The 143,439-nt window shown below is 32.5% G+C and overlaps 5 protein-coding genes across 8 annotated transcripts; 4 read left to right on the forward strand and 1 right to left on the reverse strand.

The window, feature by feature from the left end:
• Positions 1–1,609: 1,609 nt before the first annotated feature.
• LOC126750479 (mucolipin-3-like) lies at positions 1,610–15,622 on the reverse strand. Its single transcript, XM_050460112.1, has 7 exons — positions 15,408–15,622; positions 15,165–15,344; positions 9,726–9,922; positions 9,023–9,670; positions 8,510–8,685; positions 8,151–8,455; positions 1,610–2,666 (listed from the first exon to the last, which is right to left on the reverse strand). The coding sequence occupies exons 1-7, from the start codon at positions 15,479–15,481 to the stop codon at positions 2,447–2,449; spliced, it is 1,800 nt and encodes a 599-aa protein (XP_050316069.1). The 5' UTR covers positions 15,482–15,622; the 3' UTR covers positions 1,610–2,446.
• Positions 4,635–6,844, forward strand: LOC126750480 (uncharacterized). Of its 2 annotated transcripts, XM_050460114.1 has the most exons (3): positions 4,635–5,230; positions 5,357–5,563; positions 5,616–6,844. In XM_050460114.1, the coding sequence occupies exon 3, from the start codon at positions 5,847–5,849 to the stop codon at positions 6,657–6,659; it is 813 nt and encodes a 270-aa protein (XP_050316071.1). In that variant the 5' UTR covers positions 4,635–5,230; positions 5,357–5,563; positions 5,616–5,846; the 3' UTR covers positions 6,660–6,844. The 2 variants fall into 2 exon arrangements, with proteins under 2 accessions (XP_050316071.1, XP_050316070.1); XM_050460113.1 differs by lacking the exon at positions 4,635–5,230 and having other exon boundaries at positions 5,316–5,563.
• A 290-nt stretch (positions 15,623–15,912) lies between the features above and the next one.
• On the forward strand, positions 15,913–75,851 carry LOC126750414 (zinc finger protein 675-like). Of its 3 annotated transcripts, none has more exons than XM_050460037.1 (15): positions 15,913–16,136; positions 18,421–19,056; positions 19,121–19,426; positions 39,298–39,445; positions 39,504–39,777; positions 39,834–40,033; positions 49,941–50,112; positions 51,040–51,248; positions 51,311–51,485; positions 56,480–56,614; positions 56,675–56,823; positions 56,888–56,955; positions 57,009–57,121; positions 64,660–64,870; positions 75,485–75,851. In XM_050460037.1, the coding sequence occupies exons 1-15, from the start codon at positions 16,041–16,043 to the stop codon at positions 75,782–75,784; spliced, it is 3,192 nt and encodes a 1,063-aa protein (XP_050315994.1). In that variant the 5' UTR covers positions 15,913–16,040; the 3' UTR covers positions 75,785–75,851. The 3 variants fall into 3 exon arrangements, with proteins under 3 accessions (XP_050315994.1, XP_050315995.1, XP_050315996.1); XM_050460038.1 differs by lacking the exon at positions 15,913–16,136 and adding an exon at positions 16,173–16,281; XM_050460039.1 differs by lacking the exons at positions 15,913–16,136; positions 18,421–19,056; positions 19,121–19,426 and adding exons at positions 33,802–34,192; positions 34,249–34,452.
• Positions 75,852–86,632: 10,781 nt separating this feature from the next.
• On the forward strand, positions 86,633–129,372 carry LOC126750415 (zinc finger protein 846-like). Its single transcript, XM_050460040.1, has 14 exons — positions 86,633–86,992; positions 87,050–87,253; positions 97,799–97,955; positions 98,008–98,266; positions 98,325–98,524; positions 108,266–108,443; positions 108,510–108,727; positions 108,785–108,959; positions 119,449–119,583; positions 119,642–119,814; positions 119,873–119,940; positions 128,171–128,283; positions 128,364–128,574; positions 129,032–129,372. Exons 1-14 carry the CDS (start codon positions 86,756–86,758, stop codon positions 129,266–129,268), a joined length of 2,565 nt encoding a protein of 854 aa, XP_050315997.1. The 5' UTR covers positions 86,633–86,755; the 3' UTR covers positions 129,269–129,372.
• Positions 113,616–118,237, forward strand: LOC126750417 (uncharacterized). Its single transcript, XM_050460041.1, has 2 exons — positions 113,616–114,905; positions 115,715–118,237. The coding sequence occupies exons 1-2, from the start codon at positions 114,845–114,847 to the stop codon at positions 118,096–118,098; spliced, it is 2,445 nt and encodes an 814-aa protein (XP_050315998.1). The 5' UTR covers positions 113,616–114,844; the 3' UTR covers positions 118,099–118,237.
• Positions 129,373–143,439: the final 14,067 nt, after the last annotated feature.

Genomic DNA, 143,439 nt, shown 5'->3' on the forward strand with positions numbered 1-143,439 from the left:
GTTACGATGCAGTCGTTCTCTGTCTACTCTCTATCTATTAGGTCTAATACATTAAAACTCAATCCGTAAGATTCAACTCGCCAAACGTGTATACTTTGCTATAAGTAACGAACGAAAACACGATCTGTATACACAGGAGCTGAAGTTTAACTAAATATTAAAAAAAAGTTTTGACTTCCCCCCACCACTTTATTTTAAGAAATATAGAAAAAATTTTATAACAAAAGACAAAGGTAATTAGGAAAGCGTTAAAATGCATATATTATAAATACCACTTATTTTGAAAAAAATCGTAGAAATAACTAGTTTTCTATTTAGCGGCTGTGCCACAATCTCGAAAATAATTTCCAGCACTTTTTTTTAAGCACTTTTGTAAAAAAATTTTTTTACCGGAACGCTCTATTTCAATTAGCCGCTGAGATATAGCCGGTGAACATTCTTATTTGCCCACCCGGTACATTGTATAATAAATAGGTATGCTTCCTATTTCTAAAAATGTGTGGACATATACGAGAGATTGTTATCCTCGAGATGGAACCATATTTCAAAGTTTGTTTGTCTAGTAGTAGTATTAGATATAGGAATTTCAAGTGTAATATATTCAAAATGTGGACAATAGTTATTTTATTATATTTGACGGAGAATCAATATTAATTTTTATTCTTATTGTAAAGAAAGCGGATGTCATGATATGCGCATCTCAGTTCAGGTACCGCGACTATAGTAGAAATTAGATATTCTACTGGCTGTAAATATTTTATAAGCCTAGAGAATAAAGACAGTTGAATTTAGACATGCATCGGTGTATCATTCGTTAAATAAAAACCATAACAGTTTTCCTCCAATAGAGATAACTTTAACCGCTTGCTGAGAACAGTTGTAGTTCCCGTTTCATCAACATTTCATATGCACTCAGAAAGAAACATGTGTTAACAGAGTAAAAAACTTTTCTACTATAGCTCGTCCCATTGAAGTAGTTTCTGAAGTCCTTAATTGAAGATTTGGATGCCGCACATAAACGAATAAACCCAACATTTACTAGCCAGCTTTTTTTTCCTGCATTAAAATTATGGTTTATGCGATTCTTTACTGCTAATTCCTAAGCAAAAATTAATCCGAATAGTCTAGTTTCCATTTATAAGATATGCGAAACTAGCTCATCCTCTTGGACTGCGCTAAATACAGACAGACATAACATTATTTTTATTTAAAATAAGAAAACTCAAATAAATGAACGGTATTTCCTATCTCTCTTAATAGCTTCTTCAAAAGAGTTACCATTTCTTAAGAGGATTGAGGAACGTTAAAACTTTGAGAGGCTTTTATGTATGCTATCCTATGTTTTGCGAGGTCTTACTCCTCCGGCACACATTACAGTGCTATAGATACTAATTTTAACATTAGATAGATAGCAGCAGATAAAAGTATTAATAAGGTTCCTGGATTTGTCCACCACTACCCTATTCTTGATTTTAAGGCATCCATTAAAATCAAGAAGCAATCCAACCATCGTTTTACCGCAGATCCGTTAAGACGGAAATACAAAATTATTTTCACTTAATTCTTGTAAAATTAATTTTGCATTTCTTTGAAACTAAGCACCTTATACTTGAATGTTCATAAATATATTAAGTATTTATTCATTTCACATGTTCTTGATAATTGTTACTGTGAAACCTTTAACTGGTTCTATCGGTTTTCTATAATGTATAAACTCCTTTATTATAGAATTACATGGCTTCATCAAATTCAATTAATCATTAAAATATTTCACTGTCATTCTAAAGTACACCAAAAATTCCGCTATGCTTAAGTTTTAAAATATTTTATGAGATTTAACATTCTTTCTTGAAACCTTTAATTTTTCCTAAAATAAAAAATTGTTTCTGATTCTGTTACTGCGACAGACCACATCCTACTGGAATCACTTTAACTTTTATCAAGGTTTACTTGTTGATGAACAATTTTAATAAATCCCAAATTAACAATAAGGTAAGAAAATTGGTTTAATATAATTTATTCTTACAGTTTAGTAGTATGTATATACAAAACAAATTTAACAATAAATTCATGGCGCAGTATTGTAGTCCTTAGAAAAAAGAATAAAATGTTCAACATAATATTTCTAATCAAACAAAAATATATACATTATTGTAACAAGATATGAAAATTAAGTTTAATAAAATAGGTATTTACTTATTACATCGTTTGGCAAGTCGAGACATCATCACGGATTCCAAACTGATTAATTTATTTTTTTTTAATAATAAATTGATGAGTATTTTACAATCGACTCTAAGATACTATTTAATTCATTACATGTTTAATTAATTATAAAATTGGTAACTGAAGTTTTCAACTCTAAGTATAAAGCAATTTTTTGTACTATATAAAATCATGAACGATTTAAAGCTTCCTACGATTTTTTTCGTTTTTTTTCCTTTTTCTAAATAGAGTTATTACTACTCAGTACATTAGAGTTCTGCATCGAGTTAGACCTGCTCAAGGACGAATAATTCTTTTGCAACTTTGGGTAGCAGCAGCAGAGATCTTTAATTAATCCACCGAGGCTCTCGCTCGATCCGGTCCTGAAAATGCCGCTACACATTTCGTCACACGTAATGCTTCCTATAAAGTTTTCTAAGTCTGTTTTTGGAAACCCTTCACTAAAAAAAAATAAAAAAAAGTTTATTGCGATGCAGACTTCTCCTGTAGCAAAATATGTTCACATAAGCATTTTATTATTAAAGAGGTTTCATTAATGTATCTATTAAGTCATAAAAGACTGACACCTTTTGTTGACCTTGTATATCTTTTCTTATTTTACGAAAAATAGTGAGACATTCAATTTATATGTATAGGAAACGACGACATCAGGAATATAATATTAACTAATAAACTTTAGCGTCCTTATATTGTTAAATGGAAAAAACGTATCACAGATTTAGAACCTTAAATAAAACTGATTTCATCCCAGATGAAATGCCGACGTTTCGACCTTAGTTAGAGAATAGTCCTATTTGTCAATGTAATTTTTTTTCTTTGTAATTTTTATTGACCTATAAAACTGTACATTTTGACAAATAAACCATTTTTGATTTGATTTTGATTTGATTTGATTTGATTTAGGGCTAGAAATTACACGTTACCCTTTCACAATTTATAGCTTACAATTCTAATACCACTAGGTAGTGAAAAAGAGAAATTGTGAAAATGTAAGGTGAAAAGCAAATGTAATAGAACATGTAGATATAATAATGTCGAAGAAATTGTGAAGATGGCCTAAATATAGGCCAAAAAGTCGACTTTTCTTCTAGAATAAAATCAAATTTTATTTGTGGTTCTAAACCTATTAGAATTATTCTCCACATAATATATTACAGTTTACAATTTCATATTACAATTTCATTCTACAGCTTTCAATTTCACACCGCTTGGTTGTGAAAAAGACAAAATTGTGAGAATGTGATGAGTTCTCCAGCTCTGAAGATGGCCTAATGAAAAGGCCAAAAAGTCGGCATTTCTTTTAGAATAAAATCAGTTTTATTAAAGGTCCCAAACCTACTAGAATTTTTCTTCATAGAATATTAATATAATTTAAAAAAATGCTACTAAATTAAAAACTACTTACAAAACAAATTAAATAAAGTTTTTAATACATCCTAAAACGTTTTGAATAATATATGTGGAGTAAACATCCCCTATAGAATTAGATAAATTTAGCTTCATTTAAGTATACCTCAGGTTCCCTTATTCCTCAATAGCAATGAAAACAAACTCCAAGTCACAGGTCTCAAATTTATTAAATTAGTCAGAGGATTACACGTGTTTCGCCCATACTAGGCATCATCAGATCCACTTGTGTATTCACTAATAAAAAAGAACAAAAAGGAAGCAGAGAACAATACTACATGATACAAATCATGGGTAGAAATGAAGTTCAAATTGGTAAAATTGGACGGAGACCAGTTACATATTAAAATTATATAAGGACTATTTCTTGGAATTTCCTAATTCTTATTTGCACTTTGTTTACCGTAGTAAACTATATGCTTTACGGTTTTGTGATAACATAAAAATCTAACAGGGTAAGATCTGTACTTCGAGCTGGCCAAAAGATCTCTTTTCTCCTACCCACACCATTGTAATGATTTTTCTTATATTAGCCCTGTATGGTTCCAGAGCTCTAACTTGTTGACACATTATTCAAATATATTACCAAATCCGTACTTTATTTTCTATTAACTGTTGTATTTCATTAACTTATGCATCAACATAAATATAAATTTGACATATATATAGCAAAGTAAATGGCTTATCCCTAAATACCTTAAAATTATTAAACCCTTTATCAAAATATATATATGTCATTCGCAATAGACGAAATCGCCCACTGCCCGATTTTTTTGCACACAACACGTTGTAGGTATAGTAATTTACCCACGATGCAACCAGATATATTTTTTCGAGCACTGAGTAAAGATAATTGACCAGAACGTGTTGCGGATACATTTCATCACCCACAACGCGAATGAAGCTTTAGCGCTCTTTTATTTCGCGTTGTAAAGCATTCATTTTGCCTACGTCGGCGCGTTCTGGGTATTAAGATTTATTCAGAATGTGTTGAAGGTGAATTGCCGGTTGTCGGAGACAGTCTGTGACACGTACAGTTAGATGACGGGTGCAAGTATTGTATTTTTATGTCTTGTGATTCATTGTGTGTGTCTTTAAGAATATTCCAAGATGAAAACTGAGTTTGAACAAAGATTATGGGAATTAATGTCAAAGAAAAAAGACGTTGTTATTATCAGACGAACTTTACTTTGACGACGAAATTGTAAATGAGACAAAAGTAGCACTTCAAAGGAGACGGGATGGGCTAGAATTATCATCCAAACAATATCGTAGACTAAAACGATATGATCTATTAACAGTTGGCGAAAAAGATAAACTAGTTAACAAGGAACATTTAGGAAACCAATCAGGTTTAATTTTTTATTGTGCAGCAAGTGAAATATATGATATATTACACACCGCTCATTTACAAATAGGACAAAAAAGAGAAAAGGCAATGGAAAATGAAATAAAAAAGAAATACTGCAATGTTACTAGAGAGGTAATTCATATATATTTAGACTTTTGTCAATCGTGTGCTCTAAAGAAAAAGGCAAAAAGTAAAGGATTAGTTGTGAAACCTATGATTATGAGTGAAATGAATTCACGTTGCCAGGTAATGTTAATTAACATTTGTCATTGTTATTTCCATGGTTATGTGTTCTGTTACGTTATATTGTATTTACCTTGATGACATTGTGATTTGCTATAATCATGCATATAACTTAATGTTTTTCTTTAGGTTGACCTTATCAATGTGCAAAGTGAGCCTGATGGAGAATATAAACGTATTCTCAATTATCAAGATCACCTAACTAAATTTGTGATACTACGACCACTTAAAACAAAGACAGCAAATGAAGTGGCAGATGTTATTCTCGATATATTCTGTTTGTTTGGAGCCCCAAATATTTTGCATAGTGACAATGGAAGAGAATTCAGCAACAAGGTAAATTTGATTGCATTGTACAAAAGCTTTTCATTATTTGAGTAAATTTTAGGTCATTGAACAATTAGCAGCAAGTTGGTCAGCTATAAAAATCGTTCACGGTAAACCACGACACTCCCAGAGTCAGGGCTCCATTGAAAGAGCAAATCAAGATGTTTGCGATAGCCTTGTAGCCTGGATGTCAGATAATAACTGTCAAAATTGGGCAAAAGGTCTTCAGATTATTCAGAGTACAAAAAACCGCAGTTTCCACACAGGTATAAAGTGAACACCTTATGAAGCCATGTTTGGAACTCCACAGAGAAATGGACTTTTGGATTCATGCTTGGACTCCTGTGTAGCAAATGAAATTAAGACTGAAGAACAACTTGAAGAGCATCTGAAATTAATAAAAGAATCTTTAGAAAAAGAACAAGAAAACGACACCGAATTTAATATCGAAAAGGAACGAGAAAACGAAACGCAATTTCATATGGAAACCGAATTAGATATAGAAGTCGAAAATAATACGAACGAGGGAAGGTTGGTGAATGGAAATGTCGATATGATGAATTGTTTTGTTTGTGATAATATGTACGTCCCACGCAATAAGTGCATTGAATGTAATGAGTCATTGCTTATGGCCTGTGCCACTGATTGGGATTTACCATTATGCAAACTTTATGGTAATAAAAAGGCAACTGATACGGAGAGAAGAGGTTGCAAACGGGGGCTTGAACAACAAGCTGATAAAATGCTTAACCAATCGCAAAGCAAATTTCCACCTGTTAATGTAGGTGACAACGTTTTGATAAACGTACCAGAGGTAGATCGCGGGCGTTTAGCTCCTCGAAACGTATTATCAGTCATTATGGAAAAAACCGATCAAGGACTGTACGTTCTGGGTACCAAAAATGGAAAATTGACACGATTATACAGCAGAAATGAGTTTCAATTATCTCCTTCATTATTTTTATCTTTATCTGAGGTCGCTGTAGATTCTTCTGTCAATGTGCGCCAGGAAGCCATGTTGTCTTCGGGGTCTAAACAAGGTCCAAACATTTTATTAAATGTAACTGTTTCAAAGGTTGTCAAACTAAAGCATGTGCATGTGTAAACTTAACTATAAAATGTAATTCCAAATGCCACAAGAGTAATTCTTGTAAGAACATATAGTGTTTTTCAAATAATTGTTATTTTCCTATTTCTACATTTTGTTTAGTATTTTGTTTTCAATATAATATCTATCATATACTATAACTCTGTGATAGGTGTGTACCTTTTAATAAACGTTTTATATTGTTCATTGTTTTACTTGAAACGTATTCTGGTTGTAGCGCAATAGACAGAACGCGTCGTGGGCAAAAGAAATGCTCCACAAAGCAAAACCACGGCGGACGAAACCATCATTCGCATTGTGGGTGACGTAATTTACCCAAAACGCGTTCTAGATAATTAGGTCTACTCAGTGCTCGAAAAAAAGTCCCTGATCGCATCTTGGATAAATTTTTATACCCGTAACGCATTGTGTGCAAAAAAATCGGGCAGTGGGCGATTTCGGCCATTGCGAATAATATATACATCAAAAAGTAGACATATTTTGAAGTGAAGTTTCATTATAAATTGAAAATAGCTTAATTATTACTAAAGTTGAGGTTGACCGCCTTTCTGAACGACACAACCGATGGTTTAGATTTTCGTTATAGAATATTAATATCGAACAAATCACATATCGTAATTTTTTTCCTAACCACATAAAAAAAATATCAGCCGCAATTGATGTTAGTGTATAATATTAGCAGCTAACCCAACTCAACCTAAATCTGCCGTATTTTAATTTTGTAAATACTAATCAGGTCCGTATTAAAGAAAAAAGCTTGAAAACTGCTATTTTTATACCGAAACGTCGAGACAGACTTTAAGTTATACATTGTTCAAAAGGAAAATAAAAATTCTTTTTAAATATAAAATAAAAAATCCAGGTCCGTATTTAAAAAAAGTTGATGATGATATCTAAAAAACGAAACGTCGCATAAAAAATCTAAATACACTTTTTTAATCAGAATAAAATGCCGCAACTTTTTTCTAATTTGACCGCCCTCGTATTTTTTATAGTATAGGAGATAGCAATACTGTCCCTATGAAAAAGGACACCCTGTACATTTTTAAATTCAAGAGAAGTATAAAAAAATGGAAATGCAATATTAATAAATTTTATTAAAAAAGTAATAACAAATTACTAAAAACAGTCAAAAAAATATTTCGTCATCATTTTTGCGTTCGTTAGAGCCTAGGGTAAATATAGTATGATTTCGACTAATATATTTGCATTAAAAATTACAAAAAAGTACAATGTTCTGTCACATCCTATATACGTTTAAAACATCTGGTTCTTGTAGGTCCTTAGATAGTAGTCTTCTTAAAAGTTATCGTTAAAAATTTAATTTAGTTTATCAGCGTATTAATATGACTACAATTAGTAATAAATATGTTAACAACCAAAAAACCATTGTAGTTTTATTGTTGTTAAGTGCTCTGTAGATTTTGAGAAAAGGTATAGCCTCTAATAAAATTCCCACCGTGTATAATAAAATCAAAGGTGACTTACCTGTAGTATAATTTAATCGTCTCATAAGTGTCGGTAATCACAGAAATGAACAGATTCAAGATGACATATATGTACAAGCTAATAAAAGAGTACAAGTATGCCCTAGCAAACCACCAAAGCAAGCTGGATTTGTTTGACATAATTGAAAATGTGGCAAACATGTCGTCTCCGTTAATAAGCGAAAATAGACACTCGGAAGTGGTCGATAATGTGCGGAATTTTAGATGATACGGGCCTAAAATAAGCCATCCGCAAAATGTGAATCCTGCGTAGATCAATATGGCGCAAAGCAAAAACCTTAACACCTAAAAAAATATTTGTAAATCACCAAAAAAAATTGGATGTTCACAAATACATACTTGTGGTGCGGCCTTTTCCAATGTCAAAATAACAATATTATAAGTCTTAAAGAATCCTAAGTATCTCAAAATGCCAAACCATACCAGCATGTTACCGATACCCAGGAACAAACTGCAAACGCTCCAGTGGTCTGTTGTAAAGCCCTGCCTTTCGATCTCTTCTTTGAAACAAGAACCTATAAATGCATTAGTAAGTAAAATCAATATTATGACGAATTCATAGTTATTTGCAAAAAAGTTATTTGGGTATTGCGTCACTATTTAAATCGCAAATGTTTACATACTAGAAAAAAGATTCTACTATTTACGAGAGTTTTGAACTGAAACTGATAAAAGTAAATAAATCAGCAGTATCAATCATTCAATCTTATGTTTTTTTTTTAAATTTTACCAACCCTATTATCTTCTTCTTTTCAATAATGAACATATAAGTATTTTGTAAATTTCATAATTATTTAGATAGTGTACACAATATACAATAAAACGAAGATGATACACGAATTTAAAACTTACCTAAAATAATTAAGACATCATTAACAATAATCATGCAATACCATAAATTTAAAAATTTATTTCTATCAGCACTGCTTAGGGTCTTATTGAACTGCTGCTCAAAAAACATTATGGTGACCCTCTTAAGTTGCTGTGCTCGCCACACGGTGCGGCAACACAGCACAAGGGATACCAGACATACCCCTATCACCGTGTAGTTAAGTATACTGCGCAGTGTTGTCGAAATTTCATCGTCTGTAATAAATTCCGTATCGCCTTTGCATTTTAGCCTCGACGAATCGGCATCTAAACTGAGCAACATTTGACCATCATGATCCTCATTGTTAAATGTGATCGTTATATCAAATCTGTAACAGTTTGGGGCGCTTATTCTGCTTGCAGCTTTAAAATTGACTGTCTTAATTGAGAACATCAACTCCGCTTTTACTAGAGCATCAAAACTGATGTTAAAAGAGTTGTTTGAGAAGAGTAGTTGCGAGTCAAGTTCAGGTCCCACTTCTGATTGGGATATATTTTCGCATCTCCTCACCACTTCACTGTTAAACACGTACGACTCGTTAAACCCGTATATTTTACCCTCTTTGTACTCTTCAATACATAGCTGCATGTCTGCTGGAGAATTATCCTCATTGGCATATGAATAAGCACCTTAAAAATTACAAATATGAAGAAAATTTTTCCCTAAATAAACTTGGAAACTTACCGACAGCATCTTTTAGGTTTGTATAACCCTTGAAAGCGTAGTTAATGGTAGTGTAAAAGTCTTCTTGTTTGTAGATGGCAAGTGGGCCACTTGCGGGAGGGTAAGCATTTACTTCTTGAGTGGCATCCCATCCTTTAAGGAAAAGGTGGCAAAAGCTTATTTTGTTGTCCCAGTTATAATTTACATGGTCATAACTACTGCAATTTGGGAAAAATATATTTATTATCTTCAAAAAAAAAAAAAACTCAATAGCTATTAGTAGTTACATTAGCTGAGAACTTGACTAGGTGTATTAAAAACTAACGAAGTATCACACCTAGTCAGGTGTATTAATGAATAACAAAGACATTAATAATGATTTTTACAATAGAAAAGAGCATATATCCGGATATGTTTGGGTTTAATTAAAATTTTTCCGCTTATTTTCAATGATATTTACAAAAGAGTGAATAACAGGCGAATTGTGCAGCCAATCAACTAGTCCAGTCTGTCTTAGAGTTAGAGCAGTCTTAAAAACATCCGCACCAAACCCCGGACTTTAAAAATGTGATAAATTCCGAAAACTCTTAAAAAAAATAATTCATCTAGAAGAATATAAAGAAATATAATATATAGTTTGTCTAGCGGCATTCATCCTCTTAATTATTAATTAACAAGAAAACACACATGATAAGAAAACGGAAAAAAACATTAAACTAAAGGGAAAAAATATTATCTAAGAATATGCAAGAGTAGAGACATGAGTATAAGTAAATATAGTAATATTTATGTTTCATGTAACATATTACTCTTTGCAGATTATAATATATCTCTTGCCAGATAGAAAAACACAGGTTATGGTTTGTGTGTAGATTTCTCACCAGGAAATAATCCTGAAATTCCTTCTAATAGTTTAATGTTTTTAGATATGTATCACTTAGTTTCTTTATTTATTGTACTTAACAGATTTACTAAAAAATGAAGAAAGTACAGAGTATAGCAACAAGAAAAATATATTACTACTAAGGTTTTTACAAAGTTTTTATAAAAAATTCTATGAATATCTACACTATCTTGATCATTTATATGAACTTGATAAGTAGATGTTATGAATATCTACTTATATTAAATAGGTGATCCCAACTGATGGTTGTTTTGGACTTCATAAATGCCTGTTTCTATAAATATGTATTGCGCCATTTTATTTTGAATTCTTTCCATTGTAATCTTGTGGCATTCATAAAAATTATTCCAATATGCTTCTAATAAAACACAAGCATAACTGTTTTAAGCAGTGTGTATTTTTAAATTATTTGGTTTTTTACACAATAAATCCATATGTATGTCTTATCATAAACATACATTATACATCTTCTAGGTGAACATTAAATGTTAATTTTAAATCAAATATTAATCCTAGATCTTTCAATTGTGTAAGTATATGTGATAGGGTTTAGTTTTCTAGTAAAAGTGAGGACAGGACGTTTGCGTATAACAAAATATGGCTTATTTATATATTTTTTAAAGACCATCTGACAACATTGTCTATATCCGCCTGTAAGAGTAAGCAATTATTTGTGTTTAATATTATAATATAATTTTATATCCTCCCCATATAACAAAAAAGATGCTAATTTGATAAACTGAGTAATTATATTTATAAATAGCAAAAACAATAGTGGTGCAAAGTTGGATCCTTAAGGTATTCTTGTTTATATCTGTAGAAAGTGGTAACCCTTCATTTTCGCTATGCTGTCATTTATAATGATATGTTTTAAAAATCAAATTACTTTTTACAGTAGACTTTTGTTTTAAGAAACCATGCTGATATAAATCACTACATCTAGATATAAAAACCTAAACTTCTATATTTATGTACTTTGTATGGATTTGTCAATATGTGGTACAAATAATAATTTGCTATTCACAATAATGCCAAGATCTTTTTCCTTCATTATTCTTTTTAACACAGTAGATCCAATGACATAATTAAATAAAATTGGAATGTGTTACCTAAAAAAAGAAATTGAATTACACTTAATAGTAATCTAGATTACTAAGATTACTAATTAGATTACTAACTATTAAGTGTAATTCTTACTTAGATATAACTAAACCATTTAGAATATATCTAAATATTATACCTGTTCCGCTGTGATAGATCTCGTGTCACTAGCAGTAAGAACCAAGGGGGGGAGTATTAATATATATAAGTGATAGAATTAGTTCTAAAAGGATTAAGTTGGCATATGATTCAGTGGAACAATTGTTTATATCATGTAAAGTGGATAACAATAATCTCATTATTGGAGGGGTTTATATTCCTCCTAATTCTGAAATCAGTTTGTATGAAAGCCATTGCCACTCGATAGATATTCTCCGGCAGGAGTATTCTGATTACGATTTTTATGTCTTCGGTGATTTTAATGTACCAGATGCTCGCTGGGGGAGTGACAATCTTGGCGCTGTGGTTGAATGCAGTCCTAACTCTCCAGGTTTAACTCTAGGTCAGTTTTATGCTTATTTGAATTTTTTTCAAAAAATAATAATACCTAATGATAGATTGGTTTATTTGGATCTGATCTTCACTAATAAAAGTAATCTTGTGGTAACAGAAGCAATCGACTACCTTTTTGATAAATACTTGACAAAACCACAAAGCGTACAACTTTCAATTAGATTTGTGTGGTGAATTCAAGCCAAATGTAGAGTATGTAGAATTTTACTATGATTTTAAGCTTGCAGATTATGATGGCATTAATAATTACTTGTCTGGAATTGACTGGACTACAATACTGAACACGACTGATATTAACATAGCTGTCTCTCAATTCTATCACATTTTAAACATGGCAATAGCCCTTTTTGTTCCTCTCAAAAGATATAATCTGATTTTCCCAAGTGGTTCTCGGGTGAACTTAAATATCTAGTTGTCTACTCACAAGAATTACATCAGTACTCGTGATCAATCTGATTATGTCACTTTTTCTAATCTCAGGGCGAGGTGCAAAACTTTAACGAATATTTGCTACCGTCATTATATTTCAAATTTAGCCCAATTACTGTGTACTGACCCTGAAAGCTTTTGGTATCACCTCGACAGTAGGAAGGCAGTAAATAATATTCCAAATTCAATGTATTATGGTGATAATGAATTTTCTGGTTGCGAACAGATAGCGGAGGGTTTTGCCCAGTTTTTTTCAACTGTCTACAATACTAATATAAATAAAAATAACAATTATTGTATGGGTCAACAGGTGGGAGAAAATATGACAATTCCTAATCCCCAACTGTCTTTTGGTTTGATTTTTAATAAAATTTTAAAATTATAGGCCAAAGTTAGTTCAGGTCCTGATGGGATACCAAACTATTTTTTACAAAAATATGTCTGTACTGTTTCTCGCCCTCTATTCTTCCTTTTTCAGAAATCCCTTGGCTCAGCACTCTTTCTGTCATTATGGAAGCATAGTTTTGTGGTACCAATATTTAAATCAGATGATAATGACCAAATAGGCAACTATAGGGGCGTTTGCATCCAGTCGGTCATTCTAAAACTGTTTTGTGACGGAAAACTGGACAGTCTTATCTACGACCAAATTTATTTCTATTGCAAGGAGCTGTTGCTCAATCAGCAGCATGGGTTTAGTTCGGGGAGATCTTCGATCACTAACTTGTTGATCTGTCAGCAGGATCTGTTGGATGCCTTGGAGAGGGGATATCAGATGGATGTGATTTATGCAGACTTCTCTAAGGCTTTTGATAGAGCCAATCACAGAATCATGCAGGAGAAACTTAAGAGTGTTTGGTTTCACCAATCATATAGTTGCCTGGTTCACAAGCTTCTTGTCAGGCCGGAATCAGCAGGTTAGATTGGGTAGTGCTAAATCCAGCAATATCAATGTATGTTCTGGTGTACCTCAGGGTGGACACTGCTCACCATTGCTCTTTAACATTTTCATTAATGATATAGCTACATGTTTTGAAAATAGTGCCTTTTTATTGTTTGCAGATGACCAGAAATTTTATAGAGTAATCCAGACTCCCAAAGACCAAATTTTGTTACAGAATGACCTGAATAGGCTAAATGATTGGTGTGTCAACAATATCTTATTCTTAAACATAAAGAATTGTAATTATATTAGTTTTCACAAAAGAAGTAAAAAAGTTGTAACATCATACAATATAGAGGGAAGCCCTGTTCAGTATTCTGATACAATCAAGGATCTTGGCATTTATTTTGACGATCATTTAAATTTTAATATACACATAAATAATATAGTAGTTAGGTCCTCCAGGGTTCTGGGTTTTGTTCTGCATAACTATAGAGAGCTATCAGTTGAGAGCTGTAAGAGAGTGTACATGTCTTTGGAGGTTTCTTTATTGGAGTATGGCTCAATGATACGGTCCCCCTATTACATGAACAGCTGTCTGGCCCTTGAAAGGATTGAGAATAAGTTTTTGAGATTTTGTCTATTTAAATTAAATTTGGAAATACCGAACGATCATGTTTATGATGATGCAGGGGAAGTGCTGGCTATGACAACATTGAGAGAAAAACGTATTCATGGTGATTTAACCTTTGTATTTAAGCTTCTTAATGGTCTGATTGTATGCCCCAACCTTCTTGGTAGAATTAGCTTCAATGTCCCCTCAAGACTCTTGAGACGAAACCGACTATTTGCTTTGCCTTTTCACAGTACCAACTATGCCACTCACTCCCTTATCGAAAGAACCTTAAATATTATCAACCATGAGGATATTGAAGTTGTGGGCATTGGCTTGTCTAGTTTTAGGAATCAAATTAGAGAGATTGTGTAAACTCTTCTGTTGATTTTTGTTGGTTTGCCTTTAAAAACATATTTGTATTTTAGCTATTTTAAGTTATGGTTAGGTGTAACTATTGAACTTTGTAATATTTTTTTTTGTAATGGGGTTGATCCCGTCTATTAAATAAATAAATAAATAAATAATTATTAGATATTCTAAACGATTTTGACTATTTGCCAAATGGATTTAATAGCTAAAAACCATTTAAAATTATCAACAAATATAAAAAAGAGGCTACAATAAAAGGCTACAATTCTTTATGAATACTGGAATATCATAAGTAAACAAGTTAAAAAGCAAGGGACCCAAATGATATCCCTGAGGAACATCAGATGGCACAGAATGATTTAGACAAAAAAAAATTCAGTTTCATACACTGAAATCTTTCAAGCAAATAACTCTCAAGCAAAAACTGAAATATGCAAACTTCACTCTATCAAACACTTCTAAGAAGTCTGTATATATGGCGTCAACCTGTACACCCTTATCAAATGCACCCAAAAGACAGTACTTAGAAGAAATGAGTTTGGTAACAGTAGCATGACTTGCTTGAAAACCTTGTTCAATAATGTGGCCTTTGCATTGCCAAGCTAGTTCCTTTGTATAATTATTTATTTGCTATAAACTACTTACCTAAATGCAAATAAACACAATTGTAGAGTAACCAAAAAAATCTTCACACATTGAACTGCAAATTTAAAGGGAAACCTTTTCTTTGCATGCCATTTCTCTATTGGGTTCATAAAGAAAAATTGCAGTTTTCTTCGCATCCGCTCCTCGGTAAGCAGGGCTTTCCTTAAGTTGTGACAACATCTGTACCAATAAAAAATGTGCCCACAGTTAAAAACAAAAAAATAGAAACTCAAGTGGTTTCACCTTGCATCACTTCGGCATCCATCACCTTCTCCATCGCAGATATGTTCCACGCTAAGCGGGGGCGTATCGTCCATGGTAAAAATAACACGTAATTTGTAATTAAATTCCACTCAAAACTAAAGAATTACAGAACATAATGAAACTATTATTGTATTTATTGAATTTTTTTCTTTGTTATTATTTAGATTTGGAACAGCTGATTCCCTTGGCAATGACACAATTGACGGGAACTTGAGAGATGTCAAACTCTGCACTGTTGCCAGATTTATGTATTATGTGCTTAAAATTACAATTTAGAAGGATATTAACTTATAAACGATTTTTTTAGGTCATGAATTAGTAATATAAAAATAAAATCTTTCAATAAATAAAATGTTTGATCAGGTGTATTAGATTTAATTTAAAAAAGCGCACATCATGGCAACTTGGCGGAAAAGTTTAGTTTTTTTGAACCTTTGACGTTTCCCACTACTTTTTCCCCCTCCCCAACCTAGTATTTGTTTTGAATGTTTTTTGTCCTAATTTATTTTTGTATGTAATAATTTGTTTATTGCTTAGAATTTTTGAGTTTATTTAATAAATTATTACATTATTCTTTATAACAGGAGTAGTGCTTGAAAATATATCACTGCAATGAGTGGTCAGCGCAGAGTGTGCTGTGTGATGAACTGTGACAAATATAATTCTAAATATTTAAAAATTAAAAGGACATTTTTTCAATTTCCATCAGTACGTATTTATTATTCAGTATTTTGTTGATACAATTATTAGTAATATTCTGCAAGAAAAACAACACAAGGGTTACAACAAACAAATTATGAAACCATTTATATACAGGGATAACCCTCTTAAAACTTTGTCTACTATTAAATAGGTATTTATTTATCCTTTCAAAATATTAGTTTAAATAGAGACTTCAGCAATATATACATACCTACATCACTTGAAATCATCTTCACAAAACATATCTTTCCATCTTTATAGATATATTCTGTCATAATATAGATATGTTCTTTGATCATCCTAAAATCACCCTCAGACTTTGAAGTATGGTTGTTCCAAAGATCGGTGAAGTCCCAAATATATACTTACCCAGTAATTTTTTGCAATTATACACAATACATGAGAATTTCAGATTCAAATCAGAATTTTCTTATAATAAGTTAAGCACAACAATGTGGTCCATCGACAAAGTCTGTGTAAACTGTACATAGTGAATGCAATTATACCAGAAAGGGAAGGTGCAAAACTAAGCACAAAATGTAGCACAATAGAAAAATCCCAAGCAAGTTAAATCAATGAAATGTATATATTCTGACCTATTTTATTTTCAAAATTAATTATCAGCTATAAATTAGCTTTAAAGTTCTTAATTTGTTCATAACTAGAGGAAGTTCCAAATATATCAGTGTGTTATCACACAGATCATATGCTTCCTTAGTGTTAATACTTTATTTTTTCTTCAAAACCAGAGGTGCTAGAACTGGTTTTATAAATTGTTTATTCCCTCCTTTCCATATTTTGTTAGGAAATTTGTTCCTAGTTTTTCTTTTCCTGTGGGTTTTTAGATTACCTTGGCCTGAAAAACATTTTTTTATTAGTCCACCCTTTTCCTATTTCACTTTTTGTGTAATCAAATGTGCTAGTCCAGTTCAATGATATATTAGAATGGTCACCCGTTAAAACACCAGCATTTTACTTCTCAAACAATGTACATAGAAGGTGGATGACATTGTTTGGCAGGTGGAATGCTGGTGTTTTGACGGGTGACCATTCTAATATGTTGTCGCACTGGACTTTATAAATAATTTTATTGGTTATACTCATGAGTACTATTGGTCTATAATTATATTTATCCTGAATTATTGTTACCTGATTTGTTGGTGTATAGAGATTACTGTAGTTTTAAAAATGAAAGGATAAATACCAGTACAAAAATTATTCAATGCTTCATTTATATACTTCAATAAATACAGAATATAATAATATGGTTGTATTTTTATAATTTTAACATCGGAAATCCATCTTCTCCCATAACGAAATTTTTTAAGTTTATTTGATTAATTCATTAATTTATTTTATTAATTGCCATAAGAGCCATATGGAATATCCATTTTGTTCATAATTTAATTTCACCAGCCTATTTTCATTCCAATTTTATTATTACTTTTAAGTGAGTGATTAGTGATTTGTAGGTTTGCTTCTAAGATATTGAAAATTTTGAGAATCTCTGCATCAAATGTGATATTTCTATAATCTCTGAACTTATTTAATTATCACTATAATATTCGACCTACCTTAGAAAAAAAAAAAGATTTACATAGTTAGATTAGACCAAAATATGTAAATCCAGGAAGAAATTACATACATAGATAAAACAAAAATATAAAATATTTTTTGAGTACAAGTTTATTTCAAAAGCTAACGTAATTTGCTTCATACCTGCAGAAACAAAGTATTCTTAATATACTACAAGCCAAAGTTGCTAGATGTAAATATATTTTATATCAAATATGATATGCATAGATATTTAGAATTTTAAAATGCAGAATCTAAATTTTTGTAATCTTTTTTTAAGTCTCTCCTATATTCAGCTTCTGATTTCCATGACACCAACATATTCTACATGGAGTCATACTAAAATATATACAAAAGTAATTTATACAGTCAAATTAGTTAGTATAGTGCATTATACAGTCAAATTAGTTTAAAAAAAAATTTCAAGTCCATATAATAGAGCCACAATTTATTAATTTAAATTTTTCCTATAAATTTCTCAATTGGTGGGCTGTCTTTAAATCACATTGCAGGTCCTATGATGCTCAATGTAGATATACTTTCAAAATTTTAAAACCATTAGCAAAAAAAGACATTTTGAATACTCAGCATACTTCTACAAGTTTGAATTTGCTCTTACCAGTTTATCAGAATGGATTGTATCACTCAATAATGGCATTATTAATTATTTTTATTATATGATCTATGTTGTCTTCCTAAGATATTTTTTCTATAGGATCCTGAAAAGTACCAAAATTGGCTGAATGCTGTGGGAACTACCAATATGAGAAAGGAAAACATCCACAGAAAACAGATGTTTATATGTAGCTTGCACTTTGATAATGAGTCCATTTTACAACAATCTATGAAAATCTATATAGATGGAGAGGAAGTTCTTTTGCAAAGGCAACGCCAGAGATTAAAAAAGGATGCAATGCCTACAATCTTTCCTAAAAAGCAGGAAGTAGGCTCTTTAAAAGCTGAGCCGGAACAACACCATAGCATAGAAAAATTTCAACAAAAACAAAAAGTTTCCATTACACCTTTACCAACATCTGATGTATCTTCAGAAGCCATTGTATCCATTCCTGAAACCGAGAAGGAAATAACTAACCCAGAACCTAATGTGCAAACTGAAATTTATTTCCCGAAACCTGAAGTGGCTTTGTCCCAAAATTATGAATCTAAAGACTTGATAACAGACTGGCAGAACAACTCTTTAATAAATAGTGTCCTTCAGCACTCTGAACCTCAGCATTGGGGAATGACTGTGGGAAATTCAGGTCTTTATTTCAATTATGTTGGTGACAAATTGAAGAAATTTGAAGGAATCAATCTAGCTATACTGGTAAAATATGATATGTCTGTAGAGGTAATATTCAGCTTTAGGAACTTGTTGAGACTGTTGGATCTTTATGCAGTTCTTAATATTTCAGATTATTGCTCAAGGACCTACAGCAACATACCCAGTACTGAACCCCATTACTTGTTTTTCAGATCTAATTTTAGCTATGGAAAAAGTTATGCAGGCGGATTTATGCACCGGAAGCGATTGTGCTGATGTTTTTTATGTTAGAAAACCAAAATCTGGAAGTACATTATGCAAACCATGTCAAAAAGAGAGAAGATTGAGACTAGATAGGGTTAAGAGGAAACATCAGCGCATGCAACACAGGATTTTAAATCCCAGGCAAATGACTGAGAAAAATTTGAGGCGTAAATATTTGAGGACCCTTAAAAAGGTAGGTTGATTCATGCATATAGGAAAATCTAGGATTAAAGTCAAATAATCTTTATTTTATTTAAGAGTATAATATTTATTCAAGAATAGGCCTTTAAAAAAATTAATTTAAAGTAATGAATGCATTTTTTATGTATGTGGGCTTAATCAAATTTGGATATATCACAAATATAACAAAACAACTTTTAATTATAATTGGTTTACTAGTACAGATGTAATTTATATAGCGCTAAATTAAAAAAGGTTACAGGAAATATTAGAAATTGAACAATGTAAAATGATATATAAAATTCTTGATAGTCAACAAAAAAGTGATGTATAAGAATTAGATTTAAATATAATGTGCATATTCAAATGGATGCAATTAAAAGTTTACCGAATTACCAAATCCTATAAAAGACGTAAATTATTTTGTTTTTTTTAGAAAGCGAAAATCAATTAATATTAATTAAAGAATTTTATATTTTGTAACGCTCGAGTTGCGTATTTTCTTGTTACGTTTAAGTTTATTGAAATAAATAATATTTCAAAAAAAAATTAATGCCTGTATAGGTGGGAATGCATAAAGTGTATTTTATTATCCACCTAAAAATGAAACAAAATAACATATAACCAAAGAATATTAATTAAATTCATAATATAAAAATAGCTTGAAACATATAAAATACAATATTAATTTATCACACACTAAGAGTATTTCACAGATATATTGTTTTAAACTTCCTAAAGTAAAATAATTGCAGGTTCTAAAACTATTGGGAAGTGGGTTAATAATAGTCAAATATAAGTGTAGGCTTTTTCTTGTTGTCTAGGGGTTTCAATTAAAAGAAGCACTGTATCCTTTACTTAAAACTAAGTTTATTGTCAATGGAATAGTTTCAATTCAAAATACTTTTTAAAAATGAGAGAATCCAATATGGCGCCCATAAGAAAAAATAAAGGTGATGATGATCGAAAAAAAAACGAAACGTCAGATTTTTTTTGCGTCATGTTGTAGAGCATAAAAAGTGGCAATGAAAAACTGTTTTTAGTTTTCGGATATCTCTTTAAATAAAGTCGGTAGAAGGTAAAAACGATTTTGACAAATCGTTGGGTGAATATTATATTGTTCTATCAGCATTTTTGGCGCGAAACATTCCGTGAATGTATTTGAATATATATTTTTTTAATTGTTCTATCAGAATTCAAAACGTTAATCTGAATTGCTTACAACCGAAGTTAAAACCTAACAGATGAGCCAGTCAGATTTCAAAGTCAACTGCTGATATATAGAACAATATAATATTATTTCGCACTAGTCTACATCGAGCTTTGTTTTGTAAAACCGTGTGCTGGTTCTTTACGGTTTAGTGCTGTTTTTTAGCCACTTTGAAAAAAATGGACTTCGACATGGAGCCGTAAGTATAATAAATTGTTTCAATGAAATGGATTTTAGAAAAAATTGTATTTTAATTGGTTTAACTGTAAACATTGGTTTTGTAATCTCAATTTTCCATGCTTTTTTTTCTGTTGTATGAACATCATAATAATATCTTTTTTAAATTGTGTGGTGTAATTGAGAACTTTAAAGATTGCTTTTAGAATATTGTATTATTTTATTTAAGATCAACATCAGGAATGAATCCACGTGAAAGAAAGGAGTATATAGAGAACAGTGATGATTCGTATCTTGATCCAGATTTTGTCCTATCTGACGAAAGCGTGGAAGGAATGAGAGGTTTTATGTCTAACGTTACAGAGGAAAATGGTAGGCAACCAAGGAGATATACATTATTTTTAAAACAAAATGTTTGCTTTTTAGTAAAAAACAATAATTTTTTTATTTTCTTTATTGCAGACACACCTTTGCAAAGCAACTCTGAAGCACCCTAAGAAACCAATCAGCAAAATTCCGCTATTTCTGATGAAAATAAATCTACCAGAAAACGAAAACCTAAGATGTGGAAAATGAATATTAATAAAGAAAGGAACATAGAGATGTAAAATATAACATCCGCAAGGGAAAAAATTTAAGAACTTAAAAAAATTGTGAGAGCAATTGAAAATTTCTGTGTGGCAAGAAGATAAGTTTACCTGAACGAGAAACCATATTTCAAAAATTCTGAAAATTATCCAATGACGCTAAATGGCACTTTTACGCAAAAAATACCGAAAGAATAAACAAAATACGAAAGCAAACTTTACGAGAAGTATCACGTAGAAGTTATTCATTTAAATGTTATTTTCACGTAACAGATGAAAAAATTCGCATATGCAAGAAATTTTTACACACTGGACATAAGTCAACAAAGAATCAACTATTTTCATGAGAAAAAAAAGAATACCTTACAGGAATTCCTTTACCATCTCGTCAAGATTGTCATCCCAAGAAAACTTTCAGTAATACAAGCAAAGACTACGTTCGACTTCACATTAGTCAACTTCCGAGAGTAGAATCTCATTATTGTCGAGCTGACACAAAAAAGGAATATTCAGAAGGAAACCTAAGTATTAATAAGTTATATTCGTTGTACACTGAATTTTGCAATGAAAAGCAAATTGAACCTGTTACAAAGGTTGTTTGTGAACCTATTATTTGAACTGTTAATTGAACCTGTTAAAAAGGTGTGCGAGGAGTACCGAATAAAACAAAAATATGGTATGACTGATGAAGAAAAACAAAGATTTGAAAATCATGTACAAGGAAAAACCTCAGCGAAAATTGAACGCGATTTGGATAGATCCAACGAAGGTCAAACCACTGCTATCATATGTTTTGACCTAGAGAACGTTTTTTCTCTACCGCGTTCTAATATATCCAGTTTTTTATATAGTAGAAAACTCAACACCTACAACCTTACTGCACACTGTAATTTACGCAAACAAGCGTACTGTTGTATTTGGAGCGAAGGAACGCATGGGAGGAGGGAAGTGATATTGCTTCGGGATTAATTAAAATTCTAGAACGCGTTGTAGCAGCTTACCCGCATATTTCAAAAATCGTTTTGTGGTCTGACTCCTGCGTACCTCAAAACAAAAACTCTTATGAGTTTGGCTTCGATGCAGTTCCTAGAAAAACATCCCTCTGTTAACGAAATAGCACAGAAATTTGGAGAACCGGGACATAGCAGTGTCCAGGAAGTCGATAATTTGCAAGAAGACTGTCTGGTGCAGAAATATTTAGCCCTTTGGGATTACTTCGACTTCTTCCTTCAGTGAATCAGAAACGACCTTTTGTAGTATTTCATATGAAAGCACAAGATTTTGGTCTATATAAAGAAGCTTCACAGGCGCTAAACTTTAAAAAAGTTCCTTATGCTTCAGTACGGCAATTAAAATACGTAGGACTCTATCCAAACAAAATTAGTTACAAGCACAGTGACGACTCTTTTACCGAAGTTCCAATTATATCTCAGACTAGTACTAGGACCAAAATAAATACTTCATATAATCTGCCTGAAGTACGATGTGCACCAGAGCCAAAAAAGTGTACAATACAATAACCTGTCAGTTTTTAAAAATGAAAAAAAGAAGTTAAACAAAAATGAATAAAATGTTATGTATCTTGGTAGTTTTCAAACATATACGGTACCTGTTTTTTCCTTTTTAAAAATCCTGTTTACGTTTTTCTAAACAAAATATTATTACCACTAATGAATCTTCGTTTTTTTTCTGTTTTCTATGTTTTTTTCTATGTCTAGAACATTTATTTTACTTTTGTAAATTTTCAGATATAAATAAATTATTTTTGTTCTATCAGATAAATGTTTATTTTAATTTTTAACAATCCTAATAAATATTTATCCAAACTTTAAATGAAATCTTAAATTTAATGAGCTCTTTAAAACAACCAATAACATTCCTAGCCAAAAATTACAACAGTAACAAAAATGATTTATTCGATATTTTTAAATGCATGATTTTTCATTTTGCTTTTGGTACTATTAGAACAATATAATATTCACCAAACGAAATTTCGCTTTTTTTTAGATATCTCCGGAATTTTAACATTTTTTAAACGTCTTTTTATTAAGTTTAAATTTGAATTTCGCGCTTTTAGCTATAACGTCATATGTGTTGACAGTTATTACGTTTTGTTAGGTTGGCATGAGTGAGGAAGATGGACAAGTACTAAGTAGAAATTATGACGCGACTCGATTATGGCAAGACCTATTAATTTATGGATTTATAAGTTATGAGTTGTAATTTGTGTTTTTGTTTAACCGAAAAAAAAGGCCATTCTATAAGTTTGAAAGTTTATTAAACTTTCATTCATTCACAAAACAGTTCATTAACTCGATATGTCAGAAGGGAAGATATACAAACAATAGTAAACAATTAATTGATGTCAAATTTTTTACATTTTTTTGAGTTGAGAATCATTACGTTTTTTAGTTTTGGTTTATTTGGTTTTTTTGTGATATAAATTTTATTTGCCTTAAGAGGCTTTGAGAATGGGAAATCTGAAATAATTATTAATTACTGCGATTTTTGTTTTTCCTTTAGTAAAAGTAGTACTAAAAGCTAATTAGTTAAAAAAAGAAGGTAAATGATATATTTTGTGTAATTTAGGTTTAAAAATCAGTGACTAATTTTCCTAGGTATTTATTGCAATTATTTATGCATTTTGAAAAATAGTCGGAATGAGGCAAACTAATTTGGATCTCGTTAGGGTCTGGATCCGTCCGTAAACTTAAAATGTATGTTGAAGAAGTAGTCCATACTTGCAGTGGAGTTAATAAGTCAAAGGGTAACTAAAATTGTTTCTGTCATCCTTCACTAAATTTATTTAAAAATCATCTATCCTACATGTTTCGGACATATAAGATGTCCATCTTCAGGGATCTATAAAGAACCGAGGAAACTTATAAGCTAATGATAAAAAGTGTTGAAATAAAAGGTATTAAAATTAACTAACATACAATGAGGGTTTTCGTCACAACATATCACAGCTATCGTGCTACTGGCAAGGTCAAAAGTTAAAATGTCAACAATAAATTCCCAAGCATCACCCCCAGTGATTGTGTGTTGTTGGTGAGAGATCTGCTTAAGGACTGTCCCAGTTTTTCCCAAATTCATATTGATAATTTATCCCTTTTAGTTGAGCTAGCTCTACAACAAAATTTTTTCCAGTTTAATGGATGTTTTTACCAGCAAAACACAGGAGTCGCTATGGGCTCAAGCTTATCTGCTCTGCTAGCAGAGATTTTCATGTCTAATTTAGAACACAAAATTAAGAACAGTTCTTTTTCACCACATCTTCTTTTTTAAAAGATACGTGGATGATGTTTTTATAATTTTTCAAGGGAATAAAGAAGAGTTAAACACTTTTGTAACTTTTCTAAATGCCTTACACCCTTCAATAATGTTCACTTTTGAAATAGAAGAAAATGAATCATTGCCTTTTCTGGATCTTAATCTAAAACGCTTCAACAATAAAATTAAATTTTCGATTTATCCTAAACTCACAAGTACTGACAGCACCATCCCCTATAGTTTCAACCATCCCCAAATGTATAATAAATAAGATGCCCTTTATTTATTACTGTCAAAAGTTGACAAAAATGTCAATAATAAATAAAGGGCATCTACAATAATGATAAAAAGCCTTAATTAATTAACAAATAAACAATTGAACGTTAAAGACAAAAAACTTACATTAAGATGCATGAGAAGGGACTAAGCAGGGTCTATACAAACATTAAAATCACATAATTACAAAACTAGGATAATTGTTATGTCAACAAGAACTAAGAACAAAAGAAATATATAACTTTTCAAAAGATAGGGCGCGCCCTATTTAAAATATGGTAGCTGTAATTTGTAAAATTAGACTTTGTTAAGTTGGCTACAGATGGCGGTACTAGAAATGATACCTATAAATAAAAAGTTTTGACTCTAATATGAGAGAAAGAAAAGGCGTTATAAATTATCATTAAAATTTAATGAATTAAAAAAATGTGTAGATGAATGATTAATTTGATCATTGACACGTCATGTACTATTATTATTTTGTATAGCTCTATTTATTTCTAAAATTTCAAGTAAATCCAGTTTATTACCTTTATGGCAGAAATGTAAATATTTAGTGTCTAAAAGAGGATCGAAGTTATGGTTATTGAGATGTATGTGTCTAGCAAAATTGGATTTGATATTTGAAGGGCAAAGATTGCGTTTTCTAGCCTTTTCGATCTCTTTACAATGTTCAGTAACGCGAGTGGAGAATTTTCTACCGGTTTGACCGATATAAAAAACGCCACAGTTATCACTGGAGCAGTTTAATTGATAAACACCTGATTTTTGGTCGAGGGGTACTATCTCCTTTGGGTTAACTAGGAAGGATTTAAGAGTGTGTACGGTTTTAAATCTTGTATTAATAAGGTGAGAGCTAAAGATGTTTTTTAATTTATGTGATATCGGACCCCAAAACGGCAATGAAAAATATTTAGTTTCTTTAGGTTCTTTATACACTAAATTTCTGTTAAGTGATTTATTTAAATGTTTGTAATAAATTTTATTTATAAGTTTCGGTGGAAAATTATTGTTATTTGCAATTTGTTTAATGATCTTCAACTCAGAAAGGAAGTCTGTCCTTTCTAGGGGGATAGAGAAAAGTCTAGAGAAATATGAATGAAACGAAGCAAGTTTATGGTTATGGGGATGGTTGAAACTATAGGGATGGTGCTGTCAGTACTTGTGAGTTTAGGATATATCGAAAATTTAATTTTATTGTTGAAGCGTTTTAGATTAAGATCCAGAAAAAGCAATGATTCATTTTCTTCTATTTCAAAAGTGAACGTTATTGAAGGGTGTAAGGCATTTAGAAAAGTTACAGAACTGTTTAACTCTTCTTTATTCTCTTGAAAAATGACAAAAACATCATCCACGTATCTTTTGATAAAGAAGATGTGGTGAAAAAGAGAACTGTTCTTAATTGTGTGTTCTAAATTAGACATGAAAATCTCTGCTAGGAGAGCAGATAAGCTTGAGCCCATAGCTACTCCTGTGTTTTGCTGGTAAAAACATCCATTAAACTGGAAAAAATTGTTGTAAAACTAGCTCAACTAAAAGGGATAAATTATCAATATGAATTTGGGAAAAACTGGGACAGTCCTTAAGCAGATCTCTCACCAACAACACATAATCACTGGGGGTGATGCTTGGGAATTTATTGTTGACATTTTAACTTTTGACCTTGCCAGTAGCACGATAGCTGTTATATGTTGTGACGAAAACCCTCATTGTATGTAAGTTAATTTTAATACCTTTTATTTCAACACTTTTTATCCTTAGCTTATAAGTTTCCTCGGTTCTTTATAGATCCCTGAAGATGGACATCTTATATGTCCGAAACATGTAGGATAGATGATAAATACTTTTAATTCCTCTATGGCAACACTAAAATGGCGGCCACCAGGCAGTGGTCATTTTTGGGTATCGTGGCCATATGCATTAGCAGTCCACGTATATTTATTAAGTTCCTGCAGCAGAGGTTGCCGATAGGGAAATACTATGAATGACACTTCAAATGGCATAAATGCCAATTAGTGGTTACCGGTGGTGATACTTTTTAATGGTTTCGAAAACTGTCTTATTAATTCGATTTTGTACCTAAAATTGATTCACATGGCATCGTCGGAATTTTCTGTCTAAATATGCGCTCAATTAAAGCCGTATCACATAACACCTTCTTAGCCATATTACATAACACCTTCTTAGGTGAGAAGGTAGAAGCATTATATTTCTTAGTATTATAGTTTTAATTTATTTAATATTAATGTCTCATATACATTAACACAGGGCCGTTCCTAGGGGTGAGGGCGCCTTCGTGCAAGATAATTATTGGCGCCCCTCGCCACCACTAAAATAATGACAAAATTTTATAAAATAGCGTTTATTTTAATAAGGGCACATTAACATAGCATAAACAAAAAAACAACATTCAGTCACAATACATTAACATAAAATATTACAAAACTAAATTTAAAAAAAATTCCAGGAACACATATTAATAATAAGTCCCTATAACATAAAAGAAAATAAGGAAACATATGCAGACCTATATAGGTTTTAAAAAATATTAAAAAATACTGAATTAAAATGTTGCCTTTCTTGCCTTTTTCCATGCAAAATCCGATATTAATTCACAATAGCTGATTTTTTCGCCTATGTCTTGTTCAATCGCGATTGCTGCAAGAACACTCAATCTTTCCTGTGACATAGTTGAGCGCAAATAGTTTTTTATTAATTTTAACCTTGAAAAGCTACGGTCTCCTGATGAATATCTTTATTGAATATCTTAGCCATTCTCTTAAAATTTCCTCCCCGTTCTTTAATTTTCTTTTAAAATAGGCCAACGAAAAACTTCTGCCGTTTGAATTTTTAGGAAACACACAAACTATTATTTAAAGAATTGTCTACATGGTTCTTGTTTGAACTACACGAAGGAAAGCTGACTTCATCACTAGCACTGGTACTATCGAGATTAAAAAAATTAACTTTAGACGTACTGGATTCATTTTTGCCTATTTCTTTGGGTTTTAAAAATGTTTGTATGGCACCTTCCATTTTTTTTTCTTCCGACTGCCGCATCTGCTTTCTCTTTTTAAATTCACTTCCGGATGGTTTTTTTCTAAGTAATTAACACTGTAATTAAATAATATTTAATTTAATTTAAAAATAATTAAAGACGTCTATATCAAAAAAAATTTATGAGTCTTGCCTAGCTATGCAATGCAAAATGCAATATCCGGTATAATACATTTTACCTATAACTAAAATAAATAAAAATTAACATACCTTATATGAGATCAGACTAGGAGGAGAGGCGTTTTTATTAACTTATTTAACAGTTTTGTAACAAACAAATAAACCAAATTAACAAACAGTAAGTAACAAACTACCGAGCATTAATAAATGATAATGAAGTCATTGCCTGGATCGATCCAATTGCCAACCAAGTCGGGATAAAACACTAGACAGCAAAAATCAAAACAAACAGAAAACAGGCGAGCCGGAATGCCAACTAATGCCGTAAGCCGTACCGTACCGGATGCATACCGTACCGGACAGTAATCAGGAGGGAGAAGATGCGCAGCGCGCTATTTTGGCTAATCCATTATCAATTTATACCAAAGACAATAGACAGCAAGGATCGCTCACTGTCGTCTTGTCGGAACGCTAGCGCCCGAATAGGAAAAGTCATTGTCAGCAAAACATATGGCATACGTTATAATCCCAATAGCAATTACAAATTAATCATACTTATTAATTTTTTCTAAAACTGAATAGTGTATAAAAAGCAAAATAATTTTTAAAATAAATTTAAACTTAATTTATAGTTACCAATATTGGAATAATTGTTTTGCGAACGATTTGCTTGGATTTTGGATAATATATGTACTCGCAAATGTTATGTTGCTTGTGTCTTTTTTTTTATCATTTTTTATTTTTGATTCTTCATTTTGGCGCCCCTATCGCCTTCGTGCGGGGCACGAACCAGCCACCCCCTAGGCACGGCCCTGCATTAACAGTTAAGAGCAATCATCAGCACGTGACTTTGCCTGAAATGGATTTAACGCGCTTTATCGGGAAGGTGAGCATTTGGCAACAACGCATCGCTAAAGCAAAGCAGAACACTGTTCGTCTCGCAGCAGACGGGTCAATGTTACCCTATCTATATATTTGTGTTCTGTGATGTTACCAGAGAGGTTCATCGGGTGGAACCGATTCGTGCATTTTTTTTTAGTTTGCACGCGGTTGGACTTTTTTGCGTTTACTAACAAATAAGTCGCACGCGTATTTTGGTATTTCACGAAGTTTGTCTCAGTAAAGAAAATAACATTGTTGTATAAGTTCAATTAAAATATCCTCATGTTCCTCTAGTAATACAGTTTATTCACTATTCAAATGAACGGATTTAATTTATTCATAAAAAATGCTTTTATATAGGAGGGTATTAGTATCACAAATTTAGGGAGAGAAGGAATGAGATATAAAAATGTTTATAATTTTGTCTCACTTTCAAATATATGTACCTAAAACCGGTTTTAGTAATTAAGATATAAATAATAAATTAGAGACTTCCGTCAAAAAAGGGTAGAAGCAACCCTATAGATCGAAAAAAGAAATGATCTCATTTCCAAATATGCCTAACACTATTATATATATACAGTGCATCCCAAAAGTTATGTCCAAATTCATTTAAAATTCAGGGGTGTGACCCGTCGATTTTTATTTTAAGCTGCGCATTTTTGTACGTGAAGTTTGTATATATAGGGTTGCTCAAAAATAAATTACGACCATCAACTTCATTTTTTTAAACAAAAGCACCTTTTTTTTATTTCATCTGTGAATTTCGCGTGGAATTCTACGTATGTTTCATGCATGATGTCCTATACCTAAAGTCAACAGTTATCAAAAAAAAAAGACGATTCCTGTAACAAATAAAAAAAGAACAAAAATTAAGTTAAATGTTCAAAATGGTTGCCATTCACGGCTTGACAATATACAAGGCGATCAATAAAGTCTCGTTGCACATTTTCAATCATTTCCGGAGTTATGGCACCCACTTCTCTGCGAATTCTCTCTTTCAAGTCGTCTAGATTATTTAGCCTATTAAAAAATACCTTCGACTTGAGGTATCCCCACAAAAAAAGTTCATTGATGTTAGGTCAGGCGACCTAGCAGGCCATTCGATGGGTCCTCTCCTTCCTATCCACCGATTGAGAAAGGTTTCATCCAAAAATGTACGCACAGTGGCATCATAGTGCGGAGGAGCGCCACCTTGCTGGAAAATTAGTTCTTTGTCAGGATAGTCTAGGTTCAATGGATTTGGAAATAAAGCTAGTAATGCTGGAACTAATTCAAATTGGAGAAAATCGAGATACACTTGTCCCGTTAAAGTTTGTTCAAAGAAAAAGGGACCCAGCCAACAATAAAAAAACACGAATGAATAGAATTTTGCTCTGTATCCAATGGTTATCCATGGCTGGCCAAAGTATCCGGTACCGTGGACCAATAATATTGCCGTTAAAAGCATTTTCCAAACACTCTCTAACCATACGGGAATTATGGGCCGGGCAACCATCCATTTGGTACCAGATCATTTGATCTTCCTGAACAACTTCTTCCAAGGCGGGTCCAATTTGATTTTGAAATAAGTTCAAATAGGTTTCAGCTGTTAGGTTATAGTCCATAAAAAAGGGTCCAATGATATGGTGTCCGATAATTCCCACGAATACATTTGTTTTTCGGGGATATTGTGTCCGAGTATGAACAAAGCGATGTTCATTTTTTTGGCTCCAATACCGGCAATTCTGAACATTTGGTTCATTGTTGAGGGTAAATGTACATTCATCGGTAAAACAAATATTTAAAAAAAAATTCCTATGATTATTTGCTCTTTCCATCATTTCAAAACAAAATGCCATTCTTCGCTCTTCATCTCCTTCCTGCAACTTGATGTTTTTCGAATTTATACGAATAATATTTGTGTTTTTTTTAAGTGCGCAATACCGTTGTATGTTGTTTATTTACCTCTTGCCCAATAACCCTCGTACTAACCATATTGCTTTTCTCCACACTCAGTAGAATATTAAGATCTCTGTTCTCTCTTTCTTCGGCTCTATTTTCGATATCCTAAGTTGAACATTTACAATTATTTATTACGGTACCTTTGGACTCATTGACAACACGTTTAATAGTTGAAATGGACGGAATGGGCTTGGTGGGGAAATAAACTGAAAACTTTTCAGATACTGCTCTAAAACTGTTTCCCGCATAATGCCACTTAATTATGAATATTTTTTCGTCTATTGAATAATTCATACTTGTTTTCAAATATCGACTATCACTGATTTATCGACACTTTTCCTCACGTCAGTGACAATATTCACTTTACTCGTGCTCGTATGGTTTTACCTGAACTGAAAATTTGCTAATTTTGCAATTACATTACATTGAATAATTCAAGATTAGCTTATTAAAATTTTTTGAAACTTTGCACAAGGCTTTGCCAGATTGGTCTCTTCAAAAAGTTATTTTAAATTTTTCTATATAATGTACAGGGAAGCCAATAATTGACCCCCTTAAAATTTACATGGGTTTTCCTATGTTCCGCTCGGCGACGCACCACCCGGTATATATCAATCTGTATTATTGCATGGCTTATAACGATGGCCATTTTCAGTATTTGTTGGACTAGTGTTTATGTATGATTGTTATAAATTAATAGGTCGATAAAGAATTGCGATTTAATACAGTTTTTCCAAACACCCAACATTTAATACAGGTTTTCCAAAAAACTATATTAAATCTTAAAATAGTCAATAGTTTGAGAACTGCTGAAGTAAAATTCTTTAAATTAGGTGTAGCCGTAAAGAAAATCAAAAGACCTCTCAAACAAGGTATAACTCGAGCCACTATTCCATTTAAAATTTTTGAGGTTAGTTCCACCCTGGCTAAGGGATGACAGATAGGGGTGGTATTATACTCTGAAAATGTTTCCTCGTGGTAATCTAAATTGACGGGTCCGAGCGTTTTCTTTTTAAAATCTTTACGAGCCCGACATAGCCGTTTCGTTTACGTTTACCCACCCTGTATATACAGCTCTCGTCAAAGAGAAATAAAAAAATAAATAAATATTAATTTCTTTTAATGTTAATCACCTTTAAATATGCCGTCTTAAACAGTTCTTAGCAATCAGAATACAAAAAATAAATTATGACATACGCGTGAGCTTCATCAAAGGGGCATAAAATAAACCCCAAGTTCAATTAATTTAAAAAAAATGTGTGTCTCAGTTTTGAACTCGTTACATTAGATTACACTTATTTTTTTTGTGTTTATGGATGTTGTGTGTACTTATAATGACGTAGGTACATGTTTTAGAACAAGCTGTATAAAATATAAGACAATATTAAAGAGTTATATAAGTAAGTATACAAAAATGAAAATTATAATACAACAAAGTGGTATATTCTAATGAAAATAGAAAAACCAAACAAATGTAATACAAAAATTGTCATTTACAGCTCAAGTTCTAGATGGGTTTCGAATTTCCATGCCTCTATTATGCCTAGGATCTATGATTCTACAGGCAGTAGACATTTAAAATAAAAAATCTTTATTTTTCTATAATTTTTTCTTTCCAAAATTAATCATTTATTTTCATTTATATATAAATAGTAAAAGCAATGTGGCATTCTTATTCCATATTTGCAGCCATTCTAGGCCTAAACTGATCCTTTTTTGGCTTCCTACTTTTTCGTTTAGAATAATAAACTTTTGACTTTCCTTCTTTTCTTTTTCCCATTTCTTAAAAATAAACATAAAACACCTAATAGTATAAAGAACAACGTGTAGAAAATTGGAACACCTTCCCAATAAAATACTTCTAAGTGAAATGCCAATCAACATTTCAATTTTGCATAATATTGAATTATTGCTGTTGAACAGTAGCCGATACCGTCGCTTACACAGATCGGACCGAACAAGCGTCGCGCGTTTCTTGATTTGATTCACGGTAGCCCGGCCGTGCGTTGTTGTCATATGATACTAAACTTATCGGCGGTTCAAGAAATTATAAGAAAAATGCCTGAATTTTGTATTTCCATTCTCAAAGGTTTATTATTATTTTTTTTGAAATGATTTTTTAATATAATGTTTCTAAAATCGATGTATCTAGAGACGTATGGAAAGGTTTTTTTATTTATCTTTTTGGTTTTTAAATAAAAAATCAAAATTTTAAAAATTTGAAAAACTGGCACCTATCAACTCTTGACAAAAATATGTACATTTCATTAGTGAAAACCGCATTAAAAAATATTGTAAAATAAAAAAGTTATCCAGGAAACAGAAATTTATGGGTGAATAATCCTCTTAAGACATCCAAACCAAATAAAAATGCAGAAAATAATAAATTATCAAAAGCAAAAGAGCGAAATTTGCAAAAAAGAGTGAAGAACGTAAAGGTGAGGTTGCGCGGATATTTTTTTTTAATTGATGTTTGATTAGTTTGTGTTTATTTCTGTGTGAAAAAAATATGAGTGAGGTTATGTTTATGCCAGTAACTTTTTTGTTTATTGTATTTCCTCTTGATCTGATCCTTAAAATGTATGAGATCGGATTTAGACTCAAAACGTTTTGAAAACTTAGACAAATGGGTGTTTTCATAGTTTAGGTCAGTTTCCAAAGCGAATGCAATACGATGAAAAGTAAAGCTATAAGCTAATATTAAACTATGACAGCTGTTAGACATGACGTCATTCGAGCGTAATCATATGATGACGTAACGCTTAAGATATCGTAAGGCAACCGAGTAAGGCGCTTACTCGCTAAAATATGGCTCAAGAGAAAAAACTTGTCATTCTTGTCACTTTGATTAAAAAGTGACACGTGACATTCCACGAGGCTTCATTTTCGAGTTGTGCATTCCTCGCCATTTATATCTACATTTATTTCTCTAAGACTCTCTAGTCTCTGCTTTGATTTATTCAAATTCAAACCGCCTTTAAAAATTTAATTTTTAATGATCTGAGCGATGAAGGACGTCGCTTCGCAAGGAGACATTTCAGAAGTCTCCTTTGAAGACCTCTTCCAACTAAACTCTAGGGAAGGCCCAATAAATGTTCAAGTAGTGCTACCAACAACTCCACAAAACTGTAGAACTTGTTGGCAAAATGAAGCATATACTAAGGAGCCTTTCATCTCCTTGAAAACACTATGGGGTATTGAGCAACCTCCAATGACTATAAAGAATGTGTTACTTTTCTGTGTTCCGAAAGTTGTATGTACAATTTCAATAGCTACCATTCTTTGGGTTTGATCTGGTATTTCTTTTAGACAGCTACTGATGAGGACTTCTTATGTAATGGGTGCTTTAAGCTCCTTCAAATTGTTTATCCATTTATTAAACAGTGTTTGGAAATGGAAAATAAGATAGCCAATGTAAATGGTATATCTAATGAGACAATTAAGAATTTCGCTCATGATGATGATCAATATGTGAAGGCAGAAATTGATCACAACTATTCTAAAACTGAACAGGTATGTTAGCCTGAAGCAATCTGACCAATAAACAAATTAGGTACTGCTTGACTACAATCAGAGTAAATAAATCATGTACTACCACTATTGGGTTCCAGTTAAATAAGTACATGTTTTATTAAAAATGATGACATATTTTTAAGACATAACAAAAGAATTATAAATTTAATTCTTAGTTTTAGAATACTCTTAAAACCTCTGTGGTATTTTCTCTTGTCTTGCTCTTAGCAAACCATAAATTGCCTTGATATAATCATAATACTTTTTATTTAATTATAGATAGAATTTTCTAATAATATTCTCCTTCATGTCTGTTTATATTACTACCTAAAATTACTAACACAAAAATACTAAGAAAGGGAAACCAAATTTCTGTTGTTTTAATTTTTTTTAAACCGATAATCTATCATAGTTATCAACCATTAACTAATTTAAACACACTTTGTTTTTTCAATTATCTTAATCAACTTTTTTTTAATATACCTATAATTTTTTTTAAATATCTAACAAGAATAAACTCTGAAGATAAATTGTGTTGATCTAAGAGTGGATTTTTGCAGATAAATCTATAGTAAAATGCTATATTAATGCCTGCCTACATGGATATCAGATTGACATAAGATCACAAAAAAAATTTTTTTGTGTCAAAAAATACCATGGAGATTATAGTTGAAACCTGTAAAAAGTTTATTCAAAACAAATGTCATGAACTTTAAATGCAGTTTGAGCAGAGTTTGCCTTGGAAAGATTGATTTAAATAATTTAAATGAGAATAAGTTCTTGGGAATAAGTCTTGACAACAAATTGAAGTTTGAAAGTCATATCAGACTATTGTGCAACAAGTTGGCGTCTAATTGTTATACCCTTAAAATCATAACAAGAGAAGTAGAGTTTGGTATGGCCAGGAATGCCTATTTTGCACTGATTGAGTCACATCTGAGGTACGGTTTGTGTTTTTGGGGTGCATGTACCAATCCATTATTTATGAGTGTTTTTATCTTGCAAAAGAGGGCTATCAGATATATTTGCAAAGTAGGAATAAGAGATTCATGTAGAGAACTTTTTATTACTCACAAAATCCTTATGTTGCCTTCTTTATTTACACTGGAAATGGTGTGCTTACTTCACAAAAAGTACAGAGATCTCAATGTTGGAGATAGGAACCATTATATCAGCAAAGGGCTAATGATGTGATTTTGCCTATACCGTCAAACTCATTAATAAAAAGGACATTTATATTTGATGGTAAAAAAATGTTTAAAAGATCTTCCAGTGGACATTAAGGAAATGCAAAGTAATAGAGTCTTTAGGAAAAGGGTTAGAAAATTGTTGGTTGCAAGAGGCTACTATGAAGTAAATGACTTCTTTTTAGATAGATTTTAACATATGACATTATATATTTTATATTGTCTGACGAATATTTGTCTGTGCCTTGTCAGAAGTGTGTATGTAGTACTTAAGTTTTGCTGTAAAAGATTTTCTTTTTTGAGCTTTATTTTGGTTGCTATTTTATACTTATGTATGATTTGTGTATTGTATGTGTGTTTTTTTTTTGTTTTTACCTAAATATGGTAATGCCATTCTTCCCATACAGCTTTGTCGACAAGATTATCTCTTATGACAATAAAGCATATTTTGATTTGATTTGATATTCTGATTTTAAAAATATATACTATTATGTAGGTTAGTACAAGCTATTTTTAACAACATGCAATTAAAATAAAACTATTTAATAAATAATAAACTAACTATATAATAAATAGTCATCTATTTCCAACAGGAAAGTCACCCAGTTACAGGAAATACAAAAATAAATCTTGATAAAAAATAACAAAAAATAGTTTAACAAAATTACTTAATACATCATAACCCTAACCTAAACTATAAAATAAGTAAACAATAGAAAGTAATAAATCAATTAACCATGCTAATTATTGCTTTCAAAGAATCATAGAAAATGTCACAACATGTACAATAAGTATTAAATAAATAACAGGTCGTTGACTATAAAAAGTTAAGGAACATCTTGCGTTTAACCTGCGAATAATATACCTAATTTGATTTAGTAACTCGGCACAATCAATTTTATTATTTAAGAGCTTGAATGAAAAGGTAATTCCTACTCTATGCCTTATGGTTTGCAAGTATACCATTTCAAACCTATCTAATAATAAATCATTCTCTACTCCTCTAGCAGGATAAACACCATCCTTTTCAGATATTCTTAGATTTCATTACTGATCTTGTATGAGTTGTATGATAGTATGTTGGCCTGATTTAATATTCAGAAACTGTGCAGTTGGAGACTAATTTAGTGTATAATATTTATTTGTGATGTGAACAATGGCACTAAATATCATAACTTTATAGATCCAATCTCGTTTCATATTGAGACATAGGAAGTATAAATTATTTTACTGTGAATAAGTCTAGGTGTTAACCTTTTAACTGTATCTTACATAATAATAATAAGACACATATTGGATAGTATAGATCTGAAATTATTCGTTAGTTTTGCAAAAAAACTAAGTGTTGTTCAAGCTGGTATAATACACTAACTTTATCAATTATATTTAGTATTGTCAAATGTAATCAGTTTTACCTGTGATTTTTTTTGCTACAGGATATAGTATCAGATTTAATATTTTAACCTATAATAATTCGAAATTTTGTTATGGTTGTGATTTTTTTCTTTACTTCTGATAATTGTTTTTTCTTTACATGTAATTACTATGTATATTAAGTCAAAATATTTTTTTTGTTTATGAAACCACATTTCAAGAATTTTTATGAAAAAATTTTAGTTTACATCTTACATCTTATTAAATCACTTAGATTACTTAACGGCTAAATAATACATAGTCCTATGAATAAATGGTATAAATACATGGCCAGGTAAAAGCCTTGACTTAAATCCATAAGATTTTCTATTATACCTTAGTGGCTTAAGATTCTAAAAAATTGCATTCTTACTATTATTAATAAGAAAAGTGGACTGTATTAATAAACCACCAATTTAATAAACAAATGCCAATGTAAGTGTCATACACATCTTTAAACACAAAATGTATGTTATTTTAGGGCATTAAACTATTACTTAAGAAATGAGCTACATGCAAATCTCTTCTTACCAATGATTTTTTTTTTAATAATTTTAAAAATTCAAATGAAATATTTCTTAAAGTTACAACTTCAGGCCTAACGTACTAACTGTTACAGTGGTTTCCCTTAAATAAATTGATAACTTTTTGGATCATTATTCTAACCCTATTGGTTTGTGTAAAGCATTTTATGATAGAATATATTACCTATTAAACATATATAGGACAAGTTATTGTAACTCAAAATGTACTTATCCATTGTGGTATACACCAAAACTATTACTTACATTCTTATCTGGAGTCTGGAAAATACCTGATAGGGGTTATAGGAAAAGGAGCTTTCTCTAAATTGCTACCCAAGACTACACATATCAGTAGTCTAGATGAATTACGACCAATTAGCCATAATTGACAATCCTTGGGAAAATGCTTTTTGAACGACTAGTTTCTGACATGATGAACAATTTTGTTCACTCTCAACACATACTGCCAGATGTTCAGTTTGGATTTAGAGCACAGCAACAGCACTTAGCAGGGTTACTAGTTGCATATCTAAAAGCATGGATGGATCAAAGGTCTTCTGTGTGGTACTCTTAGATTATAGAAGGCATTTAATCTTATTAATCATGATATGCTGATTGCCAAGCTGCACTTTTTTGGGTTTTCTGATCTAGTTTGTGGCTGGTTCTCATCATAACTTAGAAGGCAGGTTGTGGACCTTGATGTGACTAGGTCTGCCATTCAATATCTTCAACATGGAGTGTCTCAGGGGTCTATTCTTGGCCCCATATTTTTGCCCTTTTTACTGCTGACTTACGTCAGATTCATCAATGCTCATCACATCTATATGCTGATGACACTCAGCTTCCATCATCATTTTATCCTAATTCTTATAAAAATAAGAATTGCGGGGTACAGTATCTCTGACTGGTCTTTTGAGCAAGTTCCTTAAAATAGTTTAAATTTAATTCTTCCTATGCAGATAATCCCTGATATTTGGGAAATTGCTTAAATTTGTCCTGTTTTAAGGAGCTGATGTTTTCGGTGTGACAAATTATATTTCATTTTAAATACCAAAGCAAAGGTTCCATTTTTTCAGGTAAACATTTGGTGTTTCCCATTGTTAAAACATGGGTACCCTGTTATTTCTAGTTTTATTACTGAAAATTTGCAAATTCAGTTATCAATGCTGCCAAAACTATTACTTACAGCTTAATGCCTCTAAATGTTGATTTACGCCCAAAAAATAACTATTTATTTAATTATACAATTAATAATATTGTTTGGCAAAGATGCATAGAGAGGAAAGACTTAGGAATTATATTTGATGTAAAGTTAGACTATCGCGGACATACATACATATAGAAGAAATTTAGGCTTCATTATTTGAAATTGTTATTTTTTCTTTAAAGGAAAAGTGCTAAATTCCATCTTTTATTCCCTGGTTAGATGAAGATTTGAATATGCTGCATAGGTGTGAAACTCGTGTTGTGAGATGCACACTAGGAAAAGTTTTTGTTTTCCAAAAAGTTTAAATTATTCTCAGAAAGAAAAAGGGAAAATAATTTGAAACAAGTTAGTAGAATTTCTTTAAATTAATCTTTTTATAGACACACACAAGTGTTAAAGATCAGATGCTTTTATTGTACAACAACAAATAAACCAAAAAGTCAAAGTAAAAATATACACAGTGTGTACAAATAAAACTCTTGTCTACCCATATAAAACTTTACTTGACTTATAGGCTGCCAGTAATGAATCCACCAAACATGACTTCGATCCTTTCTGGGATAGTCCTGACATTGACATTAGCCATGAGCTTATTTTGGACAAAACCGAACTCTCAGACAATGGAAATTTGACAGATACAAACGATAGCACCTCAAAGGAGGGTGAGAGACTTTTAAGATATCCACCTTACAACTAAGAAAATCATATTCCTTCTTTTAGATTCCACTCCAGCAGACGGTGATTCATCAAAATCTTGCTCGAAAATTCCAGAAGGACTATTACAACTATTTGATATTAGTTCTCAGAATTCAAGATGCTTGGTAGTAAACAAAGATATGTCCACAGAAGAAACCAATGACTTGGTTTCTGGTGGAATTAATGTTATCCACATGTCTTCTGATCCTAATAAAAAGAAGAGAATCATATATGTCGGGAGGGATGTGTCTACCTGTTTTAAACAGTGTCCTTACTGTAATATTTCTTTTATGTGTGTGTAAGTATATAAAAAATTGAGTGAAAAAAAATTGTTTCAAATCCTTTTTTTGTTAGTGCTGAAGCAGACGACCATAAGCTTGCCCATAAGAAAGGCAAAATAAAACTTGATGAGAAACTTGTGGGAAGAACGATTTTCAGATGTACCAAATGCCCTGCTGAGTTTGTTGTGCAAAAAGACTTTAAAGTCCACTCTTTTGATTTTCACAAGGATAGAAAACCCTTTGTTTGTTCTTGCTGCAAAAGAAAGTTTAAAGGTGAGTGAGTGTTGGATATTTACTGTGCTATTATTATCTGATTATTTATAAAAATATTCTTTTAAGCATTGTCTCAACAATAGAAAACATCAAAATTCTGTTAAATAATGTATGCACAATGTTGTAAGATGTAGACAGCGGATATGTCTTATACTTCTTTTTTCTGCTCTCTAGACTTTTAATGCATCCTTTTAAATTTAAGAATGATGCTTACATGCACAACTATAATACAAAAAGAACAATAATTCTTCTAATTTTAAAGTGCATAATTATTGTTATTTCGCGACTTATTTATAATGGCACTTGTATTCTAACGAATTGAATATTTCAAGAAATTATTATTCGTTTTTGATACAGATTGTAGTATATATTTGAAATATTATTAATATATGTTTTATAAAGGTTCTGCGAAACTTTAAGTGGTCAGATTTGAATTTCGTAAATATATAATGTTTGTTCTTAATTTCTTTTGTTTAATGGATATATATTACATTTATCTATATAAAAAGAGATTATAGATTAAAACTTAAAAAAAGAAAAAAAGCTTCTGCCATTGATAATTGTAGATTGGAAATAATTCAAATGATTCAAATATTAGAACCGTTATGTAAGAGTAATCATTTCCTTGAATATTGGTGATATTGATTATTAGAGATTTTTAAAAATAGTTTAAATAATTTGTTGAATAATCTTAGGCGTTTTTTCAAAACGGCAACATGTAAATAAAACATCTAACTATATCTAACAAAGGTTAACTAAACCATTATTGATCTTTTTTAAAGATTTCTAATAAAACCAAGTATTTTATATTCAAAATGTGGAACTTTAAACCCTAAATTCGTTTGATAACAGATGTCAAGAACATAGTTTCAAGTTTTCGATCCAAAAATAAATTATCAGTGGTGTAGTTAAAATTTTAAAAAAATTGAGTAAAAGTGAAAGTGTGACTCTTACTTTTATTTACATTAAATTACTGAGACACGAGTTTAAATCTTTTTTGAGAATCATTCCAATCTGTTGATGAAGATATATTAAGTTTATATAATTTAAATGGTCAGCAAACAGACACTTATATAGTTTGATAAGGCATTTATAAAAAGTATAAACACTTAAAGTTTTGCAGCATGTTTCCGAAACACGATATAAAATATCTCATATAGACATTATCGAAAAGAGGAAAAATTTATTTTATTTTACGTACTCATAAAATACACTTATTTATTTTCAACTAATTTTAGTATTGACCTTAGAACATTGAATACACTAGAATAAACATTGATGTTTTGAATTAAGCGCACCATCTACACAGGGCACAGACGGAAAATTTTGTTGATAAACATGCTTGGTATTCCATGTTGCCAGTGATTACTCAATTTTAACAGAAGAAAATTAAAGTGATAATAAGTTATTGTAATTAGCAGAAACTGAATTGCATTGTTTATTATAAAGCAAAAGAAAGGGTGAAATTCGTTAAATAATCCAAACTATGTCGTACTATATTTATACTAATCACAATGGCCAAATTTCCCCACAGAACGCAGTGGCGGCTCGTGACAGTTCAGGGAGGTAGGGCCAAACCTTAATCTAATTTGGAAATGGATTTGCTTTTAAAAAACTAATTTTATTCATTGTTTTTAATATTTAATAAAAATAAAAAACACCAACAAAGCCGAAAACGCTAGCCAAATAAAATAAAAGATCTCTACGGAACCGCGAACGCCCGATGAATAATCAAAACAAACAATATCACGCACGTTTTGCTAGAAAAGATTCTATTGGTTTGGAGCCTGGCCCAAAATGATTTAATTTGCCGTAGCTTTACCACATTGTTTCAAGGACATTTGCTGTGATTATTCGATGTAACATGCATCGATACAACTACGTCTTCGATTCCGCATTAGCGAAATTTGCGGAATCTTGCACTGGCTGCGTTCCAGTATTTAATTTTATAATTGGTATTAAACTTAGAACATTGAAAGGCTAGAAGTAGCATGCCGTGGAACTATGGGCAGGTTTGTTTGCTTGCAACATCTCTGATGCAATGATGCCAAATGCTTATAGAGAAATGGCAATAATCACTTTATAATATTATAAAAATTTTTAGTTGTTTTTAGTATTTGTAGTATTACTACTAATACTACTGCTCCCTATATTTTTTATTTAATAAAATATCAAGCATTTTTTTAAAATAATTTTGATAAGATGCACTATATCGAAGTCAATATATGTACTTTAAATAAATGAAAATAAAGTACGAAGAAACGAGAAAACGGTAATGGCATCGCAACGCCGCTCGATTGCATTGTTGATGCCACGGATACGAGCACTCTCTACCAGTGACGTCGTCAACAAATATTTACCTGCTAAATTTTAATTAATTATTATAGAGTTTGAGTATAAGTAATATTACTATTTATGAGCTATTTATGTGTTTTTTTAACGGACTTTGTTAGAGGAATTAATTAATTTAAATTTTTTTAATATAATATTATAGATTTCTTTATAAATCATGTTTAAGACACAAATTTTTAACATTTCGGAAAATTTTATTGTTATTGTTATATTGGACAAAACTCAGTTTTACATCACTTATTTTATATGACATAATATATACTTCTATGGTGCTGACTTTTTCAAAGGGACAGTATTGCTTCAGCGGTAAGAGTTAAAACTACAAGGATGTTTAAATTGTGAAGAAGTTGCAGGTTTCTTATAGGTTATAAGATTTTTATTATGAGTATTGAGCCTGTACAATGGTTTTGAGACATTTAACAGTGACCTATATAATACCTAATACCAATTATTATATCATATTAATTTATACTAAAAAACAAGGATTACCTAAGAATAAAGACTATGTACAATAGATTAGATTAGATAGTTTATTAGTAGTAATATACAAACAAGTACTTTTACATGTCAAATAAAATATGTAGTATGTTGGGCTTTCTGGAAAATCATATTATTATTTCTTAAGTATTTTCATAATGACTTGAGACATCTAATTCAATTTCTTTGGCGCGAATTTGTTTGTTGCAATCTTCGAATTTTAATTTTTTGTTCTTTATTTTTTTTTCCATAATTTGGTGACAAGTGATTTAGCTTTTGAAACGGTGGAATCATCAGTGCTTAGGTCCTCAGGATATCATTTTGATTTTACCCTAGAATAATATACATGAAAATATAGTATTACCAAAATTAAAAAGAAAAAATTTAAAAAATGTATTATGATAATCCAATTTATTCCAATAATTGCATTTTAATTAAACAAATATAACACAATAAAATACTATATCACTTTTAAATAAGATATATAGAATAAGATGATACATAGCATAAAACTAGTAGTCTATTTTGAGGGTATTTTTACCTTTTCCTTGGCAGAGTCAGGAAATGTGTCGCAGTTAAACAAAAACGGCTTGGATGAGAAATAGTAATTGTTGACCTAGACCCCACGGTAACTATTAATCTCAGATGCAGTTATTGTTGATGATGAATGATCAGATCTGTAATTATACAAAATTTGGTGTATCAAGAATATTAATCTATTTTAATTATCCATACTTGTCTATATTAGATTCACTGTTTGATACCATTTTGGAAGCTAAAGAATTTTTTGCACTCTTCAGAAAACTACCCCTGCAGCTTTGAAGGGTAAATCACTTGGTAAATTAACTAAATTATGGGCTGCTGTGTTTTTAACCAGTGCATCAGAAATCCTACTAAAAAAATAGTTTTACACACATACCTAATTTAATAAGTATTAGATATAAATAAAGCTTATATGAGTAACACTAATACTTTTTGTAACGATTTATTTATGCTAGAAAAATATATTTAAAAAAAATTACCTTTGAGGTAGAGCTCATTTTTTTAATAAAGTCTGGCTACTGATAATATTATCTTCCTTATATAAGAAATCACTTCTAAGGATGTGATCTGAACAAATATGTTCTTTTTAATTGTGTTGATTTCCATTAATGAAATCCATTGTTCCCTTTGGGCATATATTAGGATTAGGCAATCTATAATAAGTATTTGATATTTAATCAAAAAGCAAAAAAAATTACAGTAATAAATTAATATGTGGTGCCAATTACTATATATATTATTGTAAGTTGCAATATGGTAAAACAGAAAAAAAATAATCGACCAAATTTTAAGGAAAGACAAAATTAACTTTATACATAGATATCAATATCTAAATAAATTTCAAAATTCTTTAGGCAATAAAAAATTTGTAATTTCATCTATCTACCTAATGTCTATATTAAAAAAACATAACTATATATAGATAGGTACATGGGTATTATGCCTTCTTTCTCTCAAAACAACAAAAAAAAACATAAAATCCTGTAATAAAACCAGGGACAAAATTCTAGTTTTATATTTTTTATAGCCTATTGATAGATGAATATGTTCAAAAAAATATTTAGATTTAAAAATATAAATATTTTGGTATTTTACGCACACTTTCGCATTCAAGTTTTTATTAGGTTTATGTTTATAAGATCCCCTATTCTACGTTTATGATGATGGTAACCCTATGATGTGATGTTATGAAAGTATCGGTACTTACTTGTGAAAAGATCGGCTGATGATGACACTACGCGTATGGCTCAGGCGCTTAAGCTCCGGTGTTGTTGCTTTAAATTTTTTAGAAGCAGTTTTAGGGATAAGAATGTTAATAATTTTGTTTTTTTTTGCTTAAGAATATTATATTTATTATATATTATATTATATTTATTATATATTATATATTATATTTATTATATATATAATATTATAATATTATATTTAGAATGTTAATAATTTTGTTTTTTTTTGCTTAAGAATATTATATTTATTCTTAAAATAGGTTAATTGTGGTATTTATACTTTTTATTTTAAATCTTGCTATAAAATACAACACAAATAATTTAAATTAACGTTATAATGGTTGTTAAAATATAGCTAAAAATTTCCTCCGTTGGAAATTTGCGTCGACTTGACAACAGAGAATCGGCAAATATGTTTGTAAACAGAACACCCCTCTTGCCCCTGTGCACATGTTGGACTCAAACAAAGGTGTTGTTTACTAATTCTAGCCTTTCAATGTTCTAAGGTATTAAATATTAATATACAGATATTTTTTTGGACTGAAGTAAAATTTAAAAAATAAATTATTTTTTTTATTTTCAACGTTTATTAGGTAGAGCCATGGCACTGTGGCTCTACCCCAAAAGCCGCCACTGACAGAACGGCAACGCTGTAAATATCGCCCGGAAATATTCACACGATAAAGGTATAGGACAACTGCGCTCGTTGTTTACGTTTAGATGGTGTACCTTTTGAGTAATTTCAGGGAGGCTTTTTAATTAATAATAAAATTAAAAACTTCATTTTTCCTGAAAAATGTTAAAGAAGTCTGAAGTGGGTCATATATATTGGCAGATATAAAATTCAAATCGTGCCTTTCACGGGCGACTTAGGTGTCATCTATAGGTTATAATATTATAAAAGAAGACATATGGAGATTTTGATACAAAAATTAAGCTTTTTCCCTTCATTTTTTTTTAGGAAAATGTTAATAGAAATGTATAATTAAGTATGTTGTTATAATCTGGCAAGTTTTTCGCTTATTGAAACCAGTAATCGCCATAAATGTAATAATGTGTGTGTGAAACTAGTCTACAGCCGATATCTAGCAACTAAATTGAGAACGCTGTATATGTCGTTTGCTTATTGACTTATTTATAGTCCGCGTCCGCTGTTATTATTTTAATCGACATAATACCCCTATCTCTTGGAATTTCCAAGGAATTTTAATAATCTTTCTGTCCAGATATTAACAATAAATAACTAAATCGATTTATGGTGGTTATAAACTTCTACAAATTAAGATTTTTTTGTGAAAATTAATTAAAAAGTCGAATATTAAAAAAATAAAAGATTCCCTAAACTACCTAAAGATTTGAATTAAATTTTTTTCTACAAAATATAATAAATATCTAAATGGATTTGAGATGGTTGCAAGCCTCTACAAACGAAACTTTTTTAGTAAAAAATTACTGAGTTGTTGGATGTTAAAAAACATAAACGGTGATAACTCTCAAAGGACACGGATAAAACTTTTCGTTTAACCTATCCTAAACAAAATCCAAACATATGTTTGTTTCAACTTCTAATAAAAAAAGTTTGGCAACAAGCACAGCTCCTAATGCTTTGATTAGTGTATTTATTTTGTCACATTTTTTTTCATTAATGTGTGTCTTTTATGTGTCTATTAACTAAGTATTATAAGTTTCAAATTACTAATGAATAGCTTTTGCTTAATTTTAGTGTAATAGTGAAAATATTATTGTGGTGGTTATGTAAGGTTTAAACAAGATATAAAATTAATTGTACCTACCTTGGAAAAGGCTAGATACAGTTTTGTTTAGGCTTTACATAAATTTGGCCTAATTTAAATAATGATTAGGTCTTGAGATTTGGTCCAAAATGGTAACTCTAGTTGTATTGTTAATATATTTATTAATTAATGATATATTATTTGATATGGGCCTAGAAAATCCTCTTGCACAAATGCTGGAGATATTTCCCCTTTATACTACGAATGCAGTCAAAAGTAATGGGATGATGCACCAAAGACTGTATAGCCAAAATAACGTTAATGCTACTTGATGCAGAAAATTTGGGACGGTGTTTATTTGCAAACTCTCCAGATAGCAAATGTCATGCTTTCTTGGATGCTTAAAACTTTTCTTGGATAATAAAACCCGTGGATAACAAATGCACTAAGGAAATCAACCTTTTTATTATGATTTTTCACAAAAAAACCTTCGTTTGTAACCATCATAAGTCGATTTGGTTAAAATCTGAACAAAAAATTATTAAAGTCCCTTGGGAATTCCAGGATCGATTAAGTAACAGCGGGTGCGGACTATAAACTGCATGCTGGCAACAATTATTTAATACTTAGGCACACAATTTATTGTATGATTGGACTGTATTTATTTTAGCAAAGTGATATTTCAACAACACAAATTCAGAATCGTTCAAAAGTACGCCGCTGTTGGGCCAAAAAAATAGTGGAGAATGCGAACCGTGTACTATCTCTCCCATCATCGCGTTATTTTCTCCCGCTTTGTCACCAAACTAGCCAATCAAAACGTCCGAATGCTTACTTTCGCTGCATTTGGTGCCGGGGGCAAATTCTCTGGACTGAAGAAAAATACTTCTATTCTCAGGAAAGTGTTTGATGAGCCGCCTGTTTAAAAATAATCTTTTAAATTAAAAATTAAATTCTTTGTTGTGGAATTTTCCACAACACTACCTTCACACACTTGCAAAAATATCTAAATTAAAAAAACGCAAAGTGGCAACATTGGATACTTGAATTGTAAACATTCAACAAGGTATCTTACGTTGCCAAGTTGCTTTTTTTTCATTAACTTTTTTGTTGAGAAAATTTTTTTATTCTGGAAAGTTGGTTGATTAATCCCAAAGTATATATTATTAGTTAGCAAATAAAAAAAAATTTTAAAGAGTACAATTTAGCTGCTAAAAAATACAACATATTAAAAAAAGTCAGTGAATTAATAAAAATATATATTGTATGACAAATTTGAAAATCGATTTGACATCGTGGTCTAAGAAATGGTGAACTCAAACACCTCGTCCTCGTCTATGGTTTGCAGCTAGGCGTATTCTAGGTGTTCAATGTTCTAAAGTATTGACTTAAGAATTGTCGAAATAGTTAGAAGTACGAGTGACTTTTAGAGAAAACTTGTTTGTCCTTGATAGTTTGGACAAATCTAGTTTTAAAATCGAAGCAATCTCTACTTTTGCTTTTATTACTTTTGCTTACGAAATCGCCAGAAATATTGTATACGTAATCACTACCCAACCAGTTATCTTGGGATGTTAAACATAATTCATGCTATAATACAGGGTGTCCATTTATAAACTGACACATTTTAACTGCTTATAAGTCGAGAAAGAAAAATGACAGCAACGTGCGGTTTTCACAGAACTTCATCAATATTTTTAAAGTTTTTTTTGACAGTGTTGCCCAGTTTCAAAATTTACCTGAAATAGGAGGAAAAAAATTGATGATTTTCAAAGGTCGATTTCTCAACAATTTTAGATGTAACACCCTGTACTTTTTAATTTCACATGAAAGCCTGTTAAATCCCCTTTCCGAAAATGTATAAATTGTCTTAAATTCATAATTTTTTTTTACAGAGCCAATTTTAATAAATGACACCTTTTTGAAAATTTTCCTAGAATACATATTCGGTGATTGATGAACGTTTTCTGGTAATTGCCTATGTATCGCTTTAGCATGATCATAATTAAATAATTTGCGCTATTGCCATGTCTATAAAAAGTATTTATTCTATGTATTAAATTACAACTATTTACAACAATTTTAACAACAAACAATTGAAGAAATTCATTTTAATTTATAACTAATAAATTAGCTGCTGAATATGACCCCCATTTTGCTCGGAACACAAATGTAGACGGAGAAATAAGTTGCCGAAGGCGTTTTGTAGCATTCGCGGTGTAATTTGGTTGAAAACGTTTACTATGTTGTTGCGCAGTTCATCCAAATTTCTTGGGGTTGGATTGTAGCAACGGTCTTTTACATATCCCCATATACAAAAATCTGGAATGGTTAGATCGGGAGAATAAGGTGCCCACTCGATTGGACCTGCTCGCCCTATCCATCTGTTTCCAAAAGTAATATCTAAGGAATCCCTTGCGACCCTGGAGAAGTGTGGTGGCGCACCGTCTTGCTGGAAGTAGACTGTGTCTAAAATTCCATCCTGCTGAAGTTGAGGATAAAAAAATGTTTCCAACATATCGGTGTAATTGTTTCCATTCACTGTTGCTTCTTAAAAAAAAAATGGTCCATAAATTTTAGATTTCGATGCTGCACACCAAACGTTCAGCTTAGGAGAATATCTTTCAAATTCGTTATACTCTCGAGGATTTTCATCTCCCCAAATTCGGCAGTTATGCTTATTTACTCGACCACTGATGTGAAATGTTGCCTCATCAGACTATATTAAATTGGTATCCGGCTCATTTCTAAAAAGATCTAGTAGTGTTTCGCACATTAAATATCTTTTTTTAAGGGCGCGATTTTCTATTTTTTGGAAAGTTTGAATTTTGTAGGGTTTAAACTTATTTATTTTTAGAATTTTATGTACTTTACTTTTTGACATATTTATCGTTTGAGCTATCTTCCTAATAGATATTTGGTTATTGTTTAAGGACAACACTTCTTTTACCAGCAAAATATCACCCAACAGATTATCTTGTGCATTTAGGTTTGTTCTAACTTTTCTTTTAACTGTTCCCTCCTGGAAAAATTGGCGTACCCAATGAAGTATCGAATTGCGTGAAGGTGGAGCCCTTTCAAAATCTTTAAAAAATGCAAAAATACATATAGAATTCAAATTATTGGGACTGCCCAACGAATGACGTTTAAAAGATTTGACAGTAGTTGAAGCCCACAGTAGTTGAACTCACAGCCTCGTTGACAAGCTACAATTGTTATTGTTGTCACTTGATACCGAGAATGTTATTTAATAGGTATTTATTGTAGGAAAATTTTCAAAAAGGTGTCATTTACTAAAATTGGCTCTGTAAAAAAAAATTATGAATTTAAGACAATTTATACATTTTCGGAAAGGGGATTTAACAGGCTTTCATGTGAAATTAAAAAGTACAGGGTGTTACATTTAAAATTTTTGAGAAATCGGCCTTTGAAAATCATCAATTTTTTTCCTCCTATTTCAGGTAAATTTTGAAACTTGATTGTTTTCCTACACGTTTTAATTCTTAACTGCATGTATTAGATTTTTAATACCTTTTTAAATATTGACAACTTAACCATAATTGTACACTCCTTTAGGCTTCAAGGAACTACAAAAACACTCGAAATATACATTTAATGGCTCATGCCGGCGCGTATGCCCGAAATGTAACAAAGATTTCAAGACAAGCTCATTGTTTATGGAGCACATGACTGCTTCCAAGTCCTTATCCACTTGTGACATTGTGAAGTGCAAACAGTGCAAAGAGTGGTGAGTTTCACTAACCCAAAATAAGCTAAAACCCTTTCAATCATTTTTCTAGTACCGTGCGTAAAGTAAGCCCAAAAAATATTATTACTAAAACGGCCAAGAAAAAAACCTGGAAAATATTTTTTAAGTTTCTAAAATGACCGTTAGGGGGCGTAACTGCGATCTTGATTCTAAAAAAGTAAAGTTTTTTGAATTTCGATATATTAACCTAACAAAAACAAAACACGTTATCTTTAAAGTAGAGGACAATCTGCAACTTTATGTTCGACAGTTTTTGCTATATCTCTGAAAATAAAGTAGGCCTGCATTTAGAATGTTTTATTACTTTGTTATAAAACATTAATAGAATTAAAACTTATTATGAAACATTTTTTTGGAATAGGATCCGCGATGAAAATCTATTTTTGTTTGAAAATGGTGCCGGTGTTTCGACTTCTATTTTGGTGTTTTTTAATGCAATAATAAACTAACGCGTTAAAATTTGTTTCGCAATAAATAAATATGTAAATCTAGATCCATATCACTCACGAACTAAAGTTGTTAACTAAAGTACAATAATTTACGTACTTCTGTGGTAGAAATAAATAAAATCAATTATTTTTTTGCACGTAGCTGTTTTTGTTTTAAAAAATCAGTTTAGGTTATAAATTATTACATTCTAATAATCCGCTAAAAGAACAACTTAATTAAAAATACTTTTTAATAATAACAATGTAACTATATCATTAATCTTTTCAAGGAGATTAAATTTTCACAAATGCATATGATAAAGTAATATATTTTTCAAAAGATCCTACTCGTGTTACTGGCCATTTTTTATTCATGGGAATAAACCGTAGGCGGAAAAATTCTAACTCATAAAAAAAGCGTAACTTTACACCCTTGTTACAAAAAATGTTTGTTTTTTGTTATTTCGTGAATTTCTAGGATGATAAAATCAATATTAACTGATCACATGAAAACTCATCCTAAGACGACCAGATGTTTACTTTGTCCGAAATGTGGAAAATCTGTCACCCATTTATCGGCGCATATGCGGAGAACACACTTGAAACTCGGCCGTATTGCATGTTCAAAATGCGGACGGGTATGTAACGGAAGGTCTAGTCTTTCCGTACATATGAAAACGGTACACGGTAAGTTATTTTTATAGCTACAAATTTTTATTTATTTTTACTATTTCTTATTTTATTTTTAGGAGAGGCGCAGTTTATTTGCGACCAATGTCCTCGCATGTTTAAACACATTCAGTATTTGAAGAAACATGTCCAAGTACATCATACGGGCACCAAAACAGAAAAACCGTCTTCATATCCATGCGAGAAATGTGGCGTAACGTTTAAGCACGGTTTTGGTTTACGGTTCCATATTAGGTAAGCGAGTTTGAAGATTTCTTAAGTAAATGAATGTTCCCTTCTACGTTTTTATTTATTGCAATTCTAGATCGGAAAATATTAATTACATATCATCATCACAGTGGCGTGCAGTGGCATTAAGAGTAGGGTAGGCACTAGGCAATAAGGTAGCATAATTTTTTTAAATGTACTTACCATTAGAAAATCGTCGAGAAGAATCGTTTTCTTGATGAAGTGGAACATTGTCTTTATTTACACAAATTTATTTAAAAATGTCTGACTAACTGAGAAACAGAAACAATCATTTTATATAAATTAGTTCAATACGACGATTTTTCACCAAAAATGCATTGATAACATCATCATAAAAAGTCGACTTACGTTTTAAATCTTCTTTCTCCAAGGAAATTATTGATAAACTGCTAAGCCGTTCTTGTCCTTGAGTATTACGTAAATACGTGTGGATGCGTTTTAATCCAGAGAATGAACGTTCTGCAGATGCCGAGCTAGCGGGTATTGTTACGATTAATTTTGCTAATTTGATTATTTGAGGGAACACTTCGCACATTTTTTTTCCTGGCAAAAACATATGACTTCATAAGCATTCATGCCTTTGAATCCTGATGATGAATACAAACAATTAAGCTCATTTTTCAATCTCTCAAAATCAAACTTTTGTCCGTATTTCAATTTTAATCCATTGAATATTTCATCTGGAAATTTATTTCTATAAGTTTCGAAACAATCAGAATCCAAAAGACGGAAAAAATCTAATAGTCTAATTTCCCTGTAGCGTTCATCAATTTCGCTTTTGATGTTGTCAACTATTTCTCTGAAAATTCGCCTGTAATGCGTTTTAACATCATCCATATTTCGTTTTCTTCGAGGTTCGCCATAAGCATTCGGACATTTACTATATATTTTTTCGAATTCTATGAAGAAATTTTCCAAAAATGCTTCGAAACTCTCAATTTTTTTAATACAATAGCCAATATCAGATAGTTTCGACTGTTTTATATTATACAGCACATCCGTCTGAACAAATATTTGATTGAAAATTTCCAAAAAATAATTGAATTCAAAATCTTCTAGTGTAAATAAATACATTCTAGCTGCCGAAAGATTCTCTCCATCCCAGTTTGATTGATTTTCAAGCATATCATTAAATAGGTTTTTCAAATTAAAAAGTTCACTGAAAATTACGTTTACAGTTCTGGAATTATAGGCCCATCGAGTCTGTACTACAGGTGGTAATTTTTTAGAACAAAATCGATTATAGAAATCAGAACGTTTGGTACTCGTGTGGAAAAATGTACTCAAATTTTTAATTGTTCCAAAAAAGTGTTTGGTTTCCACTACCCTCTCGCAGGATTTCCACAAAACTAAATTTAAAATATGAGCACTGCACCATACGTATATCGCGTCAGGACAAATTTCCCGCACTTTTTGCTGAACCCCATTTTTACTAGACGATAAAACAGCGGCTCCATCGTAAGTTTGAGCTACTAGTTTATCAGTACATTTATAGTCATTCAAGATATCCGTAATTATTTTGGTTAGCGCTTCTGCAGTTCGATTTTCACTTACGTCGATAAATCCCATAAATCGATCAACTATGTCATTTGAGTCTGTAAAATATCTAATAATTACACAAAGTTGTTCTTTGCCGCTTATATCTGGTGTCTCATCAATCATAATAGCCACGACCTCTGTTTGGTTCAACTCATGTCGTATTTTTTCCTTGAGTACAAAAGCTATTGAAGAGATTAAATCGTTTTGTATTCGATTAGAAAATCCTGAAAAAACATTTCTCTTTTCACTTTCATTGCATGCATGTAAATGATCTTCAAGAATCCCATCATATTTAGCTAGAAGTTGTATGCATTCTATAAAGTTGCCCCTGTTAGACGATTCAGTATTTTCTGTATGTCCGCGGAATGGCAGTTCCTGCTTTCCCAAAAAGCAAGTTATGTCAATAAGTCTTCGCATTAGGTTACGATTTCTATCCACTTTAGAATTATGCCGCTCTATTTCTTCTTTAAATTGACGAGAAAGGCTCACTTCTATCCTATTTTGTCCAAAGTTACATAAAGAAAGGGCAGATTTTAGATGATTTTCGGATTGATCATGTTTTTTTGCAACATTTGAGAAATTATTCAGGTTTGCGTAACCGGCATTAGTCCACACATTCTTTTCTTTTGAAAATAATAGACATGCCCAACAAAACAACTTATTAATATGTTTGCAACCTGTAAGCCATTTAAAATTTTCATAAAACTTATTGTTAAAATACCTATTACAGTTTTTCTTTTGCTGAACAATTTTAAGTGAAGGCCGCCCTGCCGCTATAATGTCGTGCTTGTTATCAAATCAGATCTGGAGCCAAACGGAATTGTTTTTAGCCGTTGTAAACAATTTTCACTGTCATCACATTCGCACTGCATGTTTATTTTCAAAGTAAGCTCCACTTCAATCACTAATTACTTTTAACACTATTATAACACTAATCAGTTATGAATATTAACGTTTTTATAGGAAAACTGTGGTCATTTTATTATCAAAACAGAAAACACACTGTAAAATAGTAAAATTATATAAATAATATAAACGCGAACCGCCTTCGTCGCGAAAACACGAAACACTACCGGCATAATCGCCAATCGGGTATCGCTCTATCTCTTTTCAACACACACCTTAATTTCGTTCGCTTGTCGAGTATAAGCGCCATATACATAATAGGTGCTGCCTTCGCATCTCCATTTATATTTTTCATATCAAGGCAATGTCCACCTTACGAAGCCCGCATATGGACCACCTACATGGGGAATAGCAAGTGCGCTTAAAAGCAAGATTGCACTATTTTGGATTCCTGGAAATGTTTGCGTTTGCTTTATAATGCAGATGAAAATGATATTTGATAAAAGGAAGAAGTGAATAATGTGAATATTATATTGTAATTTATTTCTCTAATTTTACAAATATTGCTAGGGTAGGCAATGCTTTTTGCCTACATTGTTTGCACGCGACTGCATCATCATCATCATACCATATCATATCACTATTATTAGATTCTTTTTAAAGTGATATAAGAAGGAAATAAAACTACTTCCTCTTACAAAAATTGTTTAATTCTTTTCTGCGGGAAAATACAGATGCCGGTCTTAAAACTAAGTTTAAACTAAAAACAAACGTATCGATTGTCGCGTCGCGATTGCCACCGTTGACTCGTCGGCACTCGCTCTCTGTACTATTGTTTTTCTATAGCCTTTGTCGCGGCGGCGCCTTATATGCGTACTCGGGCCGGAGTGTGGGGCCTACTATGGGTGTTACATACTCCCCCTCTGGTTTCGAAGACGTGAAGATGTCGAGGAACCAGCAGCATTTGTCATTTTCTTTCTGGGTCTGCCTCTTTTACGTATAGGGACTACGGGCGTAACATCTTCGGTTCCCTGGGGCTTAACAAGGGCACTACAATGGTATGTACCTAACGGTTGCTCTGGTGTGTCCACGGTTGCAATCTGGTAAGAAGTGGCAGATATTTTCTTAATAATGACATATGGTCCATCTCTTTTGGGGTCAAATTTTGAGGAGGTGTGGTTCTCCACATTGCTTTTGGTATGCATAGTAATAAGCACCTTATCTCCCACTTCGAAATTGGGTGTCGGATTTCTTCTTAGGCCTGCATACCTCTTTTGTCTGTCTTGGCACTTTTCATTAACACTCTGGGCTTCAGTCAGCGTACAGCGTACACGTTGCAGATATGAAATAATTTCTGATACAAAGTCATTTTCAGGAATAGAACGCATGTCACAAGCAACCTCATCCAAGGTTCTCATTTCCCGAGCAACGAAAGTTCAAGTACGACGCACTATAACCCGTTGATTGACACTTAGCACTATTCATGGCAAATCGTATACTTGGAAGTTTATCAGCCCACGCAGTATGATTCTCTCCTACTAGTATTGCTAACCTTGGTTTAAGATCGCGGTTTTTCCTTTCAACCATATTGGCTTCAGGATGATAGAGTGGTGTGAGGTTTTGCTTGATTCCCAAAAAATCACAAACCTGTTGCATAACATGTGATACAAATTGGACACCATTGTCAGAGACCAGTCTTCGGGGAAGTCCAAATCTTAGAAAAAATTTTTTTGCTTGTTTAAAGCAAAAATATAACCTGCCTAGTTTTGTATATGCAGGTTACATGTTCGGCTTTTTAATATTTCTTGAAATCAAGACTTTTTATTTTCATTTAACGGGGATGCATAAGAAAAGTACAAGAAATAATAATGTTACTCATTACTATAAATATTAAAAAATACAGAAAATAATAGTTAAATACGGTCAAGAGCTCTATATACAGGCTGTTACAGTACACTGGCAAAATTTCGAGATTTCAACTGGATGCACGACCAATTCCTACTAGACCTTAATTTTGATCAAATATTTTTTTAAAAATAAGCTGTAATATCCAGTTCAAGGGATATTTTAGTAACCAGTTCTACGCATGGGAGGAATGAACAAAAACCACTTTGAGGAACATTTTACTACATTCTATTACAGCGTTTTTAAGTAACTGTCCAACATCGACCTTTAATAGTAGCACTCTCTTAGTTCTACCCAAAACTAGTTCACACTAATACACTGGAACCTAATTACCTTAACACATACGATGTATACATTCAAAGATCAAACATGCACACTCAGACATAAACTATCCTAAATAATATTTCATAATAACTATTCCTAAAGTAAATCTATAACAAAAGCTGTCCTACATATTAGAAAATAATTAAATACAATTTGTTTAGACTAATGTTAATATATGTCCTAGATCTATATGTTACATTTATTACTACACCTATTACAAAGCAATTGAAGCATCTGATATTAAATATCAAATTATGTTTCAGTTGTACAATATTTTCAGATAGTGCAACCAGCTCTTTTTGCAAATCGAATAATACAAGCAAAATCATTTCAAATTATTTAATTAAAGAGGTGTTTTCTTACAGAATTTTCCACGAAGGAGTCAAAAACTTCGTGTGCGATCTATGCGGGGAACGTTTTGCTAGAAACGACTATCTGCGACGCCACAAGAAATACCACGACCTCTACGTGAAAAATGTTTGTGACATATGTAAAACCAGGTAAATTTAACCTAAACAATCTTTAATAATTCCATGCAATCAATAATGTTTCGCCCACAGTTTTAGAACGTCCTCGTATTTGAAGATTCATATGGAAGGGGGCCACGATGAAAATGGTCAGCCTTTATTTAGGAGGGGTTGCCGTAATGCTTCGGGTACCGGGTTCTTAAACAGAAACATTAAACGGAGTAAAATACCACCATCCATGAGTGAGTTGAGTTTTTTCTAAAATTTTTACTATATTACAGTATGTTTTTATTAAACTGTTTACAGAGCCAAAAGCCTGCCCTATATGCCATAAGGTTCTATCCAATTCTGCATCATTAAGGATGCATTATAGGGTAAGTTCTTTTGAATGTTGACATTATAGAGTTTCAATATATCTATTTTTAAGGGACATTTGAGATTGTTGCATAGAAAATGCCCAAAGTGTGATAGTCTTTTTGCAAGCCAAAGCACATTAGATACCCATTTAAAGCGTCATGATGATCCGCGATATGATTCACGGTAAGTTAGGTATTTATAGAGGTAATTTAATAATATGTAAATAAATTGTTCACATATCACAAATTTTACATAAAAAAGCAACATTCTATTGTCTGTTAGGTAATAAGGGTTATTGGATCTAGTGAGAACCCAATTTAGTATTAAACTCTTCAGACTGACCTTTATTATAGGCAAATCATAACTCATGGGACGAAACTATTAATTAATTTACAAATGCTTACAAATGTGACATTACTATTATTGGCTTTAATATACAGGGTATTTCAGAACTATGGGATCAAACTTCTAGGGGCTGTTCAGTGCAACAAAGTATAGGAACCCATGTCCGGAAATGTGTCACTACGCCACTACGGCCCTAAGACGCGTTTAAATTTAGAAAAAATATTAATTACCTAAATAGGATCTAATGCATTTATTTTTACCTTTTGTATATGATACCATCACAACAATTGTAACTTAACAATAACAATTTAAACGCCGCACATGTTTTTCGGCGGACTACACTAAAAATTTGATCCTCGTTTTGAATGATTTCAAATGCTGCTGTTATTCGTCCAATTAAGTCTAGCTCTGATTCTACTGGAGTTTCGTAGACTAAAGACTTTACATGTCCCCACAAGAAAAAATCGAGCGAAGTTAAATCGGGTGACCTAGGAGGCCAAGAAACTGCTCCATCTCTGGCAATCCAACGGTGCCCAAACCGCTGAGCCAAATACTCGCGTATTTGTACAGCAAAGTGAGCCGGCACTCCATCATGCTGAAACCACATTTGCTGTCTACCGTTTAGTGGAATATTTTCAAGGAGTTCTGGGAGAACTTCCTCCAAGAAACGCAGATAAATAGGTCCTATTAACCGTTCCGGTAGAAGGTATGGCCCAATTAAATAATCATCAACAATGCCTGCCCATACGTTGACAGACCAACAATTCTGATGTTTTCTTGGAAAAATTGCATAAGGATTTTCTTCGTCCCAAACATGGCTATTCCTACTATTAAAAATACCGTCTCTTGTGAAAGAGGCTTTATCGGTCCACAAAACATATCGTAAAAAATTTGGTTGTGCAATGATGTGATCCAGAAGCCATCGACAAAATTAAACTCTAGGATGATAATCGGCTGCAGTCATACCTTGAACTTTCTGGAAGTGGTAAGGATGGAGTTGTTACTCGTATAGTACCCGCCAGAGAGTTACTCGTATTCATATTCTTAGCGACGTCACGTGTGCTATTTGATGGTTCATTGGCAACTCGCTGAAGCACCTCTTCTTCAAATTCGACCGTTCTTACGGTTCGAGCAACACCAGTATCATGAATCTTGGTCTTAAACATGCCTGTCTCAGCGAGCCGCCGATGAACCGCAATAAACTTTTTGTATCCAGGATGCTGTCGTTCGGGATAACGTTCATGATACAACCGCGATGCTGCTCGTGCATTGCAGTTTCTTGCTCCGTATGGCAAATGCATATCCGCCAATTCTTGATTGGTAAAGTTTTCAAAGACGTTGAGAATTGACATTGATAAGCGTTGATTTTAAACAATTGTTGTTATGGTATCATGTACAAAACGTAAAAATAAATTCAGCAGATCCTATTTAGGTAATTCAAGTTTTTTATAAATTTTAACGCGTGTTAGGGCCATAGTGGCGTAGTGACGCATTTCCGGACATGGGTTCCTATACTCAAATGGATTCTTCTGTTGCACTGAATAACCCCCAGTTTAATCCCATACTTCTGAAACATAGACGACTTGAAATCCAATTGAAAGTAACAACTTGCTTTTCGTCTGAAATCTATAAGAAGAAATCAGATTAAATACCTGAATAATGCGCAAAATTACTCGAAAATACTCAAAAAAATTTTTTTTAATGATACACCCTATATCAGTACGCCAGTGCCAAACTACGTTAAGTCAAAAATTGCCATTTGTCAGGAAAGCCATGTTAAGTTGTTGAAACAAAACTGAAACCAAACTATGTCAAATTAACAAAAATTTTACTTTTTTTTCAAGTTATATTATAAAATAAAAAATTATTAGAGTAGGACTTAAATGTCTGTAGGAAACAACACAAATTATAAAGTTTATTCCGAGTCACCATCTTCTTCCTGTACTGTATTATTGGGTCTAAGGGTCCTGTAGTACTTGTGAAATTCATTTGGTATCCATGGAAGTAATTTTTGTAGATGATCATATTTTTTTTTAGAAATCGGATTTGGACCATTTTTCAGGCGGTTTCAAGGTAATTTGCTTGGGAAGATATTTTTTATCCTAGTTTTTCGGTTTAAATCGACTTCTAAAAATTCTGATTTGAATGAAAAATTTGCACTACTTTTGAAATAAGAAAATCCTCCCTAGATGAATTTTTTTTATTCAAACGAAATGGAGCAGAGGAACCTTCATACAAGGACTTAAAGTTTAGAAAATCGAAGGATTGCATTCCAACATTGAATTTTTTTTTGTAGCACAAAGACGGACCATTTGTTGCCAATCCCAAGGAGTAATAATTTTGAATTGCGGAACTTTTTTTCTTTCCCTTTCAATGATCGAGTGATCACTGTCCGCTTCCAAATGGGTATGTCCTCTAGCCAAAAATTTGTGGTTTAAAATTTTTAAGGTGGGTTTTTGTTTTAGAATCCAAAAACAACTCATTATTATCAGCAGATTTCTATTTTGGGATGGACAGTTATCTGACCAAATTGTTAGTTCTTGAATACTGTCTGATAAGTCGCATATTTTTACAAATTGTGTTATACAGGATGCAATTTCATTTCCCCCTCTACCAGATACAGATTCGTCCCACATCATACAGTAGGATTGTCGTGAAGTTGAAACATGTACCGTAAAGTTAAATGTTCAAAGCTTGAGTGAATAAAAACTTTGTGAGTTTGTCAAGTCAGGAGTGGGCAAACATTTTTCCAAATCAACCATAACAACTTTTTCAGTATTTCCACTTCTCGAGCGTATTTTGTCTTCGGATTTTAACCTGTTATTGGCATCTCTCTCATGTTCATCGTATTGGGCTTGCAAACTCTGTCTTGTTTCTAGTGACTCTGAATTTTGCAGTTGAATTTTTAGCTTATCACAAAGGTCACAAGTATCATTTGCGGGCAATTTAAACGAGTAGTTAAACTCAAAATTAAAAATTTCACTGTAAAGCCACTCTTTACCTATTTGATTTGATGACAAGTTCATATCATTACAATCTTCAACATACAATGCATACATTCTAGATAAATTAAGGTGATTTCCTAGATATTTTTTTTCGGTTCTTTTTCTGGAGTAGTGGGAAGTGTAAGTGGGAAATTTTACAATATAATTGCGTGCGTGCTTGGCGAACGTCTTCTGGGATTTTATTACTTGGAACATGATGTCCTCTTTTATCTGGAGAAATCATGCCCCCACATCTCTTTTTATTTAATGCAGTATCAACAGTTTGTTGAGAAACAGCAAGTGTATCTAAAAAGAATTTTTTGCGTACTGCGATGCGTTCATTGTTTTTCTCAAAAAAATAATTGTTTGTATGCTGCCTTTTACCCTCGCGAACATTATTTCTTGCCCATCTGGTTTTAACAGGTACTTTTTGAATGTGAGATGCAATAAACTGTCTTCGCATATCAATTGTTTGTTTTTCGTTCCAAAAGGTTCTTAAAATAGTCTTACGCATTTCTTCATTTATTCGGTTTTTGCATTTCAATTTACATGTTTCACCACATGCAGGTCCTAAAGTTTTTTCTTGAATAGTTCTTTTGGAAACGGTTACATATTCTACTCCTGAATGTTTATTTGGTCTCTTCTTTTTTGTTATTTTTTCATTTAGATTTTCCGTATTTTCTTCATTTTCGTTTTCGGTATCGCTGCTTATTTCATTGTTAACATCACCTTAGAAATTTGGGTCAATAACACTGTCGTCACTGCCAAAATCAGAAAAGGAATCATCGCTGTTTTGTTTTGTAAAAATTTCACTCTCTGCTACAACATGTTTTTTTGAGCTAGAAGATACAAAAACTTTTTTTTTATTCTTTGAGCTCTAACTTTCCTAGTCTTCGAGTTACTTGGTGATAGTGATGCATCATTTCCATTAGAATAACTGCATTCAGGTGTATTAAAATCCTGTTTAGGATGATGGACGATGGTTTGATTAGTAAATGTGTCGTCATTTTGTATCTGCCCACCAGAAAAAAAATCTCTTAATTTTTCCTATCGGAGGTCCTGGTTTTTTCTTGAAGTACAGGTTTTGGACAGGTTGCCTTGAACTGATCCTTTTCTTTGAACGGCTCCAAAACTTGTATCGGTTTCGTTGAGACCTCTGCAAAACATAAAAATTGTTTCAGATAGTTTTAAAAAATAAAAAAAAAATATCGAACCTACTATTGTTTTAGTTTAAAAACTAACCTCTATAAGTTTTTGTTTTAATAAATTAGGTTTTAATAAACGAATACAAAGTATAAGTAACGGGTGAATTTCTACCCTTAAAATTTACTGTATTAGACAGACTTTATGAAAAAAACATTAGCGAAAAGATATTAAGTCATGACTAAAATTTGTATAAAAAAAGCCAAAACTATGTTAAGTCAGTAAAAAAGCAATACACAAAAATACAAACAAGTGATTTAAAGCATTCATTGAAATTCTTGCAATGGGCTTGTTTTGTGCTTGTTGGCTCGTTCTGTTGAATAAGTGGGGTTTCATTCATTCGTGAAATTTCAATTTATTCATGAAAACGGTCAAATTGTGCTATGAGGGAGGAAGTTCTGGATAATTGAAACGTATAGTTCAGAAGTAACAAAAACTATGGACCGATGATTTCATTTGCCGAAACCATACACCATACTGTCATTTTTTTAGCATGAAATGGTGTTTCGTGTAGCAAACGAGGGTTTTTTTCCCAGTCCAGTATATTTTCACACATTGTTTTATCTTTAAGATTTTAAAATCTTCTGTTAATAACACAAATACCTATTTAAGATTTATTTGATATTATTTTATAAAAATCTTGAATGACAGTCAATTTGTGCCTCATACCTAAAGTGGCTCAGAGAAATTAGATTATTATTATACTCTATTTCAGAAGTGTATAGAGCAATAAACTGGGGAATTCCGTTCTGTTTGGCTACATTTCGTGGTAGTTCATAGGCGCAGGTACTTATAATATTTATGAATTTAATTTTCACGGATTAAATGCCTTTATTTTGAAAGAGATTAAATACTAAATAAATACGAAGAAATGAATACGAATTAATACTAAATAAATAAAAACGAAGGTTATATAGTCCAAAAAATGTGGCAAGACAAAAATATAACCAGTGCTCGCCAAGCTTTCATAGAAGGCCTGTCTACGGTTATTAAAGTACCTTCGGGAAAAGGAAAAAGACTTATAATCACACATATTGGAAGCGAAGAGGGATTTTTAAAAGAAGGTCTGCTAACCTTTGAGTCGACTCGCACAGATTACCATGAAGACATGAACTCAGACGTTTTCGAGGACTATTTTGGTGAAATGATAAAATTTCTTCCGGCTAATTCGGTGGTGGTTATGGATAACGCAAGCTATCATTCACGGCGAATAGAGAAGACGCCAACTTCAAGTTGGAGAAAGCAAGAAATTATCGATTGGCTGACTGCAAAAGGTATTGCGTTTGAAGCAAATTTGATAAAAAAAGAACTGCTGGCAATAGCAAACTTACACAAAACTCGTTTCATGAAATACGCCGTGGAAGATATAGCCGAAAAATATAATATAACTGTACTGCGCTTACCGCCATATCATTGCGAACTAAATCCTATAGAACTGATATGGGCGCAGGTAAAAGGATTTGTAGCAAGACAAAACACGACTTTTAAAATGAAAGATGTTAAGCTACTGTTTGATCAAGCCATTACGGAAGCGACACCAGAGAATTGGCGAAAAGCAGTCCAGCATGTAATTAAGCAAGAGGTCAAAATGTGGGATCTTGATAACCTCATCGATCAGACAGTCGATCCTTTAATTATAATGTCAAGAGGTGATGACAGTTCGTCAGATGACGAAGAAGACTACAATCTATTATAATTTAAAATTGTTATACACTGTTCAAAAAATGCCAGATCCAAAAGTGACATTTTCAACTGTTTTACTCTACATATTATGTTCAATAAATTTGTGAAAAAAATATATTATTTCATTTAAACAAAAGTAACTTTCTAAAATAAAATAGCATTTAAGTACATTAATTATAAGGTAAAAAACAAGTCCCAGTTGCACGCCTTTGGCGAACCGTTTTCAATGTTTATCAGTGGGTAACAATGGGCAAAACTCATAAATTGACCCAAAACCGGGTGGCACTACCTGCAATCAACGAAAAGAAAGAATTTTACATTGAAAATAATACCCAACTAAGGTAGTGGCATAAAATATTGGTGGATCACCAGGTACCACTTTTGCATACCTAATGAGGTTTTATTGCTCTACACACTTCTGAAATAGAGTATAATATTGTTAATTTTTAAGAGTTTAGTTGGATAAATGGTCAAGTAAAATCTAAGCGTTTAATTTTTTTTCCTTAAATTACCAATGTTTCGTCCTATATTAGGCCTTCTTCAGGGCAAACAGAAAAATCAAAGCTCTTCGTTAAACTTCGACAACCGGAGTATTAGCTGTTTCAAATGATTGCATTTGATTTATTTGTTCTTGTGGGTATTACTTGTTGGTGTGTAACAATGTATTGGGTATTACGTCACTTATAGCAAAAATCAATTTAGAAATTACTATTTCACACGCTCAAAAATTGAAAAGAAAAAGAAAATAGACTTATTCACGTATTTAAAAGAAATATGAACTCAAATCTATAATCATACCGTTCGATATACTTTAAGTTCAATAAGTTTTAAATACAATAATTTATTTGAGGTATAATAGATTTTTTTGTATACCTAGGTGCTGAGGTTTAATCTATTAATCTCTGAGCTTGTTTCTTCTTTTCAATATCCTACCTAACTTTGTTATGAATATTAAAATTAAAAAACTATAAATCAACGAGAAGACCTACTTTTTAAAAAATACCCAATTTAAACCAACGTTTCAGTGGTTATATCTACTACCGTTATCAAGGTAATTAAAGTAAAATTAAATTAAAAATATAAACAAAATATACTTATCTTTCCTGCTATATAATACCTCATTCAGAACTCTAAACAATCGTATAATACGTAATACCCAATAAAATAAGTAACTCATTATGAATTCGTCACAACAATACAGATTTTACTTGTAACAATGTAGTTAACAATAATGTTAGGTACCTTGTTACTTACACAAGGGGAAAGGGAAAAAAAATGAAAAGCTTGGATTTTGCTTGACCATTTATCCAACTAAACCCTTAAAAGTAACAAATTTAAACTGGGTCACTAAAACAACACACAAAATATTATTATTATTATTATTATCCGCATATCGAATCTCACACTCTCTTAGTTCAGACAAAAACTCTTTATAATATTTTCTTGCACATTGAGGTTTAATAAATAAATCTCGTCTTAACTGAGTAGGTATGTGTTTTTTTCCAGATGCCGAGTTTGCCACATATACCAATATTCCAAAGAAGATATGAAAAAACACATGGAAACCACCCACAAGAATATGAAGCATAAGTGCCATATTTGCGAGGAGGTGTTCGGTCGGAAACATCTTCTTACCAATCACATCCACAGAAAACATCCAGAGGAGTGCGAGAAGCGTCGCGAGGTTTGGTCCGCTTTGATTAAACAAAAGGCTGAGGTAAATTATAGTAATATCCATTTGTAAAAAAATCCAATAAAAAGAAAGACAGCATAAGAAATAAACAAAATAGAAAATAATAATTTAGCACAGTTATAATATTATAATAAGCATTCTTCCAACGCTATAAAAAATATTAGAAAAAGTATCGGAAATCCAGCTTATATCCAGAAATATGTTAAAGACAACTCAATTTTACCAGTCACACAATCAGGGTTTAGATCGAACCACAACTGTTTACGGCATTGGCCTCTGTAACTGATGATATTTTATCAGCATTTGATTCCAATAAACTAACATTACTGGTAATGCTTCACTAAAGCAAGACTTTTGATACTCTGAGCCATGATCTTTTAATAAATATTTTGTCATTTGTTGGATTAGGGAGGAGGCATGCGCGTTGATTGCTAATTATCTTAGAGATAGGTATCAAGCTGTTTCTTATAATGGGGTAGATTTTGGTTTTTTAGAGATTTTTTCTGGCGTGCCCCAGGGCTCCATCCTTGGGCCAATCCTTTTTTCAATTTATGTATCAAACGTGGCAAAAATATTCATATCATCTAAGCAGCACTATTATGCTGATGATACTCAAATATATCTCTCATTTGAACCAGGTGAAAGTTCCCAAGCAGTGGCTGCCATTAATTATGACCCTGCTAATGTTTACGAGTTTTCTAAAAATCATTGCTTATAATTAAATTCTATGAAATCAGCATTTATGCTGTTTGGGGGCAAGGGTAGCTATAAGAATTTTTTACAGTATTATAGGGACTTAATTCATATCAATAACGAGCCTATAAAACACGTCGAGCACTGCAAGAGCTTGGGTTTGATTTTGGATAGTGACCTGCGATTCACGCAGCATGTAAATTCATGTATTCAAAAAGGATTTTTAAACCTTAAAAATATTTATCCACATCGCCACGTTTTAAATAGAAAAACAAAAATTACACTGTGTGATTCGCTGGTCCTGTCACAGCTTAACCATTGCGATGCGGTGTATGGTCCATGCTTGAGAACTTCTGAAGGGAGTAGAATTCAGAAACTCCAAAATGCGTGCCTTAGAATAATATATGGTATAAGAAAGCGCAACTAATACCAAAAAAATTTTTAGTTTATATTCTTTAAAAAAATACATTTTTAAGAAATTACTGCAGGAACAATAAAGCATAATTTAGTGGATGTTTCGATTTTTTTTTACTTCTTTTTTCTATTGCGATGATGATAACAAAAAAAATTAATGCAATATACTTTATTATAATATACATACATATAACAGACGTCTGTATCTTTTGCTGTGATGTGTTTTGTTTGTGGGGTTGAATTTGTTTGGTTGAACTTTTTTCTTGTGTAGGCGTATATGCTGTCAGATTTTCTTTTTTTTTTTGCTGGTTGATGTAGTCTTCACAATTTATAGCTTTTATATTATTTCTATTTTGAAACTCAGTATAGTATAGATAATTAAGATAGATGGAAGAACAGGCATCTAGATATCTGAATCTTTGTGCGCTGAATCTTGCCTATAAACTATTAACTTTGTAATTGTATTTTTTTTCCTAAATAAAAAGAGCTTTATTATTATTATTATAGAAGTATAGGGGTCACGAGATAATTTAAATTTTATAAATAAGATTCATATTTTTGTTGTCGTTTCGGTCTGTACTCGGATATCCTCAGGGCACTTTAAGGATGATTTTTGTTATAGAGAATACACATATTTTATAAGATGTATAATATGTAGAAATATAATTATTCCTTTATAAGTATTTCCAAAAAACTTAACAGATTATGTAATTGTATTTTTTTATTACATACAAAATTAAAATTTGTTTATGTATTACATTAAATGCAGACTCATAAAATAATACAGTATTGATAAAACGGGTAAGCCACGGTGATCCAAATGTTCATTTATCCAAAACTCGGAAGGGATACGGAACACCCACAGACCGCACCACAAATTATGGACATGCCAGGTACGAACTGTAAATGCAGCATTGCCGTATTTTTTTTTTTTTTACCCCGCGGCCCAAATATTTTTACACAATTAGGATTATTATACATATGAGTGTGTTTCACTTGCGAGCAGTTTGCAGACCTGGGTAATCAATGACTTGTGGAACGATACCCTGCGCTCGAGAAGCACTTGAATAAAATAAAGGAGATATGTAGAGAATTCATTGTATAAAACAGTAATAAAATAAGGAGACGTTTTTAACATATTTTATAATAATAACAATAAAAATAATAAACGTCTTTATATTACATAAAAGTATGGTTTAATATAGTATAGTAAAATAATATAGTAAATTTATATGGTTTATCTGTTAAGAACAACACAACACCAAAGTTTCAATATTATAATTTGTCACAAGATTTTTATGTTTTTTTGAGTCTTGATGTCCATGGGTTAGTAATGTAATAATAACAGCCTTAATTGGTATGCCTGACATCTGTCTGTCTGTCCGTCAATCTCTGTTTGCTCCAGAAACCAATATACAAGGTGTCCCATTTTTAATGGGATTAAATGGAAAAGTCCGTTTTTATAAGAGATACGAGAATGCCGTTTGCACATTACTACCCCACTTTTTGGAGACACGAAAAATGGTGTAATCAGATTTTTCATAGCCCCCGTAGTTTTTGACCTACAGGGGAAAAATGAAAAATTTGTGATTTGAAGAATATGCTATATATCTTTGTTCATATATACAAGAAGAAGGACCTGATTTTTTGCGTATCACATTTTCTCCCTATATATTTGCTTACATATAAAATATGATGCAGCTTGAAATATAATAAACTATTTATAGCAAATAAGTTACTTTCTTAGTAGTTACGACCCTATTTTTTTTCTATTGTGTGTGTCTTAGAAAATAATTATAACAATAACAAATTAACAACACCAATAAACGGCAGTATGTAGTAAACGCCCTTAATTATTATTATTGTTTTTATTTAATAGGAAGGTATTTATTCTTGTCCAATATGGCAAAAATGTGTTTTTTCCCAACAAATATTGCTTTTTATATTCTATGTAATTTTTTTTGCTAATTACTAAATATTTTGCAATCGTCCTAATACTTGAAGTAAAATTTGAGAAATCTAGATTGCCAGGGACAAAGCGAAACAATTAAAAAATGTGCCATTTCCATTTTCCATCTTACCAAGACCGTGTAAACTTAGTTACCTACTCCACTTCTTAGGTACCTACTTCATTACATTATACTTTTCAACATTTTCATCAACACATTTTTTTTTTTTTACAACCAAAAATTAAACCTCAAACACAATAATTACCTACCTATTATATGGTAGGTATTATAAATACCTACAGTAGGTATTTTTACTTACTATGGGTTTTAACTCAATTTTCAGTTATTAGATATTATAAACAAATATCAAAAAACAAACTTTAAATTTAACTTTCTACACTTTCAAGTGTTGTACCTATTTTTTTCTTAATACTGCACGATAGGTACAATAAATAAACCAAGAAATAAACATCGATAGCGTTTCCAATCGGTAACTCAGCCTGATGTTGCTTGGACAAAATTTCCGCTTTAAATGAAATTGAGACGTTGCCAATATTTACTGCGGCTACATGAATATTCCCTAGAAAATTGATATTGAAAATGCCCGACTGCCGCCGAACCGGATGAATGAACATTTGGTTATATGAGCTTTTGGATCGGTAAAGCCATCTCGATAAAACAACACTCTTGAGCCCAAAAGCAAATGTCTTCTAAGAAAAATTAAAAGTTGGGTTACATTTGTCAGTTAGTTACAATAATTTTGTAATAAAAATCATAATGTTTTCGATAATAGCCATTGCTTCTTGACCTCTTCGAGGCATACACTCGAATAGATTTTGCTGCGTTTCAATTAAATAGATTTTATTTCTTTTCAAGTCGGAGGATTGTATTGACCATTTGATAAAACTTGGTTGATGAATCGCCTGATAATTTTTGAACTGGAATTTTTTTGTTCTTCCCAATCAGCCTTAATGTTTGCCGAGGATTTTGTACGAAATGATTTTTTTTTGTCGGCGGGGTTTTTCTGAGTAACAAAACAATAAGAGTAGATTTAATCACTTTGAACTGACGTACAATATCAGCGTAACCAATATATTCCAATATTGAATTTCGCATAATGATGTGTTTTAGATATTGATACAACTTAATTCCACGCGGCATTTTGTCAACTAAGTAAAGCACGTATCAGTTAATACTAATAATATAATAATATTGTTAATATTAACTAATTTTAAAGTATAACCTCATCGAACAGATAAATAACAATAACAAAAATGTTGGGAGTCCAAATATTTTGATCACCTATGAAAACAAGCCTTTTTTGTATAACTGATAATCAAAGACGACTCTTCAAATATTTAACACAAAGTGAAAAATATAAGGCCGTACATACGACCCAATTTTGCCTACATATCTGTTGTCTCATTCAAATATATTGGAATATCACAAAATTATATGCCTATTGACATACCAGCCTATATTCAAATTTGTCCTTTGTATGCCAAAGTCTTGGGTTGTATTGTGTGTAGTGCCTTATCATAATGCATTATCCTATATATCAGTCCTTCAAAACAATCCACCCTTAATAACTTTCTTAAAAAAAAAAAAAAAAAAAACACGTCAAATGAGATATACAGGGGGACGTTTAATTATGCATTTACTGAAGTTCGGTCAATCACCTCCTCACCTCCAGCTAACCTCACTTTAATATGTCAAATGGGAACCCCCATCGTGTGATACATCATAGTAAGCAGCGTAAAATTCTATATTCAACGGTACCAAAAAAAATTAAATCGGTAAATGTGTAAGCAGATAGTTAGCGTAAATGTCTAGAAATAATGAATATTTTATTTACGCCAAACTTTGGTATTTTAAATGAATACTTTTAGTGTGGTACCTACATGATTTTAAAATTCTTACATTTTTTATAATAAATCATCAAAAAAAAATTTGCTATGGATCCAACTTTGTCTATACCAAAGGCCGCAAAACTAACAAATATTTCCACTGGTTCCGTACATAAAGTTTAAAAAAAAAAAGTTCTCTCCTTATAAAATTCATATTCTTCATAAACTCGGAGAAGATGATTTTGATAGGAGAATTCAATTTTGTGAAGTGATGTGCCAGCGAATTGACGACGATCCCCATTTATTGAAGAACATTTGCTTCAGTGACTAATCGACCTTTTTTTTTAAATGGCCTGATGAACAGACATAACTGTAGATACTGGGATAATGATAATCCGCATGTTTTTCGGGAAGGCCATACCCAATATCCCCAAAAAATTAATGTTTGGGCAGGAATTTATGGGAATGAAATAATAGGGCCATTTTTTTTTGGAAGAAAATTTGACTGGCGAAATTTATTTAAACCTTTTAGAAAATGCAATATACCCTTCCATCATCCAATCTATGGAAAATCAAGTAGATCAACATGGTGCTATATTATTGAATGAAAATAATATACATTTTCAGCAGGATGGAGCTCCCGCGCACTACACTTTGGTAGTTCGAGAGTGGCTTGATGAAAATTTTCGAGAAAAGTGGATTGGCAGACGTAGTGCAATCGAATGGCCTGCGCGGTCTCCGGACCTAACCCCACTAGACTTTTTTCTTTGGGGCTATTTAAAAAGCAAAGTTTATAAAACCCCACCTGAGAATTTAAAAAATAGAATATTTCAAGAATGCAGAGAAATAAGCGGGCAGACCCTTGCCAATGTTCGTAAGGAGTTTGAAAATAGGCTTTTTTATTGTCTTGCTAATAACGGCGCGCATTTTGAACATTTAATAAAATAAATTTGTTAAACTAATTAAATTTGTTTTTCTACCCTACCGATTTACACTTTAATTGCTTCTTGGTCAATCAATTTTATTTTTTTTTACAACCATTGATAGCATAATGAATGCCCTTTAAAATAAGGTATCACACCATGGGGTAGCCATTTGACATACCAAAGTTTGGCGTAAATAAAATATTCATTATTTCTAGACATTTTCGCTAACTATTTGCTTACACATTTACCGATTTCATTTTTTTTGTACCGTTTGTACCGTTGAATAGAGAATTTTACGCTGCTTACTATGATGTATCACACGATGAGGGTTCCCATTTTACATATTAAAGTGAGGTTAGCTGGAGGTGAGGAGGTGATTGACAGAGCTTTAGTAAATGCATAATTAAACGTCCCCCTCTATATCTAATTTGACGTGTTTTTTTTTTTTTTTTAAGAAAATTATTAAGGGTGGATCGTTTTGAAATGAAAGCACTGTATATAAATTAATGAATTTCTTAAATGACACACGGGTCATATCATCGATCAGTTTACAGCACAGAAGTTGTATAATTCAATATTGTTCTTTTTTTCACAATTATATAGAAATGAGAACTGTATACATTTTTAAATTTTTAGGAAATATTGTTGTTTAAATTATATATCTTTCAATCGAAGTTTTATTGTTTAATACAAATTTTTTAAAATTCACTATGGTTGATGATAATTTGGTATTTTGTAACAACAGTAGACAGTTTCGAAAATGGCGGAAAGATTCCATTTTTTAAAGTGTTTTGAACAACATCGAAGACATGATCATCAAATCACACATTTTAACACAAAACAGGACTTTTAAAACGCACTTTAACTGGCAACACAGCATAAAGATCTACGGGTTGTTTAACGTGTTTAATCCTGAATAGACGAGCAGACGATGTAATAACTGTAATGAAATGTTCTGTTTATTTGGGGATATTAAAATTATTTGGGGAACCTTTGAGGTAATAATGTTAATATTAGACGAAAATGTTGTAGGTCTATTAACTATGTCGTGAATTCGTAACAATGTAACTAATGTGTGCCTTAAGCTATTAATAGATCATGTTCCTCTTTTAAAAGGAATCACGTAAAAATATTTTGACTATAGAGACTCAACACTTAACGAAATAATACAGCTGAAATAGTTATCTCAAAACTTTGTTATAGAGAAAATTATATTATCTCAAAGGTTGATATTTATGTTGCTATTAGCTCTCAAGAAAAATAAATATCGTGTTCACATGTATTGTAATTCCATGGTAATTACAAAGCAAATTTCACAATATTTGGTATTTTCATTAATTTCAATAAATAGTATTTTATAAATTTAAATAAGATTTTAGACTATGTAAATTAAAATCGCTTCCAAGTTTCCTCTAGTGATTATATAAAAATTGACATTTAAAAATACACAAGTTAAAAATCTTACTCAACAAACACGTTACATTTTACAAAAACATAAATCATGCCTAAATGTTTACATTATTTATATAAAGCTTACATAGACACCTTATATATTAAAAGCACATGCACAATTTCCTACTGAAATATTTTACCAGTACTATAGCAATTAAACAAACATCATATAATATTGGATATGATTTAGATATGACGACTATTACAAGGAGAAAGTGTCATATTCCAAAAATATATAGAAATAAATAGAAAACGTGCAAGGAAAACTGTAAAGCTTGATGGAAACTTTACTTCACCCTACTACACAAGCAGAACAGGAACAGAGGACAACCAACCATAAAATATTTAAAAGATCGCTGCCGATCAACAAGAAAATTTCACTCGAAGGTAAACTGAGGTTGCAAGGGGGCAAGCCGTAATGTCCTTGTAATATAGTTCATCGATAGTAAAATGTTATATAAAGGCTACATGTATATAGTTGAATCAATGGATCTTTGCGTTTACGTCATCACATGTTCAAGGTCGATGTTTATATAAATCAATCAGTTGTCAAACCGGCATCAGTGGCGGCGGCATTTAATTTTTAAACTTAAAAAAAATAGGTTTTTATGCCCAATTTCCGTGGCGGCGATTTTTGGCCAGAGATGAAATCTGCGATTCTTTGAAATTTGTTTTTAGTATATTGTCACTTTTAGGGCAGCAAATTTATTTATATCTATTTGCTGTCTATTTCAACCTGCTGTTCTTTATTACTGGTAGAATATTTCTTTAAATTACTCACGTCTTTTCTACTTATAAATGCAATAGGTACTTCATAGAATTTTTTGAGATACATATTTATTTTTAATTCCAAGTTTTTGACATAAGGTACTTCATTTTTTTTTTACTTCACAATAAAATATTTATAAGAATTTTTAATAAAGAAAGATTTTCATCGAAAATAGACAGTATACATATTAAATAACGATAAATTTCCATGAACTTTATTCCTTTAAAGCTCATAATATTTCATAATAATCAAATTTTTTAAGTCTATTTAGCATATTGAAATTCTAGGATTTTTTGCAATTCAGTTTTAGGTTTAAAATTTACATGTTTATCAAATTTAATTCCACAATGAATAGTGTGGTAGACATTTCCTAATTATTAATCAAAAATTAAAATAATATTTACCTCTTGGATAGCATTTAAGGAATTTATTATCTCTTTTAGACGTAAAGTACGAGATTAAATTTCCAACAAGCATACTGCGAGTTGAGAATTCAAGCGTTTTCCAGGCATTCGAATGTTAGGTTAAATACCGAATGGCACAAAATAAGTTCTCAAAAGAACTGTTTGTAAAACAGAAAAAGGTTAGGCAAAAAACTATTTCAATAGAGCTTCAACCAAACATAAAACACAACGATGAACAGTAAATAAGAAAACAAAACAAATCAAATTTCTCTAAAACTCTTTGGCAAGGTAAAGCAAAGTCGAGAACATAAACAAACATGGTTGCTTATGGTTGCATACGAAGATCTAAGATGTACAAAGAACTTTCCACAAAATGTACTAAACATGAGATGTTATTACAGAAAATTCTAAATTAAAACTTGTTTTATTTACAAGCCGTGGTTTGCTTTGTTCATTAGAAGAAAACAAGTTATTTTTTTAATATCTAAACATAAAACATATATTATACCAGTATACTTCTATATAAAAAATGTATTATATTTAGTACATTTTTGCGAAAACGGGCACCCTCCCGGAAGGAAATAATCGATTTTAAAACCCGACGGGGAGCCAATGATGTTGAAAGTTTATCATAGACATGCGATCGGATGTTTGTCCTTGTCTAACTCATAACTGTCGCTCCGACCGTAGGTCGAGTATTTTGAAGACTTACGTTCTGTGCTCTTTCTCATTTGATTTGTCTAAATTAGAAAGAGAGCGGATGAGAAACAATTGTGTTAAGTTGAATGATAGTTTAGTGACGTGAACGCAAAGATCCATTGATCCAACTATAGCTCCATACTGACATATCTGTAACATTTAAACGTTATATTGCCACAGAATTAATAGTTCCTGCATACTGACGATTTGCAAAGAAATACTGGGTTGTAACTTATGTTTTACGTATTATGCTGTGACACCGCATTTTGCGTTTTTGCTTATATTGCAATATAGTAGTATGTGACGTTATTGTATAAAAAACTCCACAGATTCATAGGCAGTGTACTTTTTAAAATTCTTTATTCAGTTAAATGGTTACCGTTTTTACAAAAATTATTCAAAATTATTCCCATTTGTTCGATTAACAGATAATCGTGCTCGGTAAATCAACTCTTTACAAGCTTCGAAAATAAAATCACCAGAATTTTCAATGCGCTCTTTCAAGTTCTTCCGAAGTATATACTGCTCCATCATGATACAATAACTCTTTCAAATAATCCCACAGAAAAAAATTGCAAGGAATTAAATCTGGGAAGAGAGATGCCCAAGAACTGGTGCCCTTGCGCCTTATCCAATCCATCTATTCGGAAATTCCTCAAGAATCATAGATGAACATCTATCATCAACTTCTTGTCTGAAATGTGATGAAGCCCCGTCATGTAGGAATCACATAATCTGTCTTCCATTTAGAGGAACATCTAATAATTGTAATGAGTGTATCAGTTGTACGCTGTGTTTGCTTAATAAATTTTACCTTTGCTATTTATCTAATAATATGGCAGATTGTGTCAAAGAAAATCTAAATAAATTCCACCGGTCAGTCAAGGTAGAAAAAAATAGGGTCCAATATGACGATAAGACGATGGTTGTGGAAATTTTGCACTTCATCAGGTGTAAATGTGGCCTAGCCTAAAATTAATTTCGTAAAATCTTCATATTTGCCATTATAACTTCTTTGCCAAATAACTTTCATATGAAGGTTTGCTAGGGTAAAATAATGTTTATTGAAAATCACAAATTTGTATGTTTTAGCCTATTTGTTAGTCCTAAATTCTTATAAGACTTACAATCAAAATCATCATTATAATGGTTTGAAGATATTCGAATATAGGCCGAATCGTCGTCATTTTGAAGACTATTGCGTCTCATTGACACCCAGTTTTATTACAAATCGTAAATCAAAATACAAAGTAAATGAATTTATATATTGAACTAAAATTTGTTTTTTGGTTGATTTGATTTGGACTTGTACAATCTGAATAAATAGTGGCCTAACATGGCCAATGACTCTGGTCAACTAACTAACTGCTGGCTCTTTTCATGAAAGTCATTAATATTTTTTAATCATATTAAAACATTTATAATAAATCTACATTTATATGGTCAAACTTATTTCCCCTCATTTAACATTTCAAAACATTACAGGACGTACCGCTCGAGGATTACAAATCTACACGCACCCATCGCAAAAGTAATTTCCAAGAGAACGATGTCAACCTTCTACTAAATCAATTAACATCGGAATCTAAGGCCGACGATATCTTTATTGAGGTGGAAGAGGAGCCGCATTGGGATGGCGGAGAGCAAGAGATTGTGGAGGAGGAAATAGATGACTGTAAAATAACCATTTCAGACGAAGGAATTGACTATGATTTATTTGGTCAAGATTACGATTCGGCTGAGGCGACTCTGCAGCTAAAACAAGATTTAGAAAACGGCTTTTGATTATTCTTTTTTTGTTTGGTATTTTTTAAGATGCTGTATTAAGTCATTAAATAAATAATTTTATGTAGGACAGTTGTTTATTGTGTGGTAAATGTAAGGATTTTGAAAGTTTCGCGTATTTTATATTTAGTTAAATATTTCTCGTCTTGTCCAACAAGTATTTAGATCAACATTATGCAAGTCAACGCAAAAGCCGGAGCAAAAAAAACATTGACTCTACTTCAAAAAAAAACTTTACCTGGGACTTAATAATGGTGAGGGTGCAGCAGTGGTTTTTTGCGATTTGGCAAAGGCCTTTTCACATGAAATTCTACTACAAAAATTGGAATTTTATGGATTTAGAGGTTTTATACTAAATTAGATAAAGTCCTTTTTATCTAATAGGTGTCAGAGGGTGCGTTTTGGTGGAATTGAGTCGGAGGAGTTGGGTGTTTACTGTGGGTGTGCCTCAGGGTGCCTAAAACATTTTTCTTTAGGGCAACAGATTCTAGTGAAATAATAGAAGCTCTATCCTCAATGAAAAATAAGAACTCCTCTGGATGGGATGGGCTGTCACTAAAGGCCCTAACAGCGCTACCGCTACCAACCCTTGATTCTTTGGCTGAGGTGTTAAATGTTTCACTTTCAAGTGGGGCCTTTCCACATTTACTCAAGGATGCCTTGATTATACCATTATTTAAGGGTGGAAACTATGATGACCCATCAAATTTCAGACCCATAGCCCTGCTTCCCACGCTTGGCAAGCTTGTAGATAGAAAGATTGGTAAAAACTAGGATGATGGAATTTCTGAAATGGCATAATGTTCTTAACCATCAGCAATTTGGATTCCGGACGAAACTGGGTACATCTGATGCTATTTTCAATTTTTTTGGAGTCTGTACATGGGGTTGAACGCTGGAGAGAGTGCGGCGGCGGTGTTCTGTGACTTATCTTTAAGGTTAGAAGCAGGTAATAATTCAATAAAGCAATGGAAAATTATAAACTCATTTATAAAAAATACTCCAAATAAAGAAGCTATATCTGAACTGGAAATTGATGGAAATTTAATTACAGACCGTGTAGAAATTGCAAATTCGTTGAATGTGTATTTTTCTCAAATAGGCTTAGAAATAGTTAAGGAAGTTGAAACGGAAAAAATAATGTCAATGGAAATATTATGTTTAACGAAATAGTAAATAATCAAAGTCTATTTTTAAGTCCAACAAATGAAAATGAAATTAATGATACGTTGTTGCACCTTAAAAGAAATGCTTCTCCTGGGCATGACAATGTCTCAGTGCATGATCTGGTGAGTGTTAAAGAGCACATAATTCCCATATTGGCTAAACTAATAAATCAAGTTTTTATTACTGGTGAATTTCCTGAAGAGTTGAAAATTTCCAAAATTTATCCAATTTATAAGTCGGGGCAAAAATCTTCAAAAAATAACTATAGACCTATTTCATTACTTAGCATATTTTCAAAAATAATAGAAAAACTAATAAAAAAAAGAATGCTCTCTTTTATTGAAAGATTTGTAAAGTATGATTTGTTTCAGTATGGATTTCTAGCTAACAGTAGTACACTTAGTGCTACTTTTGACCTAACCAATTTCATTTCACAAAAACTAGATCAAGGAAATATGGTAATTGCGATTTTTATCGATCTTCGGAAGGCATTTGATGTTGTTATAAATTAATATAGTAACTAATTATAGTCATAACATATTAATTAGTAAGCTTGAACAAATGGGATTTAGGGGTACTCGGCTTAATTTAATTAGAACATATCTAGAAAATAGAAAGCAATATGTATGTGTAGATACTTGCAAAAGTGACATAGCAATAAACAATTGTGGAGTGCCCCAGGGCTCGGTTTTGGGGCCGCTGCTCTATACATTGTTTGTTCTAAGCTTGCGCCTAGTGGGTTTAAATGGACAGTATTATACTTTCGCAGATGACACAGTGCTTCTTTATACTGGAAAAACATCAGAAGAAACCGCAAATTTGGCCAATAATGATTTAAAAATTTATCATGAGTGGTTGCTACAAAATAACCTAAAAATTAATACAAACAAAACAAAATATATATTGTTTAAACAAAAAAATAAAGTAATAACAGATATAGATATAAAAATTAATAATGAAAGTTTAGAAAAAGTTGATAGCATAAAATATTTAGGACGCTTTTTGGATGAGCAACTAAGTTGGAATGAACATATTAAACACCTTAATAGCAAAATAATATCATTGATCGGAGCACTTAATAAATGTAAATATTTCTTAACTGACAATGCTAGGTATAAAATTTATTATGCGTTCTTTCTTTCAGTGGTCAGATATCAAATACCAGTATGGGGAACATGTTATAACACAAATTTGATTAAAATAGAAACTCTGCAAAGAAAAACCTTAAAAATTTTATTTAATATTGATTATTTGACGCCAACAAAGATCCTTTATCAATCCTTATCTGTTCAACCAATAGTATATTTATCAAATTTGGAACAATGTAAATTAATATATAAGATAATAAATCTTAAATATAAATCCAATACAGAAATAAAGTATGTTAATGAAATTCATAACCATAATTTGAGGAATTGTTCAAATATACGTTTGGACAATGCTAGAACAGATAAGGCACTGAAAAGCCCACTGGCTGCAGCTACACAGGTTTATAACAGATTACCATCAGAACTAAAGAATTTAAAACCGTACAATTTGTTTGTAAAAAGATTAAAATTATTCCTTGTTAATTGGGACTATGTATAACTATTTTTAAACATTGAAATTGTGTTGGATAGGGTTTTTTTTTGTTTTTTTTTAAGCTTAAGAGAGTATATGTTTTGTTATTTTTATTTTTGATTGAAATTATGGGCGTCATCTCCGGTACCAATACTATAAGTATTGCTTAGGAGATTACCTTAATTCGGATTTTATATTATAGTTTACTGTATATTGTTACCTATTATAACTTGTTAATTGTTTTGATATCTGAATAAAGGATTAAAAAAAAAAAATCTAAGGCGTTTGACTGTGTAAGTCACAGAATACTGCTGCAGAAGCTAGAAACCTATGGATTCAGAGGAGTTGCTCTTAACTGGTTTCGTTCTTACCTATCTGGAAGAACACAAAGGGTATTCTTTGACAATGATATGTCATCCCGTCTGGATATGGATGCTGGTGTACCCCAGGGTTCTGTTCTTGGACCAATATTGTTCCTGCTATATGTCAATGATATCTCTCAAATTTCAATTAGGGGCAAATTTACATTATGATACAACATTACTTTGGCACGACACTGACACCAAGAGATTAAGGAATATCATTGATGAAGATTTAATTCTTGTAAAGTCATGGTGTGAATCTAATAGATTAACTTTTAATATTTCTAAAACTAATATTTTAACTTTTAAATGTAACCTTGGAAATGTCACTTCGCAAAATGAAACAATAAGTCCTTCTAAAACATGCAAATTTTTGGGCCTGACGATTGATAAGCAATTAAAATTTGAAAATCATATCTCCTCTTTAATAGGGAAGTTATCATCCAACTGTTATGCTATTAGAGTAATAACACATTCTCTGGGACTTGATGTGGCCAAAATTGCCTACCGCTCTTATTGAGTCTCATCTAAGATGCGGTATTGTGTTTTGGGGTGTGTGCTCTCAGTATTTGTTCAGCTCTCTATTTATTTGCTCTCAGTATTTGTTCAGCTCTCTATTTATTGTGCAAAAAAGAGCCATACGCTACATGTGTGCAGCTCCCTTTCGTAGCCCCTGTAGGCCATTATTTTTAAAACACTCTGTGCCTTTTTATTTTAGAGACTGTTTGTCTTATCCACAAAAAATATCACCATCAGCTTGGCCCCCCCTCGTCGGGTTACAATCTTTGAACAACCTTCTCTTTACCTCTGCCTATCCCAAAAAGTGAGCAGATTAAGTCCTCTTATGTGTACGGGGGCAGAAGGCTTTTTAACCACCTACCCCTTTATATAAGGCTAATAAATTGTGAAAAACGTTTTAGGAAAAATATAAAAAAACTTTTGCTTGCTAAAGCATTTTATTCTCTAGATGAGTTTTTAAATATAATTTTTTGACAGTGAAGAGTTTTGCGCAGCGTAATGTGAATTCTTACTACCCTTTCTTTGGGTGTGTTCTATAATCATGGGTTTCAGCGTTTTTTTTATTCAGTTTTTCCTTTCTAATATATGGTCAATTCAAGTTTTTAAATTATCACCCTGAAATTTCACCATCTTTATACACCTTCAGAGCGATCAAAAAGGACAAATACAATCACACATGTAAATATGTTACACATTCCTTAGGATTATTCTTTATTATTCAAATTTCCTGTAAACCCATCTAAATACAAACAGTAACCGTTTTTGTACTGAAGACCAGATACTCACACTGGCAACATCGGATTATCTTATAAATATACGATGCAACAACAATGAATAGCTGTCATAGATGTCATTTCATCTGACACATATGTCACGCCACGACGTAAACCAGTCCCTAAAAGTCGTAAACCAGGATAGGAAGTTCAACGAATATTTTAGTTTTTCTCGCTGCGGTTGGTTGCGATACAGTGTCGTGATGCACATCGTATATCTCCATCTTTTGCAAGCATACGATAGTGATAGATATACACTATATATTGCGCAGTACGATACTACGCAATGACCAGCTAGAATCTGACGTTTCTGCTGTGTTGCCATCTTTACCTGGATTTAGCAGAATTTAATTTGACTTGGAAAAAATTGGTAATTGCGACTAGCGGATTCTTTAACGGAAAACAGGAGTTTACTTAGAAATTAAAAAAAAAATTAACGGATGCTGCCTTTTTTACATACATTTTATTTCAAACGCTCGATCTGCTGTGAACCCTTTTATTATAATTAAATTCTATGCACTGTACGTTGTTACATAGTGTTGTTCTATCCTTAATTATTATTACTTTCTATTGCTATTTCACTTAGGAGTGAGAGGTCGGTCCTATTATGTATATAAATACACTTTATTCTCTTAATATTTGGATTTCAACTGGTAAAGAGACTCATGATGTTGTTTTTCAATGTCTATGAATTCTAAAGAATCAGAGACGGTAGTGTTTTGTGATCTATTCAAGGCATTTGATTGTGTATATCATGGAACATTGTTGGCTCAATAAATATGGTTTAAGGTTTTATGGTATTGCAATGGCTGGAATCCTATCTATCAAATCATATTTAGAGAGATTTCAGTGTCTGGGTGTTATTTAATTCTACATCCTTTAAATCTGTACTACCTTAAGGTCAGGACCACTATTGGTTTTGCTATATTTATTTATTTATTTATTTATTTAGCAGTTTATTTCCAACAAGCAAAGCCCAGTTACAGGAAAATCTACAATTAATCTTTTGAAAGTGTAAACAAGTATTAAATTACTATAAAGTAAATAACAAAAAGAAAGAAAAATAAGGAAAACTTAAATTACTACAGTAACATCATGTATATATCAAAATTAAAGGAGATGTAAATTAACATTAGAATGAACAAAGAAAGGGATTCAAGGAACAAGGGAAAAAAGGAAGAGAAAAGGAATTATGGTAACTGTTGGTTTGTCAGAGACAAAACTTGATCCTTTATGGAGCATACAAATATGTCACAGGTTGATGATACTGAATTAAAAATTCTGCACATTTGATATACGGGATCCTGAAACCTAATGTTAGTTCTGGCGCGATCTAAAGCAAAAGTGATATTTGCTCTAGAAGCAAATCGTGGTACATGAAATAGAATATCGTTCAAGAGAGGAGGAGAATTTATTTAATTATTGACCAACTTCCATAAGAATGTTATAAAATGAATTGTTCTACTCATGGCCAGAGATTTCAGATTAAATCTACCTAACATCAGATCATGATCATGTCCCCTAACAGGATATATTCCATCCTCACGAAACATAAGAAACTTTAAAACCCTTCTCTGAACGATCTCGATGTAGCCAACATGGCATTCATAGAAAGGACACCACACCAAGGAACCGTATTCCAGTCTTGATCTAACAAAGGAAAAGTACAATAGTTTTATTGAGTTTGAGTTGTTAAAGAGTCGGCTATTTCGAATGACAAAACCCAGAAGTTTCAACGAGGAGGTCACTGTCTGTTCAATATGTGGCACAAATGTGAGCCTATCGTCGAATACAACCCCTAGATCTTTAATAGAAGTACTTCTACAGAGGATTTGATTGTCTATATTGTAATTAAACAAAACAAGATCCTTGGTTCGGTGAAAGAAGATCTGATTTCGACTGCACCACCCCCTAATTAGGTCCAAGTTACTCTGTAAGAACAAGCAGTCCAAGATACTATTGATACACCAGAATATTTTCAGATCATCAGCATAAGCTAGTCTAAGGCAGGAAATCAATTTTATAAGATCATTAATATAAAAGATAAAAAGAAGTGGGCCGAGATTGGATCCCTGTGGGACTCCAGAAGTTGAAACAAAGGTATTAGATCTGCAACCTTCCACCTCAACAAACTGTAGACGGTCAATAAGGTATGACGAAAGCAACGAAATTAGCCTTTCTGAGAAGTTAAATTGCTTGTTCAATTTTTCCAGCAGAATGCTATGATTTATCTGATCAAAAGACTTACTGAAATCAGTATACACCACATCAACCTGACTTTTTCTATCGAGGGCTGAAGAAATAAAATGAGTCACATTACAGAGGTTAGTGATGCACGACCTTTTAGGAATAAAACCGTGCTGATCTATAGAGAGTAGTGATTGAACTTGGCGAAGAATTCTGTTATAAACAATAGTTTCAAAAGTTTTGGAAAAATTGCAAAGTATGGAGATAGGTCGGTAGTTGTCGATTCTGTTTATATCGTCTTTTTTGTGAATTGGTATTACTTTAGCACATTTCCAGACGCCTCGAAATTTGCCAGTTTTCAAAATAAGGTTAAAAATATGACATAAAGGCTGACAAAGGACAAACATGCAGTCTTTAGCCACAAAACTTGGAACACCATCTGGACCGGCTGTCAACTTGTTTTTTTTTTTTTTTTATATGTAAATGACTTCACTGAAAATACAAGTGGTTTAGTTTGGTGATGATACCACACCATACTATAAAGTCATAAAAAGATTCTGATTAGAGCTCAGGTTTCCGGAGATCTTAAGGTTCAAACAGGTTTGTGTTCAATGTGATTGAGACCTTTATTATAGGGTTTAAGTGTAACATCCTGAGCATCATGTTTAGTGAAGTCTTGCAAAACAAAGAAAATTGTAAATTTCTTGGTATTACCATTAATGGTTGCCTTGGATTCGAGCATAACTAAATGTTGCATCAAGATTATTATCTGGATGTTTTGCAGTAAGATAATCGCAAGACATGAGCTGAGAGGAGTGGCTGCACTTTCAGTGTACTTTTCTCTTATTGAGTCTAATCGTCGCTGGTATGCCTTTTTGGGGTTTATCCCTTTACCGCATCATGTGCCATATATGACCTAAAAAATATGTTGACGTTTACATTAATTCTGGTGTCAAAACTAAAAAAATTTATTTTGTATGTATTTATTTTTGTTTTAACTTGAATGTTTGTGGTGTTAATTCAATAGCTTTACCGATCTGACGATGCCTTAGGGCGAAACACGTGTAATCATTTTTTAAAAAATAAACATCTTTTGAGACCATTGACTTTGTGTCCCTCTAATCTCTGAATTTTTATTATCAAGAGGTCTCTTTGAAAAAACGATATATATAAATATATATATCGATATAATATATATATATATATATAAAGTTACTTACCTATATATAGTATTGTTCAATTATACGACAGTTATTTCGCGTCAGAGACTGCCGCGCGCTATTTCACGCTAACAGCTGATTGATACGTTTCGTTTGCAAGTTTTTTGTTTCATAAAATTATATTATCGAAAAAAAAAATTATTGGCATTACGGGTGAAGTGTAAGCTGTCTTATACGGTAAGTTATTTTTCATTTGATGGTAATTTAGGAGGTTATGTTTACGATTTTGTGCTTGTGCCGTATATGGAACAATATGCAATTATGTTTACATTGGTTGCTTTTATTTTCAGTTATGGACACAAAGAAATTTTATGGTACTCTACAACATGTAGCTAATATAGACTCCGATGAAAGTGATGATCCAGATTTATCTGGCGACGAAACTGAAAGTTGTGTAAATTCAAAAATACAAACCAACCAAAATGATCCAGATTCAGAATCCGACTATTCATCTGATGACGATATGCCCCTATCAGAAATTCGAAAACGAATATCAAAGAATATTGAATGGCACGAAGGTAATCTATTGAAAAACGATAACGAAATTCAATTTGGAGGTTGTCAGGATCTTCCGGATTCGATTCGTACGCTTGCAACTCCAGTAGAATACTTCAAATTCCTTTTCCCAAAAGAGCTCATAAGTTACATTACAGAGCAAAGTAATTTGTATAATATCCAGTGTCAACCACACAAGCCTGTCCATACAAAAAGTCATGAGATTGAACAGTTCATCGGAATCTGCATTTTGACTTCTCTAATACAGTTGCCTTCTACAAGAGATTATTGGAATGGTTCATTAGGCCATCCTGCTGTTTCTGAGGTTATGTGCTGCAATAGATTCGAGACGATAAAACGCTTTATTCATTTCAATGACAATAGTCAAATGATCCAAAGAGGTCAATCAGGTCACGATAAGTTATTCAAAATTAGACCTTTTCTTACCCAAATAAGAGAAAGACTACTATTGGTACCACGTGAGGAACACCTTGCTATATCCATTATAGCAAATTATTCCTACCAAAGCTAGAAGTCAACTAAAGCAATATAACCCTAAGAAACCTCACAAGTGGGGTTATAAGAACTTCGTTCTTATCGGAATTTCCGGGTTCAGCTACGATTTCGACCTTTTTGCAGGACCCCAAAGCAACCAAGTTCCTAACAAGCGTCCCAATTTAAGAATGAGTAGTAATGTTGTAATAAGGTTATCCGAAAGTGTTCCAAGGAATAACAACTATAAACTCTTTTTTGCCAATTGGTTTACTACCATACCTTTGATGATTTACTTACATAAAGAAGGGATATTGCCTTTAGGGACAGTGAGAGCCAATCGTATACCATGTACATTATTACCATCTGAAAAAGATATGAAGAAAACTGGTCGTGGCACAATAAAAGAAAAAATATCTCGCATAGATAATATGGATATTGCAACAGTGTTATGGTATGATAATAAAGTCGTGACCACCCTTTCTACCTATATTGGTTCTGAAGCTCGTGGTGAGAAAAAAAGATTTTTCAAAAAAGAAAACACTCATAAAATGATTGAATGCTCTAGAAGTGTTTTTGTTTACAATAATTATATGGGAGGCGTCGACCTTCTGGAGGCCATGTTGGGATTTTATAGGATTAAAATTCGATCAAGGAAATGGTATTTACGCATATTTTTTCACATGTTGGATTTGTGTTGCGTAAATGCTTGGTTATTGTGGAGACGCAGCAATAAAGAATTTGACCTACCCCTTAAGGACTTCAAGCTGGCCATCGCTAATTCTTTATGCAATGCTAATAAAGAATATAAAAGAAGAGTAGGAAGACCTTCAGCAGAGGTTCAGACTTTATATGCTATAAAAAAGAAGCGTGGACCTACCAAAGAAATTCCTCAACAAGAGGTGCGTCTTGATGGTATTGACTATTTACCAGAACAACAAAGATCAAGATGCAAGTTTCCATTGTGTGAATATAAATCTTTTGTGTCTTGTATGAAATGTAAAGTTTTCTTGTGTTTTAATAAAGATCGAAATTGTTTTTTGAGGTTCCACACTGAATAAATGATAATGTTGTTGCATAATGTTCCATATATGTCACTTTTCATTTTTTTATAAATAAATAAAGCAAATATTAAACAAAAATTTTTTTGGTATTTTTTACATAAATAAAGCGTATTCCTCCATCCCTGGGAATTTTTTCGAAGAAAACAAAAAATTCATGCAGTAAAGGGTTAAGCAACAAGAGGTTAGGGAACATTATTTTTGTGATTGAGAAAAAAAGTTACTTACGTATATTTACGTAAAAAAAATGCCAATTCTACTTTCACTTGTATGTAGGAAACAGCTACTCTTATTCATAAATTTTCTAAACCTTCCTCCAACACTTGTGTATGTTTATATGTGTATTATTATCTTTTTATTTCTCTATACTCTGTTAGACTAAAATTAGATATTAAAAAATTAAAACGCAAGTTAAAATCCCAAATTATAGCCTCGATACATTTTTTAACCATACCTTTTGACCTGTGCTTTAACATCACTTTCATATTTTGATTTCATATTTTCATTTCATATCATTGTTTAATTTACTTCGTTTAACTTCTGTTTTTGAAAAATTGTATACTTTAGAAATATGTATTTGGACTTCTGTGTAATATTCAATGAATTTGTAATTTTCTAGGATAATTACACAAGATTTTGTCTTAGGTAATATAACAAATTTTTTATTTTTCTTTCTTTCTTTCTATATTTTATATTTTTAATATTTACATTTTTATTATATTATATATCTCGCTGGTTGCTATAATCGATTGTTCGGAATGGATGAGTTCTCCGCAATTTAAAAAGTGGTTAGTGGAGATTGCTGGACATCCAACCCGCACAAGGTTGCACAAAGCAAACAGCGGTAAAAAAATCAAATTGTTAAAATTTATGATCAATTTAAAAAAATATTAAAGAAGTTATTTAGTGGAACAATATTTAATTTAGCAGATTCGAACGTCGAACGGATTCTTCATGTTAAAAGTTGGCAACGCTGCTTGTGTCCGATTCTGGAGGCCATTTTGAATTTCAATCCTAGTTGAAATTGAAAATCATCTCCTCCATTTGGCGTTTCTGGTTTAGTTCAAATTCAAAACATAAATAATTCACCTAATTGGATTTTTGTTTCTTGCTGTAAAGTGTAAATACTTATGAAATGAATGAGGACATTTCAGAAGGACAAATCCCAGAAAACGAGACTTTTCAAGCAAGTTCTGATGAAGACGCAATCCATAGTCCTGTCTCTGAACCGATAATAAATCATAAGTGTAGAATTTGCTGGCAACCATCAGAGAATACTAAAGTCCCTTTTAGTCCCTTAACAGCATTTTTTGGCAAAGAGAGACCTCGATTAACCATAAAAAAAGTACTGCTTTTCTGTGTTCCAAAGCTAGTATGTATAATAGTGGTTCTTTGGATATACTATTAATTTAATACATAATTTTTTTAGACATTGAAAAATAAGGATTTTATATGCGATAAATGTTTTAAATGTCTTGAAACTGTTTATTCGTTTATCAAACAATGTCTTGAAACAGAGAGTCAGATATTAGGGTTAAAAGGAAGTAAGGGAACGGTAATGGATTTCTCAGAGAGTTTGCTCAGCAGTGACAATGTAAAGCAGGAAATGGAGCAGAGCTTAGATACTTTACAAGTAAGTTATTTAGCTTAAAAAAATTGTCATGATTTATGAACTTAATGAAATATGTTGTTATGGTGCCGGAAGTTGTTATGGTTGTTGGTATGGTGCCGGAAGTGCTTCCTAAAGTCGTGACCTATAGACCCCTAAAAAATATAAACTTAAATAACTTCCAGGCCGATCTAGAGGCCATTCCATTTCATCTTATATCGTCGCTTTGGTTGTGAACTGTCCTAACCCACATAAAGTAAAACTGGAGCTAGCGCGCTTTCAAAAAAGTTTGTTTCCAAAAAACTTATATATTCTTTTCTAGAATATTAAAAGAAGGTCAAATCATAACAATTTTTTGATATTTGTAATTAGGTGTCATACTTGTTGTGTGGATATTTTTATTTTGAAATTATAAACAATATTTTAGGTTTTATGTGGCTTAGCCCCTTTCACTACCACAGAGCTAGTTGTTTTGCCGGAATATTTTAAGATGTGAAAAGATCTAACAATAATAATGTTATAAAATAATGATAAAACTCAGCAGTTTTTTTTAACTTTTTATTATTAATATTACTAATACAAAATGTTTAAAAATAAATTTTATTTAAACTGTCAGTTTTCGTCGTTCTCGGATTCAACTTGATCCTCATCAGTGGTTCTTAGTCCCTCATAAAATCCGTGATAAGCAGACTTTATGGAGCCAGATTCGCATAACTTACGCAAGCCCGTTAATTTTCGTTTTTCAATTGGTATACTAGTTGTATACAAATTAGGGAAGATACTCCATTTCTTAAAGATGCCTTTTTAACTTCTATGGAACGAAATTCAGAATCATCAAGACGTTTTTTAAAGAAAATTTTGTTAGGTTCTTCTTTCCTATATTGAATCCATTTTATTTTTAACCAATTCAAATTACTTCCATCTGTACATTTTTTTTTGTTTAATATTGCGGATTTGGAAAAAGATTTAAAATTTAAGAAATCTGAATAGTTCATTTCAGTAACATTGTAAAATGGTTGCTTAGTATTTGCAGTTCGAGCTACTGTGTACCAACCCTCTGGGGTGTAAATATCGATTTTATTACCACGGTTTTCAATGGCAGAATGAACGCTGTCACATTCCATTTCAGAGTGTCCTGACTCCATAAATTTTTGGTTAATAATTTCAATCGGAAGCAAATGTACAGCTCGTAAAAACATGGCAGCATTAATGCAGTTACGGTTTTGTCCCGATGCTGTGTCAGCATAGAATGTAACTTCTTTTACTTCAGGGCTAAAGCCATTTAAAAGTGTCCACAAAAAGGTTGCGATCTCTGACGAACCTTTGGTGCCAACCCCCTCATGCCACATAAAATTTTCAGCTTGTGCAGTCCCCAAATTATATACGGTAAAGTTAAATGTCCTTAGTTTTTGGGTATAGTATAACTTTCCTACTTGTAATGAAGGCGTTAAAAGAATTTTCTCCATATCTACGGCAAAACACAAAAAACTCTTGTCAAGTTTTGCACGATTTTTGTCGATTTGTTTTGCTTCTCTAGCCTCTGTTTTTCGGGCCAAGTGTGCATCCATACTGTCTTGCATTTTTATCTTTTCCTCATCATTTTTGTTTTTAAACTCGGCACAATAATCACATTGATCTTTTTTAGGCCGATGGAAACCAATATTGAACTCCGAGGTAAAAATATGCTTATAAAAGCTAGCTTTTTCTGGTACTACTCCAAGCTCTGCACAATAATCTTTATAATCTAAATATATTCTATTTTCAGATAATCCTGTAGGGAGATATTCCCTCTTTGTTGTGCTTCTACAGTAATGTGAAGAAATTAAGGGTAATTTTTTAATGTGAGATCTTATTATGTCTTTGGTTGCTTCAGATTTTTTTTGCGGTGGTGATTTCTTGCCCCTTTGATCTGGCTTAACGACTCCATGTGCAGAACTTTTATCCAGTGCTGTAAGTACCTTTTTACTCGAAATTTGTAGAGTTTTAAGGAAAAAGTTTTGACAAACTTGATGTTGTGTATGTCTACTAAGGTAAACTTTCTTCGACTACCCTCTTTTTGTACAACATATGAACGCTTCTTTGGGATACGCTGAACATGTTTAGCAATAAAGTTCCACCTTGACTCTTCGCTTTTTATATTATAAAATTCGTTAAAAATATCATGTCGCGTTTCATTGGAAAAAAGTTCATTACATTTGTAATGACATCTACATTTTACCTCTGCTACTGTTTTTGCTTTTTTAGGTCTTCCCTTCTGTGTCCGATATTCTTTTCCCTCCATTCTTAAAGTTTTTTGGACATTTCTGGTCCATTTTGATGGGTCACGTTTTCGTTTTCTTGTTAGCTTTTCCTTCTCTGCATTTTCGGTGACATCGAATGTTAATGTGGCATTGTTTCTTTCCATCAAAAGCCTTTTTCTTACATTTACTAACGGTTCTGAACTTGAAGATGCTTCGTCGTTATCGTAGTTTCGATTTTCTTGATTTTGCACTGAAAATTAAAAATATGGTGTACTTGATTACAATAATTAACAAACTACCTTCAACTGGTGGTGATACTCGACTGTTCAAAAATTCTTGATGGTAAGCCGTGACTGCACTCAGCCTCGGAAATTCAACGCTTTGTTCTCTGCCTAAAAGTAGTAACATTTTAAACGTAATTAAAAAAAAAACGACTACTTTAAATGTAACGCAGATGCATGCTTAGAATTACAAACGATAAATATATTTATTTAATTTTTTAATTTAATTTAATTAAACTTAACTTAAAATATTAATTGAAAAAAAAAACATTATTTTTAATAAATCACATGCGACTGCGTACTTGCGTTAAATTTTTTATACCTTCAACTGTTACTGGTGGCGATAATAATAACCCATCGGTATCGGGAATGTCTTGCCCACAATCTCCTGCAGTAACCGGCATTTTATCTAAAATGTGCATACATTTTAATAATTATCTTTTTATAAGTTACAATAAGTTAGGTATTTAATTTGTACATATTTATAATCATGTTAGATACAGAAAGTACGTTAATTACGAATTACGTACGCCTAATTCCGCACTATTCACTCGAAAAATAATTATGTACTTACCAAAATAAACCGGCGATAGTATGGTATATTCTTTTTCTTCATTATCAGAGGATTCGTCGGACCTTTCGTCATCATTTAACTGCATTTCTAGTGCTCTTTGGACTATAAGTTTACTCCTTGAAGACATTTTTTAAAAAGCACTCTTAACAATACAAAAACACTAACTAAATAAACAAAAAAACTAAACAGTCAACGCTCTAACTCAAGAATACAAAGCGCACTAAATGCGTGCAATTATTATTCCAAAACATAAACAAATAGCGATTTCGAAAGGTAATTTAGTAGACTTTGTGTGTATATTGATTCTTTTTTAACTAACGACACCAAAAAGAGATAAAAAGATACTCAGCATTCACGAGCGGGCCGAAACAGGGACGCAAGAGCCAACACAGACCATAAAAATGTGGATTAGTTTTATTCACATCTATAATATTTTGATCCATAACGCTTAAAAACGCAGTTGCTAAAAGTGCTAAGCTGCTTATGCCTATTCACTATATTAAAATGTGGGTTAGATCTCTTAGCAAATTTTATGTTTCAGGGACTTTATATAGGTTGTGGCTTAGGATACTTTTAATAATCAAAATTTATACTTTTTACTATTTGTTGACAGTCTTAACTCAATTTTCAATTTTTTGTGGGTTACGACTCTTCACTACCAAAGCGACGATATATGATTATCAATCTATTGACGACAAAGTAAAATTTTTAAATACCAATCTAATAAAATTGTTTGATACCCATGCTCCTGTTAAAACATTTACAGTGCGAAAAAAGAGAAACTCTCCTTGGTTGACAGACAATATAAAACTTCTTCAAAAATTAAGAGATAAAGCGCTAAAAGATTTCAAAACAAGTAAATTGCCTGCAAAGTGGGAGTATTACAAGCAACTTACTAATAATACACTATACTATACCACCACAGCCGTTAGAGCAGAAAAAAAAGCTTTTTATAGAAGTAAATTTAGGAACTGTACATATGGGGAAAAATGGAGTGAATTAAGAAAAATATTACCTTGTGAGCAAAAACAGATTCCTGGAGCTTTTAAGAATCCCAATAATTTCAACAGTTATTTTGTTGACAGCAGTAAGGTACCTAGCAGCTATAATGGTCAGGAAATAATTAATTTTTATAAAAATAATTCCTTGCTCGTTTCAAATTTATTTTTATTTCGCACAGTAAGTTATAATGATATATGTTCTATTTTATTTAGCATTAAATCCAAAGCATTTGGTATCGACAATCTTAATATAACATTAATTCATATGTGCTGCCCTTTTATAATACCTTTTATATTGTATATAATTAATAAATGCATTGAAAGCAGCTATTTTCCCAAATGTCGGAAAGAGGCCTTTGTGATGCCATTGCCAAAGGTAAATAATCCAACAGATTTTAATCAGTTTAGATCCATTAGTATTCTGCCTGCATATTCAAAAATTCTTGAAGGAATCTTAGACACTCAAATTCAAAATTTTTAAAATGCTAATGATATTTTGCCCCTTAACAATCTTAACAATCTGGGTTTAGAAAGAACTTCAGTTGTGCTTCAGCAATGGCGGATGTTATTGATGACATCATAAGATCTAGGGATGATGGTATGATTTCTGCCCTTGTTCTATTGGACTATATGAAAGCCTTTGATTTTGTTTGTGTTTAATTTTAAAGTCTATATTTCACTATATAGGTTTTTCTGATAAAGCTATTAATTTCATTAATTCTTATTTAAGCGGTAGGGTGCAGCGAGTCAAGATAGAGGAAAATGTATCTGAACCCTTAGAAGTTGATAATGGTGTGCCTCAGGGTGGTATTTTAGGACCCTTATTTTTTATTATTTATACTTTTAGATTTTATTTTTATTTAAAAAAATGTCATTACCATTTTCATGCCGACGATGCTCAGTTGTATTGTACTCTTTTCTGCCAGAAGATGCTAAAAATGCGGAAGCAAAAATTAATCAAGACTTACAAGCCATATGTGATATTTCTTCAAAACATTTTCTAAAATTAAATCCTTCTAAGTTGTCTGTAATGTTTATTGGTAATAAGCAAAAAATTAACCATATTTTGAACAGCAACACTATTAATATTAAGATGGGTGATACTAATATTCCTGTTGTAGATAATTGCAAGGGTTTGGGCTTAATAGTGGATAGTGATTTGCGATTTCATCAACACGTTTCTCATGTTCTAAAAAAAGGGTATTTTGCTTTAAAATTAATTTACTTGCATAGGCATTATCTAAGTGAAGATATTAATTAAAAAAATTTTCTGTGACTCTTTAGTGCTGTCACAATGCAATTATTGGGATGTTGTTTATGGTTGGTGCCTAGACTATAATGACAGGTGCCGATTGCAAAAGCTTCAGAACTCATGTATTCGCCTAATTTTTGGCATACGCAGACATAATCGCGTTTCCCATAGACTTTCCGAGCTGGGGTGGTCAAATATGCAAAATCGTAGGGTTGCTCATTCACTTACTTTTTTTTATAAAATTCTTAAATACCGTAGTCCACCTTACCTATACCTTAAGATTACTTTTAGAAATGATGTTCACCATTTGGGCTTAAGAAGAAACACAATTCATATTCCAAGACATAAGACTCAATTATTTAAAAGGTCCTTTTCCTATAATTTTGCATATCAGATGAACTCTTTGGGCATAAATTTTGAGTTGGGTTTGATGTCTGTTTAGACTTTTCGCAGGGGAATGATGGTGCATCTGATGAGTCAGCAGCTGTCTGCGCAAAATATTGAAGGGTCAATATTGTTAGTTTGGGTATGGGTGGAGACTGAAAATTTGTGTTTAGTGTGGGTAACTAATGTGCGTGTTTTTCTTTTTTTTTTTGTAAGAGGTACTATGTTAATGTAAATGTTCTAAATTTTTTGGGTAGGTGTGTATAATTAAACTTAGTCTGTTACAAGCATTTCTAAATTTTTTTTTTCTAGTTAGTTTTTTTAAGTTTTGGCCACAATGTTAGAGACCAGAATCTGCCTTGGCAGAATTCTGAATTTGTCGGCCTTTTATTTGCATAAAATAATAAATGTGTATTTCTTTCTCTTTTTTTTATGTAGTTATGTTGAGTTTGCAAATAAAAAATATTTATTATTATTATTATTTATTATTTAGAACAGATGGTATGGTAATGGTACTGATTTAATGGTATACAAAAACAAACATTTCATAACATATATTTATTCATTTATTTATCTATGGACTCAATTTACATTGTACTTATAAAGAAATATATGTATAATAAATTACATCTAAGTATAGTAAAATGTATCATACTATGTAAAAACTCCATATCATATCACTCCAAATCACAGTAAGTAATAAGTACATATTTTAACCCAATTTACTAACAAGATCTAATTAAAGAAAGAACATTTTACAACATTTTTCTTAGTTTTTGCTTAAAGGTACTAAATTTAGAATCAGACAGTTTTATTTGCCAAAGCAGTTATGTTGTCAGTTCATTCATGCCTTAAATTGTGTGGTGAAATGGTATTACAAAAGTTTGAGACTGTACGATTTTTGAGAAGGAAATGTAAGTTTAGAAAGTGACAAGTGAGGACAGTCTATGAAAGCATTTATTACTTTATCTAGATATATTTAATTCTAGAAGAGTTTATCTTGATTGTAGTGTAGGTCAATTTAAACTACCCCTTACCATCTGATATTCATAATTGTCCCTGTGATATCCACTTTTAAATGCCACAATTTTTAAACATTTATTCGGGACTTTATCAACATGGTCAGTGTAACAATTGTAAGATGGGGACCAGACCACTGACTTATAATCCAAAATTGGTCGAACCCCAGGTGCAATAAAGCATTCTGAAAGTGAACATAGAGAAGTCAACACTTCACCTCTGAATGAAAAACACCTTCGGACAATGAAGGCACTTGGTTTCATTTAGATCTTTATGTAACAATAATAATTGTTATACATGATTGATGTGACCCTCAAATGATAATTTTGAATTAATCCAGATCCCCAAGTCTGAAACCTCTGTTTGAGAGTCAATTAGAAGATTATTTATTGAATAAGTAAAATGTTTTCTCTGCCTTGAAAAAAAAACCGCATTAATTAATGTTAAATAACATCCTGTTAGCACCACACCAATTAAAAATTAATTGGGTTAAAATAATAAAATTTATAATGGGTATATTGGCATTAATTACTAAAACATCTTTTATGACTTAATATTTTCTTTTTTTTTTGGTAAAGGTCTATTTGAGCAACTTTTCAGTAAATCACACTGAAAAATATAAAAATGTCTGAAATTTTACCAGGGACAATGGTTAAAGAGTGAATTTACATGTTGACATTTATACAGTATTGTGCATAAATATAGCAACAAGCAATGTTTTCAAAAATATTATTTGCTCCTTTATTTATTCCATATTATTTCTTTACTTTTAAGTACACGCCTCTGTATTATTTATGAATATACCGAGATATCATAAGAATGTCAATGTAGAGTAAGGAACTTTATGATTGTTTATTTAGACAATGTGCATAAATATAGCAACATTCTTGTTTCGCATTTATTTTATCAGTTAAATATTGATTTACCTACTAACTGTAAAGTTGTTATTCTTGAATCTTGATGAATTAACTTAAAATGGTTCGCTCAAAAACTGTCTCTGGTGATGTAAGAAAAATTATTGTGGAGCATTACGAAAATGGTGTTAGGCAGAGTGACATCGCAAGAAGCTTACGGCTTCACAGGTCAATCGTATCCAGAGTTTGCAAAAAATTTCGCCTTACTGGATCAACTGCACCGGCGCCCATTCCTGGTAGACCCAGAAAAACAAATTTGAGGATGGATAGGCAGCTGCTACGAATTTCCAAAGAAAATCTTTATTTGTCTTCTTCCCAAATTTTGGCAAAATTAAAAGAGGGTGGAGGAGTAAACCTCAGTTCCAGCACCGTAAGGAGAAGATTACTTGATGCCAACTTACCCGCCCAAAAACCGTTAATCTCAAAGAAGAACGTCTCAAGAATCACAAAGAAACGAAGGCTCGTTTTCACTTTGCCCAATCTCATGTCCACTGGTCTGTAGCTGATTGTAAGAAAGTCGTATTTAGTGATTAATCTAAATATAATTTATTCAGGACTGATGGAGTGATGTACGTCAGACGCCCCAGTGAACAAAGATTAAACAAAAAGTACATTTGCCCCATAGTTAAACATGGAGGGGGAAATATTCTTGTATGGGGATGTTTCTCGGCTCGTGGCATGGGACCCATAGTAAGAATAGTGGCAAAATGGATCGTTTCATGTACAAAGACATTCTGCAAACACATTTAGTGCCATATATGGATGAAGTCATGCCAGTAACAGCCATATTTCAGCATGACAACGATCCGAAACATGCTTCTTAATTTGTTAAGAGGTGGCTATTCAATGAAAAAATAAATGTAATGGTCTGGCTATCTCAATCGCCAGACCTAAACCCTATAGAGAATTTATGGTATTACATTGACACCAAAATCAGGCACCTAACATGCTCTAATACAAATATTCTCTTTGAAATAGTGGAAAAAGCTTGGAAAGAAGTGAACAATAACTATATTATGAAATTAATTGAGTCCATGCCAAGATGATGTGCAGATGTTATAAAGGAGAAGGGGTACTACACGAAATATTGAATTGATTTTAATTTAGTTGGGTTATATTTTTTTTTAGAATCAAAACTATTTTTTGTTGCTATATTTTTGAATAATAAATTTGCATAAAACAATTTGGTGTTTTATTTATTATGATACAAAAAATATGATAATATGAAAATATAAACAGGCTCTAACTATTCTTGTAAATAATATATAAACCTTACTTATAAAATAGATACTAAAAGATATATAACAGGAAAGTTCAATGTTGCTATCTTTTTGCACAATACTGTATATTTTTTTTTAATCCAAGACATTAATATATTATAGTTAAATGACATATATAGGATTGTTCTCTTATATCTTAATGTTAAATCTGGATCCTATTTTCCCATAATTTTAAGTCCAGTTTTCAGAAAAGTCAAGTTGGGTTGGGTTTATAATTCCAGGTACAAATATATAAATGTCAAAATTATTTTATTTTTTTTGATAAAAAAAATCCACTTGAAAATTCCCTACTCCCCGATAAGAATATGGTTTCCAGTAAAAATGCTCACATTTTAAGCTTTTGTCCATAATTTTAGGTGCAATTTTCAGAAAAGTTACTAAACTAGACCTTTATTCTTTTTTTATTATTTCTGTGTTACTTTTTAATCTTTTATTATTACAATGCATAATGATATTTTCATGCTTGTGCATTATACATTTATTATTAACCTATGGTTTGGTATATGGTTGAGTAGAATAGTTGTTGACTATTGTTTGTACACTTATTTTATCATTTATGCTGACTACTCTAATAAATCTTTTATTTAATATTTAAACAAGCATAAATACTTCGCAGTAGAATGCCAACTATATAATATGAAATAATTATAGATAATCAAATTTAAACTTACAGTAATTAAATAAAAACAATGTATTGTATGTTTAGTTACCTATGGCATTGATTTTACAATGAAGTACCTCAGAAAACAATAAAAATTGGTGGCTTCAAACTAATGATCTAACTATATGGTTTGAAATATTGCAATTTTTTCATATGCTAATTTTTTGATTCAAGTGCAAGTTAAATGGTATGGAATTGAATTGTCAAGTCTTTCTCCTAAGATTTCACACAAAAAACATTTGATTCAAAATGAGCATTGATGGACATTGAGTTTCATGTGAATTAAATAACAAATAAAACACAAGTATTTGTTTTTTTTTCATCTATTATACATATTATTATATAGAATTTTGGAATCTGCTTGCTGATTATGGTGCCTTTATTTGTTGGGCACATTCCACAAATTAATGGCAAAAAAAATATTTATTAGCTCTGCGGCCTTCAACAGTTGATAACATTCTATACAACCAAATGCTTCAGCTCCTAATTTGATTTTCCAAATTATTATTTATGATAGCATTAATTCTACCAGAGATAGCTTTCAATATTCTTTTTGACATAGCACACTCTTCTTTTGATCACCATTGATGAGTATAATAATGATCATTTATGCAAATAGGATGGCTAACAGTAAAAAAGACCCCATTATTTACTCAGTTGACATTTCCACCTAGGTTGTATACAGTTACTTTTGTGTTTCTATTTATACTCATAATAATTGTTAAATAATATATTTTTCTCCTGTTTGCTAATCTACAAACACTTATAAGTAGTTTAATACAACTGTTAGTAGGAGTTAGCAGAGATTCTGATAATTTCATTTTAGATTAGGAGACCTGAAAAACTCATAGGTTCGAGCAAAGTCCTCAAAAATAATTGATATGAGTAATTGAATTATTTATTTTTAGTTATAATAAAGTAAACGTAATAGTATGAAGAGTAATAAAACTGTTCAATTTTAGGCTACTGAAAATATACACATCAAAAGTGAATTTAATCCTGATTTGGATGACATCAATGCCGTAAGTTCTGTTGGATCCACAGTTCCTATTTATGATGAATCTGAACTGCCGGATCATAAAGATCTGGCAAGTATGGATTATAGTGATTTTAATGAAAGTAGGTTTGATTATATGAAAGTGAATAAGATGAAATAAGACCCTACTTTTAGAACAAATAGATGGTGAATCGTCATCTAAAGTACCAAATGGAATATTAGACCTATTTAATTTTTCTTGCAAGAATTCAAGATGCTTAGTGGTAAATAAAGATATTACCAAAGAAGAAACCAAAGACTTGGTTGATAGTGGAATTAATGTTATTCAGATGTCGACTAACCCAAATACGAAAAAGAGGGTCATCTATATCGGAAGAGATTTGGTGGAATGTGTTATACAGTGTCACTACTGCTCTATTACATTTTTTTCTGCGTGAGTATATAAGTACAATGTGTTAAGTATTTTTTTTGAAAACATTTTATTCTATTAGGGCAGAAGCAGAAGACCATAATCTTGAACATAAGAAAGGCAATGTGAACCTTAATGAAAATATTGCAGGCACAGATATTTTCAGGTGTCCTGAGTGTCCTGCTGAGTTTATGAGTCAGACAGACTTTAGAATTCATTCTTATTATTTTCATAAGGAGCCGAGACCATTTGTTTGTCCGCAATGCAATAAGAGATTTAGAAGTAAGTACAAAGAATTTTCATGAGATGATGGCAATTTAAAATTAATATTTTTTAATTAAATATGCACATTTGTTTTACAATCTAATATGGGGTGTATGAATAGGGGTGGCACATATAGTATCCCAGCAATAAATAACTTAAGGAGTTTTGGGAGAAAAATCAAGTAATTAAGAGTAAGTTTAAGTTCCTAATTCTAACGCTAGGGGTCATAATCGCTTTAATCAAGAAATAAAGTAGGTTTTTTTTAATGATAGCTTACCTTTGAAAACAATTGCTTTTTTTAATGGTTAATAATAATTCTTTTAGCCTTAATAAAATTTCCACAAGCCTTTTTGGACAATAGTTTATTGCCAATAAGTTTACATTTTTCCCGACGTTTCGGTGGTGTGGGTTTCATCTTTGGGCCTGTGACTAAAGAATACCTTAGTAATAAATAGGTTGAAATTTAAAAAAAATATATAAAATAACTTTTATATTTTAGTTTATAATATTTTAATGTACATATATAATAACCAGTAAATAAGAATTAATCAATGAAATATATTGGGTATGAGTAAAATAGGCATATACGGGGTAGTCCATTTCAAATGTCATTAATTTTAATATGTGATAGAGAATTGAAAAAGAAATAGACTTACATAATAACATTTTTCTCAGAAATGTTTAATAACAAAGATACAGGGTGTTAAAGTTTATTTATTTATTTAACGGTATCCACCAATTTTACAAAAATAAAATAACACAAAAGATACTAATAATAATACAACTTAAGCTAGATAATAAATAGTAAGACATAAATCAATCAAAGTTACAAATGAATTTAAAAAAACCTGTTAAAGTAACGAGTCACTAATTAATTAATTAATTTAAGAGAACTCCTAAAACTGCTAAAAGAAACGTGCAAGTCAAGACTATACCTATCGAAAAAACGTTGCATTTTAGTTATAGGATTATGCTGTCCATAAGAACTACTATCAAAATCTACATAGAAGAGTTTTTTCAGTCTAGTCAATTTTTGCGCCCGAAAACTCAAGTGAGTCCAAAGAGAGAACTGACATGACCGACTTGTAATCAGTATGACCATTAGCTAATGGAACCTTAAGTTTAAAAGAACAATTTCTTAAGAATTTATTTTGGACTTTCTCAATATTTTCAATATGCAATTTATAAACTGGAGACCACACGGGACTAGCATACTCCAAACCAGAACGGACTAACGAACAGTACAAAACTTTATAGACAGAGCATGAGAAGTCTTGACTGCATCTAGTTATAAATCCTAGATTTCTATACGCTTTCTGAACTAACTTTTCAGCATGAGACAAAAATGTCAACTTAGAATCAAAAATTACTCCGAGATCCCTTACTTCCGTTACGCTTTTTAAAATAGTGGAACCTATACTATAATCAAACAATGTAAGATTGCGAATTCTTCCAAAAGTTATTGAATAACACTTCGGAACATTTAAATCTAAATCATTAAGGTTGCACCATTCATAGAGATTATGCAAGTCATCCTGTAACAATTGGCATTGAACATTAGAATCAATAGACAAAAAAAATTTCAAATCATCAGCAAATAATAAAAATTTACAATTTCTTACAAATAATCCTATATCATTAACAAAGATTGTAAAAAGCAACTGACCAACATGTGACCCCTGAGGAACGCCAGATGGCACAGAAAAGCTGCTGGATAAGAAGTTATTAAGCCGTATACATTGCGATCTACCCAGTAGATAGCCCCTTAGCCAACAAATAACATTTGATCCAAAACCCAAAGCTTGGAGCTTTGCCAGTAGAAGCGCATGATTAACCCTGTCGAACGCCTTCGAAAAATCCTTATAAACAGCATCAACTTGTGAACCCTTACCAAAAGCATTAAACAAATAATCTTCATAACATATTAAGTTAGTAACAGTGGAACGACCTTTTTGAAAACCATGTTGACTGTTAATAATAAGGCTTTTACATTGCCATGACAATTGCTTGGTTACAAGTGCATCCAAAAGTTTAGGCAAGGTTGACTGTATACAAACTCCCCGATAATTACTGACATCACTAGTATTACCAGACTTAAATATCGGCGTAATATACGAATTCTTCCAAAAAGAAGGAAATACTCCCGACTTTAAAGACAGATTGAATAAAGTGCAAATAGGCTTCGACAGAGTACATATACACATTCACGAAGTAGCAAGCTGGGTATGCCATCCGGTCCCGCAGAAGTCTTGCTCTGTAAGCCAAGAATCTCGTCAAAAACCTCTACTAAAGATAACTCTACAAATTTGACATCGAATTGATCCACAAGCCCTGTCATGTAATACGAGGGTTGTCTTTTAAGTTTTGCATATGCAGCTGGAATAAAACAAAAAATAACTTTTAACGACTTTATTGTTTTTCAAAGTATTCTCCACGAAATTTAATGCACTTTTGCATGCGCTCAAACCAGTTGTCAAAGCTGTTATTCCACTCGTTTGTGGGTACTGTCAAAATTGCATTTTTAAAGGCGTTAACTGCTTCCTCTGGCGTCTGAAACCTCTGACCACGCAGTTCATTCTTGATTTTTGGAAAAGTACAGAAATCGTTGGGACTTAGGTCGGGACTGTACGGAGGATGATCCAATAATTCGACGTTTTGATAAGTTAAAAATTCAATAGTTTTCCGGGCTGTGTGCGAACTTGCGTTGTCTTGGTGGAGGATGATTCGTCGTTGTGGGTTCGCTTTTCGAAGCTCAGCGATGACTTTCGGCAAACAAATGGTAATGTACCAATCGGCAGTAACAGTTCGTTGATTCTCCAGAGGAATTGTTGCAACATGACCTGCTTTTGAGACAAATGTTGCAACCATCTTTTTGGATACACTTCGAGAACGAATGACTTTTGTTGGCTTTTCTTCATCTTGAAATACCCATACAAACGACTGACGTTTATTTTCAGGTTCATATGAGTAAATCCATGATTTATCACCACTGACAATGCTGTACACATTTTTAGAGTTTCCTGCCTCAAAGCGGTCTAGAGTTGTTTGACACCACATCACCCTAGCTTCTTTCTGTTCTTCAGTTAACAGATGCGGTATCCAGCGGGAAACTAATTTTCTTACCCGTAATTCTTCATGCAAAATTTTTTGAATTGAGGTCTTTGAAATCGCCAATGAAGCCTCAATCTCACGATATGTCACATGTCGATCTTCCGTGAGAAGCATACGCCAGCATCGATGTTTTCTTGGGTGACAGCCGTTTTTGGTGCACCTGACCTTGGATCGTCGCTAAGACTAACCCGTCCACGCTTGAATTCTGCATACCAACGAGAAACTGTCGACTGATGTGGTGCTTCATTACCGAAAACAGAAATCAACTCAGCACAGCATTCTTGTTGAGATAATTGCCTTCGAAAATTGTAAAAAATGATGGCCCGAAAATGTTCTCTGTTTAATTCCATGGTATGTGCAATTTGCTACCTTTAAAAATTCACTGTAGCTGTAAAACTATATGTATCGCACTGACGTTTTGAATTTAAGAAAAGTAAAGTTTGAGGTTAAGTTTGACTAATGACATTTGATTAGTGACGCCCTCTATGTTTCTATATGCAAAACTTAAAAGACATCCCTCGTATTCAGGTATTTGAAATGCTTTATCAGAATATACGTTTGACAAATATTTGGCAAATAAATTAACAGTATGACTACCCTCATCACTAGTTTCATCATTAAAAAACATACGTTTAGGAATAATATTTGACTTTTTAACATTGCTTACATGTTTCCAGAATAACCTAGGATTTAACAATAGATTATTCTCGATACGAGAAATATAATCGCGGTAACACTGACCGCTCAACACACTGCATGACTGGCCGAAGCCCAAAGAACACCAAGTAATCACTTTGCAATTGAGACTCCTTAAACTTTTTATGAGCAATCCTCTTAAGTAAAACTAAGCTTCTTAACTCTTTTGAAAACCATACAGGAAAGCTACCAGTATTATAGGACTTAATAGGCACAAAATAGCTGATTCCTTCATACAAAAGGTCATAAAAATTATTTAGGGAAATATGTATATCAGAAGTGTTGTTAATAAAGGACCAGTCGATAGATGCAAGGAAATTATTTAACGATACAAAATCAGCATTTTTGAAGTCAAAACACTTTACTGAATATTTCAGAGACCTTGACATATATGGTACTGAAAAGACACATTCATACGGAGTGTGTCGAGAGCCAGTGACCGGCAATAAAAAATCATCCGCCAATCCAGAAGACCCATTAATATTAGAAAAACAAAGATCAAGAAATGTGCCTTCCGTATTTGGTAGCTGAAACATTTTTTTACCATCTAAGTAATTAAATACCTGTCCAAGCAGTGAAGCTGGTGCGACATTCGAACACCCATCCGAAAAGGTAACTTTAAGATTTTGATTTTCATTAAACCAAGTGCAGCCAGGTAGGTTAAAGTCTCCTGCAATACTAAATAAGCAATTCGGACGGGCCTCAAAGATCTCCAGTACTGTATCACAGAAAGCACTGTATTGACCCATATCAGATTTTGGCGGCAGGTAAACCACACCAAAAACAATATTCTTTAGATTAAGTTGTACAGAAACAAAAACTTGCTCTAACAATGGACAAGAGTGTTTAATTAATCGCGGTTTTAACTCCTTTCTCACAGCGAGTAAAACACCCCCACCATCCTTCTTAGCACTTGTTAGGGCACTTCTATCACATCTAAATACTTCATATGCCGTAAACTCCAATTCAGATGACAAAATGTCCGGAAACAACCATGTTTCAGCCAACGAAATTATATCATAACTGCATGCGGGTATTGTTTGCTTCAAGTTAAGAATAATTATTTGTGTATTTATTATAACTTCTAAACTACCAGCTGAATTTTAATTAAATTTCTCATGCAGGTTATTGTAGTGAATTGTCAATTATTGATGAAGTCAATTTTTAAAAAACTTGCCAGTTGGGTAACATACGGAGGGAGTTGGTCCTTTTTTGTCTCAAATCTGCGAGGTGATAAAATATTCTTTTATAAGAAGTCATCTGTTAGATTCTCAATTTAATTTAAAAAAAAGTTACTCTTGCAATTATGATTTAACGCACTGTTTTTAAAATATCTTACTTTAATTATTGTTCAGAAATACCTGCTAAAATTTATAAAAAAAAGGAAATCGGGGTTAGATTTGTAAAAAAGTTGAATATAAAAGATGATCAAAAGTTACCTTAAGTCATTATTTTATTTGACAGGTTTAATTTAAAAATCAAGCCTAATTTTCTTTTTTTTAAAGTTTTTGCAGCATTTTAACTGGCGTTTCTGTACAATTAAACTAAGATATTTTAAAAACAGTGCCTTAAATCATAATTTTGCAAGAGTAACTTTTTTTTTCCCAAATTAAATGGAGAATCTAACAGTTGACTACTTATAAAAAAATATTTTATCACCTCGCAGATTTGAGACAAAAAAGGACCGAGTCTCTCTGTACGTTACGCCACTGGCAATTTTTTTAAAAATTGGCTTCATCAGTAATTGATAATTCACTACAATAACCTGCATGCAAAATTTAGTTAAAATTGAGCTGGTAGTTTAAAGGTTATGATAAATAAACAATTAATTATTCTTAGTATCTTTTTATAATGAAAGTCTTTCTTTTTAAATTCTCTATCACTTATTAAAATTAATTACGTTTAAACTGGACCAGCCTGTATACCTCAAATTGTTGTTTTGATACCGTTAACATCAAAGTTATTACGCCATTCAAATAACTGATAGCTGTATGTATACATAAATGGTAATCATTTATCAAGAATTCCTATAATGCTGTTTTTTTCTTTTAAATTTTGCATTCATGATTCTCTTAGTTGTAACTCCGAAACTAATGAAAATATCGAATTGTATATTTTTTAATTTAACAACTTTAATTGCAACTTTTTTATATTTATTCTATCTGTTTAATTATAATATAATAATTATATCGTTCCATTCAAATTGCCATAGAAAAGTTGGAAAAATTGTTCATGATTATTTTATTTTAAATTCCAAACTTTCTAAACAAGACTAAGTTACAAATAGTTTTGCCTAAACACTTTCCCTCAACTGTTATTGTTAAAACACCTATTATTTGTTAAAACACAGGAGGGCTAGGAACTTAAACATTATTTCCAGAAATTTCTTTTGGACACTTGTATTAACCATTTTTTTTCCTTAAAGCCCATTATTTATTATTGAGATTCACACCTCATGATTAAAATGAAGAAATTAGAAATATATAAAATATAGATGTTAAGATTATAGATGTAAAATTACCGGTAATTTAAAAATCGGTAATATTACGGTAATATTAATAATTTATTTAAAAAAACAGCTTTTTAACTAATACTAGTTTTTTTAATTTAAAACTGTAAAAACATTAGGAAACACAAAAAAAACGAGTCAGAATAAACTACGTAATAGAGTGGATAATGGTAAATCATCCTCATCATCCCCAACCTCTTCATCTGATTCTTCTTTCTCCGTGGTTAATTCAGTCAAGTCTATAATTTCGAAACCGAGATCTTCTTTTTCAATTTCTTCCTCAGAATCCTCAGTAGCTTTTTCTCTTCTTGAATGATCTTCGTTTAGAAAATTATAATTATGGGCAATATAGGTTAGTTTTTCGGCTCTTTCCACAGTAAGCCTGTTTCGTTTTTTTATTATTTGCCGATGAATAAATCCATAAGTACTAAACGTTCTTTCGGTTGCTGCTCTTGGCGATGGTAAATATAAAATGTCTACAGCCAATCTACTTATTTTAGAACTGGAGCAAATTCCTGTCCACCAAACATGCCCAAACGAATAAAAAAAACGAGTTCCTTAGCAAAAAGATTACTACCTCTAATTTTGTACTGTGCAAGTACTTCCATAATAAGACCTGAAGAATATTTTGGAAACCATTTAGGTATTTAAGTATTGACTCCTTATCAAGCAGAAGACAGTTCCTTAGTGTTTGCATTTAACCCCTATTTACTAATTAGTGCTATTACCAGGATAGTTTCTACAGTGAATAGATTTGCAAAAGATTTTGATTCTTTTGCTACTTATTTTTAAATAAATTTAAATCCTCAGTTAGGGTAACTATTTTGGGATAGTACCCTGGCCCAAGTATAGTTTATAGTACAATAGTAATTACTTAAGATTACTGTTAATTATTATGATGACAAATAAAATAAAAACTCAAGGCGTTTCTAAACGACCCCAACTCTTCAGAAACTTCTGTCACATATTTTTATGAATTGAGGTGTTTTCAGGTTTTAAAACACCCTTGCAGTTTCATAGATGAACTCCGTCGCAACTAAATTTTCAGCTTCAGTTAAATTGTTGCCACGTTGGTTTGGTTCTAATAGGTAAGCAGCAAGATGAACGGGTTTTAAATATTTATTTTCTCGTTTTTCAAGAATTGAACATATTATTTTCTGGGATTCCAACATAGTAACGGATAAATTTGATACTTTGTCACGTAATATAGATCTTATTTCAAAAAAGCAGATAAACACTTTTGAGATTGTTGGCCCGTTAGCTTCAAAAAAGGTTATCCACTTAGAGATTGGCTGGAACAAATCATAAGTTGCTTCTATTTGTAACCAAAATTCATTTTGAAGAAGAAGTCTTACTGTATGTGTTAAAAGAACGTCAGAAATATCTGGGTTATCATCAACTGCTAAACTTTTAAATGAATGTTTAGTGTCCAAAAAGCTTTTTAAACAACAAACAAAGGAACTCCATCTTGTTTTCACCGGCAATTTTAAAGAGATGTATCGCCCGGTTTTGTTTAACTGGATTTTTTCAAACCTTGCATGTAAAATCTACGAATTTTTCAACTCTGATATAATTGAAATTATTTTCTTTTTAAAATTGGCAAAATGATCTAATTTCAAGAAGTCTTCAACCAGAAGGTTTAGACCGTGACAAATACAACCATAATTAGTTATGTAATTGTACTTGCTGCTAACTATTTCACGAGCCTTTTTTACGTTAGCTCCGTTGTCGGTGACAAGAGCCAAAAAATTTGAAGTTCCCAATTCTTCCAATACTTTTTCAATTTCTGAGGCCAAAAATGTTGCTAAATGTCTGTTATCTTCGGTATGGATTGGTTTATAAAATACCGGAAGAGGTGTATTAATAACAAAATTGGATATAGAGTCATTTCTACAATTTGACCAATCATCCATTTGTAAGCTTAAGATAGGTGCTTCACTAATTTTTGAAGAAACTGCAGCTTGTACTCTAGTGTACTCGGATTTGAGTAGTAGATTTGACAACTGGTAACGAGAAGGCGGTTTATATGCGCCTCTCATTGTTTTGAATACATCTAACCATACTTTTTTTCTTGTCATATCTAATGGGGCTCCTGAGAAATAAATAGCCCTTGGCAGTATTTCATCAATCTTGTTGTTTTCTTGAGAGGACATGTTATCAATATACGAAGAAATTGTACCCTGTGATGCTTTAGATGTACTTGAAAAAGAAGAACTAGCTGAGGAAGGCACAGGCCGAACTAGTGAAGCTATTTCTGAGTCTAAAGTCTCAAATGCGTGTCCCTGCTGAGAGGTTTCATAATCAGCAATTTCAGTATCACTATCTTCTAATACCATGGGTGAACTTCGTGCGGTATTGGTATTATTGTTACTACCGAAAACATTTTTAACAGGCAATTTTCCTTTTTTAAGAATGTGTACTATATTTTCAGGTATTTTGACACATTTAAGCAAATGTTGGAATTGTCTGGTAGCATTTCTTTTAAAGGAGGTTTTACAATATTTACAGGAATAGTTGTCTTTATCTTTAAGATCGTAGTATCTCCAAACATCACTCTTTGGCTTCACCATATTATCGCAACTACAAAATAAACATCATGCATTTCGAGAAGAGGTCAACTTACAAACAAAAATATTTACTCACCAGTTTAAATATTACCTACAATAATTACAGTTATTTAATAAAAATTGCACTGATAGTTATAATGGCTATAAACAACCCTTTTGTACCAATAATGCCACTAATTATGATCAATACAGAGAGACTGTTTACAAAATATCGCTTGCCACGGCCCCGGGGAATCACAGAATTTTTATTACTCATATTTTGGTTATTCCCCGATCCCGATCTATACATCAAGAAAGTGGCGGCGCAGCTTTAGCCCACTCCGTACGGCACGATCGTCTTTCGTCCTTGCGCCTCGCGCCAGTAAAGCCAAGTAGAGCTGGGCGAATAGCGAATAAATGAGAGTATATAGAGTGAAAAAAAACCCAATATTACCAATGTTACCGGTCTTGCAGTAATATTACGTAATATTATCAAAATTACCGGTAATGTTACCTCGGTAATATTACCCTTTACATCACTAGTTAAGGTGACAATCATAATGGGTATGTAATTAATCCAATCCAATCAGTAAATGTTTGCAAATTTAAGAATACTCTTCAATTTACCAGCAAATGATTTTACTTGAAAATAGTTTTTAACCTCTCTAAACTACTTTTATACTACACTATAGATTAATTACTAATTTATTTACAAAGATCATTGTAAATAAATTTACACAAAGATTTACCAATCATGAAGCAACTTTCGTTTTTTTTTGCACATTTATAATTCTCTAGCATATAGAAATCGTTGATTTACACTTCTATCTTTTTACTGTTATCTATTTTTTAACGCTTGTTAAGTGACAATTACAAAATCTTTATACATATATTTAGCTCATAAGGACCTACAATCACACACCAAATATACCGTTAAGGGCTCACCGAGATGTAAGCTTTTATGTTCGAGATGTGGCAAGGAATTCAGTCGAATGTCTGTGTATGAAGAACATATGGAGATATCAGAGGCTTCAGCCAGTTGCGATATCGTCAAGTGCAAAACGTGTGGAGAGTCGTGAGTTTTATCTCTTAATGATTACCCAAAACGGATGCCTTAAATCATTTTGTGGATATTTTTCAGGATGGCGAAGACGATATTAAACGAGCACATGCAAACTTATCATGAAACGACGAGTAGTGCCCTCTGTTCGGTGTGCGGAAAATGTCTTCCTAACACTAAAGTTTTATCGAAGCACATGTCTGTGGCCCACTCGAAAAGTTCAGGTCTCCCATGTCCAAAGTGTGACCGGAGGTTTAGTCAAAAGAGTAATCTTACCAAGCACTTAAACACTGTACACGGTAATTGGTATTTTGTCATATTATATTGCTTTGTACTATTTTTTTTCTCTAATTTAGGACAATTCATACACACATGCGATCAGTGTCCTCGTAAGTTTAAACACCATAAGTATTTAAGCAGGCACGTGGAGGTACAACATAAAAACAAGGAAGAAACTAAAGACGCTTCTGTAACATGTGATAAATGCGGCCTTATGTTTAAGTACATCACTGGTTTACGGCAGCACATCAGGTAAATAATTTTTCTACTATATTTCCAGGTTTTCCAAAATCATGTTGTTATTGTTATAGGTTTTTATGAGAACTTTAAAATGATCCGCCCATTTGGTTAAATTAAATTCTAATTTTTATTTGTTTATTTATAATAACAGTTTCAGCATTATTACAATTTTAAAAGAATAAAATGTTTAGAAAACTTTCAATATCAATGACATGAAATTAAGCGCCTGACGGCCACACTAGTCTTATCATCTAAATTTTACAAAAAACATGTTCGTTGAAATTATTTAATTTTAGCTTGAGATTTTTCTTAAGTTCACATATGATTTAATTATTTTCTTTCTTTAAAGTGATTTATTGACTGATTCTAATATAGTATATTACACTAAAATATTCAAAAAAAATACATCTAAAAAGTTACCTTTTTCATATCATTACTGCACTCCATTATACAGTGCATCCCAAAAGTTATGTCTAAATTCATTTAAAATTCAGGGGTGTGTTCGAAAAAAAAAACGCTCGGACCCGTCGATTTTTATTTCAAGTTGCGCATTTTTGTACGTGAAGTTTGTATATGCAGGGTTGCTCAAAAATAAATTAAGACCATCAACTTAATTTTTTCAAATGGAAGCCCCTTTTTTTATTTCATTTTAGAATTTCGCGTGGAATTCTACGTATGTTTCATGCATTATGTCCTATACCTAAAGTCATCAGTTATCGGAAAAAAGATGACCAAACATTATTATTGAAGTTCACCTTACGAGTCACTTATCTCTGAGAATTTTTATACAGAGCAAAATTCCATTCGTTCGTGTTTTTTTATTGTTGGCTGGTAACCGTGTATTTTCATAGAAACTGTATGACAGTTGTACGCCAAACAGATATTGTCAAGTGTGGAGTGTACGAACAAAGTGGAACGAGGAAAAAAACACAATGGAACGAGAAAAAATAGAAATTCTGTGCAAGGTTGGGTTTGGTGATAGAACACGTACTCAAAGAGAAGCTGCTCAATTATTCAATGAAATCCATCCTGATCCTCCTCCGATATGTCAAAAGGTGATGAGTAGAATATAGGCTAAATTTAGAGAATTCGGTCATGTTAGAGATCTGCCGAAATCTGGTCGTCCTGCTCGAGATGAAAATGAACAACTTGACGTTTTGCTTTCTTTGTAAGAAAATCCATGCACTTCTCTGTCGCAGATTTGGGCAAATTTACACATGACGAAATCTATAATAGTTAAAAAGCACAAATATCACCCCTACAAAGTTATTTCTGTGAAAGAGTTATAATATATTTGATGGCGATTTCGATAGGCGAAATGAGTTTTGTGAACGCTTACAAAACCTGTACAATCTAAATAATAACAAATATCATTTTTTTCGATGAAGCCAAGTTCTGTTTGAATGGTAGTGTGAACAGACAAAATTGTCGATATTGGGCAACAGAAAATCCGCATTGGATGATGGAGGTAAACACCCAGTACCCTCAAAAACTAAATGTGTGGTGTGGAATAGTGCGCGGAAGAGTAATAGGTCCCTTTTTCTTTGAACAGACTTTAACGGGACAAGTGTATCTCAATTTTTCTCCAATTTGAATTAGTTCCAGCATTACTAGCTTTATTTCCAAATCCATTGGACCCAGACTATCCTGACGAAGATTTAATTTTCCAGCAAGATGGCGCTCCTCCGCACTATTTTGCCACTGTGCGTACATTTTTGGATGAAACCTTTCCCAATCGGTGGATAGGAAGGAGAGGACCCATCGAATGACCTGCTAGGTCGCCTGACCTAACACGAATGGACTTTTTTTTTGTGGGGATACCTCAAGTCGAAGGCATTTGTTAATAGGCCAAATAATCTAGACGACTTGAAAGAGAGAATTCGCAGAGAAGTGCGCGCCATAACTCCGGAAATGATTGAAAATGTGCAACGAGACTTTATTGATCGCCTTGGATATTGTCAAGCCGTGAATGGCAACCATTTTGAACATTTAACTTAATTTTTGTTCTTTTTTTATTTGTTACATGAGTCGTCTTTTTTTCAATAACTGTTGACTTTAGGTATAGGACATGATGCATGAAACATACGAAGAATTCCAGGCGAAATTCAAAGATGAAATAAAAAAAAGGTTCCTTTCATTTGCACAAATGAAGTTGATAGTCGTAATTAATTTTTGAGCAACCCTGTATATACAAACTTTACGTACAAAAATGCGCAACTTGAAATAAAAATCGACGGGTCCGAGCGTTTTTTTTTCGAACACACCCCTGAATTTAAAATGAATTTAGAACTTTTGGGATGCACTGTATAGCTCCCTATTACAAAATTAGTCGTGTATCAAAAAATAATAATTAGGGTATTATTAACTTAAAAGAGCGACTGTGTACCAGTAGATTTAGTAAAATGCGAGAAGAAGTTTGTATATCGTGTTTATATTTTTCATAAGAGCTTTAGTCTAATAAATAGCCATTATCTACCTAAAATGTGTGAAGAACATGATTAAGGAAATTCACTAAAATTATTAAACTTACGGATCAAAGTTTAAAAAATCCTCTCCCAAAAGGGGTCAAGACGTAAAACATTAGGACAACTCACATTATTTAAACAAACGTTCGTCACAATTTAAAATTAGTAAAACTTATATAATTTAAAAATAAAAATGCAGTATATACACAGGTGGAAGGGTTAATAAAAATGCATGTGTTAAAATAAAAGTCAGTCGTGGATGTTTGAGGTATTGCGTGAGGGTTTAGGCTCAATTTACGTTATATTTATTATAAATCCTGATAGTTTCAATTTTAAAGATTTCATGTACTTGCTAGTTTTCACTATCAGTCCTTTCGTACAAGTTATGAATTCAAACTAAATGAATTATTTAAATTAATTTCCTCAAATTTATGTTTGCTGTATAACACTTCAAATCAGAACAATAACTTTAATTATCGTTTAAGTCCTACACATGAATTATACATATATTGGATTTTATAGAAAACCACATATGTATCATTCCAAATTAAAAAACTAAAATCGGAACCCGGTTCAATGCTTCATAAATTTATAATTAATGTCTAATTCTTATACTTTATGATGGTGTATAAAAAAAAAGAAGATAATATATACGCATTTTTAAATCTTGTCAACCTTAAACTTAAACGTAAAAGAGTGTGTTCTAAAAACACGAACCTCAAACCTCACTTAATTAAACTCTGACGGCTGACACATTTTCACTAAAAACGGCTAGAAAACACATGGTTATCAGTTCTCTCGCTCTTTCTGAAAGGTTAGGTTTTAAGATTGAATAAGAAACTCTCCTTTTTAATTCCTTACACTTTCTGATTATTGTTCATTCAAGATGTTTTATTAGATCTTGACTTAAAAATTACATATTTTGCTTAATCTATTTTACATTTTTTTTCATGGAAAATGGACGCATTGGTATTTGTCTCATGTATATTTACAAAATCGCTGCGACAAAAAAATATATAAACTCTCAGGCTGCCACTTTGTTCTGAAGGCAAAAGCAAAGATGGCGCCCATCTGCAATTTTGAATTTGACGACTGTGACAATCAAAAAGTATGGCCCTTTTATAAATGTGAGTCTTTTATTTTGTTTTGCGACTGTTAGCTAGACTAACACTTCTATCAAACCCAAGAAGTTAATATTAGAATTACGGTACGCGGCAAAATAAACAGTACTGAAATGAATATTAAAATTTTGATGATTATTAATAAGTTGTAATTTCCAAGTTCCGGTCAGTTTTAATATTTCGTAGCGTCCATGAGGGTTCTCAATCATGTCTGGTGGTACGAAAAAAATCTTAAATTTTAATCTCGTTTCATAAACTTAAGCATAAATGCATCGACAACTGATTTTAAACTTTTTTTGCAACACTGAGATCCATCCTGAAATAACATAACTAACATGTTATGTTATTTCATGAAGTGAAGAAAAGACTGGAATGGATAAAACTGAGGTTGTAAATCTGGTGAGGGCCTTATTTAAAGAGTATCTTGACCCTTTCAAAAAAACTATGCAGCAGGAAATGCATGAAATCAAAAAATCAATGCAATTTATATCAGACTCATTTGATGGGTACAAAGTTCAACTTGAAGAAGTCCCGTGTGATATGAAAAAGCTTAAAGATGAAAATGACGAATTAAAAAAACGTGTGGATGATATGGAATCAAAGCTTAATGCCCAGGAGCAGATAGAAAAAAGAAAAAACTTAGTCGTTGTGGGTATACCAAAACAAGGGGTTGATGATGTCACCACTATGAGGAAGGTAGTGAAAAGTATGAACGTTGGGGCTGATCAGGATATATTAGATGCTTACAGAGTGGGAAAAAAGGTGGATGGTCCGATTGTCCTGAAAATTGGGAGCGAAGAATGTAAACATAAAATTCTAAAGTTTGTCAGGGAAAAAAAGGGCATAAAAACAAATGAATGTGGACTGGATGGTAGAAACAACATATACTTTAATGAGGACTTAACTCACTATAACCAGACATTGTTTAAAAAGGCACGAGAATACAGAAAAAATCATAATCTCAAGAGTTCAAACTGTGTAAATGGAAAAATATACCTGAGATACAATGAGACTGATCCACCGGTAAGAATTAAACGTCTTGAAGACTTAAAATAGTAAGATCTTGAAGATTAAAACAAACAATAAACATTTAATACTCTTATGTTTAAAGAACTACAAAATTATAGCTTAAATATATTGTATATAAATATACGTAGCTTAAGAAACAAAATGGACGATATAAAGGAAATTTTAAAGCAACAAACCGATATAAACATTCACATATTGGTTTTAACAGAAACATGGATTTTTCAAAATGAGACAATTTTATAATATTGAAAACTATTCTTCCGTACACAATTGTAGGAATACCCGAGGAGGGGGCACAAGTATTTATTTAAAAAACAATATAGACTATACAGTAAAAAATACATCCTTTGTAAACTTGGAAGAGTGCAATTTTTTGTCAATAACTTTGACTAAACTTAAATGTACTATATGGAGTATATATAGACCACCGAGCAGCAATGCACAAAAATTTATTAGTGAACTGGACAATATCATGGAAAGTGAAAAAAATCCTTGCTTAATTATAGGTGACATAAACATAAACTTATTATGAGTTAAAATAGTTCCAGTGCAGTGAAATATTGGTGTTTAACTGATTCCAAGTTGTTGTTTCTGTCCGCCATAATGGGATTCTCATCTACTGACCTGCGCGAGATTAAATCGCAAGTAATAAGCATTTTTAACGACAAATTTCTGCAAGAAATTGTCGATAAAATAGTCTCCCGCATTGAAAAACAGTTTGAAGAGAAGCTAAACTTATTAAATAATGATTGCTCTGTCCTGGTGAATAGGTGTACTATTCTGGAGGATAGAGTCCTTGAGCTGGAACGGGAAAACATAAAACTGCGCACCACAACAGATTGCGTTGAACAATCCCAACGAAACATGAATATACGCATTTTTGGGCTGCCCATGGATGTAAACGAGAACCTGCATTCAAAAGTAACCGAATTGTTTACCGAACAGCTAAAAGTAAATATTAATAGATCGGATATAAAAAAGTGCTACCGTGTTTTGGCCAAGGCACGCAATAATAGTCCTCCTGCAGTTCTCGTGAACTTCGGTAGTGATATGGCTCGTGTTTCGGTACTAAAAGGTCGCAAAAATTTGAAAAACAGTAATATATTTATAAAGGAAGATTTAACTAAAAATCGCCTTTTTCTACTTAATAAGGCCATTGACTTGTTTGGTGTCAAAAACGCATGGGTCCTGAATGGAGTTATTTATACTAAGTTTAACAATAAAGTGCATCGTATACCTAGTGAAAGTGACTTAATTAAAATAAAGTCTGCTTAGCTTAATAATGGACAGTAATTTAATACGTTTTGTTATTGTTATCAATACTCATGCAATTTCGATTTTCGGTAAGAAAATACTTTTTAACCAATAACTTAATCATAATTACAATTTTATTTTGTGTTGTTTGGGATAAGAAACAGTTTTTCTCTTTTTTTTTTTTGTTGTTTAATTTATTTAATTGCATGAAGTTATTACGATTTTTGCTTAATTTTTTTGCTTGGTTTTGGTTCTATATGAATAATTATTATTTTTTACAAAATAATCCCGGGGCATTGTGTGGAAGCGCTGTTTTTTCTATTTTGTTTTCTATTGTTTTGTTTTTAGGCTAAGCTATTTATTATCTATATATACCTGTATAGGGAAACACTGATATATTTTCGAGCTTGCATAACATTAAATTTTTCCGAATTTTTCCTATAATTATACATACATATATTATTGTTAATAAGAATCAAATTGGTTACTGGATGATGACTACTAGTAAATTCAAAGTTGGCCACTTAAACGTAAGATCTATCTTTACGGGTTTTGCTGGATTACGTGATATGATAGAAGCAAATAATTTTGAGATATTTTTGTTGTCTGAAACTTGGCTGCCTGAGGGGGATGATTCTGACGCATTTAAGAATCCGGGTTACCAAATGTTTAGAAAAGATAGGGTCGGCAGGGGGGGGAGGTGTGGCTGCTTTTGTTAAATGTACATATCAAGTTGATATATTGACTTTTGATTTTAATATTAATCCTAAACTTGAATACCTTGTTTTTAAGATTAGGTTGGGAAATAAGTATTATGGCTTTTGTGTTTTTTACAAGCCACCAATTGATAATATATTTTCATGTCTTTATCCTGCTGTAGAAGAAACTTTTTGTTTAGGGGACTTTAATATTAATTTATTGAGTCTTCAAAATCCACTTACTACACTTTTTGAAAACTACAACCTACATCAAGTAAATGAAGAGCCCACACGAGTAACGGCAAATGTAAGTACTCTTTTAGATGTCATATTTGTTTCTAATGTGCTGTTGGTTTCTAATAAGGGTGTGTTATCGGCTGATGCCGTATCCGACCATAAAATTATATATTGTGAATTAAATTTAGCAAAAATAAATTGCAGTCAAAAAATTGTTAGGTACTGTTGTTTTAAAAATTTTAATGTATACAATTTCAATGCAGACATGCACAATTTGCCGTGGGATAATATTTTTTACGAAAATGACATTAATATGAAGATATCTATGTTTAATAATTTTATTTTAACCCTTTTCGATAGGCATGCGCCTGTCCGAGAATCTCGCATTACTAAGCCTAAAGCACCATGGCTCACAGAAAACCTAAAAATCTTTATGAGACAAAGGGACGATGCCTTGCGTATATTCAAACAGTCAAAACTATTGGAAGATTGGAATACTTACAAAGGTTTAAGAAATTTTACTTTGTCTCGGGTTCGGAGAGAGAAGAGGAAGTATATCGATTCACTTTTTTTAAATAAAAGAGAACCGAGTCAGCTGTGGAATGCACTAAAAAGTTTTAATATTTGTAAGAATAAGGATGGTCTAATTCCGTCGTTTCTCTCTGATCCCAATGAGATAAGTAATTTTTTTGACTTAACTGCGCAAGTCAATCCAGGCTGTGAGGAAAAAACGTCTTATTATAATAATAACTTTTATAGAGATGCGAATATGTTTAGTTTCCATTTAACGAGTCCGGATGAGGCTAACAAAATTTTAAATAATATAAAAACAATTGCGATAGGTACCGATGAAATTTCTTCATTAATGCTTAAGTATTGTAGCCCCTTTGTTGACTTGTACTTAACCCACATTATAAATTGTTGCATAGAGATAAGTTACTTTCCTGATCAATGGAAAACTTCAATGGGAAAACCTTTGCCTAAAATGTCTACTCCTACAACTCTTAATGACATTCGCATTATAAGTATTTTGCCTGCCGTTTCGAAAATTTTTGAAAGAATTCTTTATAATCAGATATATAACTATTGCTTATCTAATGAAATAATACCAAATTCACAATGTGGGTTTAGGAAACATTTTAACATTTCGGTAGCACTTTGTAAGGTAACTGATGACTTATTTAGAGCTTGTGATAAAAACATGCATACCGTTTTAGTGCTGTTGGATTATTCTAAGGCGTTTGACACCATTAACCATAATTTGTTGTGCGCTAAGCTTAAGTATTACGGTTTTAATAATAACTCCTATTTGCTTTTAAAATCCTATTTGTCTAATAGATATCAAACGATTTTTTCCGATAACAGAAAGTCTGAACAAGTAAGTATTAGTTGTGGAGTACCGCAGTGTTCTATTTTGGGTCCTTTGCTTTTTATAATGTATGCCTCAGATGTTTTAAAATCGCTTAAATATTGTAAGCTTCAGGCATTTGCTGATGATACGCAAATTTATTATTGTTTTGATTACAGCGACTATAAAGAGGCCGAATCACTCATAAATGAAGACCTGCAAGCACTAGGCTTAAACTCAAAAAATCACAATTTAAAATTAAATCCTAATAAGTCCCAGCTTATGATATTTGGTAACAAAAATCAAAGAGAGTTTTTAAAATCTAATATAAATATTAATTTCGATAATACAAGATTGGAATTTGTAAACAACGGTAAAAACTTGGGGGTTATTTTGGATGAACAATTAAGATTTAAGGAACACCTTAAAAAAAATTTTCAAAGAACTTTTATGTCCCTGAAAACATTGTATAATAACCGCCATATGTTAAATGTAAAGTTAAGAAAACAATTATGTGAATCCCTTGTACTGTCTCATTTTAATTATGCTGACGTAGTTTATGGGTTTTGTCTAGATTTGGAAAGTCGGGTAAGAATTCAAAGGGTCCAAAATGCTTGCGTTCGATTTGTTTATGGACTCCGAAAATTTGACCATGTATCTTATTTATATAGAGATATTAGATGGCTTAAAATGGATATGCGCAGAATATTACATTTTGCAGTGTTTTTATTGAAAATAATTAATGACACATCTTCCCCTGTCTCCCTTAAAGAAAGACTAATTTTTCGGGACACTGTTCATGGTTTAAATATAAGGTTTTCTAAAAGAATTACGGTTCCACTTCATCATAGTGCCATGTTTCAGAGGTCATATTCTTATAATGCAGCAAATATTTTTAATAAAGTACCAACAAACCTAATTAATTTATTAATTCATTCTTTTAAAATAAAATTCAAGGAACATCTATTTAATTTGCAAACCAATGGAGATTTTTTTTAGTGGCTTTTGTTATTTGTGCAATTTTTCTGGCAAATTTAATGTTTGTTATGCAAGTTTCTTCTAGTTTCTTCTAATTGTAATATTTAATTAATAATTTATTGTAATTTACTAATTAATTTGCCTAAGATAATTTTTTTTTTAACTAAAAACGTTACGTATGTGACTCAATTGACTAAATCGGTTGCAATTTTGAAATTATTTGACTGAAAGAAACCTACAGATATTCAAATATATTTATTGTCTAACATGAATCCAATCCTAATCGCTAAGACAATGTATCAAAATATAAGTAATAACGATTCATATATCATGAAAAATAATAATAATCATATATAAAAATATAACTAATAAGTATTCATAAAATATGTTCAAGAAGAAAAAATATATATAAAAAGCATATTAACTAAATAGGTTTACGATATTATTTGACAATAATTTTTTTAAATGACCAGAAGACATATTAAAGAGATCGAGATCCAGACTCAAATGGACCAAGTTAAACCAAGAGCATGCCCTGTATAAAGGCTCTTTCTTTGCTAAATTTGTGCTATGTGTTTGTAAGTAAAAAATGTTTTGTCTTCTAGTATGAATGTAAGGCACAATAAAGTGTAGAGCTGCTAGCAATTCCGAGCAGTTATACGACCATTACACAATTTGAAAAGAAAAAGCAAACCTGCACAAATGGTTTCGTGATGAAGGGAAAGCATATTGAATCTGCTGAGTAACAAGTCCTGATCGTATCCTTGTTCTGGATAAATTCCATCAGTTTTAAAAGCGATATATTTCAAAATTTGCGTTGAACAAATTCAAGTCTAACAATGCGAACAGTATAGTTTGGATACCAGAATGGAGCCGCATTTTATTACGGTATTAAATAAGATGATTCTACTTTATTTACTAGTAAAGTCCGATGTAGCTCTTATAATAAAACCAAGAGATTTTGAAGATGACTTTATGATATTATCGATATGATTGCGAAAATTAAGCTTCTTGTCAATAGTGACATCCAAATCACGAACATAATCACAGTTAGAAAGAATTGTACCATTTAATGAATAGTCGAAGCTAATTTCATTTTTTACGAAAGGTGCTTGTACAAAAAGATAAGTTGAAGATAGTACAGAGAGGCTTCACAAATGCAGAAGCACAATCACGCAACAGATAGGATGGCACACCATCAATGTTTTTATCTAAAGTCAAGAGATCTTTAGAAAAATCCAATTACAAAGATTTTAACCTAAAGCAGTTATTTCAACAATATCTGTGTCATCTTTAAACCCAGATTATTAGATGACCACTTAATTGCCAATTAGTCAAAAATGCATCTAATCAAACGAATTGCTGTTACAGAAACATTCACGAAGGAATCAAAGAATTCGGGTGCGACCTATGCGGTGAACGCTTTGCAAGAGCCGATTACCTGTTGCGCCACAAAAACCACCACGACCTCTACATGCAACACGTTTGTGAAATATGTAAAACCAGGTATTTTCCGCCTAAACTGTTTCTTTTTGATAAATTTGATGTTATTGTTTGCCGACAGTTTTAGAACCGATTGGTGTCTACGGTCCCATATGCTAGTCGGCCACGACGAAGACGGACGCCCTTTGAAAAAAAATGCATCTCGTCGGCAGTTCGCTGTAGACGGCGAAGATAACAGTGAGTACAAAATTTCGAAGGAAACTGGTAAACGATATAAATTATCAAAAAGCGAGAGTAAGTGTATTATTTTTGTTCTCTATTGTGTTATTTTGTTGGATTTTATTTGTTTTAGCGCCTAAAGTTTGTCCGATATGTCAGAGGGTTCTGAGTAATGCGCAGACGTTAAGGAAGCATTATAGGGTAAGTAATATTATAATTATCTAATTGCTGAATAAATGATGTCTATTAATATTTTGTCCAGATCTTTTGGTGTGATCTTTGAGGAACCCAAGCGCTAGGTATAAGTCCTCATTTATCTCCAATAATTTTAAGCTGTTTAGAATCATACTAAGTGAATTTTTTATAATTCCACTTTTAATTAAGGAGGAATCTTTACTTTGCAAATATAATGTTATTTTCTTCTATAGGAACAAGCATAAATACTTGTTCCACTATTGCACTATATATAATAAATAACTTTTGATATTTTGTTTTGGATCTTAAAAAGTATACACACCCTGTATGTACTATTTTTTACATTTTAAACAATGCCTGAAAATTATAAATTGATATCTTTGCACGTGGTATTTCTATTTACTATTTAAATATTATACAATGAATATCTCTATTGATCTGACTAGAGATATCATCATTAAATGATATGTCAATGATTTCACCTAACGCCACACTATGTGACTTTTTGAGCAAGTTTGATTTTTGTATAGAAAGGAGTTATTTCGAATTCTATGGAAAATTCTATCAACAAACTTTTGGACTTAGAATGCATAATTTTATCTCACCGATTTGATATAGTTACAGTAGAATTCCTCTTAACCGGTTACCTCGGGACTGCATACCTGGCCGGTTGCCGTTTTGGCCGGTTAATCCGAAGTGTACTTATATATGTGTACATAATACATATTATATTACATATTATGTTCATTATCTATGTTATGTACATATGTATATGTATTGAAGAGAGTATTACACATACACTATCGGACAAAAGTAGAGCAACAAATTGTATTTAACAGTATTTTATTTTACTTTAGTTCAACAAAAAATATTTAACACATTTAACAACAAAAACAATTGAAAGTGATACATTAGTAATTGATAGAATATCCATTATTATTAATTACTTGCTGACAACGGCGCGGCATTGAAGCAATCAACTTCTGAATGACATTTTCGGGAAGACCAAACTTCACTAATTTTATTTATTAAGGATTGTTTATTTGGAAACATTTGGGTACGAATACGACGTTCTACTTCTTCCCAGAGATTCTTAATGGGGTTAAGATCTGGGGATTATGCTGGCCACTGTAAAACACGAACATTATTTTCCCGAAACCACTGTTGAACAACTTGTGAAGAATGTTTCGGATCGTTGACCTGTTGAAAAATAAAACGCAATGGCATTTCCCATTCTGCATAAGGAAGCATAACATTCTGCATGATATCCCTATAAACAAATCGGTCCATCATATCATTAATAAAGTGCATAGGGCCTACCCCATTCCATGAAAAACAACCCTCTAAAAATACACTACCTTTACCATGCTTAATTGTAGGTGTTACGTATTTAGGATTAAACCTTGTATTGATTGGTCGCCTCATTCCATCAGAATTGAATATTTTGTAGCGCGTTTCATCACTGAATAGAATTTTTTTCCAGTCATTGACGGTCCAGTTTAAATGCCGGCGAGCAAATGCCAACCTTGCTGCTCTATTTCTTATTGAACCTAACGGCTTTTTAGCTGGACGTCTACTAAATAACTTTGCGTCTACTAACCTTATTTGTACTGTTCGTATACCAACCGTAATTTCAGCAATAATTCGAGGTGCGGACTTTCAAGGATCATTTTGGGAAATCCTTTTGATGCGTCTGTCAGTCATTACTGATGTTTTCCTTGGCCTTTCCGATTTTGGCAACTTCTCTAAATGTCCCCTCTCATTATACGATGATATTATTTTGTGATGACACAGTGTACCGGGGTAACTCAAACTGTCTTGAAATATCGGCTTGTTTGTTACCTTCCATGAATCCATTCACAACTCTTTGCTTCAAGTCTTTTGAAATTGGAATTCCTCTCGACATGATTAATCTTACACAGAAATGTTAAAAAAAACATAAAAATCACGTTACACAATTATTTTACCCTTTACTTTTGCTAAAACCCTTCTTTTGAACAAATTTTTTTGACATTTTGGCGAAAATTTTTGTTGACATTAATAATCATAGCCTACTTTGTAGTTTTAAAACTTAGTAGATTTGTATACATTATCATGCATTTATAATTTTAAAATCGGTATTTGCAAATATTTCTGGAAGTGTTGCTCTACTTTTGTCCGATAGTGTATATATGAACATAATAAATATAAAATAATGGAGAAATATTCTTTATATAGTTATATATTTCATATTTACATACATGAAGGTGCTACATCAACAAATATACATATGTATGTAAGTTTAATATGTAATTATTTTTTGAAAAAGTCTGTAATTTTCTTCTGTTTTTTAACCTTCAGTGAATTTCTGAATGCGATATCCCTCCATTTTCTAATCACCAAAACGTCTAATGCTGTTGACTCATGTTGCTGCTCAATGTATTTTAAGTTCCATTACATTTTTGGCTTCTTCATGAGAAATCGTTTTTTCCTCTTCAATGTCACTACTCTCATCATATTCCTCTGGTTCTTTGGTTGCTAAATCTATGATTTCGTTATTATGATTATGATTGTGATTATGATTTCGTTACGCGTTAACTTTTGAAGGTCTTGTAGAGTGGATTTGTTTTCTTCTTCTACAGTCCTTGCAATATTCGAGATCGCAACTAGATTCTCAACATTTGGCCAAAGTTTTCTCCAAGATTTAATAAACGTTGAAGAGGGCATTTCTTGAAATGCTGTAGCTAACATATAGATAACGTCGTTGATATTGATCTTCTTGATGACTTCTAAAAGACCTTTGTCTTCACTCTCCGAGTGTTGCAGAATTTCAGAAACAAGTTTACGCCTGTATCGTCTTTTTAAGCTTTCGATCACTCCTTGGTCCATTGGTTGCACTAAGTTGTCACATTAGGAGGAAGATAAACTAATTTTATGTCATCTATATCGCAGTCATGAGGATGGGTTGGAGCATTATCTAACACTAGAACTGCTTTGATAGGCAAGTTAACACTTTTTAAATGTTTTTTAAATCTTGGAACAAACTATAAATTAAACCACTCTTTTTTTAAACAGGTCTGAATTCATCCACGCTGATTTTTGTGACTTATAATAGACCGGAAGGGAAGATGGATTCAAGTTTTTGAATGCCCGTGGTTTGGCAGACTTGCCAATAACGAAAAGAGGAATTTTATGAGTTCCCGCTGCATTCGAACAAACGGCCACTGTAATACGTTCTTTGTTCTTTTTAAAGCCAGAGGCAGACTGTTCATGACTGCCTAGAAAAGTTTTTTCTAGGTAGTTTAGCCCGGTCTCGTCCATACTATAAACTTGTTCTGGAGATAATTCCTCTGTTTTAACCATTTCACCAAACTTAGTCTTGAATTTTGTCGCACCTGAAGTATCAGCAGACAGTTTTTCTCCACTTACGAAATGAATTCCGTGTCGCTTTTTCCATCGATTAAGCCAACCATCACTTGCCACAAATTCGCCTCCATTATTAATCTTCTGGTGGATAGCCAGAGCTTTTTATTTAAAAATTGGACCGCCAATCGGTGTACCTCTTCGACGTTCCTGAAGAAACCAGATCCACAAAGCTTCATCGACGACCTCGCAAATCGGTTTTTTTCTCGTACAACGGCTGCCCAGATTCTTATCAGATTCCATTTTCGAACAAAACTCCTCAATCGAATGCCTATCTCTTCGCCAGTCATTTACAGTGCTTTTTCCAACATTAAATTCTGCACAGATTTTCGCCACAGATTCACCATTATCAATCCGCTTTAACACTTTTAAACGTGTATCCATCGAAACCACAATTCTTTTGCGCTTTGCACTCATTGTTAAGGAAATAGTTATGTTTTGTACGTACTCACAGCAAGAACAATCCAAACTGATCAAAACGACAAAATAATCCTATTCAAGATCGTTTATAGTTCAGTTCACAGGGATCTCCCCGTAATAACGGGGAAATCCCAGCCGAATCGCCTCGCCGGTGACTCTTGGAAAATATTGCGTTGCGTTCGGCTGTTGTAAACAGGCCGGTTAATCCGTCGATCGGTCAATGCGGAGCCGGTTAAGAGGAATAATTATACTGTATGTCAGAATCACAAAATACTTGTCTGAGTATACTATATATCTTTTTCTGTGTCATTTTTTAAGTGGCTGACTATATCCTGGCTTCTGTGCATACGAGAGGTAAAGGTGAGATTCTTCTCGTTTATAATTCTCAACCAAGACCACACTCTATTTTGTTTTTGGATATACTAGGGTCATAAATAACAATAGGCTCCTTGTAGAGTTTGTCTAGCTAAGGAAAGGTACACCATCTGTTTCAAAGCTGCGCCAAGTTTTGTCCCCTAATAACGCGCGATTAGCGACAGTAGCGCGCCTTTTTTTAATTTTAATTTAAAAGAAAAGTAAAAGACACAGAACACAAATATAAGAATTAACGCAACGGCACTGTTTATATGCAAATCGGGGCGATCGATACCGTTGGCGTAAACAAATTTACTGCGCAACCGAGCCGAACAACACGTGCTGTACCTTTCCTTAGCTAGACAAAGTCTAGATTAGTATCATTTAGCTACATTTTTAAAGCGATTTATAAACTATTTTTCAGAACACCAACTTTAAACATTCGAAACTTAAAAAATAATCTCTCTTAAGTCAAAAAGATCTCGTATATTAAAGATTCATGGGAACGGTTATCTCATGGTCTGGACTGCGAGCAAAAAAAAAAATGCCTTCAGTAACATCAACTATAGGATCCAGGCTGTTGCCTGGATCTTGCTTTTGCAATTGCCTGTGTAGAAAAAATTAAAGTAAAACTCCTATACATTATCCATAAAAATATCCTTAAACCATATCGATTATAAGTTATTTATTAAAGTATATCCAAGAACCATAGAGAAGAGATAGGACTACGATGGTCGAAAGTACGTCGTTTCCAAAATACAAGATTTTTCAACAAAATCAAAATTAACTCTCTGTATTAAAAATGGTTTTAACGATTTTGAGGTCACTTTTTGAGGAATTGCAGGAGATTTGACTTGTTCAGAAACGGACAGTGCATGTGTGTTAAATAAAAAAAAATATTTTTTTAATTCTATTAATTTTAACATCAAAAATGTTCATAACTTCTTGAATAATTTTATATAAAAAACGTTTTTTGTGATTTTTGTTTTTTAACAAATAATTTTGGTAATAACTTTAGAATTTTCACCACAAAATAGTCGATTCCTGAGGATAAAATTATGGATAGAAGAAACGTTACTTTAAACTAAATATTTGGATAGTAAAGGTATTTTTGGCTGAGGCATTTTTTTATAAATTTTTTACCAATTAATAATTTAAATTTATTCATATTAAAATTGTGGTCTTCTTGTTTTAAATGTTGCCCAAAAGCTGACCTGTTGTCACTCGGTGATCTAAGAGAGTTCAGATATTTGCGTGTACGCGTTTGAAAATTACGGCCCGTTTTACCTACGTATATACGTAGCCTCAGACTAGTCGCACTTAACGTGGTAGGCTCCGCTTTTATGCAAGTTTGGAACTTTATCCTTTAATATGCTAAAGGTGATTCTTAAATTAAGCAAAGATCTAAAGCACGTCCTATTATTTTCATAGTTTTTTTCCAATTTCAGTAAGACAGGTCCTAGAAAATTCAAACATTAAAATTTTGGTGGTTGTAGAGGCATAAACCAGTCTTCATTCTCAAGTCCCCTAATTAAATTTACCTCAATTCGGTGGAAATAAAAAATTTTTTATTTATCGAGCGTTCGAAACGGGTTAATGGTAATTTGTTAAACGACTTTTTTTTAATAAACTCCAATGCCATTAAAGGGATAGAGTTTACATGATTAGAGTCCTTATTCCAAACTGGTAGCCTCCATTTTTAAGGAGAATTCTAAGAAACAAAGGCTATTGTTATTTTGCAAGAAACCATATTAAAATTAGAAAAAATAATAATAATTCCGGATACTTTCTAGATAGTATATATCAGTGTTACTCAAAATTTTTTCGTGACGGAGCCCTTTTAAAAAACTAAATTTTTTAACCGAACCCTAAACTCTAAACTAAAAGCAAAAGCAGTTATATGTGAAATGTTTATTAATAATTATACAAAAAAAGATAGATGCAGTAAGTAGTGAGTTAGTAAGCAAATGATAACACTAAGTTCATTTTATGCGAGGCATGTAATTGTTTTTTATTCCTCATCAACTGGGTAATGTCAGGCTTGATAAAAGAAAGTTGAGTTCCAGTCTATTGCGGTATTTTATTTTTGTAGCTGTATATGCTGAAAATCCCGTTTTACACAAATACGTTGTTGGAAACGGCAGAACATTCAAAGCTTCTGTGGCAACTTGTGGATATTCATCACGAACCCTGCACCAAAAATCATTTAGTGAAATTGTTTTGAACAATGATTCCATGCTTGTATCCGATGTCATTTCTAGAAATGATTCATAGATCTGATTTGACATATTTTCAGGCTTTTGCAATTTAGATGAAAAAGGGGTTTGAATCCATGAGTTTATTTTCAGTTTTGTATTCTGTTCTTCAGGAAAGTAAGATTCAAAAATCCCTTGCAGATCGTTGAGATATTGCACCAATTCAACAAATATTTCATTTTGAAATATTTCTGTATCACTAAGACTATGGTGACTAAGGAACTCACTTAGCAATGAAAAGCTTTCGATTTCTCTCTTACCAAAACAAGTAATCCAAAATTCTAATTTTCTTTTAAAAGCAGTTATTTTGTTGTTAGCGTTAAAAACTGTTGTCTATTTTCCTTCTGGTGACAGGTTTAATTCGTAAAGTTTTCCAAACATTGTCTGCTAAAAATGCTAGTCTAGATAACCAGCTTTTATCGGACAAACGGTCTTTTAAATTAAAGAGAACATCTGTAAGAAAAGTTTTTAATTCTGTTCTTAGTTCAAAATGCCTTGTCAAAGTTTTCCCCGAGACAACCATCTCACTTCAGTATGGAGCAATAGTGTTTTATGATCGCTACCATAATCTTCACATAATATTGAGAACAATCGGGATTGTAGTGGACGTGACTTGACAAAATTAATTATTTTTATTGACTCAAGAACCAATTTTAGATTTGGTGGTATTTTCTTAACCGCGAGTGATTGTCTATGCAGGATGCAGTGGCTGAAACTATAATTTTGCGCTGTCATTTTTATTCGTGATATTTTTAGCGATAGTGTGGACTTCTCCTGCTTGGGCAAAGCGGTAACTAACCAAATACGATGCCTCCGTGTCCTTTTCATTTACAGTCTGAGTCGCATACGTCATAGTTTTTTGGCTTCTTAATAATTGTTCTTTTTTACGTAGAAAAATTCTTTACTTTTGTCGGCGCATCTTAGCAGGTACCATCGAACTATTAGGAAGGAGTTTGCTGCACAACATACAAAGAGGTGAGCCCTTGGAATCAACAAAGCCGAGATTAATGTATGATTCGTCATACTTTCGTTTTTTCACCTTCAGTGTGTCATTAGATGTCTTACTACTTGAACTTGAAACCATAAAACTAGAACTTGACACCGTCATATCAGCTTGATTTGAATTTGACGCATCATCCAAGCGAACCACATTTTTTGCAACACCTTTAAGCCAGCGCTCCATTCATCTTTAACACTAATTTGATTTGGTCAATTTTATGACAAATAGTATCTCTTGACGCACGAAATACACGATTTTACAACCACGTACTTATATTATTATACCAGCAACCATCAAATCATCTTGAATTCCTCAGAAACTTCGGAGAGCCAGACGATTTTCTCCGAATTACGCGTCGACGCACGAGCACGAGAAACAGCGCGACGAACCGAGGTCATTCGATTGCTTATAGTCCGGGGGCGTACGAGTAACGCTGTAACATTTAAATGTAATTGGTCGGGCATTTACTTAATAATATATATATTAAATTTATTATTATTTATTATGACTGCTGGCAGAGCCCTACCGGAGGTTTCGCGGAGCACCTTGGCTCCGCGTAGCACACTTTGAGTAACGCTGGTCTATATACTTTAACTATTAAACCATTAACTATTAAACCTATTATCTTTTGTAATGTCATGAGAGTAACGTAACTTTTGACTTCTTCCACTCTATAAGTTTTAATGAAACAGCTTTTTACGCCTTTGGGAATTTGCACTCCGATTTTTCATCGCATTTTTTATAAATTTGTATTTTATAAAAAAGCGCTGAAACAAAATATGTTATATTTAAATATTTTTTTTAGGGCCATCTAAAACTATTACAGAAAAAATGCCCAAAGTGTGACACTTATTTCTCGAGCCCGAGTAATTTATCAAAACACCTAAAGCGACACGATGATCCCAGATTCGATTTGCGGTAAGTTGGTTAATTTTAAGTTTTATTTCCCTTGGTTACGTGCACGACAAGCTATTACAGAAATTAATTCTATTTTTCAGATGCCGAATTTGCCACGTAATTCAAGATAGCAAAGAAGATTTGGAAGTACATATGGAAAAAAATCATAAAGACATGAAACACAAGTGCCATATTTGTAAAGAAGGTTTCGGCAGAAAACACATTCTCACCAATCACATCCTTTCGAAACATCCCGAGGAGTATGAGAAGCGTCAAGAGCTTTTCTCGTTGCTGGTTAGTCAGGAAGTTGAGGTAAATATTTTAAATTATTTTCAGAAATTACATTATTAATTTTTATGAAACATGACTTAAAAGCATTCTAATTAATAATTGGTTAAAACTCGTTGGAAATTTATATTTTTTGAAATCCAGTAATATTCTCAGTGGATTTCAGTTTAGGATTCAGAAAATATAAACTCAATGAGGCCACATACAACGAAAACCGAGAGATATTTTAAAAAATTCCATCCTATTGTCTATTTGTCATTTTATAGTAATATATCGGAAACCGATTTGATGGGTAATTGTTCCACCTTAGACAGAACTGCTGGTCGTCTACTCTAATAACTCAATGTCAATGCTCATGCACTCGTGGTTGAACAGCGTTTCACTAACTCTTTAGTTTTTTCTTAGTTTTAATGGTCGTTTTATTCGGTCTTATTGCATAAATAGACGTATGTATTATTATTCATTTATACCACTATTTTAGGATGTTCCGATAAAGACTTACCAGTCTAAGCGAGTGATCGGTGAAAAAAGTAAATTCACTGAAAAAGAAGTCGAAAAATTCTTAAATAAAGTCATCGGAGTTAATAACGAATTGGATTATTCTAAGGAGGAAGAACAGGAACAAGAAAAAGAACTACAAGAAGATCAAAGCCTTACAGATGAACTGGAAGAATGTAATGTTTTTGATGGGGGTTCTGACTTAAATGAAGAATTGTGACCGGAGATAAATGAAGTGTTAGAAAACGAGTGTTAATTGCCTTATTTTTAGTGATATTTTTTAAGTATAAGGAATGTCAAGTATTCATTAAATAGTTAAATAATTATCTGAGATTTTATTTCTATATAAGAGAGTGGAGATGTTTTCGGCAGAACTTGCGTTTTACGAGGGTTTTTTTTTTTTTTTTTTTTTTTTGGGTCGGTGGAGAAATTCTTTATGAACACTGGTTACGCGGCGCCGCCCCCAGTAGTGTGGGACTCAGTGTCGAGTCTGTCTCGTCCTATACCCACTAAAACTCCACCGCTGGGTGGTGCCTTGTGGCTCCCTACACTGCGGTCTGCTAAGAAGCAGTCCTATTGTGTCCCATATGTTTAGTCCCACAGGTTCAATTCTGTAGCTTCAAGGAAGTCCAGGATTGTGCCCAGTGGTAGATTTCTTATACCCTCTGGTGCGGGTTTCTCTTCCCCCAGGAATGTTGCCCTGGTTTGATTAAATGCTTCACAGAAGCACAGTATGTGAAGAGTTGTTTCGTCCTCCTCATTGCATCCCCTACATAGCGAGGTAACTGATTTCCCTAGCGTATGCAGGTGTTTCCTGCTGGGTGCATGGCCTGTAAGTAGCCCTGCGACCTTTCGCAGTTGTTGTCTGGAGAGGCCCAGTATGTTCTCACCCTTCTTGAAGGGTGGGCTGCCTATAAGTTGTTTGGATTGTTCCATCTTTGGCAGCTGCTCCCAGTAGAATTTGTTCTGGTTTGTTAGCCAGTTGCCGATTTCCCTCTTCCAGGTCTTATCGCTGACATAACATGTTGGTTCAGGGCCTACCAGGCTGTTGCTGGCTCCCTGGATTGCAAGTTGGTTAGCCCTTCTTGCAGCCTTATTGTTGCCCATATTCTCTGCTAGGATTATCTCTGGCCTATTTTGCGCTTCGGCGAGGTTCCTGAGATCCTCCCAGCAGCTTTGCACAGTCCTTGACTTAGTCTCGAACTGTTGTAGTGCAAGTGTCGCAGCCTGGTCTCCTGTGAAAATTGCGAAGGTTTTGCCTCTTGGCAGCCCTTCTCTCATCAGTTGGACACAGGTTTGAATTCCTATTATGCTTGCCTGTAAATTTGTTGTTTCGAGGCCCAGGTTTAGCATAAGTTGTCTGCCCTGTTGTTCGTCCTCCACCATGCCCACAGCTACCCCGATCTTGGATCGTTTAGTTGCCGTGTGCCATACTGAGTAACCTCTTTGCCTGAGCCTGTTCGCTTCTGCGTCCAGTGGTCCCCTTTTTTCTTTGATGATAAAAGGTTTGTCTAGGTATGTGACCTTGGTTCTGTCTGTTCTTAGGGCCAGGCGCCCAAGGTCCTGTATTTTGTCAAATAGGGCATTGTGCCCATCTTTCGATAGGATTGTTGCGCCATTTGACAGCAGTCTTTTCGCCCCCGTTATAGCTTCAGCCCGTACCACTAAGTGTAGCGGGCTTAGTCCTATCAGGTTCTCTAGGGCAGCAGTCGGCGTTGTTAACATCGCTCCTGTTATGCCCAGACATGTTATTCGTTGTGTTTTGTTGAGTATCTGTATTACAGTCCTCTTTTCTGCCGCATGCCACCATATAGGTGCTGCGTATGTAATGATGGGTCTAACCATTGTCGTGTACATCCAATGTACCATTTTTGGTGACAGTCCCCATGATCTGCCGAACATTCTCTTGCAGTACATAAGAGTTTTCGTGGCTTTATTTGTAGCTTGGATTACATGTTTCTTGAAGCTGAGTTTTTTATCCAGGGTTATACCTAGATATTTGACCTCGTCTTCAAGTCGCAGATTTTCTCCATAAAATTTTATGTTTCTAATGGGCTCTAGTTTCCTTCTTTTGGTAAAGGAAACCAGAGTAGTTTTTGTGGGGTTTACCCTTAGTTGTTCTTCCTCACACCAGTGCTCGACAGTAGTCAGGGCTCTTTGCATTTTTTCGAATACATAAGCCTGACTACCCCCTCGTGTAAGGATGACTATATCGTCAGCATATCCTATAGCAAGGATAAGCTGCCTCTCCAGTCGTATCAGCAAGCTGTCCGATACAAGGTTCCACAGCAGCGGTGACAGTACGCCCCCTTGCGGTGTTCCCCTGCGCACTTTGGCCTTAACCGTTGTGCTGTTGAGATTTGCTGCTACTTTCCTATGATTTAGCATTTGGGTTATCCAGCCGCCAATCATGGGATGTATTCCTCGTGCTGCTATCGCACGGTTGATTGAGTCATATGACGTATTGTCGAATGCTCCCTCAATATCTAAGAAAGCTCCTAGGGCGATCTCTTTGTTGTTCAGAGATTGTTCGACCCTCTGGGTTATCTCGTGAATCGCTGATTCACAAGATTTACCTGTTTGGTAGGCATACTGGTGTCGATGTAGAGGGTTGACCCGTAATACATTGTCCCTGATATGCCTTTCTATGAGCTTTTCCTCTGTTTTTAGGAGGAATGATGTAAGGCAGATTGGTCGGAAGGATTTAGGTTTTGCATAAGAGTCGCGTCCCGTCTTTGGTAGAAATACTACTTTTGCTTCCCTCCAACTCTCTGGTATATGCGCCGTGGCTAGACTTGCCCGCATTATTTTACATAGTGCAGGCAGCAGCAGTTCGCTACCCCGCTGTAGCATGACTGGCATTATGCCATCCATTCCGGGAGATTTAAATGGTTTGAAGGAATTTATCGCCCATTTAACCTTCTCGTAGGTTACTACCTTTTTCGCTAGTTCCCAGTGTTCCCTTTTGCCCCTGTTCGGAATGATAGGAGTTGGGTCCTGGGTATGTTCTGGTTGGTGGAGAATTTTCGATCCCGGAAAGTGCGTGTTCAGCATTAAGCCAAGCGTTTCTTCCTCGGTTGTCGTATATTCTCCATCGGGTTTTAGACAAGAGCCTAGGGTTTGTCGTGGCCCTTTGGATATTGCCTTGTGGAGTCTAGCATATGCTGGTGTCTCTGTTAGGTCCCGGCATAGCTTCCTCCACCCTTCTTTCTTTGCTCTTTTTATAGCATCATTGTACCTGGTTAAGTGTTGTCTGTATAGATTCCACTCGCCAGTTCTTTTGGCTCTGTTAAAAAGCTTTCTTACTGTCTTCCTTAGCTCGCCCAATTCTTGGTTCCACCATGGGGTGTTCCCTGCTTGACGCGGTTTGCTTAGTGGACATGAGTTTTCAAAAGCAATTTTAATAGCCTCAGTGACTGACTCTGTCAGCACTTCGAGCTCTACATTGTCTTTTGCCTCCGTTGGACAGTTTTCCAGTTCGCGTCCTAGTATCTCATTGAAGAGGTCCCAGTCCGTTTTCCTGGCGTTCCTGTAGGTCTCCGGATTTGTATCCATAGATTCTAGATCGAATCTTATGTACCTGTGATCCGACAAACTTGGTTCGTCAGATACATGCCATTTTTTAACGAGGTCGCAGATGCGTCCCTTGCCAATGGTTAGATCAATTACTTCTCTGCGGAGTATGTTGACGAAGGTCGGTTCCTCCCCCACATTAAGTATATTTAGACCGAAGGCAGCACAGTAATTTAATAATGATTCGCCCCGTTTGTTTGTTCCAGTGCTTCCCCAGATAGTGGTGAGCATTGGCGTCACAGCCTATTATAAGGTTTTCCAATCTTTGATGGTCTATCAACCTCCGAACTTTTGTTGGAGGTGGTTCCCCTTGTTGATCGTGCGGAAAGTATGCTGATACTATTATTGTATCGTAGCTCCTCTCCGCTGTTTTGATTTGTACTTTGACCGCCGCTGTGTCCCTGTCACAAAACTCCCACAGCGGTGTGGCCTCTATATCTTTTCTTATAAAGATACAGCTTCTTAGGTTAGGTCCCTCTTTTGGGTCTGACACTAGTCTCCCGAGGGTTGTTTACGAGGGTTGTTTACTGATCCAGTGGACCTTAATTTATCCACCACAGTGTTAAGTTTCCTTAAACATATTGCATGTATGTTCTCGCATTGACATCCAACAAAAAATGGGAGGCAAAGCCTTAAGAGAAAAATTCTACTATTGGGATGTTTTTTGCATAGTGAACGTTTTTTACTATACAACTCGGAATCAAACTTTTAAATTTTTTTTTAAACTTACTGCTAAATGACATAAGTTTCAAAACATATTAATGCGAAAACTTTAATATGAAGGGTACAGGGAAAAACGAGATATGTCCCCTTTTATTGAAAATCTCGGTAGAGACGCCATTAAATTCTTTGAATGAAGACGCTTATTTTAAAATACTGAAACCAGGAAAACCAACCAGTACCCGTCAGAAGTCTCTAAAATGTTGAAATTATCGACTCATGAAGCTGGGCAGCCTTGTAACTGTTGGTTAAAGTGCTTGGAGATTATTAAAGAGCAGATACAAGAAATTTTAATGCTCTTAAATACAAATAAAATGACAGAACAAACAACTTTTTCGTATACCAGGTAAACCAAAAATTACAAGCATTATGCGAGATTTTGCCACTCTGTATAAAATACCTATTTATATTAAATTTTGATTGTGTAAGTAAATAGGCACATAGGAATGTCTTTGTCATCCATCTTCCTCGTTATATATAATTAAGGTAAAAGCTTCCTAGAAATACCAAAACAAGTCTAAACATACCGAAAAAAATAAAATAAATCTTAGATACCTAGTGATATAAGTAAAACTGAAAACGGTCAAATTATACAATCGATGCAAGTTGTGCTTGGTCAACATATATTGTTTTTAACAACAGTTTATTTCAGCCTTGAACGGTAATTTTTCATTCTAATTCTAATAATTTTTTAGGAAATTTGTAAAAATATAATTTTGTAAATTTATACAGACAAGATCATTTAGGCTTATTTGTATTGAATTTCTTTCATTTTACATACATATTTGCGTTATGAAAATTAACAAAAATATATATATTCCATTATCTTGCTTAATTTACCATATAATATAGTATATGCCATATAGGTATTTTATTTTAATTTATGTTTTTGAATTTATAGTTTTTTTAGTCTTAGTTTTAGGTACCTCATACTTTTTGATGTTTATAGAGTCATTTTTTTCATCTGCTATTAGAAGAGTTCTAAGTACCAAATTACACACTTCTATTCATAGGAGAATCCTGTTTGCTTTTATTCCGGCAGTTTTATTTTGAAGTTTTTCATTCACTCTTATATTGTAGTTCTGGACTCATTTTGCTTAAGTTCAACATCACTTTTGATAGTGTTATATTTAATTTTGTATGTAAGTATGATCTATTTTCCTTTTTGAGATCATGTACCCTGCCTTTTCAATATTTGGATTTAGTTTGCAATTACTCAAATTAATTTACCAGGGCGTCATTAATAGCATTTTTCAATTCATCCTCGTTTTTAGCAGAATATATGTAACTGTGTCGTCACCAAACACTAGGTATTTTGATTTTATCAGCAGAGTTTTAAGACTTTGTATTTAATTTCTTCCCAATTTAAATATCTCGCGATTATTGATATTCAAATTTGGCGCCAGATTTCAGTTGCTTTCTCTCAAACCTAATTGGTCAAAATGTCGCTAATAAAGTTGCGACCTGGAAATGTCAAAATAAGTTCGAGAGGCATCATTAGTAGAGGGCACTTCAGGACACATTTTAAATTTCCCATACTTGGTTTGTGGTTTTAATGGCTTCTGCTACGAGGCAATCTGCCAGCACGATTTGGAGATTCGGGAAAACTGTTGGGTATGTACCCTGTTCCCCGAATCGATATTTCCACAATTTTTAATACTGAAATACACGGTGACGCCTGCCCTACGATGCATCCGGCCTGGCTACCGGCGTGAATAGGTTCAGCTACCACTGGCAAAGGGCAGGAAAGGATCTAGGAAGGGTTCCAAAGGATAGGAAAGGAATAGAACGATCACGTGTTGACTGGGTGCAGGATGACGCGGAAGTCGGCTTGATACTTTCACTAAATTTACTTCTTAAAGGCACATTATATCCAACGGCAAGGGGTAGAAAAGGGTTTAGGAAAGGAATAGAACGACCACGTGTTGACTGGATGAAGGATGACGCGGAGTTTGATTTCCCATACTTATTAAGAGTTTTTTTGTAATATCGCGCACATGTATGAAGCTTGTATGGTGAAAATCGGAATCGTTTGTCGGCCATCTTGCTTGGCAAAATTGACAGAGAGCTGACAGACAGTTGTTGACAATGATGGATAGAACATCATTTGAGGCTATGAGTGCAAAAACGGACTAACCCCAATATTATTAAGTGCTAAAAAATAGGTTTAAAAAAATACGAAAATGAGGGTGCGCAAAACCCTTTTAAAAAGACATTTTTGTACATCGGATTAATTGAATGTTCTTGAGTGTTACTTATATTTGCGGAATTTATTTTAAATTTTTGGATATGGCTAATATTCGATTTTTTTATGTGGGTTAGTCCACTCTGCATTTAAAATTGATTGGGTTTTTTAATGGGTTACTATAACTTAAGCTATTATAAGTATTACGTCAAAACCTGTATTACTCGTATTGCCACGAGAATAAATAAAAAAATATAGAAACTTTATTTTTTTATTAAGTAGGTAGTTATTAAATACGTAAAGTTTGTTCTTCCTCAATTGGGCCAACTACTTCACCTCCAGTTGCTTGAGCGGATGACCTCAGATTTTTATAAAAATCTTGGTATATACAAGGGATGAATTCCATTAACTCAAGGAGATCTTTATTTTAGCTTCATTAATGGCATTACCATTTGGGTATAAAAGAGGCAGATCCTTAATTTTACTGTGTTAAAATAAACCTCTTCATTATTCGAGTATCCATTTCTATTATGGTAATAAGATTTTTTTTAGCATGTCTTATGACTGTATGCCAGTCTTGAGGTATAAAGATATGTGGATGGAATTTCTTTTCTTTTTCTATGATTCCGAAATCTTGGTCGCATGGTAAATAGGAATGACCACTTACAAGGAATTTATGATCTATTTCTTCCATAGTAAATAATGGAGATGCAGTAATATAGTTACATATCAATGACATTTTTATATTACGATTCTGACCACCACATTGGTCAGAATACATTATAAGTCTTTTCGATGTAATAAAGTTTTAATGTAATATAAAATACAAAATCCCACCGCTTGCGGCCCCTTCGAAGCAATACTTTCATCCCATACAAACATGAACAAATTATTGCTTCCCATAGCATGTATATTAAAGCAGTAAGTCCATAACTGCCTTTTATAGTAACAATTGCCTGTGGTAAGTACATGTGTAGGAAGAGTCTTCATTAGATCAAAACAGATGACCGCTGCGTTTCCACTTTTTGCCAGTTCAGTGTGTTTTCTTAGGGTGTCTCTAGCACATAAACTTCTTACTTTTAGCAGCACAGTGGACTAACTGAGGATAGTCCACTTTGCTTCTTTAAACTTTTATTAATAATAAAGTTCAATAACTAGTTTAGTGCTGCCATCTCGTAACGAAAGGGAATAGGTCGTTTGGTTCACTGTGCAATAAATAGATTTTAACTTGACGGATAATATTCTATAATACGGTTGATTTTGAATTTTTGTGGGTTAGTCCGATATTGCACTCATAGCCTCATTTGTCATTGTCATACCATTTGAGTTTGTTTTTCATTTCAATAAATGCTGGAAGCTATATATTTGTGGTCTGTGATATCGCGTTAAATACCAGATAGACCAGAATGTATTATTTAGACGTACCCTTATTTGGATGATATTAAGCAAAAAATCCTATGAACATTATGAGTCCTAAACGTTTAACTCAAACACTGTATTATTGTACAAAAATAATGCAGGAGCGAAAGTTTATCATTCTCTTAAATTGCAAGTTTCTATTTTGTAAAAAAATACTGTCTATCAATTTTCAAAACAAAAATCTATTGGAGAATCAATTAAATTTAACAAAAAAAAAGGTTTTTTCTTATCATCCTGGACTGCTACTACTAAATAGTCGTTGTGTTGTGCACTATTTTACTTTCTTCTTTTATAGATTTTAATAAATACTAAACCAGCCATTATTTAATCCAGGGCATCCTGGGGGCCATTAAAACATTTATAATTTATAAGCAAATCAAAATTTTTTAATACGCTGAATAACTCAATACGAATATTGTGTATTAGTATTCCGGATTCCTGAATTTATGTGGCAATACTGTGTACAAGATGCTCAATCTAGCTGCTCGTTGTGTACTTGACACATATGTCAATTTCAAGTAAAAAGGCGTTAGTGAGGAGAGGAAGCATGGGTGGAGATCAAGAATGCTCGAGGGAGGAGAGATATCTTGCCTGTGCTGGTTGAGCCAAATCTTATATGACAAATTCGCTACACCAACAGTGCTATTCTCATACTCGCATTTGTGCAGTAGCATAGTGAAATAAAAACAACACGGAAACAAGCGCGAAACATGCAGACGCAGAACCTATGATAGCAGGAGTGATACAGAAACTGGATCGGCTCTAGCGCGATGCATGGGGCAGGCATAGGAGGGATCTCTCCTATATCCAGTCTTCTTGTGTTTATCTTTCAACCGCAAAACTATAGAGAAGTGGTGGTTGCGTACAAACTAATAGAAATTCTTCTGAAAACACACCTACGGCCACAGAACACAAATATAGAGAATGGCGTGTTGCTTAATGATCAGACAGAAATTCAGTTGAATGCTGTATTGACGTTGTTGGCCACGACGGGGTCGATCAACTTGGGTGATTTCAAAAATTTAAATCTGATTTATTGCGCGAAATTTAAGTTTGTTCTCTGAAGATTTATGGAAGTTGATGTTGTTAACTAAAGAGCGATGAGGGATATATTTAAATAGAATTTTATTTCAATATGAAATTACCAATACGTGTATCGGTTTAAAAATGCCCATGTTTTATTAAAATTTTTAATTTTGAGTTTGAAAGAAAAATAAATATTAATATTGCTTATTTAAAATATTTAAGACTGGACTAGACGAAGTAACTTACCAACAATTATAAATTAGCGCCATAGGTAGGGGAATAAATTTTAAATAAAGACAACAAGACTTATTTGTCTTTTAAATAATTTATTTTAAGATAAATTGAAGCAAATTTAACAAATGGGCTTTAAACTGCTTAGAAACAGTTTCAATAGGAGTCCGGCCAAGTTCACCCAAATTCTTAAAACGAGACATCCTTTGCTTAGAGTTTTCATTAAAATGCCCAGAAATTAAAGAAATTTTATCAAACATGAGAGTATTTTAAGATGCTCAATAGGCTTAATATGTCCACATTCAAAGGGAATATTGGAAAGTAAGGATTGAAGAGGGCGAGGTGGTGGTAATTGGAGAAAATGTCTGAAATTCTTATAGTCCTAGACTATATTTAAAAATGGAAATGAAAGAAAGAAGAAAGAAAATGTGCTATATTACGTAAGAATAATCTTGTGTACAAGCATCCTACAAGCTAAAAAAACAAAACACAAATACAATTTCAAAAATTGACAAAACAATAAACAAAATTAAACACAAGAAGACAAAACTTTTTGAACATTAATTAAAGATAGAATTAAAAAGAAAGAATTAAAGATAACTAAATAAAACAATCAATTACTAAGTAAAGGTAAACTTGTTGACAAAACTAGAGAAGAAAAAAGGAAAAAAAGAAAACTTTCCAACATGTCCAAGGTTAAAACCTATCATTAAAAAAGTCATCCAGGTTATAATATGCCTTAGCCAATAAAAGCGACTTTAATTCTCTTTTAAATTTCTTAACATCCGATATATGTCTAATACACAGAGGAACATGATTGTAAATTTTTTTACTTATGTAAATTAATGAGTTTTTGGTAAGGGAAGACGTAGGAATAGGTAGGGGAACATCATTTACACGACGAGTCAAATGGCCAGTGTCAGAGGGTAGTTTGGGAATTTTGTGAATAAGAGCAGCTGTTTCTAAGATAAAGAGTGAAAAAAAAGTTAGGATTTTTTCAGAAATGAAGAGGGGTTTGCAAGAATCTCTTAACTTAGCAGAACACAGGTATCTAACTGCTTTTTTTTGAATAACAAAGATAATGTTAAGTAGCCCCTTATTGGTTAAACCCCAAAAAGGCAAGCCATACCGAATATGAGATTCAATAAGTGAAAAGTACACTGAACGTGCAACCACCCCTCCCAGCTCTTGTTTTGCCATTCTTACTACGAAACATCCAGAAGATAATTTCCCAGCTAAATGTAAAATATGATCTTCAAACCGAAGGCGACCATCAATGGTAATTCCTAGGAACTTGCAGCACTCTTTATTCTGCAAGAGGGAATTTTCGTCAAACATCAGACCCTGAACATCGCACTTAAACCCCATAATAGACGTCTTTCTTACATTAAACATGAGCCTGTTGGAAGCACACCACCCTGATAAAGTCTGAAGGTCTTCAAGGATACAAGTCTTAATATAGTCAGAATGCTGAGAATGATTTATACTTAATAGACCATCTACAACCAGAAGGAGGACTGATTAAGGGTTTTCTATATGAACTAGAACCTACCATCATTATTAAGCGATTTGAGAGATGTTTAGTGAATTAGGACTTGTAAGATTTGCAACCGTGATTTTAACCATAACTAAACCAACTATTTTTATAAGTTTATTTCAAGATTTTTGCTATTGAAATTAACTTTTAATTTTCTTTATTGATTAAATAAAGATTCTTTCACTCACTTTGAGCAACGTAGATGAATACATCTTGAGACACACTTTGGGATTGAGTTGCAAATTGTATTTTTTTTGCATTAGGGGTCTTTGAGTATAACTATATTCATATTGCATTTTAATTTTATGTGGTGATTATGGTTCAGCATTCCACCTAAGTCGCATATAGGATTATCAGAGTTGTTAAAACTGGAACCAGAAAAGTGTTTGGAGCAAATTCGATTATTTGTGATATTTTTACTAGGACTTACATCTCATCCTTACAAAAAACAAGATATCAACAAAATCTTCCTCCAAGGTTTTTGTAAGGATGGTTCGAAAGAAATTTAAAAAGTCTATGATTACTGTGACTATCTGGGTGATTACTAATAAACAAACTAGTGCATAAAGGATATTTGCACATATATCTTAACCTAGATGAAGATAAGGAAATTTAAATTCCTGACATTTTAATCGGAGGAGGACGCAGGTTTAAGAATTGGAATTATATTATAAAAATTGAGAATTGTGAGTAATACTGTGACATAAATATGTTTAAAATAGGATTGAATCTGTAATTATATAACCTATCTTGGAAAATGATAAGACATCCAAAATGAACTTCAAAATTATTAGAAAACACTTAGGTACGCGCACAAGTGCGCGCGTACATATCCGCCGGTGTGTATAGTAGACAAAATCTCTCTAAAAAATCCGTCGAATATGTATTCAGTTCCTATTTGAATTTTTGCACGCGCGTACGAGTTGCGCGTACATATCTCTCTGTGTGTAGACTAAACGGCCTTACGCATCAGGAATAAAATCAGTCCAGTTCGTGAGTTCGTGTTAACCATCGTTTGGTGTAACTGTGTGTGTCTAATCATGGCCGATAGCAGAAATTATTTAAAAGAATTTTTAATTGAGTTTATTGAGCTTTATAAATCTTACCCCTGTTTATGGAAAACTAAATCCAAGGACTACATGAATAAGAATAGAAAAAACGATGCCTATAAGATAGTGGTAGATAAGTGGAAAGAAATAGAAAAAACAGCTACAAAGGAAACGGTAAAAACTAAAATAAATAGTCTACGTGCTGGATTCCGCAGAGAAGCAAAAAAGATTGCAGAGTCCAAAAGGTCAGGAGCCGGGCATGACGATATATAAACGCCCCATTTATGGTATTATGATTTGTTGCTTTTTTTTTAAAGATCAAGAGGAGCCCAGATCATCTGTATCAAACGTACCAGATAAAGTGATAAATTAACAGTTTGTTCCAGACCAAGGAGAGGTAAGTAAAAAATGAACTATGTAGGTAACATTGTAATATTTTATTGATAAGAAGTACAGGGGTATTGTTTTATACTACTGTTACAGTATCATTTTTTCTTACCAGGACAGAGCAGTTAATAGCCTTACTTTTTTTGCATAATTATTACTTCTTCGATTGTAGCCGCGCTGCAGTTTTGTCATTCCAGTAGTTTCTAATCCTATATCTATTTTGCCATCCTGTACATTTTCCCTATAAACGTTATCTTCCGGTACATATGCATTTCCACATTTTCGTCTTAAATAGTTGTGTAAAACACAGGCGGCCATGACTGCTTTTTCGATGCTTTCTAAACTAATGGAAATTGCTCCTTGGAATATTCTAAAACGGGCACTAAGTATGCCAAAAGTATTTTCAACTCCACATCTTGCTCGCGACAGCCGATAATTAAAAATTTGTTGGTCAAGATTAAGTTCGTTCTGTCCAAATGGTTTCAAAAAGTCGCAACGCAAGGAAAATGCTTCGTCGCTTAAAAAAACAAATGGCATTGTATTTGTATTTTTACTGCCTTTAGGTTTTGTTTTAGGTGGTAAAGATAATTTTCCATTTTTTAGTTTCTGGTAAAATATAGTGTGGTCAATAACTCCCCGTCAGATATTCGAGCATTTACCCCGAAATCAACCATAATGAACTCATAATTTGCGTTGACTATAGCCATAAGCACTAAACTGTGCCCTCCTTTGTAATTATAGAAGTATAAACCACTTCCAGTAGGGGGAAGGATATTAACATATTTCCCGTCAACGGCTCCCACGCAGTTTGGGAAGTTACATTTTGTTTCATAATCATTTGCAATTATATTCCATTCATTCTCTGTTGTAGGAAATTGCAAAAAAATAAATTAATTAACACTCTTTTTGTCATTTAAACCTGCGTATGCACCGTATGTAAATAAGCGACGCTATTTTACATACAAAAATCATGGCTTAAGCCTTAAGCTGTGCTTACTGATTGGCGGTGCATACAGGCATAATTGATTGTGTTTAAAAAACAACTGTTCCAAACTGATAAAAAAACTGTTTTTGAGATTTTGAGTATTAGCTTTTTTAATAAAATTTATTTATATGATGCAACAATGGATGGTATTAATAAAAAAATGCATTTGCTTATACTAATAAGTAAATGCTTATCCATTGATCTTATAAAAAATAATAATTATTTCCTTAAATAAACCCGACATTTACCTACTAAAATAAGCATTTACTTATAAAAATTTCAGTTTTCAAAATAGCAGAACCACAATTTTGCAAGTAAATGCTTATTTTAGTAAGTAAATACTCGGGTTAATTTAAGCAAATACTTATTATTTTATATTAGATCAATGCATAAGCATTTACTAATAAGTAAGCAAATGCTTTTTTTTTATTAATACCACCCAATATTCCGAAAAATATTTTTTTTTCTTTAGAAGGTTGATGCATTAAAATCTAAGTTTTATTTTAAATACTTTATCCTTAAAGTCTCAAAAAATAGAAACTGTTTCAAGCAATTTATTACGTTTTTATTTCAGGAAATTGGAATCGTATCAGAACCAGAAAGTGAAGGATTTAGTAGTTTATTACAAAGTCTATTGGATTCCCGACCAGGTACTACTTATGGAACTCACAGACCGGATCGTGATACTGAAGAATTTAGTAGTTCGGTACAGAGCCCCTTGAATTCCACAGCAACAAGTAGTACTCGTAGTAGGTCCCGTACAGATGGAAATAAGTCGTTAGTTCCACCTACACCTTCTTCTATGAAGAAACGTAATGCTCAGACAGACGAAGTTCTTGCTCTTGTTAATGAAAGGCTAAGTCGCAATAATGAGGATCAATGGACGATTTTCGGAAATAATGTTGCAGCGAAATTGAGAACTCTTCCAAGAGAGACTAAGTTATATACAGAAAAGTTGATTAATGACCTATTGTTTGAAGCAGAAATGGGTCATGTTACCAAAGCAACAAAAATTGTTTCGCTCTTGATTCAGCAGAAAATAATTCCAATGTTAACTTAAACACAAGTACCTCCACTAGTACTTATTATTATCCTCAGAGTTATACTTATCCATCGCAGATTGCTCCACCCCAGCAAAATGTGTCACGAAATTTATTTAATACCTATTCGATTTAATACCTATCGAAGTAAAACTGATAGACCTTCATGTGGTGATGTGGCAAACCTCATGCACGTGTCTTGTTTCTCGCTTAGTGGGGTTACTAATTTTAAAAGTAAT

The sequence above is a fragment of the Anthonomus grandis genome, chromosome 2 (genome assembly GCF_022605725.1).
Source record: "Anthonomus grandis grandis chromosome 2, icAntGran1.3, whole genome shotgun sequence".
Classification (NCBI taxonomy): domain Eukaryota; kingdom Metazoa; phylum Arthropoda; class Insecta; order Coleoptera; family Curculionidae; genus Anthonomus; species Anthonomus grandis.

Bases quoted from the DNA above. Each gene is read 5' to 3' on its own strand.
- LOC126750480 (XM_050460114.1), top strand. From the start codon at position 5,847: ATGTTTGGAACTCCACAGAGAAATGGACTTTTGGATTCATGCTTGGAC.
- LOC126750479 (XM_050460112.1), bottom strand. From the start codon at position 15,481: ATGGACGATACGCCCCCGCTTAGCGTGGAACATATCTGCGATGGAGAA. The intron at 15,345-15,407 runs GTGAAACCACTT...TTATTGGTACAG, and splicing joins GGATGCCGAAGTGATGCAAG to ATGTTGTCACAACTTAAGGA. The intron at 9,671-9,725 runs GTAAGTTTCCAA...GTAATTTTTAAG, and splicing joins AAACCTAAAAGATGCTGTCG to GTGCTTATTCATATGCCAAT.
- LOC126750414 (XM_050460037.1), top strand. From the start codon at position 16,041: ATGAGTGGTCAGCGCAGAGTGTGCTGTGTGATGAACTGTGACAAATAT. The intron at 51,486-56,479 runs GTAAGCGAGTTT...GTTTTCTTACAG, and splicing joins GGTTTACGGTTCCATATTAG to AATTTTCCACGAAGGAGTCA. The intron at 57,122-64,659 runs GTAAGTTAGGTA...GTTTTTTTCCAG, and splicing joins GATCCGCGATATGATTCACG to ATGCCGAGTTTGCCACATAT.
- LOC126750415 (XM_050460040.1), top strand. From the start codon at position 86,756: ATGAATGAGGACATTTCAGAAGGACAAATCCCAGAAAACGAGACTTTT. The intron at 86,993-87,049 runs GTATGTATAATA...TAATTTTTTTAG, and splicing joins TTTTCTGTGTTCCAAAGCTA to ACATTGAAAAATAAGGATTT. The intron at 87,254-97,798 runs GTAAGTTATTTA...GTTCAATTTTAG, and splicing joins AGAGCTTAGATACTTTACAA to GCTACTGAAAATATACACAT.
- LOC126750417 (XM_050460041.1), top strand. From the start codon at position 114,845: ATGGACAGTAATTTAATACGTTTTGTTATTGTTATCAATACTCATGCA. The intron at 114,906-115,714 runs GTAAGAAAATAC...CTTTTTGTTTAG, and splicing joins TCATGCAATTTCGATTTTCG to GGGACTTTAATATTAATTTA.